At 37.1% G+C, this 127,265-nt stretch overlaps 2 protein-coding genes and 1 long non-coding RNA gene across 4 annotated transcripts; all 3 read right to left on the bottom strand.

Annotated features, from left to right (window-relative positions):
• Positions 1-21,877: 21,877 nt before the first annotated feature.
• LOC139976487 (uncharacterized) lies at positions 21,878-97,509 on the bottom strand. Of its 2 annotated transcripts, XM_071985275.1 has the most exons (7): positions 97,375-97,509; positions 61,221-61,399; positions 53,922-54,245; positions 44,170-44,427; positions 39,087-39,205; positions 31,248-31,295; positions 21,878-25,293 (listed from the first exon to the last, which is right to left on the bottom strand). In XM_071985275.1, exons 2-6 carry the CDS (start codon positions 61,372-61,374, stop codon positions 31,281-31,283), a joined length of 870 nt encoding a protein of 289 aa, XP_071841376.1. In that variant the 5' UTR covers positions 61,375-61,399; positions 97,375-97,509; the 3' UTR covers positions 21,878-25,293; positions 31,248-31,280. The 2 variants fall into 2 exon arrangements, with proteins under 2 accessions (XP_071841376.1, XP_071841375.1); XM_071985274.1 differs by lacking the exon at positions 31,248-31,295.
• Positions 97,510-105,945: 8,436 nt separating this feature from the next.
• LOC139975923 (transcription factor HES-4-like) lies at positions 105,946-107,808 on the bottom strand. The gene is made up of 3 exons (XM_071984216.1): positions 107,653-107,808; positions 107,017-107,112; positions 105,946-106,681 (listed from the first exon to the last, which is right to left on the bottom strand). Exons 1-3 carry the CDS (start codon positions 107,704-107,706, stop codon positions 106,139-106,141), a joined length of 693 nt encoding a protein of 230 aa, XP_071840317.1. The 5' UTR covers positions 107,707-107,808; the 3' UTR covers positions 105,946-106,138.
• A 9,290-nt stretch (positions 107,809-117,098) lies between these two features.
• On the bottom strand, positions 117,099-122,959 carry LOC139976240 (uncharacterized). Its single transcript, XR_011796047.1, has 3 exons — positions 122,632-122,959; positions 121,072-121,188; positions 117,099-120,027 (listed from the first exon to the last, which is right to left on the bottom strand). It is a non-coding gene; the product is annotated as an uncharacterized lncRNA (long non-coding RNA).
• Positions 122,960-127,265: the final 4,306 nt, after the last annotated feature.

The following is a 127,265-nucleotide window of genomic DNA, read 5'->3' as shown; positions in this document are numbered from 1 at the left end:
TGTTTCTTTAATCTCTGTAAAAATCTTTTACCTGTTTCATTTTCAAACAAAATTCCTTTTTACAGAAAATAATCGTATTGTACATATTGCTTTATTGTCTTTGTTTTTTTGGTACCCCCCCCGACTGGATTTAGGGTCACAATAGATAGTATCAACCAATATAAGTTTGCAAAAAAAAATTTGAGATAACATCAACAATCAGTTAGGCGTGGGGGTCGGTTGGTCTACCTAGTCAAGCCTCATTGTTTTTTAACACTAGGCAGAAGAAGCAATTTGTGTTATCGTTATTCAGTGCAGGTAAGGCAGTCACCAGCTCATTTCAAGAGTGGGGGGGTTCATAAGAAAAAGTTTGAAGATTTGTATCGAGAACGTGGCCGTATATCAATCAATGCTGTCGGTGTGAAGTGGAATTGAGTTACAATTTTAGCGATGTAAACCTTTATAAACCAGCTAAATTCTAAGGTTAACTCCTGATGGCTTCTTTGGAATCTTTTCAAATTTTCAGGGGACTAATTTCCCCTTCCCCCTCCATTCTACTAATTCTCTTTTGAAACTTCATTATTATTCTTTGATTTTATATTGTTGGGTTCCTATTGACCAGTAGTAGTAATAGATGGGAATGTTTGTTAATTCTCTATCCCTGAACTCCCTCTTCCCAGGGCTAATAGTGATGTGTATGATAAGTTTGCTATATATTTTGCCTTCCGATATTTTTCTACCAGAGTCTTAGAGTTAATTGTGTCACATAATTGTATCTCAAATATTTGAAACCAAAAAAAAATAGAAAAACCGGTCACTGCCTGGTTTCATCACTCGGTTTCAATACGGTTGTGAGATCTTATTTATTGGGAATATTCTACACCTGATAAGATAATGTGTCAACTCCGACATATTTTCATATTGGTTTGTTTTTTTGCCCCTCTTTCTCCCCCTCCCCCCCCCATCCTGTTGTGGCAGTGGGAGGAAGGGCACTAAGTTGAGTATTTTGTCCTCCCCCTTTGTGGGAGAAAATTGATGTTCATTCATACTTAGTAAAGATTCCTAAATCCTATTGGTCCATTCAGGTCAGCTGACCGTGGTTAATCCTGTGAGTAACGCACGGTAAAATTACGGGGCATCACTTTAATAAATCTTTGGTTATATGTAACCAAAAATGTTTTGTTTTATGATTTTTCCCCCACACAAATGGTAGTGTATGAATGAACGCGGTTAATCAACAGTCTAGCGTGCGTTACTCACATGATTAATGCACTCCGGGTGTTAATGCTATCGCTGGATGCACTCGGGCTCCGCCCTCGTGCATCGCTTGCATTATCCCCCGATCCTGCATTAATCCTGTGAGTAACGCACGCTAGACCGTTGATTAACCCCTTATTGAAAGTGGTGCCAGATTTGAAGCTATACTGCTCAATCTAAGCATACCTCTAAATACCATAATTCCAACTAAAATGGCAAACAAAAGCAGTGTTGAGAATATATATATATTTTTTATGCACTGCTTATTAAAACTTTGTTGGAACGACGTAAACATCAGACTTTTATTACTGTAAATCTACCTGGAAGCTCTCAATCTTGTTTCGAGGAGCCAGTCCTCACCACCGTTTGATATCATTTTTGGAATCTAAAGCAGCTCCTCTTTACAGTACTCCATAGCAATTTAATGATAACTTTGCTAACCAATTTCTGTCTCCTGTAATTTGGGCACACATTTTCATGACATTTGACCTTTAAAACCAAACAACATGATATCAGTCTTGGAATTTTCACCCCCACCCAAAGGCCATGCAAGGTTTATGAATGTTTTGATTAACTTGCATCAGAAGGGTTTGATAGTGTGTGCTGGAAAATTGAGAAAATTCTGTCTGACAGAAACTTTTGTGAAAAAAGGTGGTTTGGTAAAATTCTGCACTTGATTGTTTAAAATTCCGATAAATATTTGAGGTCAAGTGATTGATGATTAAATCCTGTTATTTTTTTTTTTTTTTGAAACTTGATTGTTCTTGATAGCATCTGACTGGTTAGGTTTAAGTTATCTTTACAACTTGAAATGCTTTTTTTTAAGTATAAATCTGATGCATCACTCACCAGTAGGTGGGTGGGGTGTCTGGGTATACATCACTCATCAGTGGGTGGGTGGGGTGTCTGGGTATACATCACTCACCAGTAGGTGGGTGGGTGGGGTGTCTGGGTATACATCACTCATCAGTGGGTGGGTGGGGTGTCTGGGTATACATCACTCACCAGTAGGTGGGTGGGGTGTCTGGGTATACATCACTCACCAGTAGGTGGGTGGGTGGGGTGTCTGGGTATACATCACTCACAAGTAGGTGGGTGGGGTGTCTGGGTATACATCACTCACCAGTAGGTGGGTGGGGTGTCTGGGTATACATCACTCATCAGTGGGTGGGTGGGGTGTCTGGGTATACATCACTCACCAGTAGGTGGGTGGGGTGTCTGGGTATACATCACTCATCAGTGGGTGGGTGGGGTGTCTGGGTATACATCACTCATCAGTGGGTGGGTGGGGTGTCTGGGTATACATCACTCATCAGTGGGTGGGTGGGGTGTCTGGGTATGCATCACTCATCAGTGGGTGGGTGGGGTGTCTGGGTATGCATCACTCATCAGTGGGTGGGTGGGTGGGGTGTCTGGGTATACATCACTCATCAGTGGGTGGGTGGGGTGTCTGGGTATACATCACTCATGAGTAGGTGGGTGGGTGGGGTGTCTGGGTATACATCACTCATCAGTGGGTGGGTGGGGTGTCTGGGTATACATCACTCATCAGTGGGTGGGTGGGGTGTCTGGGTATACATCACTCACCAGTAGGTGGGTGGGGTGTCTGGGTATACATCACTCATCAGTGGGTGGGTGGGGTGTCTGGTATATTACATGGAGGCTTTGAAGTACACATAATAATGAGCCGTGATTTATGTAATAGTTTGTAAACCTAGAATACAGAGGTCATGGATAAGTGATTAAATTGTGTACTTTCTTGTGTCAGGTAGTTCCTTTGTTGAAAGTGGGACACCTCATCGTTGGGAATGAGTGTAAGAGGAGGGGGAGGGGTGTAGGAAGAGGGGTGTAGGAGGAGGGGAGGGGTGTAGGAGGAGGAGGTACCCAGATTTTAAAGGACTTATACCAGATGGTGACGTGACAGACGTATTAACAGCTTTATATACACCAGTTGAGTATGGCGTAAAATTTCCTTTAAATTTTTTTAAGTTTTATTAACCTGAAATTATGCAAAAGTCAACAGGTGGTTAATTAATATGATTTAGCCAAAAATGATTAACTATTAAATTTAAATGACTCCCCACTTCTGTAACTCAGTGTGTTTTGGGGTTTTTTTTTTCTGCCCTTTTGTTATTTGCGTATACATCGTAAAAACAACATACTTTTTTAACATCACTGTAACGTTTACAAAACCCGGGAAAAAAAAGTTTTCCAGCGGAACGGTACGTTTGCATCGCAAAAAGGGTGACATTCCTGATTAATCTGGAAGTATGGGTACCCTAGGTTACCACTAAATTGAGACACCTATAGGTGGGAATACGACAGGTCAGGACTTTACATAGAACTTTTTTTGAAGTGAGTTTTTTTACCTTTTTTTCTCAAAGTTAGACTCAAAATAATTCACTAAGCCCATAACTTTCTAGGCTTTATTTCCACAAAAAAAGAAGGTTGTCACATTTTGACTGTTATGTCAAAATTAATATAAGAAGTGTGTATTAAAAGAAGTTGGGATGCACCAAAACTCATCATTTTTGGTTTCTTTAAAACTTAAAAATTATGTCTGCCAATGTCAAAAGAATTAAAAAAAGATATATGGTATGATAGTATATGAACTTCATTAACTAAGTATTGTATAAGTGATAATTAAAGATGTTCTTTCATACATCGTTGAAATTGCGTGCCTGACAACCATGTTCGTCTGTACCAGTTATCCGTTACTGCCCAAACATATATGTGAAAGCTTGAATTGGATACTAAGATTTTTTTTTAAACCATTTAACTGAAAAGAAAGGGGGAAAATGATGATAATACCAAAAAAATGGGTAGTAATAAGGTTATACAAGTTATAATAACAAAGCACAATGCTAAGAAATACTAAATTATTTCAGTTCTCTATTTTTGTTTTTTGCATAAATGGCTTCTCTTGCTATTGTCAAGTGCTGTAGCTATATTAAAAAGTCATGAATGATTGAGTTAATAAAGGTGAATTTTGAAAATGTTTCACAGTTTCGTAGAAATACTACTAAGATTCCACAAGATAGGTGAGAGGGGGGGCGGGGGCAGAGGCAGGGTGAGGAAGGGAACTGATGGATTGATGAGTATGTCACTTACCCTCAAAATTAATTTTTTTTTTTTTTTATAATAGAGCACAACACCATATCAAAGTTACTTTTCTTGATAGAATAACCATTTTGAGCCTCTTGCTAAAAAAAATTGTCCCAAATCGATAAATTACCGGTACATTTCCTGATCTGGTCGAATTCATTGACATAAAGAGTCTCCGTTTCAGGGAAATTTGAATGCTTCCCCTAAAGTCATGAATAGTTTGTAGCAATGAAAACAAAGGAATGGTATTTGTACACCATCATTACACCATCATTGCACCCATAAAGCATAAAATGGTTCACATGTTTCTCCCCACCCCCCCACTCTTCCTCACCTGCCCTCCAGCTGTTCCCCTCTACCTCCCTCTATATCCCTCTTTAACATTTCTTACTGTAATGTCTGTTGCTGCTATAGCCAACTCTTTTCACTTTATGTTTTATTCAGTTTTAATTTAAAGGAGTACATAATAAATGTGTTACTCTGGGGTTAATTGCAGAGCTCTGAAAGATGAAAGAGTTCCTAAGTTCTTGTTAATGTGATGATATATTTATATGGATATTACTACTTAATATCTGATTTTGACCATTTTCAGGACATTATTGTGAAAGCTGATGGAAAAGCAATAAAAGTTATAATTAAAGTTATTGATTTCTTTTGCTAATTTTTGTTTTGTTGCGTTGGTTTATGTTTTGATTGCTCTTATACCCTCTGAGTCAACCATCAAATGACAAAGGGGCAGAGTAGGGGGGTGGGAATGTGAGTAGGAATTTATCATATTTCTTCTTTTGCACTTTTTGGTTTCGATGATAATCGTAACCTATGCATTCATGATGGCGTGTGTGTGTGTGTGCGAGTGCGTTTGTGACGCCCAGCTTGAAAACATGATATCTCAAGAAGGGAAGGTCAGACCAATTTCATATGTAGTGTGTAGAAGTACCACATTGAGTACAAGAAGCCTATTGTTTTTGGTAGAGGTCAAAGTCCATTTGGGCTAATCTCATATTTAGCACGTAGTTGTGACCCGTTGAGTTCAAGCCCCTTATTATTTTTGGTGGAGATCGAAGGTCATTTGGTGGTCAAATTGTGGAAATCTTGTTATACTTGGCATGTGCATGAATCATATAGAGAAGAAGTTTATTGTTTAACGTGGAGGTTAACGGTAATCTGAGGTCATCAGATGTCAAACACTGAAAACCTTGTAAACACTTTATCTCAAGTTAGGAAGCATGGAGATTGCTTATAAGTGGCATGCGGATGCGTTATATTGAATAGAAAAACTCAATTGCTTTTGGTAGAGGTCAAAGGTCATCCGGGTCACCAGCAGTCAAACTCTGGAAACCATTTAAACACGATAGCGTATCTCATGGTAGAAATCAGGACATTTATATTATAATAGCTGTTTCTGGTGAATAAGCAGAAGTCTATTGCAATGAAGTAATAGAAGCTTTAATACATTTTTGCATTCTATTTCATTTTGGTATCTTGTTTACTTCTGTATGGTATTTTATTCAACCGTTTTATTCGTTCCAATGTTTCTCTCTGACTTGGTCATCAAATGGGGAGGGGGGCAAAGGGGGTGGAAGGGGGCAGAGAGATGCTTTATTTCGGCGATGGGAATACAAAATCAGCAGGAAGGTGCCTGTTTAAATTGAGAAGATGATTTCGAAAGGAAATCGTGAGAATATGGAGGTGACCCCATTTTTTTTTCAAACCAGACAGAAATTTTCATGTGTTTTCAGTTTTCATGCTTTTGCACGCCATTAATCGTCCAATACAACATTTTGAAACAATGGTTACTTGATTGAACCATGAAGAAATACTCTGTTTCGTTAATCTCCTACCAGTCGAGGGATTACAGGGTACAGGAAGGAAGGAAACCAATATTGAGGAAGAATGATGTACATATAGTAACAAATCCTGTAGCATATATTCTGTAGGAGTAAAAAGAATCCTAGCATGTAATTCTTCATCGCAAACAGTACACAGCTTTTGTTATCTTCATACATATGGAAAGCATCGATGTTATTATGTATATGGACCAATAAAAACATGTTTTCATCCCTGTAAGAAGTCGGCACTCCAAATTGGAGAGACCTTTTTTTTTAATAGTCATTTTAACCCCCTCTTCAAAACAGCAAACATTTTTGCATTTTGTTCAAAAGTTGGTATTAATAGAATAAAACTTTTTAGACCCAAAAAAATTAAGTGAAGGACATTGAAGGAGTTGACGTCAGCATCTCAAAACGCTGTTAGAAGTCGTAAGAGGAAACCTTTAAAATTGTCACATCGGGTAATTCACTTTTATGATATTTGTGTCGTAATTACATTTAGCTTTTACGTCAACAACCATAACCTGCTCTCATCTCTCTGCCTATCCCCCCAATCCCACCCCCCAGTTCATTTCTTTTTGACTTTGAGGGTGTTGTCGTCTCGACGTTTTAACACAAATTCAATTAGTTTCTCCTAAAAACAGGATTGCTCCAATAACATTTTCAAGCATCAATTTTTGTGGTGTTTAGATGATGGAAAATTTGTAGCATTTGTGACCACACTTTTGGAGTATTGATTGATTAAATTTTTTTTTTTAAATATGAGGTCAACTGTAGGTTAAACCATAGAGTTGGATATAAACTAGAAGGCGGACTTGCTGTGCCGCAGTGGAAAGCTTTCGGCCATTACTCAACTGGGCAAGAAATCTTGCGAATTAACCCAAAACCCAAAAGCATATTTAGTCAGACATTTCTAAAGAAACTCCTGACAATTTCTCTCAGACTAATGCAAATGTATAATATGAGGTATATGTAACCTAGGAGGTAATGTTAATCTGCACTAACACATAGACCTATAATAGGGCTAGTACGTATGCAATGTAGCTCCACTGCAGAGGTAATGTAAGATCAATTCATAGGTAATGTATAATAGGTAACATAGCAAAGGTATAACATATTGGACTTCCTAGGAGGTAATGTTAATCTGCACTAGTACATAGGTAATAGGGCTAGTACATTCAATATAGCTCCACTGCAGAGGTAATGTAAGATCAATTCATAGGTAATGTGCATTCCCTATGAATTGATCTTAAATTATGTATAATAGGTAAAATATGCAAAGGTATAATATATTGGTCTTCCTAGGAGGTAATGTTAATCTGCACAAATACATAGGAAATAGGGCTAGTATGTATGTAATGTAGCTCCACTGCAGGGGTATTAAGATTGGTTCATATGTAATGTATGAAAGGTAAAATATACAAAAGTATAATATATAGGACTTCCTAGGAGTTAATGTTAATCTGCACTAATACATAGGTAATAGGGCTAGTAGTACGTACGTAATATATCTCCACTGCAGAGGTAATGCAAGATCAATTCATAGGTAATGTATAACAGGTAAAATATGCAAAGGTATAATATACAGGACTTCCTATGAGGTAATGTTAATCTGCACTAGTACATAGGTAATAGGGCTAGTATGTACGTAATGTAGCTCCATTGCAGAGGTAATGTATAATATGTATAATATGCAAAGGTATAAGCTATAGGACTTCCTAGGAGGTAATGTTAATCTGCACAAATACATAGGTAACTGGGCTAGTTCATGAATACCTAATATAGCTCCATTGTAGAGGTAATGTAAGATATCCATGTAAAACTAATGCAAAGGTAACATATTCGACATACCAGAGGTAAATATAGATCTGATGCAAATGTCATGTGGACTTAGTGCAGAGGCAGAAACAGGCAGAGATCCATGGAGACAGAGGTGGGTGTATGCTGCCTCAACCCCCCCCCCCCAGTTTCGTACAACGGAAGTGCCGATAAATAAAAGACCGCCGTTAGAGCATTTTGTCAGAAAGTGACACCAACAAAATGTGACAAGTGTCAATTGGTAGATGAGAGCGCAATAAAAAAGTCAATCATCGCGAATAAGTAAAACGTGGTAAAAAGCTGAAAAGAGCGCCAGCAGTCCATTTGAGTCCGTCAGGGGGGGGGGGGGCATCCGCCCCCTCTGACTGTATGGACGCTTCGCCACTGGACCTACCCCTCCCAGTACTGAAATGGGACGATATCAGCATCAACAACAAGGAAAATGCTTTTTACCTCTGGGAACCCCTAACACCTTCCTGGTTGATTTAATTTATCCAATAAAACCCAAGTGAGCATGTTTTGGTCTAAACCTGTTACCCTTATGACATTTTTCTGTCAACATGGTGCCCTCTGATAACAGATGATATAAGTCATAGAAATCCCATCAAAATAAATCTTCCACTAGGAGGACCATAATTTTCTCCATGAAATTTGACCTTTTCATATGGGTTTTAGTGGCAATTACCATGCATTTGAGTTTATGTGGGAGACTATAAGTTTGGAAGGTTATCAGAATTGCAGTTACCAAAATTTGAGCTAAAAACTGTTAAAATTTCAAACGGATTCTGGGAAGGTTTTATGAACCTTCCAGTAATTTTTAACAGAATTGAGGGGGTCTTAGAATTAAACAATAAAATATTTAATTAGCATGGGCCAAATAATCTGAAAACTGTCGTTAAGATATGCTACATGATGTTTGAAAATAAGTGACCATTATTTGATTTTTCTAGCAGATTTGGATATAATACTGCTGACATTTAAGGAAAGATAAAAGGAAGCAAAATGAAAGGACAATATCGTTTTTCCCTGAAAGCAATTCATACGAAGACTCTTTAACCGTTAACGAACACAATCCATTCTTAAATGTATGAATTACTGTCAACGAGAATCTCTTTGGAGTGTCAGCAGAGTTTTGTTCAGTTCTGACAGGCAGTTTTAAGGTGAATACAGAGATGGCCTTTTAAGTGGAGTTGAGCGATTGTTAGACCATTGGAAAATCATTAAATCCTGAACAACTAATCCATCCATCCATACGACGATCGAACGGCAACGGACGAATCAATACAGATCCATTGACTTCGGAATTCATCTCTCACTAATTACTTCAGTTTATAAAGTGTTCGTGGAGTGGTGCTATGACAGACACATAGTATTTCAATGTATACACTTTAAGTGTGTAGTTTTTTAATTCATTGGTTCTGACTGGTTAAGTGTGTATACATGGTAGCTAGTGACATTTTGAAACTAATTAAACCTGTAGCAAATGTTACTCCAGTTTAACTCGCACATCATATGCTCAAATGGAACCTTCCAAATTTAAACTATTTTATACATCACTTCTTTTGCAGGTATATACGCCATCACTGCCAGGATCAGCATGAATCTAACATATTCTTAGCTCCCTTCTCCTATCTTAATCCCCCACCTTAATCCCCTGCACTTTGCCCAGCCATCTTCCACCATGGGACATTGCTAGCATCAAACGAGGTGTGTGGCAATTGCTTGTTGATGCCACCTGTTATTTCTTGCCTTTGACTTCCATATACAACATTCACTTCCATGTATCGCATATCAGGTGTTCTACAAAGAAACTTTTCCCTATGTTAATACCACCACTACTGTTTTTCTGCCATATATATATAGATTATTTTTTTGCCACCTGAGTGAATAGATTGCTAATAATTGTGTCTGCATGAGTACATTACACATCATTCAAGTCTATGTGAAAGTTGGGTATCCTAAGAGGGTCCATTATATACCCCACCCCCCATTCAAGTCTATGTGAAAGTTGGGTATCCTAAGAGGGTCCATTATATACCCCACCCCCCCCCCACAGAGTGTGAGCACCATCAACCAATCAGTTGAAGCCATATTTATTAGTTGTGTACCTTAAAAACCTTTAAAGCCCTGCTCCATGGCTCATGCACTCTCCATCCAGTAGACTCTAAAGACATAATGAGAAGGATTTAACGGGTTTTAGTTTAACGAGTTAACAGGGTTTTATTAACTATTAAAACCACAAGTAAGGAACCTTATCGGACCCAGGGGTAGCATAAGACTGTATTAGTTAATATATATTTAAAAATAGTACGAGTTTCATATCCAAGCCAAGGTCAAAGAATGAATTAAAGGGGATAACCAAGTCATATATGCTTTTAAGTTAGACATTTAAGCCGAGCAGTAAAAAATGGACATGAAGGCAGGGGGGTAGGAAGCTTCCAAAAAGGGGGGGGCACAACATCAGAGGGGCACTGTCTCATTCCACAACCACCACTTGTTATGCTATAAATAGATACACACCGGCCATATCACTTAAATATATATGATGTGTTAGTATGCTATCAATACTATTATGGTGCACGTGAATCTATTTAACAGTAATAAAGGCTTAACATATCCAAAAGAATAGTTCCTCATCAAAGGGGCACATTTTATTTGCCAGTAGAGCACATTTGCTATTTTGGAGGGGGAAAAAAGTGCCCCTCCCCGGCTCCTACCCCCTGCATGAAGGCACAACACCACCCAACATGATAGCTTGTTCTGTTTCTGAGAAATCAAATTTGGAAATTTATTAATTTCATCCTGATATGTAGATTGGATCAATTCTTTGAGATGCACTATGTGGGTAGAGATTGTCTTCGTTTCTCATTGTGTTTGACTGACGCAATTATTTGGCAAAAGCCTTTCGAGCAATACCATTTCTTCCATATTTAAGGTTTGACCGTATATTCTTCAGATTCAAGTTCAAAGGAACAAAATATCACATCTTGTTCATTAGATTATATTATTGGGTTATATTATTGGTTATATTATTGGGTTATATTATTGGGTTATATTAGCAGTTGGGGCCCCTCCCGCTGCACCCCGCCTCCTCCCCCACCCCCCCCCCCCCCTCCCCCACCACACATCGGAGTAGCATTGAGAACCAAACAACCAATAATTTTCAAAGCACTGATTTACATGAGAGCAGCCTGAAGGGTAGGCATAGACTACAACACTGAACAATGCTTTAACCAGGGAGCTGCTATACTCTAACTTTATAGAGTATAGCAGCTCCCTGCTTTAAAGACATTGAAGACTCGCCCCAAAGAGTGTGCCGCCATCTTTAAAAAGTTAACTTTCCGTTGCTTGCAAGTGAAGTTTTTCTCTTGTCGCTACAAAATGCAGACAATAATGAAACGTGATATTGTTATCATTTATCTAGACCTGAGATGTCCATCGCTGCTATATACACTGTGTTGTGGGTATTGACCGTAGCTGCATGCACTGACTGTGCACTATTATGTTTCTAATTACCGACGGTAGCAAGCTGTGTGTATTTTCTGGGATCGATGGTGGCAAGGGCGGCGGAAGCACTTTTAATCTGGGGGGCACCGACATTAAAGGGCACTTTGCAGAAATTCGATTGGAGTGATGCAGCCTTATATTTAGTACCCTTTATAACCCTTATTGCATTATCTTATTTGCGTATACACATCACTCCATCAACGCCCCCCCCCCCCCCAAGGAAAATATGCATACTAGCACTGCAATATCCAATGTGCAAATTGGGAAACAAGGAACAAGTTTTCTTTTGAGACAAAATGAGGTGAAATCATGCTAGTTGCTAATGTAGGAATCTTCCGAATAGAGTTTATTTCTTGTCAATATCTTAACAAATTTTTTGAGTTTGACCCACAGAAATTCATTAAAAGTCAGGGGCGTAGCCAGGATTTGCAAAGTTGTGTGCACGACTATCTGAGCGGAGCGCCACCATCGGTTGGCGCGGAGTGTATAAGAAAATTTTTGGTTTTACAAACCCCTCAGATGGCTGGAAACGGCCCTTCCCGAGTGTTCATTCTGGTTCCCTGGCCTCTTGCTAACTTGAGACACCTCAATTTTTATGTAGAAAAAGGGCACATTTTTAACCTGAGGAAAAGTGGGGGGGCACGTGCCCCCTGTGCCCCCCCGGTTCCGCCGCCCTTGGATGGTGGTGTCTAACACTTCTGTCACACCTCATTCGAAATTGGGTCAGATTACCGGCATGAGACGTTTCTTTTTGCGTGAGTCTTCACACCCTTTAACCAGGGAGCTGATATACTCTAATGTAAGAGTAACAGCTCCCAGCTTAAACACCATGTCCCACGATTAGTAAGGGTCTTCTGTAATTCAGCATTAAACCTTCTTGTGAATTATGGCTGTGATAGCTATTTGACAGAGAGCTGTCACTAGTGACAGCTCTCTCTGTCAAATAATCAAACCAAATTAGGGAAGTAATTCTATGTATTCAGTATGTAGCCTACCATATAGCTCTGGTTACATAAAAGAAGATGTTGGTTTTAATCCCATTACCTGCCCTTGACTAAAATACTGCTTTAATACTAATAAAGGTAACCACACATTCTCATGGCTGACCATTGACAATGGATAATACAAAAGAAGAGATTCCTCAATCGCTCTCCACAATGGCAGCTTTGTGATGCCCAAACAAGCGATAAAAGATAAAAGAATTTAAATCGGACAATTCAATGAATTTCAAAGAAAATACCAAGTTGAATAGCGGACTGGTAAAACCCGCAGAGCAAGTTGAAAGTGATATTGGTCAGGGACTGGGCGTTGTTATAATGCAAAACACACGGAGAAAAGTCTGAGAGATTACAAGGAGTATGGTCAAAAATTCATTGAACTGGGACTTTTTCTTGATTTTTATTGTTCTGGTTTTTATAAGCACACCAAGATTTAACATATACGCCCTGCTGGGCATAACCATAAGAGACACAGCATGCCTATATGCCTCTCTTTAACACCGACATGTGGAGTATATATTCCACTCTCTGTATAACCAGTAGCATCATGGTGAATATATTCCAAGGATACAATACAATTGAACTGATTAATTATACAAAACTATCTTAGAATTCCCATAGACTGGCCAAATGGCATGCACCTATAGACACCTCTGAATTCTGCCAAAAAAAATGTATGGTTTATTGTAAAATGCCATGTACACAAAATATATATTGCACTTATAGTTCTATAATAGTTGCAAAATATGAACTTATTTCAACATTTTTATCAATCCAAATGTTACTTTAGTTTTTAATTATTTTTGTTTTGTTTGTTTGTTACAGCATTCATCTAGTCATGATGACAAAGACATGTAAACAAAAATACAACGAGTACTTATGTAGTTAATTAATTATTCATTAATCATGATTTATTAATCACCATTACTTAATCTTGATGAAGGAAATTCGAAGAAAATTAAATAAAACTTATCAAAACCATCATGATTCTCAAGATCACCATCCAATGCCTCAAAAGGTCAGCATGCTAAAAACAACTAATGACAATTTTCTCAACAGCATAGAAGATTTCCTGCCTCTACCGGCCATGGAAGTCAATTCTTTCAAGCTCAAACAGACCCTTTAAATGATTTCCAGAGCAGTGCCCTTAGGAACCATATGCTTTCCCCTCCCCCTCCCTTCCCCACTCACCTCTATTAAGTTTGGCAGGTGTGGTATGCCATGCATCATGGAAGTGTTCAACTGAGCCCATTGACCGTGGAGAGGGGGGAGGGGGATACTACCATAAATCCTCAAAAAAAAAACCGAGATTCAAAAGAGATCTGTTATAGTACCGGTACAGATAATGTCGATTGCTCTAGAGGTGACCCTTAAGGATACTGAAAGTACAAAATGTATAAATAGACATAAAATGTACAGATGCTATCAACGGTCTTGTTCAGGCCCTCCTCAGGGTCAAGATCCCAGGATGCATTTGGGTGGTCCTGAATAAATGGAGGACCGAAATGCATCCTCTTCTCCTCCATCCCTGCCCTCCCACCCCCTCCCCCCCTCCAATCACCTATTTTTGAATAGTTATAGAAAATAAAAGATGCATCTCAATTTGCCTTTAAAATGTACACTTGAAATATTTACTACATCAAAATGAAATGGCTTGGTAAAGTAATTCAAAACTAAATTCAATTATCTATATACATTATCTTTGTGCATTGTGACCAAAATTCAGAAATACTGTAGTTAAGTTACTTTAAATTTACAGTAATCTTTTCACTTTCTGTACAATTATTACTATTATAAAATGAGCAATATCTATGATACATTCAACTCTTTTCGTACAAACACAAAAATGACTTTTATGATTAACAATGCAGCATGCTGGGAAAACGAAGCAAACAGCTACTGAGTGTTCTTCGTTGCAGTGACAATGCAGCATGCTTAAGAGCAAACAGTTACTACCTGGTGCTCTTCAATAAACAACTTAAAATAATATTTACGTTAGTACAGAAGCTTTTATAATTATCAGAACAGTAAAGTTACACCTTTTGATACATGTAAGTAACATGTTGTTTTAGTTCGTCATGAATGCACAACGTATGACAACTCCAAACAAAACAACAAATATGAAGGGGAAAATAACAAAGGTTGAAATACATTGCTGAGACAAAACATTTTCTCTATTGGAAATTTCAAATGCTACATTTTTTGCATTTTTGTGATTAACTCATGATTATGATGCAATATATATAGAGAGTCCTAGCCCAGCTGACATTAATATAAAACATTTTCTGTACTTTACTTAATAATAATAAACTCAGCCTTGAGACTTTCAACCATATGGTTCAAACTTTTGCCTTCAACTTTCCGTTCCTTTTTTTGCCTATTTCCGCCCAGTAAGTTGGTGTTTCCCCAAATTCAACAAGCAGTGATTATTCACACATGGTGAAACTGTCACAATTTGCCCTGCTCCTTCACCATGGAATTTTCTTAATTCTTCAGTCGAGTCTTGGAATTATTTGTAAAGTTTGAATTTCAAATCCTCAATCATGCTTTTGAACCTTGTTGTAATCTCTAGCAATATGTAATGCTTTTTACATCAAATGTGTAGGATGTAAGATTTTTCCTTTTTTACATAAATAAGTGATAAAACCTGTTTTTTCCTGTATGCACGAACTACTCAGAAATCGTGACTTCATTCGAAAGTTTTTACACCATATCGGACTATACTGCCTAATGTAGAGGAAGCAAAATTGTAGTTTCCAATAATCGTCACTTGGCTAAATTAATTAATAGCTGTACTATTAATTAATTGGATGAACCACTCGACCATAAATCTCTAATAGGATTTTCTTTCATTCTACTCGTATCGGAAGAGACGATTAATCTAAACGCAGCCATATCTCGACCGATTCTTCGCAGTTTCTTGAATCAAAATTCAAAATCATGTCTTTCATCGAGGATTTCCCCCGAGGTTGAAGGAAACCAATGGAGTGTTTTCATAAATCGATTATTTCAATGCTGCATATTCTCAAGAGCTCTGTCGAGGACCGTTGGCTGAATAATCCGTGAGGAAGCGTGAACAACAAGACAAAAAGACTGCCCTGGAGAATTCCATAGGGAGAGGAGAGGGGGGGGGGGGAGGGAGGGAAGAATATTTATAAGGAAAGAGGCAAGAATTTGGAGTAGTAGAGTTTTAACATACATTTTTAGTAGGTAAAGTTTTCTAGAGGTGTGTCACAGTGTTGTAAAATGGGAAGGATTTAAAAATTTGTTTATGGGAGGAGAAAATTCAGGATTAAGCAGGCTTGCCCTTAAGTTGTAAAACTGACAAGTCGGGGGAAATCTACCCAGAGGACAAAAACTTGTTCATGTACTGAACGAATATACTTGAAAAATGGGTGAAGACTAAGACATGGATTTTAGCTGCTAATTTTTTTATTATTTTATATTCTTGTCATCTTTAATAGCTAATTGCTTTTAATGTTGCACCTATCTAAGAGATCGAGTTGGTCAATTTGTGACATTTTGGTCGTTATTATAAACCATTAAATATAATACAGAGAGTCTTTTGTCCCATTAAATCGATGAACTGTTTTGTTTTCCTCAGTAGCTCTCCCCTTTGCCTTTCCAAGTTTTGACTTAATACTTCTTTCCTTTACTCCTCATTGATCCTTGTTTTTATGCTTTTGACTTTTGAACACAAAACAAGAGATTTAAGGCATAATGTGTGCGTGTGTGTGGAAATGTGTAAACAAGCAACCAGTCGAGCGCCAAGGCCAGAATAAAGATCGCAACCAATCAAAATAAGACGCTGTTTCATCAAAACAACGACAAAAAGAAATAATTTAGTAATGAATCAAATCTGATTCCAAGGTTTATCCAGATACTGTTTTCGTGTTAGCACTGAAACGTTACAAAAGTAAAACAAGACCTTTTCCAAAAAAACAATGTTTTTGTCATTAATTGAAAAGGAAAGTTTCTGCAGCTTTAGGTAATGAAGATACCCTGGTATAATAGGAGCCTTGAAAATCTGCCTAATATTGACTCTGAAAAAACGACTTCACGTTGAATCGTGACCAGAGGTGAAAACTGCAGCATTGAGCAGGCTTGCCATAAGTTGAACAGAAATGATAATCTAGGAATTAATACAACTGTGTACAAAATGGTTCATATCTTTAACACTAAATATGGGAAGACTTGAAGTTTTATTTTATAAAATTGATTTACAACTAGGGCATGTATAGGAAATTACACATTGGTTTAATAAATATGTATATGAAAATACACTCATGCCCGATATATAAAGCAAATCTCATTTTTATTCATATAACTCTGGTCAGATGGGAAGCAGTTATTTATTAGCTGTTTCTAGGTGTTGGAGATACTTAGTAAACTATAGCTGAAACCAAATTCTGAATGGTTCATGTATGATTCTAGTATACTGAAGCTAGATTCCATATGGTTTACACTAATATACAGCTGAAACTATTCTGCATGGTTATGAGCGATTACAGTAATCTAAAACCAGATTCCATGTGATTCATGTACTGTTTCAGTATATTGAAACCAAATTCCACATATTTTCTGTATGGTTCTAGCATAGTGAAACCAACTTTATGTTTAGTTCTACTAAATTGAAACCATATTCTGCAAGCTCTTTGTTTGGTTCTAGTAAACTGATACCATATCTTATTATCCTGCAAGGTTTATGTGTACTGTTATATGCTAAAAACTAAACTCTTTGCCTTTAAAAGGTTTTATTAAGAGGTCATGTATAGTTCAACAGACACTGAATCCCTACCAAATATGTAGAACAATAGTTTTCTCATGCCTGAGCTGCATAGACTTGTACCAGGTACTTCTTCATTCTTGTCACTTCAGTAAAAAATTCTTTCTAAATATTCCCACCAACTGTTCACTATATTCCATTTGTATATTAGCTTTATAAAAGATCTTGACAATACCAGGAGGTACAGACTGAAATTTACTGAAGAGACTTTAGTGAATACATTGTTATATTGTCTATAGTCAACAACGGTTCATGCATTTGCTTTTGAATAAAGTTTATAAATAGTTATTCAAAACAACTCAAACAAGCATGAATTTGTAAAAAAATAAATAACAAAAATTGAAGAAAAGCAAAGATGAATATTAACTTATTGATACTCATATGGTGATTACTGACAATGGGAAGCTTGGAAGTGCCCGGCTGGTTTCAGATAATATCATATAACCCATGCAGGGAATAGTTCATTCGGTATCAGTCAATGTAGGTCAAATACTTCTGACATCTGTAACATTGCAATACATGTTATCTACAATATTTTAAAGTTGCTCATAACTGCATGCATATACCCAGAGCAATAGCCCAGTCAGGTGGGAGCTAGCCCCACCCCAAATATTTGTCGTCCCTTCCCCCCCACCCCCAAAAAAGGTCTCAGAAAAATGTTTTTTAGAAAATAAGTCATGCCTGTCCCGATAAAAAAGTGTTGCACCCCCCCCTCATCCCACCCTCTAGAAACAGAAGTGTAGCTTCACCCCTGACCCAGAGCATGGTGTTTTAAATTTCCTACTTCAATAGAGCTAATAACTATTGGATGTTCAATTATTGGTCTATCAATGCTAGTAATTAACTCTTGCCAACAATCTAGATTTAGAAATAACTAGGCAAACAAGGATTAATTAATTCCATCATCATCAGCATATCTTAAAATTAAACTGTACAATCATTTATGATGTCATGATATGTCACAACGTTGTTTTCATATTTTACTATATTAAATATACATATACACACATATATCTCTCTTAAATAAACATGAAATTGAGTTATCTGTCTAAACCAATTCAAAATAGACTGAATATATTTATATCATATATTTCAGATGGCTGCTTGTACAGGGGTGCATCGGATATCCGGTCCGGCTGCATGGGCTACTTTTCCCGCCAAAAAAAATCCTGATATCTGATTTCCCCCCTCAGTTTTGTGAGTGTTTCACTTACAATTCCTAATTTTTTTGCCCTCTAAAGTCCTGAATATTATTACTATTTATACCCAATTCTGTATGGCTTCAGTCAGACCACTGGTTTAACAATTACTTCATCATCAAGAAATTGCCATTAAAGTTATCAGGAAGTGTTGGATTTTGCTTATATTATCTACAACATGTGATGACTATGCATACCTCCAGAGATTCCAAATCATTCAATTGAATCTTTCCCTAACACTATCTTTGACCTGTTCCATAAATACACCTATAATATTTCACTGTGAACAATGCTTATATTTGTCACGTCAGACATTAATTGTCATTATTCCAAATGTTTTAAATCTGACAAGCTGTCAAGTGGGATCAAGCTTTGCATTAATGCATCTGTATGTAAGGTTTACTTCTTAGTAAAGAGAAAAGGTAACCCAATAAAAACAAACCATTAATGTTCTGAGCTGTCAATAATATTATGAAAAATCCACCCCCTCCACCCTAAAGCTGAATAAACATTACAAAGGATATGAGCATAGTCTTAAGTAAATCTTAATTTGTTTCCATTCTGTGGATGCGATTAACACTTAAATAACATACGGCGCAATTCACCACTTTCATGATACTATTTACTCCTAACCACTCACTGCTCGGGACCGTTCTAAAGTCACGTGTCACCAAATTTTTGGTTTGTAACGATGATAAATATTAGGTTTGTCTGGGATACTGCAGCAGTCTTGAGGATTCAATGAATGTACCCTGAGGACGACATTTGTCGATCTTGCAGGTTTGGCCGTCTGTCAAGGACTCAATGTATACTTTCGTGCAGGTAATAAAGGTGAATAAAAGATACTCCCTCCAGTTGCAAGGATGCAACTTATGTGACATTACTCCGTAATGCAATGATTAATTAGACACAGCTGTTTAACAGTTATCACAATATCCTCCCAAATTTCTGGAGTAATTAGCAGGACAACACACAGACTTACTGTATGGCATGTAGGCTTACATGGAAAAGTGTGCTACAGAAACACCAGAAACATTAGAAATAAATTCCATAAGTTCCATAGGTGAGGATTTGATTGAACAGTTAAAAGTCCAATACTAAGGTATGAGTGGCATCAGGATTTGGGATAGAATGGAGGGACCTGTTGAGTTCACTGTGGTCAAACAAATTTACAAAGCTTATTGGTGAGAGGGAGAACAAACTGATTTGTTTTAAAATGTACATGTAAATATTACAAGAGCATTTGTAAAGTCCTTACAATTAAAACATGACATCATATATATATTGCAAAGGTTGCTAAGTACAATTACTCATAGACCAATAAGCAGCAAAAAGAGGCTGTCCTGTGTCAAAATGTTGCATTGGACTATGAGCTATGAGAAGCATATGATTCCAAGCTATCAGAAACCTGGTTTTAGGATGTACTCCACTCAAATTGTGCAACTCCAAGTATCCGATGTAGCTTTCTCCCTTCCCCCTGCTTCCAGTTTCCATACCCTGTCCATACCATTTCACAATAGGAAACACAATATTAATGACAGCTGACTTATTTAAGCTCCCTGTTGCAAATTAAATAGTGAGACTATATAATAAAACTAGTGACACACACACAAACACATCTTCCATGTCCACTCACTCCTAGCTATGACCATGCAAGCATACAATGGTTTGGCCTATGATCTGAAACAGCCGTGCAGTCTCTGTCTCCACCCCCCACCCCCCCCACAGTCTTATACAGCTGCAGAGTAGCAATCCGTTAAACTCTACACCAGCATGATAGCAGGTCTCCTTTAAGTTTTGAAGTCATAACATACCTGTCATACTTTCCATCTTTATCAAATATACACATCCAGAGAACAGTTCTATATTAACCCGCCTACTACACTACATTACAGCCTCCCAATGGGAATCAAGCTTAGGATGTAGGCTGGTGGTAAACTACACCCTGACCTATCACAACTGCAGTTTTAAATTAGATCGTTAGGACTGACACAATTAATCAGAACAGCAAACACTGAAACCTCGGTCCTAACGTTACCGATATGACTGCTGCTCTTATACACCACAAATAATTATTAATTAGAGTGGAATACATGATTACGTGCCCAGGGGCAATGTACATCAGAGGATTTTATGCTTTAAAATTGAGTTATTAAGAGATCAATATAAATACATAAATAAATAATTTATATATATATATATATATATATATATATATAACAATAGAGTTATCAAGAGATCAATATTAATACACATATTATATATATATAGATTCATGTTGGTTGATGCTTTAATTAATTCTCACCCTAGAAGGACAGTATTACAACAGATTAAATTATACAGAATAAATTAACAGATATTAGCCACTTCTTTTATTAAATATATCCAATGGAGTATATAAATGCCAGCCTCAACAATTTAAGCAGTGATGGGTCAAAACAGAACAAAACTTATTAACCTGTGACAATTACTAAAACTGGTAATTATTGAGGAAAACAGCACACTTCTGAATGAACAAGTAAAGAAAACCTCCAGATATCATCATTGCCTGTCACAATGTACCAACACAGGACCAAACCCACCCAACCGTTGCTAGGGAGCTAATAGACGAACTAATATGAAGTAATACATCTGCAAGTAGCTAAATGACCGTCATGAAACATGATACATGAACACATAATACACATGCATGATACATGATTCATGAATACATGAAACTCAGAGTAGCAACCACTCCGATATCATTTATTTGTTACACATAATATACATATAATACATCAATGATATATGTATATTAAAATGGAAAACTTTACAAAGGAATGCCAAAAAAAAAAAGATTGCTTTGAGCTGGAGCTATTATGGTCATGCTTTGAACTGGACCAATCGGCACACATACTGTGAGCTAAGCGGGAGTTAAAAACAGTTTGGAAGGTGTAAGAAGAGGTGTGAGAGCTGAAGTCATACACTATTTAAAAGGTGATCAATATCGTTCACAAATATGCTAAAAAATCAAAGATTGGTGGCTGAGGTTCACACTTGATGAGTTATTTCATTGTCACTAATTGACCCTCAGAGCATCTTCACTCACTGAGATATTTTACAGAGCTCTGTATAATTTAGGAAAGCTTCATCAGTCTACAAGAATAATTTGAAAGGTCAATAACTCTGAGGAATTCAATATTAACAAAATATCTCTTTTAAGCAAAACCTTCATGACATGCTAAAATTTTGAGATATACTGGTGATCTTTATGGTTAAAATCAAAAAGCTGTTCATTAAACAAAAAAAGAGGGCAATAATTCCACTTATAACAGAAGATTGGAACATTCCTAGGCAAAGTAATCAAAGCTGCTATAAAAGAGTTATTACAAGAGAAATGCTACAACAATTCTTCCCCCACCCCCACACCCATTTTAAATCCTTGTTTTGGCAATTATTAAAGAACAAAACAAGAATGACCGGCAAAAGAAGGTTAAGTAACCAGTGAATAATTCCGATTCTCAATACTTCGTAGCCGGCCAGTGACAATGTTTTTGGATTTTTATCAATCAAATGGAACATCCAAGACAAATTTTTTTTATAAAATTTTGTTGTTTAATTCGTTCCTTATTTGAACGAAAGTAGCTGTATAAATATATAGTCATGTCCATGAAAAGCTTGGTGATGTGATTTTACCATCAAGTGAGTTAAAAAACTTTTTTCTATTTTTTTTAAAACCAAAATCAATGCAAATATCTGCTTTTACTTACAAGTAAACATGTAGGCATGATATATAGAAAGTAATGATTTTATGGGGCATATCTCAGCAGAGTAAACCAAAGCCTCCGTGCATGGCAGCCTACCAAATTATTCAGTGAAATGGAATGCAATGATTTCCTCAATACTTAGTTTAATGTTACCCGCCCCCCCCCCCTTCCAATCACTCACTCGATGACCTCTTTAATATTTTGAACCAGTCGTCAACCTTCTATCCTTCCTGTCTATTTTCTCCTGCGCCCCCTCACTAGGATAATTACAGCACCCACTATCAACCGCAATGTTATTGGCATTCCATCAACATGTACTCACCCATGCTGAATGCAATTCAGTCAATGCATCACTGCTCACATCAAAACATCCCACCAACTTCCTTTTCTTTGAATTTTGTTTGTTTTGTTTAACATTGTTCTTCTGTTTTTGTAGGCATTGACCTTCTCTTTCTCTCGCAGATATTGTTCTTCCCACCTCCTTACGCAATCCTTCTGGTCTGGTTAAAGAGCATTTTGCTTTAGGATTATTTGTATCAGAAAGTCATTTAATAGTCACACATAAATTTACACACCTCTCAGTTTAACCAAGACATCGAATGGGGTTACTGCAGGAGTTATAAAACCATTTAGTCAAATACAGGAAAATTATGAGTCGTAAAATTTTTGGGTAATATTCTGTTATTTTTTTTTAATGCAAATATTTACCTTGAATTTTATGCCTTAATTATTAGCAGTTCTTGTCTTATTTTGTAACATAGTAACAGAGTATGGTTTCTGGGTAAGTTTTGTTCCCTCAACAACTGACTAGTGTTACAGGATTGTGTCACAGGATTGTGTCACAGGATTGTGTCACATTTCACAACAAAACTGCAGCATTAACATTCAGTTTTCTATAGGGCTGAATCTTTGCCAACTTGCGTAAGAAACAACTCAAACCCCAGTCTCTTCCCCCCACCCCCAACCCCTCTGGTATTTAAAGCAATGTTTTAAGGAATTAACTGCATTTTTATTCAATTATTACAATGCAGGTCATGCAGCAGTTTGACTTTCAATAAATCATGCAAAACCTGGAAAGTACTCATTTTATGGCTCTGTACTTTAGTTTTTACATATAAATTCATATAATAACTATGAAAAAGTGTCTGTAACTAAAAATTTGCTAAATACCAGTAAAAAAAGTAAAACACTGTTTTGTCTTAGTTTCATTAATTAGCAGTCTTTACTTAATTTTGAACAATATTCTGCAAGTCAGGTAAAAATTGCCAGAAATTTGTCACCAAAATGCTGCTTTAAAATTTTTTAAAAATAACCTATTTCGAACAAGAACCAACCAAACGTGAATCAGGAAATAGACGTCATGCTGACACAGATTAAACAGACGTGGGACGTCATGCTGAGACGCATATTAAACGTGTACTAACAGTGCTTGCCTGATTATTCATTTTAGTTTTTCATCCTAAAAAGGGCTAAAACCTTTTGTGCACCCATATTAAGCGGCTCACAAAGGTACGATCTTTCACGTCTAAATACTAGTTGACAATCTCACCCCCTACAATCTTCTGCATGCATATACAGTACTGCTGAAGCAACTATCAAACGTACAATCAGCACCGGGCTAAACAAAAATTGGGCGTTTTTTAAAATCATTGTTTTGGTTTGATTGTCTTGTGTGAATGCCTGACAAAAAGCAAACAAGTGGATGAAACCACTGGAACCATTTTCTCTCTTTGTCGTTATTAAAAGTCATCAGCCTAGTGTAGCCCGTACTCAAAGGATAAAGCAAAAGATAAAAAATAAAAAATAAAACAAGAAAGGGGAGAGCAATGCACTCATACTCCTGTACCAACAATATTGTGTTCCATCATCCATACATAATAATTTCTATGATATTTTTGGGGATGGAAATATATATTTCAAACAATTCTCTGTAGCTTTATATACTCTCTAATTTCCTACCTAATTTCGTTTTCAGAATGAATTTTTTTCCCCCCTTGTACTCATGTTCATTCTGGCAAAAGTTTTGAAAATATAAATGTCTGTCACGTTGGTTTCTCCATGGAGGTAAAACAGTTTTACCTCCATGGTTTCTCCTACCACCTATATCACTTTCCACAACTTCTGTGTTTTGTATCAAGCAGCCAAGGCCCACACACACATAAGACCAGAGTTAAAAGTATGAACGGACTGTGAAAAAATGACAAAATATGTGCTTGCCAGTTTCATCACCAGGTCAAATCTATGACCAAACTTAATTACAGATTTTGTTTTCACTACTAGAGGAGGAGCAACATAGGCGCAACTCTTTCCTCCCTGTTTATTGTCTGATCTTCAACCTCTGCAGTGTATCTTTAAATGCCAGCTCACTACTATGACGACCAGACCAGACATTAAAATGGAATTCAAGTCGCCATGACAACACTTTTCAATACTAATACATTTGAAATAAATAGTACTTTAGGAAACTTTTTAGAGTTTTAGAACCATGAGACAGTTACTATATACGAACACTGAATTCCGTCAAAATGAATAATTACACATTGGAAATTTCTTGTCCAGCAGTGATTGAGAGTGTGAGTATTGTTTGAACGTACCATACCTCCCCCTCCCTTTCAAGCGGAGGATTTAACACCAGAGGAGGAGGATGAGAAGAGAAGGAGGAGAGAAAAGAGGATGGTAAAAGAAGGTTACTATAGTGATTACAGTGACTATTTTCACTGTAGAGTGCAGCGACAGCATCTTCACTTCCCAATTCGATCCAAGGACTTTGAGATAGAATCACAATCTCTCCTCCTGATCATCAACACAGAAGATGCCGCGAGCCAGCTTCCATCTGACAAACGTCCATCCAGAGGCAGGCCTCCCTTAGATTTACGAGCCGACTCCAAATTGAACAGGGCCGGAATGTTCTTTCAATGGAATCAGTACCAGCGACATTCCATCTCCTCCTTGCTACCGCCTGCTGCCCCCGTGAGACATCGGTAGGCAGTTTTGACATAGGAGGAAGAGGAGGAGGAGGACCGACCTCTCTTAACCCTCTGCCAATGCTGAGTACATCATGTCAAAATTCTGAAGAAGAAATGGAAAGTGATAAATGGAAGAGAAAACCAAGTATCAAATAAAAGCATTTATCCCAAGTGGCGGACTGTAACAGCATTGATCTAGTTCTGGAGCTCTGCTGTGTATCAATCCTGTTCGATAGGAACAGGAACGAACAGAAAACCCGTACAAATGAAAAAGGATGTCAGGTTCAATGCTCATCTTTATATGTGTTGCATATGCAACATATAGAGAGATACATTTATTGATTACATAGAAATCCTACCAATTTTACTTGAGATCTCCATGCAATTGATTGTGTATAGGTCAATGTTGCGGGTGAATTGTCCAAAACCATGACCTCTGTTGACGTTTAATTACAGCGCACTGCAGATCTGAACCAATTTTCGAAACTGTGGTGCAGAAGTTCTCAACAAGCAGACTGTCGGTCAAATCAGGTCCTTGACAAAAAAAATCAATTTCATTTCCTACCCCCCTTTCCCGAAACATCCCACTACTGTATCGTGCCATCAATATCGTTATTTCCTATCCCCCTTTCCTGAATCATCCCACTACTGTATCGTGCCATCAGGGACGTCGCTAGAGGGGGGGTGTGGGGGGGGTGTCTCACCCCCCCAATCTTGGTAAAACTGACGATAGTTGGAAAATTTCAGTGCCACAGTCGGAATTTCCGACTGTCGCACTCTAAATTTTCCAACTGTCGCACTCTAATTTTCCGACTGTCGCACTCACATTTTCACATATTCTTGTAATTTTTGATTTACCTAAATTTTTGGTCAAAATTGACCTTTGATCAGTGATATTTACCACGTTTTCCTTGTCACATTGAGAAATTGTATCTCGCGATCCTTATACTCCACCATACAAAACTTCGTATGATTTTGAATACTCTAAAAAAAAAAAAAATTCTAATAGAACTACTGTACAAAGTTCGCCAGCTTCAATTCGGTTAATTCATGTATTAATTTTGCTATTGGCTGGGTTGACCCTGTGCGCTAGCTTCAAGTAAGTTCAGGATATAAATTGTATGGTATACGATTAAAACGCGCAATGTTAATCTACGGAAGCTTAAAAGTGCCATCAATAAGAAAAACTTTGCCCCATAAGTTGACATTTTTCAGTAAATTGTTTAGATAACAAGATAAAATCTTATCAAAATCAGAAAAATGTTGGATTGCTCAGTTGCTTTAACTGAGCAATTGAAAAATTTCTGAAAATGTTTAATTGACAATTACTTATCATAGCCTATCTCGTCAATTGGACATTTTTCTGCAAAATGTTTAATTGACAACTTATCATATCTCGTCAACTCAACATTTTTCTGCAAAATGTTAAATTGTTCACTTCATTCTGAATGCTCAGTTGGAATGAAGTGCACAATTGAAAGTTTTTCATGTGAGTGATAAATAGCCCCCCCCCCCTCTCCAAGAAAACAATATTAAGCGTGCTAGTGAAAAGCACTGTATTTTTTGGTAATTCACTATGTCGTCGAATATAATTTGTTGCAAAACAATTTCCCCTTTGTTACATTAACATAGCTTTTGTAGTTAGTAGTCTATGTAGCCTAGAAGCAGATAACTTTACTCAGTTGCTAACTTGCTTAGCCAGAGTGATTAATAAGTTTGTGAAGTGAGGGCCTGTGTACAAATGTATCGAAAAAAATTTCCGCGCGCTACGCGCGCGTTCGACATGTTAATGTTGACGAGTAGTACGGGGGGGGGGGGTGGGGGGATGGGTACAAGGCAGCAGTCGGAATTTTCTTGCTCCAAAACCATCCAGTTGGAATTTCAGACACTACACCCCCCCAACCATCAGGCCTTAGCTACGTCCCTGCATGCCATCAATATCATAATTTCCCATCCCCCATCCTGAAACATCCCACTACTGTATTGTGCCATCAATATCGTTATGCCAAAATTTCTAAAATGTGTTTATAAACAAAGAGATAAACAGATAGACACAGACATGGACAGACAGGCAGGCATGCATGCAAAGATAGGTGATATATATCTCAGCCTGCCATTCAGGATTGCCGGTTTCTCTGGTGCACATTAGTAGAAATATAGCTGTATTGTATGGTTATCTCAATTCTTGTGAGATGTCTATGTACTAGCAGCCATCAGTAAGAGCATCCCCCCCCCCCCCCCCCCCCCCGCCAAAAAGAAACTTTTTCCTCTGTTGTTATAATATTTGATTCTCTCCAGGGATTAATGCAAATTGCAAACCCCTAGGTAAAATGACAAAGAAGCCTCAGCAATCTCTCATATTACAACAACACTGCAACAGGAAGGTCAGGTTTGCGACAACAAAAAAAGAAGAATAAATTTGATATGCCCTTTTCCTTAATGATTTGGTGTCATACACATGTAAGTGTTTTTGCTCCGGGCACATTTCTGTAAAAATCAGAACTACGAAGGCTTTTGGAAGATTGAGGGAATTCCTTTTCTTTTTTAAATTTTCGTCTCCGTAATAAAAAAAAAAGTAGAAACTTTTGGTTTTCATTCTAGCTCTAACTTGCATGTCCAACCAAATCTTTTCCACTCACAAATCACAAAATTGTTTTCAACCAAAATATTAAGTGGCTAGAAATTATTTTCAATTAAAAAGTGAAATGGAAACAGTCTCTTCAAACCAGTGACCATTTCACACCATCAAGATTCAGTCATGACCAGTGACAGAAAAGTTGTATTATTTGTAGTAGAAAAGTTGGTTTGGTTTTGTTGAGAAACACCTTGAATCAATCAAACTCTTGATTCAAGGTAATCGTCTTTTTCTTTTCTTTTCCATTCTTTTTTGGAACATTTGGAAATAATATCACTTCAAATTGAATTGTAGACATGGCATCTGGTCCTCATTATGACTTCCCATGACCAACTGCACTATATGTATTATTGTAGCTTTCCATATTAAAGCATCCCATTGCATTTGGTCAAAATCATTTCTCTTTTTACGTAGTTACTTAATTAATCAAACTCTCGTTGCAAAATGAGAGCAGATATGATGTACCTTGCTGCTAAAAATGATGTTGCACATAACGAAGACTTGGTATGATGTTACTACTGAAAACGATTGTTACAAATGAGATTATAGTTTTGATGTTGCTACTCAATAAGAGATGTCGCAATGATGTTGCATAAGGGACTAGGTATGATGTTGATACTGAAGTGATGTTGCATAAGAGACTAGAGGAACGAAGTTGCTACTGAAAATGATGTTGCATATTAGAGACTAGGTATGTTTGATTCAAAAATGATGTTGAATATAAAGAGACTAGTTATGATGTTGCATACAAGACTAGTTGTGATGTTTGCAACTTAAAATGATGTTGCATAAGAGACTAGGTATGTTTGCTACTGAAAATGATGTTGCATAATAGACAAGTTATGATGTTGCTACTGAAAATGATGTTATACATGTGACTTAGGTATTTTTGCTACTGAAAATGATGTCACATACCAGACTAGGTGTGATGATGCTACTGAAAATGATGTTGCATATTAGAAACTAGGTATGTTTGCTTCACAAAATGATGTTAAATATAGAGACTAGTTATGATGTTGCATACAAGACTAGTTGTGATGTTTGCTACTTAAAATGATGTTGCATAAGAGACTAGGTATGTTTGCTACTGAAAATGATGTTGCATAAGACACTTGTTATGATGTTGCTACTGAAAATGATGTTCCATATGAGACTATGTATGTTTGCTACTGAAAATGATGTCACATACGAGACTAGGTGTGATATTGCATATGAACTAGGTATATGGTATCACTAGATTAAAGCAACTTCAAGGAACATTCCAGCTTCTATTAGCTGTTTGCACTATTTCAAGAAAATTAGGCCTACATTTCATCAAAGAAATTACCCTCTAAAGTTTTTGTACCAACTTAATGTGACAAAGGCAAGAATGAGTATTCTCTAAAATTTGTATCATATTCATGGCCAAGCTACTTTGTCATATTTGAATAAAAATCTCTATTAAAGCAACTTTTTTTCATCAATATTGGAAATTGAGAAATGACTTTGTGTCTGATTTGAAAACACAAATTGCAGTGTTAAGGGACTTTAATACTGAATTGTTAAAAAAAAATTTGTTTAAATGGAACCCAATCCAACACTAAAGCTTAAATTACAGCAAAATCTTAACATATTGATGCTAACTTTTACAAGAATCTTTTCCTGTTTTTTTTTTACGTTACGTGGCTGCATTCCAATCCAATTTTATGCTGCTAAAAATATTTCAAGCGAAGCCACTAATAATTGTTTCCATTGAAAATAGAAAATCTGGTTCTAGACTCCCTCTTCCAACACAACTGTTGTGACCTCCTAAAAGCACCTTTGCACCCATGTGTTACCCATAAAAGCTACAGAGTTTATATAAAAGGGGCAACTTTACACCAAAGAAATTTTGCCAAAAGGCTGAACTAACATCAATTTTTTGAAATGCATAGAAATAAAAACTCCCCCAGTCCATAAATATTTCTGCCTTTCAGATTTTTACCACTATTTTCAACTCTATCAATCAATCAATCACCTTTGTGTTGAATTAAACGAACAACATGGTTGAAAACAATATATTTGGGGTCTTTTATAACTGAATAAAAACTGTCTTCCTCAAGATAAATACACCTTTTCAGCAAACCTTTGCGATGATGTGTGGTTAATGTAGCAAAAGGCTTTAGCCTGCAGCTTGCAAAACATAAATGCAAAAATAATTTCGAGTGACATTGGACTTTTGAGTCCACAGGCAATCATTTTCACATCCTTTGAAGAAACAGAGAGCACATTCTTTCTAGCAATATTGCAAGTATTACACAAACAAAAGACAAAAATTGACAAAATCTAAGCTTAAAGCAGAGAGGCCATTTGAAAATATCAGTAAAACCATGCATACATGTCTACCAGAAGCCAAGTTTGACCAAAGCCAAGTTTGACCAAAGCCCACTTTTGAAAATCAACAATTTTAAGAAGCATACAAAAATTGATTTAGGCATAAATGATTTAGCAGCATACAAAAATTGATTATTAAGGAGCATACAAAAAAGATATGTCTTCCTAAATAAATATTTAGGCATTAAGGCATTGATTTAGGCATAAAGAAGATTGGCCATTGAAAATATCAGTAAAACCATTCGTACATGTGTACCAGAAGCCAAGTTTGACCAAAGCCCACTTTTGAAAATCAACAATTCTAAGAAGCATACAAAAATTGAGTTTAGGCATAAATTGATTTAGGAGCATACAAAACTTGATTAAGGAGCATACAAAAAAAAATTGTATTCCTTAACATGGATTTCGTGGGTATTTTATAAGTAGAGTTGGAACACCTTGAGTAAATTTCTCATGAATGTATTTGCTAGTACGAGCAATTTCCTGCTAATGTTCCTGAGACAGACAACCAAGCACACTGCATACACGAGGGTATACTCGTTCATATTTCTTTTGCGTAAAAGTGAATTCCACAAGGGCCACAAATTTCCCAGAAACCTGATCTGGATGGTTCGCAAGGTTTTCCAACCCAGGGAATACGTAGATCTTGATAATCTATCTAATCCGATTAACCGGCACAATTTGGAACCATGCATATGGTACAGTATGGTATGTTAAACATTTTTATATCCTACAAGGGATATTATATGCTTCCAGATAAAATATTTGTTATGATGGGGTGTAGGCCAGCTAAGATGGTCCAGGGTTTGAAGGAGAGGTTATCTAGCAAGTGCAGCAACCACTTTCAAAACATGACAATTAAAACTCACCTGCATTGGATGTGGGAATGAATGAATGAATGTATAGCATGCATATTAAAACTGAATGTTGCTAAGAATTGTTTGCAAAAATAAATTTGACATCAATATAAATTGAAGGTTAGTGACAGGTCATGCAGTGTTGGATGAATACAAAGCTTTACACAAGCATTTACATACAGTTACATGCAGCCACAATTTGTTTTTTTTTACCTGACAGTTGTAAATATCTTCGACTGATCCTCTCTAAACAGGTGTGCCCTTTTAAAGAAACAAATCAAACAAATTATACCAATCATTGAATATCATGAAATTTAGGGAAAAAATGTCTAAAACAGTAATTTTTTTATTTGGTCTTTTTATGAAAAACTTATAATTTTGTTAAAACTTAACTGAAGAGCTCTATATTATTAAGATTCTAAACTGTACAATTTATTGGATATGATACAATACTTAGTAATATCTTCAACATTAGATGGATCAATAACAATTGGTTATCAAACGATGAGCTCTACAATGAAACCAACCAAACATTTTGGTCATCCATAGTCACACATAGAAGATTGAGATTTTTCGGTCATGTAGCAAGACTCCAGGAGGACGCTCCAGCAAAGGTTGCTTTAAGAGAAGCATTGAGACATACTGCTACACCAGTAGGAAGGCCTGTGACTACCTTGCTTGGAAAAATAAAGTCGCAATTTAAGGACGTTAACGTTAACAATTTCGAGGAAGCAATAAACCTTGCGCAAGATCGTGATATATGGAGGAGGTTAATCACTGAGCATGTCGGATAGACGAGACTCAACTTACTACTACTAACACTACTATACAATACTTACAATATGACTCAATACAAAAGGTATGTATGTGTATTGCAACCAAGTGTACTTGCCATGTTACAGACATTACTTAACATAAAGGTACCATGTCAAAACTGCAGGGGCTGCAGCATCTTGCAGCCAGACTGCATGAGACATAATCTTTCGTACTCTTCAGTTTCATACAATAGACACTGCTGATCTGGAGAGATAATCCTTTACCGACTGATACTATAACTCGAGTCATCCAAGTTGGAATTATGCAACTCTGCTGCAGCTTGTCTTTCGATAAAGTGACCAGGTGCAACTACTTAAAATAATTTTGGACATTTAATGAATTTGCAATTTTTAAAAGAACTGGGAAGATCAACACATAAAATTATATGAGTGTTTGTTTATAACGACCACTTGTTTTTATGAGGAAACAGAGCTGGGAAATTTCTGTGAATAAGTTTGGATTACTGAAACCATATAGCGTTACAAGCTCCAGAGCTCATGAAATGAACATGAAATTTGGAAAGCATAAGAAAAACCATCATTTGCTATTTAGTCCCAACAGAGATGGGGAAACTAACACTGCTTTTTTTGTAGTATAGGGTGTGGGGTGTGGGGGGGGGGGATTTTACTTGTTCTCCTAGCAGAGTTAGAGAGAACAAACATTGAATTTTCAGGAATAAATTGCTTTAAATTCTCGACTGAAATTGGGAAACAACGTGAAAATATTGGAACGTGCGCATGAGACTGTACGTGACCCCGTCTGTTGTTGGTTGAAAAAGTGCAAGTTGGTTCAAGTCAAGGCCTTTATTTTGTATTACATATCTTAAGTAAGCAAACATTCACCGTTCTGTCAATTTAAATATTTTGCCTCCAAAGTACACCGGAAAGACCAAAAATGGTCATAATACTTTCAAACTCCCCCCGCCTCCTTTTAATATTTTTTTTTTTGGCTGTTCTTCTTGAATTATTTTTCCCATCTGAAATCTTTATTGGGTTGATCTTAGAAGTTTTTAATTTTAGGGCAAAAAACTTCTGAATGGACTAGACTGTAGGAACGTACTTTTCAGAAACTTCTGGCAAGTTTTAAAATTAGACTTACAATGCCAATCAGAGTATAAAATGAAATGTTGGTGGTACTTTTAAACTTCCGTACAGTTCTTTGCTAGGAACAGCCACTGAATGATTATGAATGAAAACATATTCAATTATGTGTAAAAATAATGTGGACAAAAATACCTCAACCCCCCCCCAAAAAAAAACAGCTTGTAGAATGTTACCAGGTCACAAGTAAGAAAGTAAAGTAAACTGCAGCCAATGACCACAATGGATAGTAACAATAGGTATAGATATGTGGTAAAGTTCAACAGCTTCCTTCCACACAACCTTGATCAGTCTAATTCTCTTTAAAATCTAATCCTTTTTATACAGAGCTGGCAAAAGCCAACCAAATGAATCCTTGCAGAACTTGGCACAAAACACCCCCTTAGGCATCAAATATCGCTACAAAATAAGCACATTTCTCTAACTCTTTTCATAACTTTCTAAGTATAGCACTCAGAAAACTCTTTCTTATGTAATTTTGAAGAATATTGTGTCCTCTTTACAATGATGTGTCTTTATTTATTATGCGTGAGAACTAAACCGTGTACTTTTTAATCTGAAAAAGTAAAAACCAGTTTGGAGAGCAGTGAACCTCTTCAAAATGTCCCTATCTCTCAATGCTGACATTATGCTTGCTGGGAGTGTGATTGCGTTTAATATCAATTCCTTTCCTATGCCAAAGAAAAGTTTGTTGAATCTTCTCTCTAGTGATATAAATCTCCCCCTCCCCCTCCTCTTCCCCCACCCCCCTCTCTCTGCCCCTTCAAGTTAACTTATATTTGGAAATGTATATCGACTTGATTGGTCAATATTAAGGCTCGTACTATTCACCAGCAAATCAAAAGCATCGTAAGAAATTTGTGAAGTCCTTTCTTTACGTGGCTAATCTGAACACAGCACAGTGTGCAGTGCTCTCAAAGCAATTTGGGAGAGTGAAAATAGCACACTTCCTGTGCGTAAACAACAGCATTTAATTCTCCGACAACGCGCAGTTTATAGAGCAAAGATTTCCATATGATTTGAAGCCAATCCTTTGATCCTATGCCGTCAAGACCTTTGGTGGTCAACCGCATGCGCAATATGCAGTGTATTTCACTACAAAGTATGGAAGTTATTTACTACAAGTTTAATCATTTGTTATGCTTTTCAAACGCTTTTACACTATTTAACACATTTTACCCTTCAGAGTTTACCGACTAAAACGCTGGCTATATATAAATTCCTTTGAAAATAATGTGTACACATAACACAGAAAAAACAATTTGAAAAGAAACCAAACTAGTCCTCAAGAGTAGAAGTGTTTACCAGCCTGTCATCATGCAGGTAAGACAAGAACCTTGCACTGTCAAAAGTGCCCTACTAGAAACATTTAGTCTGAATTCAACTTGAAATATACTAGAAAAGGTCACAGATATCAGGATATCTCACCAATCTTACAACATTGATCATAGGAATAGTGTACTGTTATGTTACTACTATTGTAACACCCTCACTCCCATTCTCCCCACCCCCCCCCCCCCCATTCATCTGTGCACCTCCAAAAGAAATAAATAATCAAGAAAAACCAAGGTATATGAACAAGCACATAAATCATGTGCATATGATTAATGTTTTTATGATTTTAATATGTAAAAAATAAAATCATACATATGAAAGAATAACCAAGCTTTTAGGTATGACCAAGTAAAAATAATTCATGTTAAATGATCAAAAGAAGCCTTGTTTGTTGGGTGGGTGTTTTTTTTTTTGGGGGGGGGGGGTTGGGGGTGAAATTATGTTGTTTGTGCAGCAATAAATTGTATAAATTTAATGGAAGGGTTGAATGGCAGTGCGGAATACAAGGGGTATTGCATTTGCATATCGTTAAGTTGTATACATGTCAAATTGGAAGGATAAATCACATTGAGAGTTTAATAGGAACGTTAAGCTCTTGAAGGACATGATGCCATGATGAATTCACAGACCACCTAGTATACTGTGATCCTCTATAGTAATCCAATGGAAGAAAATCCCTGAATACTCAGTTACCGTTGGGACGAAAACCCAGGGAAGAAAATCCGCCCGAAAAATATGTGTAAGACACTTTGAATGGTAGAGTGAGGAGGAAGGGCAATGACCGGAGAGGCTGGTCATAGAGGGTGCACAGTGTTAAAAGGTTACCAGAAACTTCTAGGCACGGTAGAACGTGGTGCTAAGGTTGTGAACAGACAGGTAAGCAAGGAGCGAAGTAAATTCTCGGGTAATTTAGCCAGTCAAAATAGGTTACATTCGGTACACTCATATCTCAAGTTAGGACAAAGATATTGAGAAGGGTTTTTCAACCTAGTTATTTAAAGTGTTCAACAAGTTTTTCCTTAACATGTCTGCCACTTGAATATCCATTCCACAAGATATAAGGAGTATCCAATTACATGTGACTATATAACAATGCTTCAACCAAAGTGTCAACTGCCATGTTCACCTCTGAACTTTACAAAGTGCAACATATATATACTACAAATATACCACCATGCTAGATAGTGGAACAATGCACCGGAGACACAATATACTTGTTTCTGAACCAGCGGGCCCTGATTCAAACTGTAACAAATAACTGAACGGGTTATTTCAAGTGGAACTGAATGCCAAAAACTGAAAACAGATTAAGAAGTGTACAACACACAAAGTTATACTTACAACCCTGTTTTGTATTTACATTACCCACAGAAAGTGTATGATCAAATATTTTCTGAGATGGGAACTTACAACTCTCTCTCCCTTTGGAAATTTTTAAAGCAGCATGCATTCAAAATTCCAAATGGCAAAATGCACTTATTCAGCAATTTGCATTTTTTTTTTAAAACAAGTAACCAAGTATCCAGCCAAATTGAACCACTAGTTATCAGACAATTTTTGCCCCTTTCTTTTTCAAAGCAAAAACTATACATGTAGGTTATATACTGTAGCTTATAAATGCAACCTTGTTGCTACATGATAGTTCTAATATGTTAAAAAGGACTTGGAGTATAACTAATAGATCAGAAAATGCCACACCACGGCCTCCTGCATGTTTATCCCTCGGTCCCTTCACTGTAACTATACCCATGTGAACCAGGGGTTACTTTTCACAGAAAGTGATCCCTGGGTCATGGAACCTTCATGGAGGGCTACCTATTACATAAAATATGATGATTAAATGAAATAATAGAGTTTATAGGTAAAGTACTGATACACTATGTCACTTAAGATAATGGGAATCTAGCATTTGATGTACACCAAAAGGTTTGGGTATTTGCCAGACACAGAACTGGTCATACCTGTCTCTAATTTTCTTCTTTATTTCTCCATCTACACCTATAGAGTCGTAAATCACTGTAGCTGGCATTTCGATATTTTATGGTAATTAAAAGTAAACTTCAGAGGCTAATGTTAACTATGCAAAACACAAAAATACAAAATCATCCCTGCAAAGACACAATTTGTATTTGTGGTCTTCTCAATGATGATTACTTATGGTATTTCAGATCACAATTGTCTTTTAAAAGTGTTTTTTCATCATCAGAGCAAAATAATGGTGGTTAGGTCGACCAAATCAGATTTGGAAGTTGCCTGACAGAATACTAGTTGTTGTACGTAAATTTTGCACTGCATTTGAACTACACACCCTGAAACACTGTTGGTAAAATGATAAGTTGTTATCACCCTCCATCACTATGGAAACGAAACAAAACAAAAATAGTTGTAGGCCTACGGTCAGTTTTGAAGGGGAGTTTCACCGGCAGCATGATCTTCTATTTATCCAAAGCTATAGCCATCTCTCTTGCAGTACATATTGGTCATTCTTTGTTTATACCTTGCTTTACTTTTTTTTGGACCACCAAATTTGCTGTTCAGACACACAACTCAAATTGTATGACCTGGTTGCCCAGGGAACAATCCAATTATTTTTCTCAGAATTTTTCCGCTGTAAATACCCTTGTTCTTGATATGGATGATACTGTTAACATGACACAAATTAAAAAGAACCCTAAAAAAGTTCAATTTAAAAAGCAGCCAGCTGCATTGAACTTCAACAAATAATTCTAAAAAAAAATTTAATTAATAAAAATATATAAAAAAATTATAAAATATGTATATATACAAAAAATATAAATAAATGAAATTTGTAATAAATCTAAAAAATTCTAAGAAAATGAGGGAAATTACCAAAACTGTTCCTTGTTAATAATTGTCGAATAAAAAATGGCATGGTTGTAATGATGAAATTCAATCTATAAATGTTAATTATATATTTGTTACAATGTCTTAGTTATATCAAGTGCAACATTGTTTTGAGAAAGGAAATATCAATGGGGCCACCAAATGCATACGGCCGCTTTAATACGGGGGCGTGCGGTGCTTGAAAAGTTTAAATAGATAAATTTTGCCAGAGGGCAACGTTTGTTTACCACACTTCCACATGTTAAGTATTGCATGATGACCCAAATGAATTGGAGATATTCTTTTGATAATATTTGCATACTGTCAACAAAGACACGAGTCTTTGTGTAAGATTATTTATACTTTGCAGTTGGTCACAACGGAGAGCTATTATGTCAGCGATATACCGAGTTGTGCCCACCCCCCCACCCCCCCCCCCGATCAGGGCTGACTGTTAAAGGATTGAAAAAGGTCATCTATTCCAAGACCTTTACTTGAAATTGGGTTCTCTGAAGACAAAGTTGGTCATCTGAGAGACACTGTCTTTATAACATAAACCCAAAAAGGATCACTTTTCTTGGATTATAATCAGCTGAAATTTATCTGGGGTCCTAACTTGTTAACGAGTTTCATGATTTTTAGTGATTTTGCAGGCTGTCATCTCTGTGGGTATATAACATAATTTTGATGTGGACATAATAAACTTTGCTTTCATTGAATACACATTGGTATTTGTTCACAACAGGTTACTACAGAAACATATTGCAAATGTACAGGCCGTTTATTCTTAGGCTGCATACTGTATGGACCTGTACACTGTGTTCGAAGCATTGGCGTTATGAATGCTTGTTCATACGACGGTTCATACATGCACAAGACCAGTTGTTTGTTTGGGACCAAAATATGGTAAATTAAATCACAAACATTATAAAGTTATGCATGTTATTGTGGGGAAGCAATTTGCTATAGTGACACGATCATCCTTATAGTCCTATCTGCTATGCTAAACAACGTCCTGTGTCCATGGTACATGAAACAGAAAGACGATATTTCCGGGAAGAAAACTCATCGGAAAAAAAGAGCATAGGTCACTCCCTGAATGGTCAATTCGGAAGGAGGATAAAAGTGGTCAGAGTCGTGGTTGTATAGGATATAGGTCGCAGTTCTAAACTGTTATCAGAAAGTAGGGTAAATGAGGGACAAAAGCAAATCGTAACATACTAATTCTAAGGGAACTTTTGTCTTCTGAATCAAACTTTGGTCTTAACGAGTAATGAGACTACTACTGCTGAAATACAACCCCCAATCTATAGTTTATGCGACTGCTTTAAACAGCTCCGTTTTGCTTGAGAGAATCCCTTTTTTTTCTTTAATTAAACCTTCCTCAGTTTGCGTACTGATGTATGACTACTTATCCCATTCATTCACATACAATGTGGTTTCAAAAGAAAATATTTGCAAAAACTTGACTACTATTATTTATCGATCAATAGCTCTAGTACAAAGTATGAACTTTACAACATTTACACAACTCAGCAAACACAGGCAATTCATGAGTATTCTTGTTGAATCTATGATGCCAACTAAAGAGCACTCACGTGTTTCCTGTGGTGTTGGTAGCACTTTGTTGTGATTGCTTTTACAAAACGTTCCTAAAATTCAAAAGGGAAAAGTTCAACAATTTGACCAAGATTACTGAATTATAACCAGGAGCACCACTAAAGGTTTGGACAACTGAGTTAACTAAGGTCCCCCTCCCCTGTGTCCGCTCCCCCATAGTGTCACCCCTTAGTTGAACTCAAAACTATAAATTGCTAATGATTAAACTAAAACACACTCCTAGATGTTGTTGAAGGTTAGGCAGTGATCTTAAGGATTAACTGATTCACTTCTTTTGTGTACCCTGTGTTATACATCTTTTCATCCCTCATAAATAGTAACTGTTCTTAAAACTTACTTCTGGTGGAACTTGTCTTGACTTGCAGATAGCTTTGATAACGGAAAGTACTATTACCGCCAGAGACACGACACCTACACTTGTCCCTATGGGTAACAGCCAGGGCATACTCGCTGCTTCTGGAAAGAGATGGAAATTTAAACGAGATAAAAAGACAAAAATGACTCAGAAATTAATATTAACATGGTATGCGTAACTTACAAGATATGCACAAAAGTAACTTTGATATGTTAATGCGAAGGTCTGCTAATTATGTGGCAATACCCAAATTGGGGTTCGGAAAAACTTGATAGGGGGTGGCAGGATATTACCAGATGTTGGGAAATTTGTCTACAGTTTTCAAAGCTAGCTGACTAAGATGCTTATTTGATGCTAAGGGCTTATTTGTATTATCAAGTCCGTAGCATATAGGCTAGTTTGTATGCATTCTGAGCATCATGGTACTGACAGGAGAAGATCTGGTGGGTTTTGGCTAATTCCCCAGCATGGAAGATACTGGGTCGTGGGGCCTAAAAGTTTGCAGACCCCTGTGATAATGTGTCAACCATATTGAATGAAAAGTGCCGCTGAAGAAATACCTGGCACTCCTTTTCATGGAGAAAAAATGTAGGATTTAGTTTCAATATTATTGGATATAGATCACATTTTTTATTACATGTTTTCACCTCACCGTCTTCCCTCTATCCTTCTCCTTTGCTCACACTCTATTAAATAAAAAAAAGACAAATTCTTGACCTTTCATATACTGTAGTTGGTAAAAGATAACTTTTTACAAAGTTCATGAGAATTCATTGTCCTTTTAAGAAATAATGCCCGAGGCAGTTTAATATTTGACATGAAAATTTTTTTGATGGCACTTCATTACCAGCATACAGCTTTATTGACCTGCAATGATATAATCCTGGAACTGTTCTAATGCTTGTCAATTTTAAAAGATTATCAGAATTTATAAAAATAAGTAAAAATACATGAATTGCCAGGGCCCTTTCTCAAAGAGAAGAGGTGTTCATTCCAACAGCTGAGTGTACAACCGAAAAGGCTCACAAGATGCTACATGTCTGAAAATTGTGTGATAAATATAACTTTTATGTTACCCTAGTACTAAACCATCAAAAAACTTCCCACATTTGAAAATAATACTTAAAGATGTCCCCCACAACCCTGTTTGACTTGATCAAGGTTATTGGGGAGCCAATACTGGTGATCTTTTATAGCAAAATCCTCTCATATCCATTTGTTTCTATGGAAGAGTCCCATTTCCACTGTCAATTTCACAGCTGTCAATAGTCCAGCCAACCCAATGAATAATGTATATATATTGCCTCATTCTATATCCCGATTGGTTGAATGGGCGGAGCTTGTAAGGTCGCGAATATATACATGCACGTACTTGATGTTGATATCAAGCGCGTGCACACCTTCGTACATGAACGCACATATGCACCATGCACAGGTATTCAAGGCGAGGTGAGGGCAGGCTACTCCACGAGTATTGCGTGTGATCGATGAATAGTCATTATTGGGGGCGTTATTATTGCAAGGGTTTTTAATTGTGTTAGGTCCTTATGTGGGAGTGTTAGAAATGTAAAAGGAAACGATATCATTGGCTAGTTTACACTATGACGTATTCAGTCAGCCATGTACTATGTTAATACACACAGTTTTGATTAAACACTGCACGGTCAACCCTATTGTTCAACCCTATTGTTCACTGTAGTAAAAACATGACCTGGAAATCCATCCAGGTCCCTATGTACAACATTCATTGTTAAATTGTTTTTCCCTCTAATCAGTAGTGTACACTTGGGTGTACATGAAAATCCATGTATTAAATAATATTAGTCATGTACGACATCACACGAGCCCTCCAAAGTTCATGTCCGTAAAGTTTTCCATTGAACTGGCTTTGCGTGTGCGGTGAGAAATGCAACAAAACAAATAGATATGTGGTCTTTTACACCCAAATTCCTTTACGACCTGCGACCAATTTGGAGGAGAGAAATATTGCTATTTATGTGAACGGACTTTACTAATTGAGTATTAATTTTTATCTTTATACAGTACACCTTAAAGTATGAAGGAGGTAGATTCAAGAGAATTAATTGAGTTACATATCGGGATGATAAATGCAAGAATAGCTCTATTTATAGAATTGAGAGCATCACAAAGGAGGACAAAATGACTAGCGACAAATTAATGTAATTATGAAAATCATGACCAAAGAAAATAAGCGATAGATGTGCCGGTTACACCAAGAAAGTGTTTGGTAGTAGAATCAGAGGCGGCACTCGGTCTGGTAGGCTTGATGAATTAGGGGGAAAATGCAGAATCCCTTCATGTATTTCTCTTTTCAAGATTTAATTTTTTTTTTTTTATATATTATACAGCTTCATGATTATAAGTGAAATTACTTAGTGTTGCCTAGCAACTATGAGAGAATAGTCTTTGATCTCTTAACGTAAAACAGAAGTTGCAAAGACTAGAAATCCATTTCAGGTTCGAAAATTGCACTATATGCAGGAAAAGCAGATTACAATTTTTTTTCTGAAGGGTACAGAGACCTAATACTTGAAAAGAAACAGGAGTAGGGAAAATTCATGAGTACAGCCCAGCAAGTATGTCATCCATATGTTACACATCTCACATGAGTCAAATTGGTAATTCATGAAAGCATATATGATTACTTCTGCATATGCTCACAATTTATTTTCATGGCATAATTGAATCTAGCCATTTTTGCAATATTTGTAACAGAAAACTGTCATGGTGACAAGGTGAAGAAATTCTTTCTGCTTCTTCACATTGCCCAAGATTGAACTGGGCATTCTGAAACGAACTAATACTGTCTAACATGTACAACCAGGGATTCTTGACAAAATCCTGATGAAAACTGACATGCAAGTCGGCTGCTAAACAAGAGAGATTCTCGGACATAGCTGACTGGTTTAGGCATTTCCAAACCACGACAATTACCTGTCTCCATTTCGATCGACCTAGCCTATTCAAAGGTGTTACATTTAGCACTAGGGCATCCACTGACCCACTTCAGGGTTTTTGCCACACATATCTTCATTCTGTGTCTACCATTCTGAGGGCTAACATTACAAAGTCTGCTATTCCAGTAGTATGTCTGTTAATGGCACGTCAAAGTGCATGTCTGTCTGTCTGTCTGTCGTGATACTCAATGCATCCATTCATAACGTACTGAATAGACAGCTAGGAAAGAGCTCCTTGACCCATGAAAAATAAAAGACTAATTTACGAATATACGATTGTGAATCAATTGTGCACTGTCCTATAGCACACCATTTTGGTCTACATATATACTTTCAGTAAATTGGTTCACTACTAGTTCCTACTGTAGGAGGAGCCGAGGGGTGGATCCAGGGAAAGGACCTAATGGGTCCAGGCCCGAGCCTCTGAAATTTGTTGACACTAAAACTTAGTTACAAATATAATTTTGTTCAAAACATGGTAAAAGTGGTATGCTTCACCCACAGGCATTTTTACCCTGGATGTGTTCTTGAGGTGCATGGCTATTAATTTCGATATTAATTTCATTATCGGATGAATCAAGTCTATACCGGCCCTAATCACCGAAAAAATCCTTGATACGCCAAGTCTGCAAGGAGCTATAAGGCCCAATTAGCTTCCTGTGTCTGGTATGACTGTGTGAATCATTGGTTTGGTGCAGGGCTTTGAATGTTTAACAGAACTTCCTTGCAGTGTTTAAAATACATTGTAGCCAGCAATCCTTATGGAAACAAACATGAATAAAGTTCATATCCAGGGAGCTATCATATCCCTGCCCTCACCATAACAAATTTGTGCCACTGGAGAATAAGGTTACATAAAAACTGAAATATGTGCTGTTAATATAACATACACTGACACAATTAGCTCAAATAAATAATAAACACCGAGCAGCTACCATTGACAGAAACCAGTACCAATCTACTAGGAGTCAGGAGGTCTGGGTCTGATCATCTAAAGGGACCAAAGCATATTTGCTCTGCAAAGTAATTCTTGAAATGATTTCATTCTCCTCAGAACTTGCTATATAGCATACTCATAAATATTCTTGCTCTCAAAAGATTATGAATTCAAAGGGACCTGAAGAGAGAACTGAGTTGTCAAGGAGATACATGCAATAAAAAAGCTGGAAAACTAGTACAGTTTTGGAAGGGAACTGGACAATTATGGGATTTGGGACTATGTTCAGAAAGTGATTTACGAGCTGTGCCTTATGACTGGAAGACTTAATCTCATAAATATGCCAGGTTTATGGGTGATATGTCAGAGAGAAAGGAGCATAATATTTCTTTCTATGTCACTGAGCTTCATGGGTACTCATGTAGAGCATGCAAAGTGGCATAATTAGCTGTTTCAGTTTGGGAAACTGTCAATGTATACTTCTATGGTTACTATACACAACTTCATTTCATTGTAAAAATTGCATTCATGTTACACTTCACCACCAAGTAATGTAGTGATGAATTGCCAGCAGCTGTTTTTTAACACTTGGTTGCATAGCTAGCTTTAATAAGTTCAAGGAAAGAATCGTATGTAAGATTTACATAATGAAGAACTTGGGAAGATGAAGCACTGAGAGTGATAATGTTGTGCGGAGACAGGAAAGCAAAGCAAAGTATATCAAATGGAGACGATGCTATTTCATTAAGAAACAATTAGTTTACCACCTAAGAATGGCAATGGTACAAAAACACAAAACTCATTCTGTTTTTAAATCCGTAACAGTGTGAAGCCAGGTGCACAATACCATAAATTTCACGAAACATCTTTACATGTAAAATAAAACAATAAATGGCCCGTATTTAAACACATGTATTGTGAACCAAAGACAGCGGTCATGTGGCACTCCATGAACTACTGACATGCTTGTCATTAAAACAGAAATCCCAAAACTTAAAGGGTTTAAATATTTACAGTGAAATATTGTTGTTAGCAAACTTAATTGCAACCTACGTTTAATCTCGACACGGTGAGCCAGAGTGCCTAATGTTAGAGAGGACGCATGGTAAAGGGGAGGAAGGCAGGAAGCCAATCAATAAAATGGACTCACTTGTTGAACTATCCTTCTGGAAACTGCCGTCAGAATCCGTCTGAAGATTTGGAATGCTTGTCTTCTCCTCTGAGGATACTTGCAATGTTGCTCCCATCGTCGTCGTCGACATCGATGAAGAGGTTGTGGTCGTAGTGGGTTTGCCCGTAGATAATTTCACATCTGTACTGTCTATTTCTTGACTTGAAGATGAGATCTGTTTAGAGGTGCTCTGAATTGTGGATTCTACACTAGGTGATCTGACTGTTGTCGTCATTTCTGATACGAATAAAGAGAAGGAAAAAAGAAGAAGGATGGCAACATTAATTTTGAAAAGAGCAACAAAGTGGTTGGTCAGCTAGAACAATAGGATACATATTTGAAACAGGTGACTTTCATAAGACAACATAAGGCAAACCTTTTGACTTACGGATCGAGAAGATTCATCCAACTGAAAAAAGGATCTCGTTAGACTTTAATTTGGAAAAAGATTTCATCCCTGAAATTCTCATAACAAAGGCTCAAACTTGTCATGCATGCTTTTAATGGGGATCAGTGTTGCATATAAAATATACTAGAAAGCCATTTCAAACAATTTGGGGGGGGGGGGGGAGGATATATATACTAAGAGGTTCACAGCATCCAAGAAAGTCTCTTTTGAAAAGTTTTGAATTCATACTTGTGGATTGTATCTAAAACTGTTAGTGTCGGTGGAAGAAAGGTATTTTGCTTTCAGCTGAATTATACAGTAATTGTTGAAGATTAAAGATCTGCTTTATTGGCTCCAATAATAGCAAGCTATAGCTAAGAGAGTTTTGTGATTACATAATCGACCTGCCACAGTCTTAAATCGACCTCAGGCTGTATACAATTAGCCTGCATAGCTTCTTAACACCATCAGGCTCTTTGTAAACACTGTGTGGAAATATGTTCATGTCTACAGTGTAGTTAATCATACAGCGTTCACACAAAGACCCCTCATGCAAGAACAAAATATGTGGCAGGCGTTGCAGACTAATTGGTAAACAGAGGTCGTTCTACGACCAAGGCAGGCCGATTACGTAATCTAAAGAAACTTTTCCATGCTAGCGTGCAATGGTTGGGGTCTATACAACAATCCTTATAAGCAGGAAATAATTTATACAGCATATCCAGCAAAGCAAAATACTATTCAATCTAGTTGAATTGCTATAAATCCAAAGATGTGTAGCAGTTATCTGTACAGGAATCATAGTATTTTATTATAATGACAAAAGCTTCAGAGCCGCTACACAACATTTGAAAACTAAATTAGTCCCTGTTAAACTCAATATTATTTAAGGTTTTACTGGAAAAAATTATAGGGCTTAGAGGCTTTTGCATGTTGCACTTTATAAATTACTATTATTATTATTATTATTATATTCATAGATATATTTCAACCCACACTGGATGTAACGTTGCACGTAAAATCCATAGCCCAGTATAGGGTTCAAGGGCTTTAGAGCAACACTGCATATAGGTAGAGACTGGATGTTTTTATCAGTGGTCTAGATTTTCCAACTCATTACCATTAATACACTTTGCACATCACATGATCAGGAAGTGCTCTTCGATGCAGAAACAAATTTTCGACATTGTTACTATCTTCTGCCATCAGGACATCCCTGGTTTCATGATAAAGTAGGTAAATAGTGACCCTACAATCTCACCAATTGGGGGGGTCAGGCATAAAAAATTGGTGCAGCCAACCTTGTATATAGATACCGTTGTTGTTTAATGTGCAGGAAATAATGAAAAGCGGGAACCTCTTGGTACTTTAATCATTTGATCCTCTGATCTTAATCCTGTCTTTTCAAAACTACAAATTTTTTTCAAAATCATTGTTTAGCTCAACTGAAAGCTTTCAGCTGAGCTATAGCGATCGTGCGATATTTTGCCGAAATTCTGTCACTTTTTGCCACTGCGTTCAGTTGAATGACTGCCATATCATCATTTTTCATTCAATTTGGCTGATATTTTGTCAGTGACTTGCGTGAGTTAAGATTTCATGAATGCAATATACGTTATAAATTATCTGAATTAAAGGTACTACAAAGGCAGCTCTGCATTTTAAGTATTCGAGAATGGTAATTATAGCCTTTTGACTTTACAAATATATATCAAACTTTCATCATTGTTTATTTCAATAAAAAATATTTTAAAAATACATTTATCTTTAAATCTTTTCTTTAAAACAAATGTTTACAACTTTCTAACATGGACTCCCCATCAGTAACATAGGGATACCATGGGTAATTAATTGATGACAATAATTTTCGTTGTAATTATGGAAGGAATCATTTGTCATCATTTTGATGCCAAAGAAACTGTTTGAAGCACCTGAATTTGTGTTTTCTCATCCATGATTTTTGTTCCGCAAACAACTGCTCATAAAGAGGCTTTGAGTCAATCATCCGAAGTGTCTGCAAACAGGTTCACCCTGCGTATTAATTCACCTGCTTGTGAGCACTGGGCTTTCTGTCACATTTTTAAACAGTAAAGATCTTTTTTTTTTTTTTTTTTTTTTTTTTTTTTTCCTCCGTTTATTTCAACTATACATTAATATACAAATATACAAATAACGTATCCATTCAAAAATAGCAAAAGTTAAATAACAATGAAATTGAGCAACACCATGCAGTATAATATCGACCAACATGGCGGATAGAAAACAAATTAGTTTGATAAGAACAAGTAGAAGAATAACCACAAGAAGAATTCCAGACTTACTAGAAAATATAACAACAAATAACAGCAAATTATAACAATTGAGGATGTGGAAATTGCGAAAAATTAAATATTTGAGGTTTTTATTAATGAGGCGAAAGCATCCTTGAGTTCCTCGAAATTAATGTTATTCTTATTATTCTTTTTGTTATGACGAAAAATATAGTTCTCCACCTTTAATGCAAACGTGAACTTATGAATAAATTCATTACAACTTAAGGTCTTGTTTTGACGCTTGGTACTGAAAATATAGAACTTAAGATGAAGAATGAGAAAATTATAAGGGTGACGTTTCTTTAATAAAAACCCGAAGAATAGATCCTCTTTTGTAAAGTGAATATTTATACCAATCACCTTACTGACCACTTCACCTATAAAAGAAGATGTGATGTGACATTCCCAGAAAAGATGATGAATGGTTTCAATTTCAATTTTACAGAATGAACATAACGTGTTGTCAGAGATACCCATGAGGTTAAGGAGTCTGTTGGTTGGAAGAATTCTATGTAAGAAACGGAATTGAAAGTAGGAGAGTCTCGTCTCAGAAATAGAGTACCAGGGCATACTGAAAATGTTACTCCAATCGTGACAACTGAAACCCCTAAACTCTGCTTTCCATTTGGCCAAAGCAGTTGGCTCCACTGCAATTTTAGTCATGTAGAAATTACGATAAAGATACTGAGAAACAGAACCTGTATAAAACAATATGTTATCAAACAAATCAATATTTAAATTAGTAATGTCATTTATGCTACACCCACTCTGCTTCCACTGGAGAGGGATACTGCGAATCAGTCCCCAGTAAACAGTAAAGGGAAAGTGTGCCAGCTGGAACTTTTCTTTAAAAGTGTGGTAACTTAGGGCCTTATTGTTAATGTCAAAAAAATCCGAAACAAACTTCACACCCTTTTTGTACATGAAATCATAGTAGAAAATCTTGTTATTGATGCGAATATGATGATTGTTCCAAATGATTTGTTTACCGAAGTTATCAGAGGGAGAATAAAAAGAAGCCTCCAGCCAGGCTCTAACTGTTTGGTCTACAAACATATTAGACAAGCGTGGGAGATCTTCCACCTTACAATTACACTGAAAAAGCAGCTTACCACCTAACTTGGACAAACTGTCAGCAAAAAATAGCTTCCAGACTCCTTCAGTGTTATCGCAATAACGCTTTATCCAGGTACATTTTAAACTGTTAATGAAACTTGGGATGTGCACAACATTTAAACCTCCTTTATCTAAACCATTTATGACACTGTTTCGCTTGACTTTATCCGGGTTTCCTGACCAAATGAAATCAAAAATGGTACTCTCTACATCCTTAATAAAGTCACGCGGTGGGTTAGGAAGAACCAAAAACAAATACACAAGCTGTGATAGTGCATAACTTTTAACCAGAACATTGCGGCCTACCGGGGTAAGATCTCTTGTAGACCAAAGTCGCAAACAGCTTTTAAGCCTTGAAAGTTTGGATATATAGTTTAATCTAAAGAGATCGTTCCCATTGTGCGTAAACCAAATACCTAACATCCTAACAGGACCAGCGGAAAACTTTAGATTATAGTTGTTTACAAAAGCAGGGTGGTGATGGACGTAAGACCCGAGAGGAAACAAAATGGATTTATCCATATTAATAGTCAAACCCGACGAAATTTTATAAATGTTAAGAATACGGAGAGCTTCATTTAAGGATGACTGGCTACCGTCCAGGAAGAATGTGGTGTCATCCGCATACTGAAGAAGCTTAGTTTCGATACCACCAATTTCAATACCATGTAATCTGCTACACTTTGTATAGATAGCCAAAACCTCAGTACAAATAATAAATAAGTACGGGCTAAGCGGGCAGCCTTGACGCACGCCTCGCTGCACCGGAAAAAACCCGGTTGAATAGCCATTATTGCAAACACAAGCTGTGCAGTTGCTGTAAAAAGTACGAACCCAATTTATGAAACTTTGACCAAAGTTAAAAAACCTTAAAGATCTTATAAGAAAATTCCACTCTAGTTTGTCGAAAGCCTTCTCGAAATCGACGAACAACATAAAACCTGACATTTTTTGGAAATTACAGTGATCAATAAGATCAAGAACGTACCGGATATTTTCCCCAATAAACCGGCCGCGTAAAAAACCTGTTTGGTTTGGACCAATGATAGTTTCAATGACACATTTCAGTCTAGCAGCGATAGCCTTTGCACCAATCTTATAATCCGTATTCAGTAAAGTAATTGGGCGGTAATTATTTAAGTGGGTAGAATCTTTTTCCGGTTTTGGAATGAGGGTAATAATGCCTCTGGATTGTTCATGAGAGAGATGGATATTATTGTAGGAATAATTTAAAGAGTCAACTACATAGTTCCCCAGAAGATGCCAAAACTTTTTATAAAAATTTGCTGAAAGGCCATCACTGCCGGGAGATTTGTCATTAGTTAAAGAGTTAAGTGATATACTACACTCCTCGAACGTAAGTTCCCCTTCACAGCTATTAGAGTCATTCTGATTTAAATGCTTCGGGGGCAAATTAAGAAAAATAGTATCCGGGTTACAATGACTGCTCTTATATAAATTTCCATAAAACTTTTTGATATTTTGGAGAATAACATTACCGTCCGTATGAATATTACCATTAGCATCACAAATCTTACGAATAGAGTTCTTTTGTTTATTGCGTTTCTCAAGGTTAAGAAAATATTTGGTGTTCTTTTCGCCTTGTTCTACCCAACGAGCACGAGAGCGGATAATAGTTCCTTGAAGTTTAATATCATAGAAGAGTAGCTGTTCATTTCGGGCATCTTGTAATTGTGTTCGGGTCTCAGGTGAATCGTTGCTGAATAGATGTTGTTCCAGTTGGGCTATTTTTTCTGTAAGCTCTTCCTCTCTGTGTCGCCTTTCTTTTGCTTTTTTCCTTGCAAAGTCTATGCTATCTTTGCGTATCAGAAACTTGAGTCCTTCCCATCGCGATGATGGGTTTGAGTATGAGATATCGGGTACGTAGTCCTGGATGGTATTTGTGATCGTAAAAACATAATCTGGGTCGCTTAAGAGAGAATTATTTATCTTCCAGTAACCAGGTCCTCTCTTCTCGTTGGCGAGAGTGAGTGAGAGATTTACGAAGGAATGGTCTGATTGAATGCCTGGAGAGTGTGACGACTCGGATACTGAATGGGCGATATGACGAGAAATCAGGAAAAAATCTAAACGGCAGTACAAACCTGGGGTGATATTGGAGGTCCAAGTAAAATTTTCAGTTCTGGGATTTCTCTCCCTCCATATGTCGATTAGGGACAGCCCGGTCATAAAAGAAATACATTCGTTCCGTGCACGAAAATTTGTTCTTTGCTGCCCCCCTTTCTTGTCGATGTCAAGACTGAACACAAAGTTAAAATCTCCTCCTATGATCAACGTATCACAAGTAAACACAGAAATGGTTTGAAAGAGATTAATAAAAAATGTTGGGTTATCCAGGTTGGGGCCATAGATGCACACAATGGTTACAATCTTGTCTGTAATCGCTATATCCGCAATTATGTATCTGCCTAAGTCATGACTATGCCACTTTAAAATGTTAACGTTGAAAGAGGGTTTAAATAAAATGAAGACACCGCAACTGTCATGTGTGCCATGAGAAAATATAATTTGTCCTCCCCATTCATTTTGCCAGAGTTTCTCGTCCATAGGTAGGGTGTGAGTCTCTTGTACCATAATGATTTGTGCATTCCTTCGGTGGAGATAGGAAAAAAGACGCCGCCTTTTATTATTCTGACGCAATCCCCTAGCATTATAAGAGACCATTTTGATGTCGTCAGCCATTTGAGAACTGGATGATATTAAGTGCTGGAACAGATACGTCAACGAACTTGATGATAGTGGAGGATGAACACAAACAAGGAGGATACGAATACATTTTAAATGGCAGCATAGAGTAAAAGATCAGGCAATATTATGATCTATATATGATAATGCCCTCAGCTGGCCCCTCTTTGACACCGTTTTGTTTTGGTGTCTTAATGATCGAGCTCAGCATAAAGGCAACACAAAGCAAATTTATTTAAGTTAGTATTATTTAACTACCAATCAGAAAACCACTTCAAAGTTGTGAAACTGTTACAAATTCAATGACTCTTTTACCAAGTAACACATTAGTTGTCACAATTCAAGCTATTAAAGAGTTGAAAGCATTCAGACAAGTGAGGGTTTTACTTGGCGGCCTGGGCCAAGGATTAGATGGGATGCATATTAAAGCAAGTGAAGCGAGAAATATTGGAAGTGCAACAAAGCAACGATTCGCTAGGGCCAGATTTCTTTTCATACCGTAGGCCCCTTTGGAGTGAGGATAGAGTAATTAATCTAGTGTTACCCAATTATTTTACCTCTTCAACATTAGAATCAATCACATACAAGAAGAACTTACAATCAATCTTCCCAGATAAATTCAATATAGGTCAACAGGTCAACATCAAGGAGGATACGAATACATTTTAAATGGCAGCATGCGTTTTTCAGGCTTTGGGACCCCTAAGGCTCCAGGGGGGGTTGGGCCTAGAGTCAGTCCCTTGTGTAAGTTCATTTCAAATAAATAGAATTAACTTGAAGCAAGATCTGTATAATAAAATTTTGCGAGAACTTTAAATCTAGGGTATCCATAGATAAGGTACACTTCTGTAGACATATTTTTGACTGACAGGTTAACAAATCAACTTTCTAATCATATGATTGTCAGCTATCATTGAGCACAGGTTTATTCTTCTCATTGCACATCACAAAGAAACAGTGGGTATTCCAAGTGGTAAGAATGGCACGGTAGAGTGGAACCAATACTTTGACCAAAGAATTTATAAAGGGTAAGGTCATGCAAATAACCTATCAGTAAAAGTGCTGCCATATCATCATGATGCTGCCCACAATTAATAGTAGGATACAGTGTTACCAGTTAAAATGAATTCTAGCTGACGAAATCTAGATCGTGTAGTATGTGATTTATGAATTTTTCTTTGCATATCAAAATAATCTGCAATGTGTCAAGATGTGATAATGTAAGTTATGTGACAAAGTCAGGTACCACCTGAGGTAGTTGGATACCTTGAAATATGTTAGAGTATATGTCAAAAAGACATTGTCACCAAAAACCAATTTTAACTGTCCCTCTAAACGTCAATTCCATTTCTGTCAAAACTGTTAGCACTTGAATTTGATCAGGACATTGTTTCATAGAGAATAGTTGAACCAAAGTAGTTTTCAAAACTTTTGTCACAAAAATGACATCAATTTTATGTTCAAATATGATCAAGACAAAAATGAAATAATTACAGTGGCTAATTTAGCAATGATCTCTTACTTGCAGTAATTTATTATCAAAAGTATTTAATATTGACCCAGCAAAAGCATGTTTCTCTCCTAAACAGCTAATTGATGTAATTAACGATCCCTTTTGTGCCTGAATATCACTGATTCCCCAAACACTTTCTGGTTTGGTGATTTACAAGCGACAATATTCACCTTTCTCCCAGTCTACAAGTGCATCTTCCATATCTACCTAAACTACATGATTGGAACGTTTAGGAACAGCGCCCCACTTCTGGGGCACTACCCACCTTCTCTTCCTTCTGGATCTACCCAAACTGGATAATGATGTAACTATCTCTATATATATATATATATATATATATATATATATATATATATATCTATATATATATATATCTATATATATAGAAAGACTTTTTCCAAATTTATATTTAAATATATATATATCTATATATATATATATATATATATATATATATATATATATATATATCTATATATATATATATTTTTTTTTTTGTTCCCCCAAAGTCTCGCTATGTGAATACAATGCCCTGGATAGTAGGCCGGGGAATAGGTCTGCCGTACTTTACATTGTTTTTTTTCTTAATTACAAGGTCTTGTTAACACGATGTCCTTGATGTCCTGTAAAAGTCATTCAGGTAAATCAGAAATAGCTCACATAGAAAGACTTTTTCCAAATTTATATTTAAATATATATATATATATCTATATATATATATATATATATATATATATATATATATATTTTTTTTTTTTTGTTCCCCCAAAGTCTCGCTATGTGAATACAATGCCCTGGATATGTAGGCCGGGGAATAGGTCTGCTGTACTTTACATTGTTTTTTTTCTTAATTACAAAGTCTTGTTAACACGATGTCCTTGATGTCCTGTAAAAGTCATTCAGGTAAATCAGAAATAGCTCACATAGAAAGACTTTTTCCAAATTTGTGATGTACCCTGGACCCGAGAAGACTGACCGTGAATGGTGCTACCCTGTCCAGAAAATTGTTCCCCATTTTCAGCTACATTTTTACTCCAAGTAAAGAAAGGGAGAATATAATTCACTTGTATTCTTCTGTAACTGTTATCATTTGGTATTAATCCCTTTCCTTGTTGATGTCGACTTTCCATTTTCCTATTTTCAAGTGCACACTTGGACGAAAAATATTTTACTCTTCTTGCCCGACAACCGTTTGATCAAATGCATTTGCTTAACATGACATGCGTTTTTAATGTAATGTAGATTATATTCAATCTTTCTGCATTATGTGTGTGCACACTCTCGCTGCCCTTTGACCAAATAAAATACTCCAACACTTTAATATCTGGGGATTTACTTCGCTAATCTCTTACAGTCTCTCACTCTTTATTCGCACTCTCCTATTTACCTACTAAACTACAGGACTCGAATGCTTTAGCATATGGCACTCGCTTCTGACGCACTTGCCCACTTACGCTTCCCCTATGGCTTTAACCAGCAGCAGAAACATTTCGTGAAAAATCACATAGTTCTTCTGGATGATAGAATTGGAAGAGTAAGTGTGGTGGGGGGGAAGGGAGGAGGGATGCCCCAGTAGTGAGGGTGCAGTGCTAAAACGAAAGCCTGCATCTAAGTAGATAAGGAAGTGCAGATGCAGAGCTAGAGGCAGGTAAGGGACAAACAAAGTAAATTTTTGAAGGGCAGTTGTAAAACTCACCTATAAAATGAATTTGAAAAGAATATCCATTAATACAGTCTTCCTGATAACTGTCGTCTATACAACATTTAACTTCTTCCTCTCCCGGTCTCCTGAAAGTCCACGGAATTGAACAGAAACACTGATATCTATTTGCATGAAGGTTCCATTTCAGAGAACAAGGACAACCTCCCAGATGCCTCTCTCGGTTCTGTAACGAGATATAAACGTTCGTCTGGCGCGGCCGAATCTGCGTGTAAGGTATGCAGGTATAGTTTATATTTGTGTCGATATAGAGAGAGTATTCCCCGTTTGAATCTGGAAGCGTCGAGCTGATGGCACCATCTACAAAACAGGAAGAATAAAAAGGAAAGAAGAATAAAAAGAAAGCTTTATTTCAGAAATTTATGAAATCTGAAGGGTCGGTCCTATTTAGTGACTCGTTTAATTAACCAACCCCCCAAATGTCATGAGCATTGGCACCAAATTTTAGCTCGTTAAAAACTGCCAGGAGTTTCCAAAAGCAATTTTCTTTAGCTGCCCCTAATCCTACAAATTGTTCCCAGCCTTTGAGGACCGATCAAAAAACAGACAATTATTAAATGACTCTATGTAAATAGTGGCAGTAAAATGCTTGAGATTTCAGAATGGATGAGGATTATCTTACATTCTACGCATGTGTACACACTTTCGATGGTAGAATGAGAAGGAAGGGCAACGACCGGAGGAGCCCGTCGTTGAGGGTGCACAGTGTTAAAAGATTACCAGGGCATACTAGACACAGTAGAATGAGGTGCTAAGGTTGTGAGGCGACAGGTAAGCAAGGCGCGAAGTAAATGAGGATTATCTAACATTCTGGCATAAAATTTAGGGGCAATGATGACCATTCCCTATACATAACTCCTTTAGGTAGAACTTGCATATATAGTCATGTAAAGTAGTTCCATATACTAAATTGTGTATCATTACATCCTGCTTTGCCATATCATACAAGATTTAACAATGACCAGCACTGTCAAAACAGATGGGAAAGTACCTGATTTGCGGGGAGACATGTAAGACAGTGAGTGAAAGAAAAATTTGTTTTCGACGGAGTTAATTTTGACAAAAAAATTTAACATGAGACTTCAGATTTGAATTTATTATTATTAATCGTCCAAAAGAATGCTCCCAATTATCTATTTATTCAAAGAATGGTCAACGATGCCTCAATTTCAACAAATATTTCACCGCCACCCGCAAACTTATCGTGATTCCTCCTCACTGACATATTGAATTGTCTAAAGTAATACTATTCCATATCTGGAAATAAATTCGACAACCACCCCAAACAATCAGGAAGGTGTATTTCAAAACTGTTACCAATTGTTTTAGCAAATTTGTAGCCAATACTCTGATGACCCTTTAAATCCACATGATTTTCTTCCATATTGCCACATGAGAATCCTGTCTTTTCCTCCAGCATGCCATACGTGTGTACACTTTAACCTGTACCAACATACCTCGGGCCTGCCTCCAGAAAGTAACAGATGAAACACCACTAGTGGTGTGAGTCACCCAGAATGCAACAGACCGAATAGATCTTACATCTGAACATGATAACATCACTGTACATCAATATTAGATGAGCTTGTTTAGTCAAGGGTAAATTGGCGCGGACAACTCTGATCTTGCTGGAACCCGAATTATTTTTACGACACTCTTGGGGATTGATAGCAATAGCACGATACAGATGAAATGTGTACACAAACTTGATCCAGAGAGGAAGTCGTTCGGTATACTTGACTGCATCCTGTGTTTAAACTAAGATGCAGTCGTGAAGAATAAAGAGGGGAGGTGTACACCAAACTTCTTTTAAGACATAACAAACGAATCATTAATTGAACTTGAAGGCGGTCGAACGGAAGTCAGCACATGTCTACATTGAAACCCTGTCTTGCTACAAGTTTGCCTAATGGCACATTTAAGCCTTACTACCGTGAAAATCCTGACTCTGCCCCGTTGATGGTTGTGAAATATTTTGTCTGAGCCCAAGAGTTGCAAATTTCAGACGACTCAATTAGTCCTTTGTAATTATAAATGATGACAACTTTGACCTCACTCTGTTTTGTTAAAAATTGTAGGCTAGGCTTGGGGTTAGGATAAGATCTTTTATTATATTTTTTACTCTGTAAATGCAAAAACATATATTGCAACATTAATGGGCAACAAAACTATTTCCTATGTTCCAGTATGTTAGTGTTTCTGAAGATATCATGTTGCTGCCACAACCAGCGACTTTCTAAAAAAAAAAAAAAATGTACTGTTGTTGCTGTTCACTTGAAAGTGACTATGTCTCCCCCCCCCCCCCACCCGATCTCATCTATTGGTACATTCTCTAGACCCATGCTATATTATGCTGCACCCCACAATAACACATTTTATTACTACAATGACTACTGAGAGAATTTTTTCAATATTAGCAAAGGAAAGTAGAAAGAAATTTGAATTTTGATTAGTTTCTTGCATGTCATTATTAAACATAATATGAAAAATTTTGGGCTATGGAAATTATACGACTCAGTTTTAACGTTCATACTTAAGGTGAAATATCTAGGAAATTCACTTAAATTGTGGCCTTGATCAATGCACAGTTTTCGTATAGGAAATACTAGGTGAGTTTGATATACTTTCAAGGGACAGAGTTACTCAATTTATACAGAACAAACTCCTTCCATCTATGACATTCCTAACTAGCTGAGTCCCATAATCAAATGATATCAGAGCATCACAGAATATTTTCCGGTAAAAGAAGAAGTTGTAACTATAATCAAGTTTCTGGAAAGAGGTTTTGCAGCTTAGTAAATTTGATGAGGCCCCTTGCTGTAGTGACTCTATTAGATAAATCAATCAATTAAATCTTTAAATAGAATCAAGTTCAGTAATTGACAGCCATGAATATAATTTTACAAGATTACACTTAAAATCTCTACAGTGCTGTAGGTTTACATCAAACACTCCAATCTGTATAATAAGTTCTGTGTAAAATGACGGCGACTTCCTATTCGAGAAATAAAGTAAAACATACTATATCATACAACTACTGCAGGAAAGGAACATTCATAGGTTGGGATTAACCAGAGCACATGATACAACCAAGATCTGTCACTACACTAGTGAGAAAGCCATCTTCACAGGTCTTTGCTATGGGTCTAAAATAGAAGGGGCTGCTGTATATAACTGTTTGACACTTAACAGTTTTAACTGCCACACTAGAGTATACCTCATGCACATAAGCTTAGGAGCCCAATTTGATTTGGGGGGGCTGTAACGACTTAGCCGAAATATAACCAACATTTTCGAGCGCGTTCAACATGTTAATATGCATATCATATAGGCATGCATCGGTTATTACATCGCATGCCAATAGTATACAATCATTTGCTGTGTTACCTTCCATATTGGTTATATTTATTGGGGAGGTGGTTACAATAATAATGATAGTAATAATATCACTTTAATCATGGAAAAACACATTGCAAATTATGTTTCTTTCAGTAGGTGCCCGAAAAATTATCTGCATATTGCCCGAATTTTCACAAAAATTTTTGGTTGGTGGGGGGGCTGCAGCCCCCCCAGACCCCCCGCCTCCTACGCCTATGCTCATGCATGCCTAAAGGATAGCCCCTCCCTCTTAACAATATAAAGCATGACATAGTGCTTGTATATATCGTTTTGTGATATATATATGTGATCAACGCTTTCTGGACCTTAATGCGAAGAAGACCAAAAGATGGTAACTGATTTTAGAAAAGTCACAAAGGAACTCACGGAGGTAACCATTAAAGACAGCGTGGTAGAATATGTCTCACCCTACAAGTATCTTGGTGTAGTAGTGGATGATCAGCTTGCTAGGCGCAACCACATTGATTATTTGGTTGACAGGATCAACCCAAGATTGTTTTGTCTCCATAACTTACACAAATTTAATATCAGTCTTCGCATCCTTACTTTTTTTTATAATTTCGTGATTTGAAGCGTGTGGCTGTCTTGTATATATTGGTTCCATTATTAGACAAGCTAGTAGTATTTTACGGGATAATCAGCTTATGGTGGACTCATCATATCAACATTACCTTGAGGCTATAAGCTTTACACCGTTCTTGAAGACAACAACCACCCCCTATATGTATATCTAAACAGTGCAATAATCCCTTGTAGACAAGGGCGGCAGAACCGGGGGGGGCACAGGGGGCACGTGCCCCCCCACTTTTCCTCAGGTTAAAAATGTGCCCTTTTTCTACATAAAAATTGAGGTGTCTCAAGTTAGCATTAGAGGCCAGAGAACCAGAATGAACACTCGGGAAGGGCCGTTTCCGGCCATCTGAGGGGTTTGTAAAACCAAAAAATTTCTTGTACGCTCCGCGCCAACCGATGGTGGCGCTCCGCAAGTGCCCTTTGATGCCGGTGCCCCCCCAGATTAAAAGTGCTTCCGCCGCCCTTGCTTGTAGAGGACCCATGAGATTACCATATGCTGTTACCAAACCGAAACAAATCATTGTTTATCCCCCGTTGATTAAACATTTATAACAATCTATTCAATCGTAAGGTTTCTGGTTCTTTTCTATTTTAACTTCTTTGTCTCTTAATTGCATATTTTATTTTTATGCATTCTTATGTATTTATAAGTTTAATGCGAGCATGCGATTGCCCTTCTGGGATTTAATAAAGTTGAACTTGAATCTAACACAAATTCACCACAAGAAAAATTCTGCGTGACTGGATCGAGGTACTTTGCATACGAATAACAAGTACCTCGGTTGTAAAATGAAGGAATTTTGTATTCATTTGACATTCTGATCAACAAAAGAACCATCACCAAATGTGATGCAACACAGATTTTTATGACTGCAAAAAAAAAGGAAAAAACAGCTCTGACAATTCTCAACCTGTTTTTCTATCGGAACAAAAGTTCACAAAGATATATTTAGCTGAATTCTAACAAGGTTGAAAGTCCTGAGTTTAGCATAACTAGGCTAAATATTGCCTTAGAGCTAGTTTCTTGTTTATTGCAAAGCACTGTCCACATTTTCACCAATTGGTAGGATGGAATATTTAAATATGAAGGATTTATCCCACTTAAACTGTCTTTGCCACAATATAGTTTCTTCTGCTTGTCTTTTAACTCTAAAAGTAGCAACACGGTGTGGTAGTAACTTTGGTCTGGTGGAACTAGTGAGCAAGTACCTCCCCGTCTGGTTCTGTTCATGCTTAACACACAGGACAATAGGTATATTTCTTTTTTAATTTCTATATATGTAAATGGACAATAGAATACTGACTGGGATCACTGGTCTCGAGCTATCCAGCCAAAAGTTTCTACTTTGGCACAAATAACTGAAAATGATTTTCTGAAGCTTGCTAAACAGATTGCATTTGTGGCGGACATTGACAGTTACTATATGATGCTAGTATACTGCCAACACTAGTAACAGAGGGGCAAGCCTGGTGCTTTTGTGCAACTTGTACGTTCTCTCTTTTCTGGAAAACTTTTCCTGTCAGGAATAACATAATATCGTTTTCCCTTCCCTGCTCCTTCTCCCCCTCTCCTGTTTACATAACCAAATGCTTGGCACTCCAGCATTTTGCACCAACTTCCGAACAGTCTCCGAGTGGCTCGTTAACATCTTTTTTAAAGCACCCTGGTTGCATCATGGCGGCCAACACAGTAGGTTTGAAAAAAAGAATTAGGAAATTCCCGGAAATTTGGGGAAAGGTAGTTTTGACTAGTTATTTCACAGAGGGTGTAAGAATATTATTGTCTACTTTGAGGTCCCTACAGTACAATACCCCGGTGTTTATATCTCATTTAATATAAGTTTTTGTAAACAAACGTCACACCAGAAAATTGTTTGAAATGAAAAATGTGACTAGACAAACCAATAGAAAGTTTGTAGTGGGATTTAGTATTAGAGTCGGAGATGAGAACCAATCAATAACCAATAAACAATATCCCTCTCAGATACAGTACAGCAAAGAAGCTCTCCATGGGCAGAAAGGCTGTTTTTCACAAAAAATATAGGGTAAAGAAACATTTATAGCGGGGACGTACTTGGCTAAACATTTCTATTGTTTCTACCACTCGTTCTTGCAAATATCATAATATCCCAACAGGAAAGTATTTTACATACCAGTTCATGGATAGCTGGAATGTTGTTATATTTATCTATTGGTAGAAACCCCCAAACTTTAATACCAGATTTGGATGTTTAAGAGTCGTACGTCGCTCGAGATACAGGTTAGAGCAAGACTAGTACTGAGGTTGTGAGGAGAAAGGTAAGCAAGGAAGAAAACTGAATAAGTGTAAGTACTTTTAATTAAAGAGAGCTGGGCTAAGATTCGTTGTAAGTAATCAGAGCAAGAGAGGGTATTGATATCAAGTTTGAAAGGCTAACCATATTTCTGTTCATAATTATCCCACCTGTTGGCAGGCCAGTTGACAGGCCATAAACTCAGCAATGCCTCAAATCAGTCACTTGTAAAGATACCTGCTTTTTGTGAGAAAGAACCTTGATCCTGAAGAATCTTGCTGGTACAGTATATCAAATCTTTCCTGACTTTAATATTCAGTCAGATTACTACAGAAATGCAGGAAGCGTAGACTAATGCATTACCTATAAGTAGGTTATCAGGCATAAAGTGAATACAAAATGTGTGACTTTGCGATCTCTTTTAATAATTTGCTTTTTTCACAAAACAAGAAAGAAAAAGAAAACCATTGGTAACAGTTGTAGAAAAATTATGGAAAAATTGCCAACTAATGGAATTCTAAACGATTTTAAGTTATCAATTAAGATGGCATAATTCATACAGAATCATGATGCATCCAACTTGAAGAAGGAAATTTACGTACATGTTCAAAAAAATATATATATAATGTAATGTACATAAAAGTAATATTTCATTACAAGGAGTCAGGTATTAAAGTGAAGAGGGCAAATTAATTTAACTGGATTGAAGCTAATTTTACCAAGAAGCAGAAAAATGTTTTTTTTTATATTTCAAAAAAAATAAGTTTAAAAAATTCTGGAGGTCCTATTGAATTCCATTTAAATCTGTAAGTCCCCGGTTTGAGTCACTCCCAGATTAATGTATGTCGTCCAGTTACAGAGTTGTTGACAATTGACAATTCATAATCATGGACGTTAAATATGAATGTTAGAGACTGGCTTCGGTCAGCTTGCGGCTTTGATAAGCCAATGAGGCTTCTTCGCGAGTTCCTGCTTGCAGGAGGATCTAATATACATACATACATACAAGTAATAGTAGAGCTGTACTCACTCATCCTGATGGTGGAGTCCTGAAAGTCACCCCGTGGATAATTACTGTTGTGGGAAGATCTCTCAGGAGCAGCATCAGATAAGGAGGAGGAGGAGGCTAAAATCCACAGGCACATGAACTTCACGAAAAGCCTGTGTATTTTCTTAACGGCCATACCGGAGATACATCTGCCTAGTCATCTGTTAAAAAATTAAACACAACCATCAACAAATACATTGAAAACTAACAAAGGGTTCAAGGGTTCAAGGGTTAAAAATCCTCCACCAGTTCTTTGATTTTTTTTAAAAAATCTTTTGGCCAAACAGGTGACCAGTGATAAACCATGGATATCACAATTTTAAAACTTTTTTTCAAATTCTGATGATACTGTATCTTCAAACTGTAGCTGCAAAAGGTGATAAGAGCTTTTAGACAGAGATCTGGACTGTTCTGACAAAAATGTTGGATATGTTCATTTTCTGGGAGAAACTATTTGGGTTTACTTACAAACATTAATGTTGATGATACATAATCTGCCCCCCCCCCCTCCCATCCTGCTTCTCAAAGACACAAACCAATTAGGATCATCTAGATAACTCACTCTTCAACATACAGTAATATCTAACAATACACATCTAGAAAGCATCTTACAGTGTTTATAATTTGGGAGCTTATTTGGTACATTATGTAAGTGGCCACACAGAAAGTGGATACATTTTAATGAACCAGGGAGTGGACAGTTCTATATGCGTTCACTCAAAGCTGAATTTTGAGCTGAACTTTGAAACATTAAATGTTTGGAAACAAAAACAATATCACATAACATCAAATTTGAGGTTTGTTGGTTAAAGAACCTGCATGTTTAGATTGGTCAACAATTTCACCAAATCTTATGATTATGAATAAAAAGTCAAATGCTCCTTGATAAAAATAAGTCAACTTCCCTGAGTTTTCACTGAGTTTTCAACTGATTATATAAACAAAAAGATCATAAAGAATGTTCAAAACTTGCTAATTAGGAACAGCCAAACACTTGTATTAGGTCTCTTAGGATAAATCCTTTGTAATAATGGTGCAACCCAATGTAAAATAAAGCTTTGAAAGTCATCAGTAAATTAGGTTGCATTCAACTATTTTAGCATTCTTAAAAAAAATCAAGAGTACCTCCCCCCTCCCCCCCCCCTCCTGGAGGTTCTGAGCTTGAAAATGTTGGCATTGGCATGGACATTTATATTTGTCCATATTTGAGAGGAGGATGAGGAGGAAGGGAGAGGTTGGAAGTTTTCAATTGAAGAAGTGTTAGAAACATGCTACTGAAGCAAGCAAGTATTTCATATCAGTGCAGTATTAAATATATATATATATATATATATATATACGTATTCAAATACTACGGTAACAGGCAAGGCAAGCAAGGGTACATTTATATATGTCCATATCTGAGAGGGAGAGGGAGGATGAGGGGGAAGGGAGAGGTTGGGAGTTTTTCAATTTGAAGATATGTTAAAAACGTGCTACTGAAGCAATCAAGTATTTCATATCAGTGCTGTATTAAATATACATAAACTTATTATAATACTACGGTAACAGGCGAGGAACGGTAACAGTTTGATAGAGACACTGAATAGAGGGCAGTATATAATGGTATCGATAGAGAAGTGTGAGGCGTGAATTAAATTTATTCATCTGAATGGTATTGCATACAGTAGGTAATTCACTCAACGTGGTTGATAGGGTCACTTGCTGCATATTTCTAATAGATACCCTAAATAATGATCAGTATTGCCCTTAAAATCAAAACAAAAAATGAAAAAAATAGCTGAAAGTGTCCACAAAAAATACAATCTCAAGAGATTATGATGCTCCTCATATCAATTCCCTAGCGCTCTTCCTTATGCAGCGGCAGAAAGTCAAAACAGTTACTACCCAAACCCCTCGTTGACTTACTGTTAGGCCATGTTTTTCTTCACTGATAACAGTTCTTTCCTCGTTTCATTACACTTTGTCTAAAACATCTTTAGATAGGTGGAATAAATCTCTTCATATCTCTGTTGTGTTCTAGTTTCTATTTAGCATGGCACAATCGGACTTTGGGGGTTAAAAAATGTAGAAATACGTAACTTTTGAAAACCAAAAGTCACACGTTAAACACACATGGCAACATGTAGCGTCGTGTGGCTTTTGAAACTGCCATTTTTGAAAGTTCAATTGTGTCACTATAACACTGGCCCTCCTCTTTTGTCTAAATTGAATATGCATTACAAATGAGTGACAGATTCTATACATATAACAAGAGCCCAAGGGCACTGTGGTTCCTTGCTTGGGGTATATGACAATACACATAATATTATCAAGCAAGATTGGGCTCAAATAGTCCAAGTAATTGTGGTCCTACATGTTCCCATAAAGTAACCAACACTATAGCCAACACTTTTGTGATCACAAAATGTGATCAGATTTTTGATCAAAAGGCACTTTTGAGATCTAAATATGGCGTCAAAAATGTAAGAAGTATAAGAGACCTACAAGCGTGTCAACAGATATGATAACATTGGTGACCTCAGATGACATGACCTTTAAGTTTCAAAATGTTCCACCACCCCATTCACAACTTGTCCCAAAATATCAACCATGTCACACCTTGGCATTGAGATTTAATTGCATTAAATGTCAAAAAATTAACTTTGAACTTGTATACATAACTTCACACACAAAGGTCACCCGGAGGTCAACCATTTGACATTTTTGATCGGTGAGACCTAAATAGAGCATGACTGTAAAAATTCAAACATTTTTTCTTTGCCCATTTTCTCCCCCCAAAATACTACTTTTTTAACATTAGCTGACCTTTGGTGACGTTGGATCACATGACCATTAAGTTTGAAAATATTCCCCTATACCATTTGCAACTTGTCCAAAAAAATCAACCTTGTCACTGGGAGTTATTGCATTAAATGTGTGAAAATTAACTTTGACCTCATATAACTTCGCACACGAAGGTCACACGGGGGTCAACCCATTGACATTTATGATCAGAAGGTACCTTTAACATCTGAAAATAGCATCGAAACTGTAAAAATCCACAAAACACGAAAAGGTCACCAGAGGTCAAATTAAGGTCAAGGGGTCACCCAGATGCGGGTCGACAAATGGATTACATTGAAGCAACTCCCAACCCTAACAGACAATTTGTTTTCAAGTTATCGCAAAAATACTAGTTTGTTTTAACATTAATTGACCTTTGGTGACCTTGTATCACATGACCGTTATGTTGGAAAATATTCCCCTATACCATTTGCAACTACTCCAAAAATATCAAGCTTGTCACACCTTGGAACTGGGAGTTATTGCATTAAATGTCTGAAAATTAACTTTGACCTCATATAACTTCACACACGAAGGTCACACGGGGGTCAACCCATTGACATTTATGATCAGAAGGTACTTTTAACATCTGAAAATAGCATCGAAACTGTAAAAATCCACAAAACACAAAAAGGTCACCAGAGGTCAAATTGAGGTCAAGGGTCACCCAGATGCGGGTCGACAATTGGATTACATTGAAGTAACTCCCAACCCTAACAGACAAATTGTTTTCAAGTTATCGCAAAAATACTAGTTTTTTATCATTAATTGACCTTTGGTGACCTCGGATCACCTGACCGTTAAGTTTGCAAATATTCCCCTATACCATTTGCAACTTGTCTCAAAATATCAACTGGGTAACACCTTGGTACTGAGAGTTATTACACTAAATGTCTGAAAATTAACTTTGACCTCATATAACTTAACATACAAAGGTCACCTTGGGTCAACTTATTGACATTTTTGATTGATGAGACCTAAATTAGAGCATCAAACTATACAAATTCAAACATTTTTTTCTTTGCCCATTTGCTGCCCCCAAAATACTAGTTTTTTAACATTAATTGACCTTTGGTGACCTCGGATCACATGACCGTTAAGTTTGAAAATATTCCCCTATACCATTTGCAACTTGTCCGAAAATATCAACCATGTCACACCTTGGAACTGGGAGTTGTTGCATTAAATGTCTGAAAATTAACTTTGACCTCGTATAACTTCGCACACGAAGGTCACACGGGTGTCAACCAATTGACATTTTTGATCGGAAGGTACCTTTGATATCCAAATCTAGCATCAAAACCAAACATTTTCTTTTTTGCTCGTTTCCTCCCAAAATAAGCACATTTTTTCTAATGTGACCTTTGACCTTTTGACCTTGGTTTCAGATGTAGTTTAATCTCCTGATCCAAAAAACAAAACGACAAGTCTGTACAACCATCCTAACTCTGACCGAAAAACTTTGACCCCATATAACTTTGCACATAAAGGTCACACAGGGTCAACCTGATGACATTTATGATCAGAAGGTACCTTTGACATCTGAAAATAGCATCAAAACTGTAAAAATCCCCAAAAACATGTAAAGGTCACCAGAGGTCAAATTGAGGTCAAGGGTCACCCAGATGCGGGTCGACAATTGGATAACATTGAAGCAACTCCCAACCCTAACGGACATTTCGTTCTCAAGTTATCGCAAAAATACTAGTTTTTTATCATTAATTGACCTTTGGTGACCTCGGATCACATGACCGTTAAGTTTGAAAATGCTCCCCTAACCAGTTCACAACTTGTCCCAAAATATCAATCTTGTCGCACATTGGCACTGGGAGTTATTGCAGTTTTAATATTTTCGGTTTTTGGACCATAACTGACCTTTGGTGACCTTTGTCGGCACCAGAAACAATAGGGCACACCTTCTCCATATGGCGGATCTATAGTCCAAGTTTGGCCTCAATCCAACATTCCCTTATTGAGATAGAGCGTACCCAAGCAAGTGTCACAGACACACACACACACATACACACATACATACACACACACGCCAACCTGACTGCATAGGTTCCTTTTGCTAAAGCAAGGAACCAAAAATTATTGTGATTGGCTTAAGTTTTCAATCGGACCTAGGGGTAACAAATGAGAGTCTTCGTTAGAAAATATCGACCTTCTTGCCCAACCTCGAGAGACGCTATTGTAGACGCCCGCGTGGTAGCGCCTAGTATAGGGGACTGTAACTACGCACTGCTTAATCGTTTATGTGTAATTATATTAAATTTTGTTATTGTACCGTTTAGAACTCAAAATTAGTTTAAAAGCACATTAATTGGTAGTTTTACCTACCCAAATTCCAATATACATTGAGAATGCAATAGTTTGCGTCACAGAAATAAAAAAAAAAACCGCAACAGAATGGATCAGTCCAATCTTCCTGACCGCGTTGATCCACAGCGCTCACGTTTGGGAGCGATGAGTCACACTTAATCCTTCAAAGAGCTTATATTGCAGTACTTTTTAGTGTCGTTTTGGGGGGTGAAGGAATTGATATGTCAAACTTATTGGCAGACATTAAAGAGTGTCCCATTACACTCTTAAAGTCTCAATGTGTGTTTGTTGATAAATTTTGGAAAAACAAACTTCCAAAAGCAGATTCAATATTTCTATTCTAAATACACTCTGACCAGGTGGGTTTAATGGAGAAAAGCTGTCGCAATCGAAAAAAAGAAATTTATTTTCTGTTACCTCGCGAATGATTTACTGTAAAATCACTGTGACCGCCCATATCAGCATGTTCATTATATACAAATGTTACCTATATATACTCGTATCCTCCACTTTTTTTATCCAATTTCACGGAGGAAATATCTGAAAATTTGCAAGCTACATCGGTAAGACCGAAAGAAAGATATATACTTTAAGAGAATGGACCAATCACAGGCTAGCACACAGGCCTAACGGTCGTTAACAAAACAGAGAGATTTGATTGGCGCATGATCTGTTGGGTGGGGCTTGAATATTTTGATTAAAGTTTGTAGAATCTAAAACTTTAAAAATCTGACGAATTTTATTCAGCTCAAAATGTTGTACGACAGATATCTCAATAAAAATAATGATTATTAATATGAAAATTACATAGAACGGTGTCATTTTAACTGAGCTTTTGGGGGAGAAAGCTGGAAAATTCAAAGTAAATATTTGGCAAACATGCATTGAGACTTCAAAATGTCTCAATGAGGAAAAGTACTTTTAAAAAATATTTGATGAAAGTTGAAAATGAGTGATGATTGTTTCACTTTCTTGCAATATTTGAGGTCAATACTAACGACCTTTATTTTATTTTTTTAACCAAAACTAAACTGAATGGTAGAAAGGCGTTGCCTCTAACTAAATATATATAGTGTACCTGCATTATAGTGACAGTATGATTGAAATCTAGGTAAGGCTACCTATATAAGTAATTGACTGGGAAAATATGCATTGAGTCATGCTACAATAAACCTCACTCAAAAGCTATATAATAGTACAATAGTATAAATTGGAAAAAGAACAAATAAACTTATTAAAAGGAGAAGATACAAGAGATAACAGGCACCAAATAATTATCATTTGTGTCATCAAATAACTATTTTTAGCACCTACATATGGGACATAATCTGCTGTGTCATGGACTTAAAAGGTTGAAGGAGAGCTATATGTACCAGGTGACAGAACCACAGAGGGTACTATATCTTCTCCTCCATTCCTCCCTCTACCCCACCCCTCCCCCTCCCCCCTCTCCCCACGCAGATGCCTATCATGGAATAACAACTATAGCACTCTACAAAGTACTATACATCTAAAGGCATTTCTCATTTTGTTCCAGAAACATATTGATTTGTCCAAACTTGTTTGTGCTTAGTACCCTCAATGCATCTATCTCCATCTGCCAATAGATTTTATTTTCATCTTGTCTTATACTGCCAATAATGGTATTAAAGAAATATTCCCATGTTTACATTTTAGATCCCATTAGGTACAAAGATGCTCACAGATCGGTCCAGAGCTTCGAATCAAATCCGGAGTATAAACATAATTTGGATGAAGATCAAACTGGATGATTTTAATCCGGGGGATCAAGACATCAGGGTTGAACACGGAGATTCAAATTAAGTGTGAAATTTGCATAATAAAAGTGTCACAAATGAATGTACAGTACATATTATTTTATACTAACTGTGTAACTAATGATGTTCCGCACTTTTAAGATCAGGTGTTAAAGATCATCGTATATTTGCTCCCAAAATATGCTAGAAGTCAAATAATGGTCACTCACATTCGACCTTCAACCAGCATTTCACTGCCATCCTCAGAGCATTCCTCCCCCCTCCCCTATTCCCACTCTTAGACATTTAATTGTTTAATTAACCCTCTCTTTTATAGTCTGAGAATAATTTGAAGAGTCCTTTTGATCATCAGTTTCAAATTTCAAATATTTTATGAATAGGATTTAGCATATGGGTAAAACGCGAAAAGACTTGAAGAAAGTGTGGTCATAATACCGGTCGTTGGTACTTTGGAAAACTTTTTAACACGCAAAATTGTGCAGACCCTGTACTATACTGATGACCTTCAAGGTGAAATCATATAAACTCCAAACGCACGTCATCTCAAGAATTAAGCTTAGATTGGTTTGATCCCCCCCCCCATTTAGTTGACCGATGCTCCGATTTCATTGTTTTACTACTAAAAAGGTAATTACCGTTCAGTCTAGGTACAATAAAGTGAGAGCCATTAGGTTGGGATCGATTAACCTGATAAGCGAAGAAGCGATTTTTAGCAAATATGCGTGGGTGTTTATAAATACTACATGGCTTGGTGCAAAATGGCTCTAACTTCCAATCTAACAAGAAATATTAATACGGAACACCAAAAGAACCACATAATGTTTTTAAGTTTATGATTTATGAGAAAGTACTAAAATATATACATATACATGATGATAATAGAAAAGAAAAGTTCATGTGCTAGTTTTACTGAAATTTAAGATTTTGTAGAATTAAAGTCTAAAATAACTTTAAACAAAGCAAATAGTTGTGTAGGTGGTCTCTAAGCCTAAATTTTTCAGTGACAAAAAGTTAGGAATGACTAGAGAGTTGTTAATAGGAGCTGCGGGGGTCTGGCATGTGTTTATATTCTATTTGATAGTACTTAGTTATTTCACACTGTTTTGCCGGATACAGTGATCATTCAAACACAATCACTAAAATAATTCCAGAGGTGTAGAACAGAGATCGTGGCCTTCGTCATAGTACAGATTGTATTGTTATTCCTTGCTGATAAAACCTTTCCTTTGAAACCTTTTGTAAGAGCATCGTCCTTCGGTACCATGACAATTAAAGTCAGTTATTTCTTTCTGAGCTATTAAACTAAAACTATACAATCACAAATATTTGGCTGATTAATTATAAGCTTTCAGAAACAATGACCAACTGCATATCGAATAATTTTCTTTCTTTTAACAAAATACGAATGGATAAAGAATGAAAAAAAATTCCAGAAACAAGTGGAGGTTTTGAACAGCTGTGCTGATGAGAATATGTGAAGAAGTGCAATGAAAATACCAAAACTTACTGGTTTGGACATTTAGGAGTGATGAGCTTACCTGCCTCCCCACAACCACAGCACTCTACAATGTCCAGAGTGTACTGGTAACCTTTCAACACTGTGCGCCCTCTATGACGGGACCTGCCGGTCCATGACCTCCCTTCTCATTCTAACAACCAAATTGTCTGGAACGTTTGATTCATGCCTGGTTTTTCATTGATTCAGATCTCACATTACTGTTGTAATCAGGACCAAATGCAATGAAAATGTCTTTTGTATTTGATGCCAAACTGGCAAGAAATGCATAAAACAGCGATGTTTACCAATGTAGACCTAATTAGTTCGCAGAATTTACGTTACGCTAGTTGAATCCTTTTTTACTCATTTCTTAGATGAACATGCTCAAATACCCAAAATTTTACATACTTTTACTCAAAAACTAAAACTGTTTTTTTTTTTTTACATTTAATGATTAACTCATCACTCCAACAATGTAACGTTTCCTTGCTAACTCACATCTGACATTGTGGCATCTATCTATGAAGTCAACATGCTAACAACTGAGTCTGTCACCCTGAGAGATTAGTCAATTTTAATCTTAATTGACTTCTCACACTATCCCTATTTATGTGCAGTGTATACAGTAAATTAACAGAAAAACCGAAAAACACATTGAGACACTTGTGGGTAGAAAAATGAAGGAAGGCCATTAGGGCCAGTGAGGGTGTACAGTGTTAAAAGATTACCAGGGCATTCTAGACACGGTAGAATGCGGTGCATAGGTTGTGGGGAGACAGGTAAGTGGGGAACGAAGTAAATACAGTAAATTAACAGAAAAATATCCGGGTAGGTCAGTGCATTAGTTCCATCACCTCCTGGTGTATCCCATATTCTTATTTGCATGATATGGAATATTTAAAAGAAATATGTCAGGGAAATTCAAACCTGAATATTTTACTATAGATCAAGTTTATTTCTATTTTCTGTTTATAACAAGATGCACAACTGGGAAAAACTGACCGGAAAGTTAAAAATCTTTGATGCCGGTGGCTAGAACAAGAGATCTCATAAATTAAAGTTCCTTTTAATTATTAGACCAAACAGTTACCACTACATTTGCTCATATACGGTATATGTTCATGAAATATCTGTAACCCTTAATATGCCCTTATTGTATAAATGTATATATATGCCCTTATTGTATAAATAAATAAAAATAGATAAAAGATAAAAAATGTATTATAAAAAATAAAAAAAAAAAAATAAATATATATCTTCAACTTTAAAGCCTTGTTCACAAATAAGAATTAACACAAGGGGGTATCTGATACCACAATTAACGGATCAACGTTATAGTGTGAGCGTTAGTTTACTCAGAATCAGATACCGTCGCAAACATGCTCGGACCCTTTTTGAGGCTGCTGTGGGTCCTGACCCTACGAGGGTGATGAAGATTGTAGTTTGAACAGTCAGTGCATAATGTGACGTGAGATTTCTAAGTACTTGCCATCATCTCACTTCCACATAAACACAGATCTGCAGCAAGTCTCAACAGGTATACAATGCAATACTGTCTATAAAGAAACGGATAAAGTTGTAAACAATCACTGCGAACTTGCATAAAATGCTTTTCGTTCATTGACGTGATCTGCCATCCATTCTCAAATGTGGGCTTGTCTGAGGTCAGCTTTATTGAAACCAAGTTCCTGAACAATTCCTTAGACTCCCTACAATCCTTCAAGTATTAAAGATATGTCTGAAACAGTTGATTGAGCTGAATGTATCATGGTAACCCCTGTCATCGCTAACACTAAATGACTGGCATCAGGCCAGAAGGGTACTAACCGTTGACCGTTGTTAAAGAATGTGTTGCTTTATAGTGACGAACAAAAATGTTGATGAAAGACCCCAACTGTTACTTAATCCCACATAACTCTATATTCAAATCCTTTACAAAATAATCTAGATAAAAGCACCAATTGTTCCCGAAATATTAAAACAGGCAGAAATTATAAAACTTACTGGTTTATATATTAACGAGTGACCCACTTACCTGTCTCCCCACAACCTATAGGCATAGGCATAGGCGGTATAGGCAACGAACGAAGTAGTCTCGCAGAGCTACTACCTGTTACCCTAAAAACGTTACGTAAGAAAAAACGAACGCATGGGCGAGAGTGTACACTAAAAACAGCCCCCAAAAACACCCTTCCCTACAAGAAAAGGATACTTATCAGGCTGGAAAAGATCCTTGGAAGTGCAGAAGTCCTGATAGGAAACTTCTAGAGTATAAATCCAAGGTAATCCGAGCGAATTTCGCGAAAATTTTTCTAACTCCGAAAAACACATTGAGACACTTTGTGGGTAGAAAAATGAAGGAAGGCCATTAGGGCCAGTGAGGGTGTACAGTGTTAAAAGATTACCAGGGCATTCTAGACACGGTAGAATGCGGTGCATAGGTTGTGGGGAGACAGGTAAGTGGGGAACGAAGTAAATAATATGTGTTCTGATCAAAGTGGGGTTTCATGGTAAAGAAAAGTATTGTTTAGGGCACACTCTACTTCTTTGGTCTATGGAAAGTTATAGAAAGGAAATAGCACACCTCTACAGCCATTGAAGACATAGCAATACACAGAATCCAAAACAATCCTGGCTCAACTATTGATATCTCGTACACAAGATTCACAATACATCAAGGGTGGTGTAAGCACTTTTAATCTGGGGGGGCACCGACATCAAAGAGCACTTTGCAGAAATTCGATTGGACTGATGCAGCCTGATATTTAGTACCCTTTATAACTATATTGTATTATCTTATTTGCGTATACACATCACTCCATCAACGCCCCCCCCCCCACCCTCAAGGAAAAAATGCATACTAGCACTGCAATATCCAATGTGCAAATTGGGAAACAAGGAACAAGTTTTCTTTGAAGACAGAATGAGGTGAAATCATGCTAGTTGCTAAAGTAGGAATCTTCCGAATTAGAGTTTATTTCTTGTTAATATCTTAACAAATTTTTTCCATTCGAAATAGCTCTGAGTTTGACCCACAGAAATTCATTAAAAGTCAGGGGCGTAGCCAGGATTTGCAAAGTTGTAAAGGCACGACTCTCTGAGCGGAGCGCCACCATCGGTTGGCGCGGAGCGTACAAGAAAATTTTTGGTTTTACAATGCCCTCAGATGGCCGGAAACGGCCCTTCCCGAGTGTTCATTCTGGTTCCCTGGCCTCTTGCTAACTTGAGACACTTCAATTTTTATGTAGAAAAAGGGCACATTTTTAACCTGAGGAAAAGTGGGGGGCACGTGCCCCCTGTACCCCCCCCGGTTCCGCTGCCCTTGCAATACATAATCATTGTTTTCTAGTAAAAGGTAAGAGAACATATATCCACAATCGGCTCATTTATTGCAAAATTGGAATCCAACAATCTTCAGGGTGTGGCGACCTGTTTACACATGTACTTAAAGGGTGTGAAGACTCGCGCAAAAGAAACGTCTAATGCCGGTAATTTGACCTAGTTTTCGAATGAGGTGTAACAGAAGTGTTAAACACCACCATCGATCCCAGAAAATACACACACAGCTTGCTACCGTCGGTAATTAGACACTAGTGAACAGTCAGTACATACAGCTGCGGTCAATACCCACAGCACAGTATACAAACGATACATCTTTGTCCAGATAAAGGATAACAAGGTATCACGTTTCATTACTGTCTGCATTTTGTAGCGACACAAGAAAAACGTCACTTGCAAGCAACAGAAAGTTAACTTTTTCAGATGGCCGCATGCGGTTTTGGGGGAGTCTTTAATGCCTTTAATATTATTCCCAATGATGCCTTCTTGAGTTAAAGTAAAACTTTCAAATTTCTTATATGATTAAGGATTAGTTTACGCTGCAGTCCTATAAAAAAAGCAGACTGAATAAATTGTCATCAATAGAAAAATAAATTGCATCCACAGACATGAACAATGCTATATCTATATCATGATTCCACTTTGTCAAATTCACACGATTCCTTTGGTGTTTTCCGGAATTGAAGGCACAGGAAATATATCAACCACATAATCGCAACATATATATTAACCTAGCATAAAAGTCATTTTTTGATGCAGCAGATTTTATATACCTTGTTTTGGTCGAGTTTATCTTAGTAGTTGAAATTTCTACATGTACATTGTGAACTATCAAATTATGTTACACAATCCTATAGTTTAAATGATACCAGTGTTGCTAGCTTGTTTTATATTATCCATAGTATATATCATCTATGAACCCATTCAGCCATTCAACTGCACTGACAGACATATCCAATCTCCTGTTTAATTTGGTGACTTTATTTTTTAGTCGGCTTTGTCAGGCATGCATGCAACCATGCAGTCACGAAGCCTACCATGCATGTCGGAAGCAGAAGAATTCTGATGAAATGAAAGTAGCTGTGCACAGTACACTAAAAGGTAACACCCAACAACATATTGGCAAACAAGTTAGGAAAATTTGTGGCTTTAAAGCAAATTCTTGTTTAAATTTAAGCAAACTTTTACCTTGACATTTACATCATCATGTAAAACTTTCTCTTCCATGCGAATATTACACAACAGGATAGAAATAGGTGATAATCGATGCAAGGGATGACATAGAGATGTAGAAGCAATCAGGGAAGGGGGTAAGATGTTTGTGTACGTACACTGTCAATGAAAGTGGAGCCTTAAGTGCTTTACCGCCCCCCCTTCCCCCCACACTTATTCACTGACACATACACACACAGGAATTCATAAATTGATACATTGTACAAACAAGAATGAATACCCTATAGCCATTCTGGGTGATTTCTGAATGGTAGATTCGAAGGAAGAGTCCAACAAGAGGGCGGGCCTGGGGCCTGGGCCCGGGACATTATAAAAATTGCACCAATTGTGGTAAGGCTAAGCAGAAAGGCAAGCATATGCAAAGGAGACAGGTAAGAGAGAAGAGATCAATGTAAATCAATAGGAAATTTACAGTTAATATGTCAACGGTCTGCAAAGTATGGACTTAGAAAGCATGGAGGATGTATGCATGTAACAGGCAGAGTAAGTCATCAAGTCCCCCCCCCCCCCCCTTCAATAATTCTTCAATGCTTTCAGTTCCTCATAGTTATTAAATTTAATCCAGGGGGAATGACACAGAGGTGAGAAAATAACTAAATCTCAAAAAGACCTGACCATATGTGAAGATGATTATAAACCAAACACCAGCCAATTCTCAAACAAATAAAACTTCTGCTACTCACATTAAAAGCAATTAATAAGCTCTAGTTAACCTCAAAACTGGAAATTAAAAGTTACAGCCAGTGTCTGCATCGTTTGGTCCGAATGGTCTCAATGAAGTCACCACATGTATGAGATTTTAAGCTGACCACTCTAAAGGATACAAATCCCTGAAGATTTGTAAAGTGTAATCAATCATAAAAAGAGGGATCAAGAAAATCACTGATTGAAGCAGCAGATCAGTTATCTATTTAAATTTTCGACAAGTGTTTTGACTGCGGATATTGACACAGATATAAAGCAAATTCCAAATAGACACAGCACTGTATGATCCTTTTTGACAGAAATATTTAAGATACCTTAAAACTTTCATCAGCTAAACAAACTTTTTGCCTAACGTTACTGTTACACTTCTCCAGTTAGATCTACAGTAAAACCCTAATACATTATTCTCTCTGAACAAACAAAATCAGTGTTTGGTTTTTAGCAAGTTAATATTTACTGAACATTTTCAAACATACTTTCATGAAAGTTTATTTTCAGAGATTGAGAGATCAAATGGGGGACAAAGAGGGTTACAGTAAAACAAGTGAGAATGAGTGACCATTTTAAGTCTTTCTCGAATATTTGGGATCATTGGTGCTGACCCATAAAAATAAATTATGTTCGTTGGTGAAACTATGCTATTTATTAAAGTTATGCTTTTTAATATTATTCTTTAGTTGTAAGGACTTAACAAAGTCCACATTCATGAGCGATTGCAAATATGCAGGGTGATTTTGTATTAAACTGACACTGGTGCGTATACACAACCAAATTTAATTTAAAATAACATTGTCATATCAGTATATGATACTAATATGACAAAAAATATCCCAAAAATTGTTGGTGCTGTAATTGACTGCTCTTTCTTCCACCCACTATTATCAACAACTGGGAGATAAGATTAGGCCAATTTTCTGAACCACCAGTTTCTCACTTTATTTAAAAATGTTACTACCGGATGTTTCCTTCCTTCCTCTTTAACCTTATCATAAGGACAAAGAACTTCTTACATAATTGTGACAGGAATCACTAAAAGAATACTCAAATTGTTATCAAAGAGTACAGTTCCAAGCGTGTAGTATGTAGATAGTTTAAAATACAATTGTAGTTTAAGAAACAAATGCGGCCCTCCCAAACCCATGCCTGAACTACACTCATTGGCCTAGCATGCAAGAAGGTAATACTACTTCTGTACACAATACTGTACAAGATTATCCCACACTTGCAAACTCGCCTGCCCTGTTTTTAAGGCAATCTCATGCTTTCCTGATTTTATGTGATAATCTCCCAGCAAAATTTGTTTCCTAAGTTTTTTTGTCTAAAATAAGATGAGAAATGAGCTGCGATTATGTTTGTGGTGTGCATTAAGAACGTTTAGAAAATCCACTTCATTTTCGGGGAGATAACTGGTTAGTAGAATAATTACATGTACTATTGCAGAGGTGTTGTCTATAAAACCTGAGTATGTAACTTTCTATATTGCTGTCTTATTGTTTTGGTTGGATTGTGTTCATTTCTCCCTATTATTCCCTAATCGTTCAAGTTTTGGGGATGTAAAGTTGTAAATCTCGCTCATTTTTGTGACAGCTCAGGCCGGCAGTTCTAAAATCCCAGTGTCCAAGGTGGACTGCATTACAATTGAACCTGTTTGCGGATTTCAATGAGGGAGGGGGAGGGAAGGGGGTGTGCACAGAAAAGGGAGTGTATAACCAAGGGGGGGTTGTATAACCAGAGAATATCCATTATCTTCCTCCCTAGTCCATCAAACCACATCCACCCCATTCCTCTCTAAAAAAAACAGCACAGCTCCAATCCCCTCCCCCCCCCCTCCGCCCAAAAAAATATAGGAAATCATCTTTGGTCACAGCATAGTGCACAAGACACAAAAGGAGGAAATTAAGAGAAAGTAACATGTGCACCCACACAGCATTTCCATAATCTATACAGGACAGTGAGAGGACACATGTGATCATCCAAGTTTTGTTCGTCCAAATTCTGATCTATCTGATTGATAACTTCCTAAAAGGAAGCCATTTCTGGTACTCAGACATGTCTGACCCTAATTGAACTTTATGTTAACATATATATATACATGTCTATCATGACCATCAAATACTTAGGCTGACCCTAATGACCCTCCACTGAGTTAGTTAATGCATGACCGGATGATCAGTTCAATATTATATCTTTATGTAAACATTTTATTACCCCTGGCGTGTTAAGACAAATAGTTATACATATCTAGAATAAATAAGAAATATGAGATTGGCTTCCAAAGATTACAATTACACTGTACAGAAAAAGATTCTTATTGGGCTGCGGCGTACATACTTCCAGTTAGTACCTCACAAAGATCATAGGAAACCATTCCGATCAAATTTAGTAGAAATAATAATCTTTATGAAAAAACATACAATGTAGACACTTTGGGAGGTAGAATGAGAAGGAAGGGCATTGACCGGAGGGTTCCAGCCATAGAGGGTGCACAGTGTTAAAAGGTTACCAGTTCATTCTAGACACGGTAGAACGAGAGTCTTGCTGTTCATGCATTTCCATCTTAGAATTATTTCTATGTTACTTAATATGAACTGTCATGTTCATATAATAAAACACCCCAAGAACAAAAAGAAACAGAATACAAGAGAAAAAGGAGAGGGGTAATTAAGGAATAATGTTAATTAATCTGGATATGATAGAGAGAATGAACTATTAAGGATTAATAATCTCACCCAAACGGTATCTCCAGCAAAAGAGGGGCGAAAAAAAAAAACCAAAACACAACAACGACAAAAATGAAAAAAAAAAATGCATATAGGTTTCCCAACCAAAAAGGACATGGGGCCTACAACCTGCATCTATGAGCAATTCCCACTATTAATAGTTGGCGATAACTGTTGTGATAGATTGGGACAAAGTCTGACCCACTATTTTGCTTGCTACATGCTGATGTTTTGATGAAACAGTTTCACTGTAGGTCCCTAATGTCACACAAAGGTACCTAGGAAGGACTTTATTACCCCACCTGAATATTTCTTCACCTCTTGATCTCCCCCACAACATCACAGGGACATTCACATCTATGTCATTTTCATATTTTCATTAAAGCAACTATTTTGTTTTGGCCAACAATTTTACACACAAAAAATCAACTGAAAGACACTTTACTTTATATACATACTGTACACATATTTGTACCCAATATGCAGGTTAATCATTGATTATTTTTTTATTATTGCATTTTGGGCTTCTTTTTTTATTAGTATCGTTTGGTACGGGTGTTTCTTTGTTGCTTTTACATTTGTTGCCTATATTTAATATTTTGGATTTTGTTACTATTTGTTTAGGTTTTACATTTGTAAAGCACTTTGAGCAGCTTTGCTGATTATGCACTATATAAATATTACTTATTATTATTAGTAGTAACTAATGCATTGACTTGATCCTGATTTCATTGCCCAGACACCATTCACAATGGTTTTAAGAACATTTTAAGGCAACCCGAATATTTTTAAGATTATTTACTAAAATTGATGCATGCTAAGCCAATTTAAAAAATGATATTATGCTAAGCCAACTTAAAAAATGATATTTGTTATCAGACTTTATTAATTTTAAACATTTTTGAAAGTTTTCTCGATATCAACTAAAACTTCTGCTTTAAAATAGATTTACAAGTAGTGTGTTACTATACATGTTGGGGTCAGTTACTGATGAGTTTGACAGCTGCTGGCTTTGACTCTATTTAAAACCAGCAGGAAAGCAAACCACTGCCCACACATAAAGATTTGAAAGAGATATCTAATAATGACAATAAATTTAGGTGGGAGTTTAAACCTTTTTATCTGTAATGTATTACCTCTTTATAAAGTAATCACTCTAGCAGCTGACCAATAATTTAAAGGACTATTTGTCAGCAGGTGTATCAATATCGGTTGAAACCAATTTTGGGGTTTTAAAGCTAACATAAACAGGAGACAGACGTGGAACTTTTTGGTTATATTTAAAGTAGTTGATTGCTTCCCATTACCATTGGCCACATCCTTACCAGACCTTTTCAATTTGAAGTTTCTTTAATTTTACAGTATTTTAAAAATTCCAAAGCTTACCAGGTTTAGATATTTAGGAGTGAAAAGCTTAAACCTATCTCCTCATAACCTCACCATTCTCACTCTACCATGCCTAGAGCAAACTGTTAACAGTTTAACTCTGTGCACACTCTATGAAGTTTTCAATTAAAAAAAGGAGAGAAACACAGAGTTGTGAAGGTAGTTAGTTAGTTCTAGATATAACAATAACTTCAGCCTGAGTCAAGTATAGGCCTATCTTCAACACTAAAGTCAATTTCTTACATTAATAAGTACACAATACATGTGCTGATTCTTTCAAAAAGTTTAGCATACTTTAATCTCAATGGAAGTCTTTATATGTTATCCATGTTAGCCATTAATAATTCAATTTTTGACTGATTTTAAGTTGTTCATGAACACTCAAAAGACTGATGTTAGACTTGCTGAATAGACTTTTTGGAATTTGGAAGGGAGGGATCCATGGTGGACATGTTCACATGGAAGTTGTTCAGCAGAGGCAATGTTATATTTTACTAGTTTGTAGGACAGCTGGGCAGGACAAATGTCTAAGCATGTTTTCTTATTTTGTGGCTGTCCAAACAGTCCGACTATAGCAAACTGAAGAACAAAAGAGTGACCAATATGTACACTGTAGGAGAGAGGTGTACGTTTTGTGAACAGAACACCAGTTTTTGCCCAGAAAATGTCCACTTCGGTTGGATCATAGGTCTTAACCACTATATTTGTTTAATTTTTAGTATCCCCAAAGTGACGGGGTATGTGATACCAATTTATCAGTTAGGTAGTAATTGCAATGCAATCTGATTTTTCAAACAACTAGCAGTCCAGCAGTCAACCTACAAAGATGATTTTGGTTATTCGAGAAGAAATCTGATGGTCTCGGAAGACCGGATGACCTTTACAAATTTGACCTGGACAGATCAGAGTAAATGAAAGAGTGGTGCTGAGACAGGTAAGATAGGAGGACAATTATTTGTACTTTTACTTCATCATTTGATTTAATGAAACTTGATTAGTCAATGCATGCCTACTGAATATTCAAAGGGTATGATAATAATATGATCATAATTTGATTGGTTCACGAATCTGCTACTCAAGAGTTTTCCGATGCAGAAATAAATAGACTTAAAGTTACAGTAAATGAAATGTGCATTGACTTATAAAGATGTGATCATGCAGAGTCTGATGGTGTAGCAGAGTTTTATTGACCGAGTGAGTAATAACCAGAAGCAAAACTGTTATTTCTCAGCATGGGAAGAACATAAACGACTCAAGACTTCGAAAAAAGAGACACTGCAGCTGAGCCAAGTCACCTTATGACCTGCCCAAAATAGTTTCTTAATAGCAAATGTGTTTCCTGGATCTTCTATTCCGGGAGATTACAGCTCAAAGGACGGGTAAATAAGATTTTTGTTTCATGGTTGTCTAATTCTTTACTAATCATTTCCAATGCAGGTGCTGGTCATCTATGGGATTAATTGCTTTCTAATGAAAGAAGCAACCTCCCAATGGGAAGGGGGGGGGGGATGGGATAGAAGAGCTAAACAGCTAAATGTCAGCTGTGACAAATCTTCAACTTGGAATGGTGTTTCATGCATGAATTATTAAAGTTGTATGCTTCATAGGCCATGAACATTTGACTCAGAGCTTCGTAGGGTTGAGTAAAACGGGTGTAATTATAGTTGGAGAGATAAAAGAGATATTGCCAAGTGGAAAGAGAAAAGATTAAGGGAGCATGACTAATAAACTTCTGTTTCTCTATTTTTCATATTTTTTTTTATACTAAATCAACATTTAAATGAGATATTATAAACTATAGTGAATACTCAGCATGGTTTCACATGCAAATTTTTTTTAAGCTACCATTTTGTTGAATAAATGGCTCCTATCATTTTGAAAAGTTGCATTGCCGACATGAATGCAATAGTAGGCATCCAAAAACCACCCTCACACCCCAACACTTACCAGGTTTGGATATTTACGAGTGACAAGCTTAACCGTCTCCTAAGTTCTAACAACATCAGCAATCTTCCTCTACTATGTCTGAGTTGAACTGGTAACCTTTTTAATACTGTGCACCCTCTATGACCGGATCCCTCCAGATGGCCAATGACCTCCCTTCTCATTCCACCCCCAAAAGGTGTCTAGAACATGTTTTTCGACTAGGATTTTAATGTTTTTAGAAACAGAGAGATTTTTCAGCGAGAGTGCTGAGGTTGTCAGGAGACAGGTAAGCAAGGCGCAAAGTAAATTCACTGGTTTCTGTACATGTATTATAATTTACAAGAAACGATACTTATGATTTATAGACGAGAGACATGAAAAAGTGCAACAGTGGACTTGAGACTGCAGGTATGGGAACACAGTGAATGTGATTCATTAAAAACAGAACAAGTAAGATAATTAGAATATAATGGATGAATTTCTGACATAACTAAGACATGTGGTTTCACATTTCTCAGTTCTCCAAGTACCACCAAAGTTCCACGAAACAATTTTATGAGGAGATATATCTTTGTACTCATATATATGTTGTCATATCACACCTACAAAGATAGATAGAGGCCAAGATCATACTCATGCACAAGTCACAAGTTCTGCTCTTATTTTAAAGCGACCACAATTCATGTCCTAATAAACAATAAAAGTATCAAAACAGTTTTAAGGAAGTTTCTAATTCTTCATGTAGGTGTGATGGTATTTATCTCAAAGTTATTCCAAACATTTCAGGAGAAAAAAAATAATTGGGGAGTCAGTTTGTTAATGGCTTTTCGTGTATAAACAGACAGTGTTGTAATGATAAACACAGTGGATTCAATTTCCCATCTACCAATTGTGCACGTAGAAGGACAATCGGCTCCACCCAAGATTCCCTGAATGCAGACCTCTTGCATATTCATGAGGACAAACAAATGGAAGTTCCATCCAAAAAGATTCAATAAATCAATGTGAAAACCCAACAGGATGTTATTGGAAAGATGTGGGCGGTGTCCCAGATGTGTGACAAAGTCACGGTGGACTCTGCTCATTTTGTACTTTAAAGGCAAAGACCGGAAATGCCCACAAATAGACTAGAATTAAATCTTTTTCTAATAATATTGTTGGGTAACATTGTTGGGTTACACTAAGGACACATTTCTCTTAATACAACAACTTTTTGTTTCAATTTTTTTTAAAGGAATTTTTGGTTTATAACTATATCTTGATATCCCATTTTCTAAATATTTCATGTACAACATCATATGAGGGAGATGGTTCTAGATACTTTTGAAATGAACAATTCACGATCTGAATTTATTTTAAGGCAATTTCAGGGAATTCTGAGCCATCACAAAATATACCTAAAGCTGTGTACAGCATCTTCATATTTATAATTGTTCAATTCCTTACTCCCACACCTTCTCTGCCCTTTCCCCCAACTCCCATCAACCCCCACCTCCCCTCAACCCTCCCCCCCCCCCCATCGCAACTTCATTCCTCTCTTCCCTAGCTCTTTTTGTAATAGAGAATAAGTCTAGTTCATATCACTGCATGCAACAGATTATCTTGTGTCTACAACATATATATGCAATTATGCACTATAAACCAAAACCGTCCTGTCATTTAATCTTCATACATGATACAGTAGCTATAGAGAAATAATCCTTTTTGCAAGCTAAGGGTTAGCTCTTTAATGAACATGGAATGAAAATGAAAATAAATATGAAAATTTGTCAATATTGCAGTATATATATACAGCCCTGTGTTGGATATACTGCCATGTGAACACCTGTGCACTAATGCTGTTAGCAACAATTTTTCAAAGACCTATTACAGGACATTCTTGGTTGCAACAATTTTTACTACTACTTTTCTTCAAATCATGCAAAAGTTTTATACTTTTATTTAAGCTGAGTCCTTCTTTAATACTTGAATGGTATACTGTATCAAGTCGGTCACTACAACACTATAAAGGGCATCTCACCATGCATACCACATTACTACAGAGTAGCAAGTTCTGATGAACTGAGAGGATACCATCGAAGTTTCTAACCAGCAAATTAGGACAAATGGCTAAGCTAAGGGTATACATATCTCTGTGTACTTCAACTCTTAATCTCTTCCATACAAGCAGAGTACACATTTCATTTCTGGTCACACATGCGAATTGAAAGACCTTTTCATAGACAATTTTGGAAAAATATCGAATTTTTACCAGATCCAGACATGGAGAAAGACTCACACTATTAAACGATGAAAAACAAAGTGGACTAAACAGTAGACTTGTCAAATAATGAACTCTTAATTTGATTAACCCTGAACATGTGAGATGAAGATGAATGGGGAGATATTGCACAATAAGGATAATTCAGTTCCTTAACACTCATTCAAAGTTTGATGATGTAACCAAAATATATAAATCTTTGATCTCCCAATTGAGAGCAATGAATATTCCAAACCATACCTGGTTCAGTTATTTTAGAGTAATGAGTTTACCTGTCTCCTCACAACAACTGCACGCTCCCCTACCACATCTATTGTACTTGCTAACATTTAAGTACTGTCATCTCCTTCCCGCCCCAATCCCCCCCCCTCCATCACCTCACCCAAATTGCAGCAAATTGTGTTCACAATCTGTCTTTATAGCTTTGGCCTATTATGTTTAAAAATTAATTTTGTACCTTGCTTTGGTTAATAATATCCACTGAGAACAAGAATACCACTACTTGTACCCATATGTCCTCTAGAAATGGCAATAACTCCATTGTCACTTAAAGTATTCAATATAACAAAAAGAAAGTATTGCAGCTTTTAACATACAGATGGTTAACATGCACTCCTTTTAATTTGTATGTAAAGATGAGGTTAAATGCACTGTGGATTCATTTGGTTGTTGGGCAAAATTCAGAGGTTGCCTCGACCCCCATGCCCTTGCCTAAAACTAATCCCTTAAACATCAATAGTGGTGTGGGACTGTGGGTACGTACTTAAACTACTCTCTTAGCGATCTCTAGTATAGATGTAAACACCTCCCCACCTACTCAGTATACCATATTGTTACATGTTTAAGCATTATCCCCACATTCCCTTCTTCCCCCCTCCCTATATCCCATGTCCAGGACAACCCTCCTGACAGATGTCTGGCACCTGGATATACGCTACGCAATGTGTACTTACAATCTATAACAAGAAATTTCTGAACATTTCCATAGTCAAGAAAATCAGAGAAATGAAGGGAGGGATTTCCAAATAGCTGCAGAGAGATTGAAAGGATGGACTACCCTAGAGGTCAATGGAAATTTTCATTGTAAGTTATACATATAGTAAGTAGGGGGGACGTGGGGGACATGTCCCCCCCAATATTTTAGGTGAGGGGGATATAGTATCTAATATTCCCCCAATATTTGGTGGCATATTTTTTTTATGATATCGCTAGTAATTTCAAAATAGAAAATGCTTAGATGGAACTTACAAGGCCTGGGAAGTGCCATTTCCAGCGATCTGGGAGGCATTTTCGGCCAAAATTTTGTTTTAAGCTTCGCGCCAACTCATGGTGGCGCTACGCTTAGATAGTTTGCCTACAATTAAGCTTCGCCGCTCCATTGGCAAATTCCTCGCTACGCGCCTGTCTAACCATGTCACAATTTGTTACTAAATATCACCAAAAAACTTCACAGACTTTCACCGAAAGTAGTTTTTACTTTTTTTCGAAATGAATTATATCTAGACGGACCGATAAAAAAGGAAAATAGGGCACAAATATCACACAGCGCGCGAACAATTTTGGGGATGAAAGTTGCTACACGCTTGCATCCAAGCAAATGTCCCCCCCCCCCCAATATTTGAAACAAATCGCCGCCCCTGTATATATATATATATATATATAAATGAAAATCTTAATGAGTTGGAAAATCAAGAACAGTGAAAAAACTTTCAGCCTCCACCGGGATTCGAACCACGGGCCTTCCGCTCTGAATGCGGACACCCTAACCACTAGGCTATGGACGCTGATTGTATGTCCAGAGGTTCGAAACCGGTAAGGAAGGTCGTAATTCCACTGTAGGCGTTTGTCACCTGTATCGAACAATACTAGTTCTGTTTTTGGTGACATATTTTGCCTTACTCTAGAGATCAAACATGATGCTAACCAACTCGAAATCATTTGTGATTCCTAAAGCCGGATCTCGAAAGAGATACTTTGCACAGACTTTATGTTAATGCAATGGAGGTAAACGACAAAGGCAAATGAATATATATAAATGAAAATCGTAATGAGTTGGAAAATCAAGAACAGTGAAAAAACTTTCAGCCTCCACCGGGATTCGAACCACGGGCCTTCCGCTCTGTACGCGGACACCCTAACCACTAGGCTATGGACGCTGATTGTATGTCCAGAGGTTCGAAACCGGTAAGGAAGGTCGTAATTCCACTGTAGGCGTTTGTCACCTGTATCGAACAATACTAGTTCTGTTTTTGGTGACATATTTTGCCTTACTCTAGAGATCAAACATGATGCTAACCAACTCGAAATCATTTGTGATTCCTAAAGCCGGATCTTGAAAGAGATACTTTGAACAGACTTTATGTTAATGCAATGGAGGTAAAGGACAAACGTATATATATATATATATATATATATATATACATATATATATATATATATTCTTCAAAGCAGTCATATCTGTGTTTTGTCAGCTGTTTGACAATCTGGCTTTAAGAAAGGCCTGAACTTATATCGCAATTATAAGGTAGGAGTAACGTCTGTCTATGAAACAAGCCTGTAGGCTGTAAGGTGAAAAAGGCTTCTCATGCACCTACACACAAGGAAATATTCTCTTTTCATATCCAATGAGGATCTCATAGTAAACCCCCTTTGGGAAGTCAGAAATAACAAACAATATTTTTCTCTAGTCTTTTGTATCCTGCTTGCCGTGTAGGTACATAATTCTAAAGTACAAAGGTTTATCAGTTTTGTTTTATTCGTGTTAATATTCAATGAAGCTCTGCAGTTTCATTTGTCTGCACTAACCATTGAAGTTTTATTTCCCCTGACACATTTGATGAATTTACATGTCCACATTAATAATTTCATGGGAGAAGGAGGGTGTGGAAAAGGATTGAAGGAGGATTTATAATTAGTCTTTTTGTACTGCAGCTGTACACATTCTCTGCCTTATGTTAGTGTGTGTTGGGTTTTCTTTTAACTCTTAGTATATTACTTAGCAATTCATGTAAATTACTTAACAAATGTATTTTAAGCACAACGTGTGAATGTGTCTTCAGCCCAAACAGTTCAGTTGATATATAGTAGAATTAAAGACCAACCTTCCATATCTGTGTCACTTTTAGGTTCACTTTTCTGCTTATACCAATGAAGTTTGAAATCACACAGTGCTATTACCTCAAAATCATCCTGCCAGATCACCTATGAGTTCATTCCATGCCCCCTCCCCCACCCCACAAGTCTACCTCCCACACTCCCTCATAATTTCAATTGATCTAATTACCACCCTTGAGATGAAACACCCATCCAATCTTCTTTGATCTGTCGGCTCTCGTTTTATCAGTTTCTGTCCTCTGCTCTGCTGGTAGCCTCAGAGGAGAATGATGCCTTTGGGAGCACATTAAATTCATATTAACATCTATATGGATTGATAATTTTCCTTAAAGCAGCTCTTGTTTCATAATTTGATCAACAAATTAACCCAAGTATAGAGCAATATTCAAAATAAAGATTGAAATTCATCAAACTACAGTAAGAAACCTTCCTACATCTTTTGATTAAATCAAAATTATAATGAGCATCTAATTTAATGAATGATCTTGATTTGATTCTCAAACATTCTGTCCTCCCAAAAATACTTTTCATATCAAAGTATATATTCACTTGCAAACGGTAACTTGCAAAAATTACATTGTTATTTATTTAATTATAAATTAGAATTGTTATTTGATCTGTAACTTGACTAGTAAAGATAACGATTTACAACATTGTTAATATTATATTTAATAGTTCTGCATAACATCAAACATTCATAAGCTGCTAAAAGATTAAACTACACAGGTCTGGTCTAATTTCTGAGACCTGCTCCAAGAAATGGTGGCCATCATGGGCAGTGCTCATAGGCGTAGGAGGCTGGGGGGACTGCAGCGCCCCCAACCAAAACATTTTGTGAAAATTCGGGCAATATGCTGAGAATTTTGCGGGCACCTACTGAAAGAAAAATAATTTGCAATGTGTTTTTCAATGGTTAAACTTATATTTTTCTTATCATTATTATTGTAACGACTTTCCCAATGATTATAACCAATATGGAAGGGTTATAACACGGAAAATGATTGTATGTTATTGGCATGCTATTTAATAACTGATGCATGCATATATGATATGCACATTAACAGGTGGAATGTGCGCAGAGTGCATGAAAAATTTGGTTATATTTTTCAGGCAAATCGTTACAGCTCCCCCAAATCAAATTGGGCTCCTACGCCTATGGCAATGCTGCCATCTAAACTTTAATCAGAGTCCCGGATAATTCTTTTTATGACTAGCAGATTTATTGGTTTAACTGAATGCTTAAATTAATAAATTTGCATACTTTTCTGATATAAGTTGTAAAAATAGAATTTCAAGAAACCTGTTCACAAATTCTGTCCTTCTCATATGTGGACCAGTTTAGTGTAACACCTTTAATACATTCTGTCTCTCTGGCCCAAAGGTATTACAAAAGATCGTCATTGGTATGTTCATGGAGCTTTTACAGAAATAGCTCCATGGTTTGTTCTAACCAGCTCTCTGGTATTACAGTGACTTCATTGCAGTGATTCATCCCCCGGGGAGAGGATGTTAACCATACAGTTCCAAGAGCCAAGCATAAAAACAAATGTATTATATTTATTTCACATCTCTCTTTGGGAAGAAACATAAAACCTCCACTATCAAGTGCAACAGAAATAATCAAAATTAACTTCACTGATGACAAGAGGAGAAACTATAAAACAAAATGACCTTTGCAAAAGGACATACTTTGATCTTCTACCTCTTTGTATGATGCAATAACATGAGACATTTCCATTCAGTTCAAACAGCTCAAAAACCTTCCCCAAATTGAAATACAGACTTACTTTAGCAATACATATTAAAAACATATTGACTGCCTCACTTAAGGTCAATTTGACAAAATATTCTTGTAAATTACTGTGCACACATTTTGTCTTCAAATTCCCTTCCATTTATTTATTTATTTCTTTGTTATCTACCTTATATTTTTTATTTTTACCGACAGAGACAGACACTCTATATGCTACACACGGTACAATATGACATATGGACAGTAAAGTACTTCACATATCCCAGGGGTTGTATTGATACCTTACAAATGTAAGGACACTATGTCATTGTCCAAATAACATATATGGACAGTATAGCACTCTGCACATACTAAATACCTTTCAAGAGGGCCAGTATAGCATCTAATATCGGTATGAGCAGTATAATGCATTTATTCTCTACCAATATGTGGGGTGGGTTGGGTTGGAGGATGACATAGTGGTAGTTAGGGGACATTACAACACTTTCAATTTTGGACAGCTGTTTATGCTTTCAAACTCTTACATCAAGAATATTGCTGCATCTAGTACTTTCCCACCGAACAGCAATAAAAAATAAAAATAAAATACTATTTTATAGCAGGGGTGATGAGAGAACTGAAAACTCCTATTTCAAGTGTCAACAAATTTCATAGGAAATTCTAAGGTGAAAAGTTAATATATCTGTTTCAAAACAGTACAAGACAGTTAATACTATGCAATAGAAATACTATACTCTGGCCCTTGCCACACAGAATGGTATTCACATGAGCTGCATGCATATTTTATCATTAAACCATTGGTTAAAACCATTGGTTGTTATTTGAACGGTACATACAGTATGGTACTTTGCATGCATCAAGTGGAAACTATTATACATTTGCACACGTATCAGTGAATAAGTTTTCCGGTATCCCATCCTAAAATGCCATGCAAACTGCGCAAGTTGCTATACAAGTGCAAAGATGCATTTAACCAAGTTTTTTGTACACCAAACCATAGTATTTTATAAGAGACAAACGTTTGTAGCGCCTTCAGAACTGCTTTGCAAAATTATAAAACTAAAGTATCCCCTGTGCATTGACAGTTGTGTTTAATTCTAAGGTCTTCCTTTTAAACTTAAGAAATGGCATACCTTTGCCCTTGACCTTGGTAATGCTCTGATAACTTTAAAAGCAGCTCCATGTTGAGTTCTCTTAGACCTATGCATGCCACTTGTATTAATATTCACACATAACTGAATACCCTTCAAACTTACTGTACTGGGAGAAATATGTTGATAACACCATTCAGCTGCTCATAATTACTGAAATTGAATGATATATATATCAATTGCTAAAAGAAGCAGATAGCTGTTTGATATCAAATTCAGATTGTAATATTGTAACTAAATATCCCAAATAGTGGAGTGTAAAGCTCAGTGGTTAACTCCGGTGCCTTCCAATCATAAGGTCCCCGGTTCGAGTCACTCCAAGATTGACAATTGACAGTTGACAGTTGACAATTCATAATCATGGACGTTAAATATGCATCTAAGAGACTGACTTCGGCCAGCTTGCGGCTTTGATAAGCCAATGAGGCTTCTTCGCGTGTTCCTGCTTGCAGGAGGATCTAAAATACATACATACAAATAGGTAAAATGATAAGTTGGTATTATCCCCCATCACTTTGAGGATACTGATATAACATTAAAAAAGAGACACAGTGGCAGTCTATGATCTATCCAAAGGGGAGTTTTACTGGCCCAGTACCTGCTGGCATTCTACTCACCAAACCTAAACATTTAAAACATCTCTGTAACAGTGTACATTGTTACTTTTGCTAGACACTTTTCAGACAACCATATAATTTGCTGTTGGCACAACCAAACTGTAAGACCTGGTTGTCTAAGGGACAACTAGAAAACATCCTTTGGGATTTGCCCTGCCATTCCTTATTTCATCTAGTAGTGACAATTTGGAGATATACTGTAGATGCAAATAATATTTTCAGGTACATGTGTATAGTACCTAATCTTTAATTAACAGTTCAGTAAAGTAGTGTTCAACAACAAGACTGTGGAAACTTTGAACACAAAACACAACTTTTAAAGGAGCCTTTCAGAACAGTGGACATTCATCAGCTTGTGGTTTCCAAATGTACTTTTAAAGGTTTGTATAGACCTGACAATGGTATTATTAAGGTTCATTGGTTCCACAGTGGATAAATTACCTACTTTAGGAGGATCAGCAATGAAAATCCACACAGTACTTTGTGGTTCAAGAGCCCAAGCCACTTATTGTGTTGGAAGTGTCATATCTCACACAACAAAACTGATGTACCTCAAGGAAAACTACACGTGTATTTAGTACACAGCCTTTACAGGAAAAGTTTACGAGACCTTCTTGCAAGACTTTGAGTAAACCTGGTATATTTGTCATGGGTTGATGTTCATACTGTCCGTATGGGTATAATGCAAATTTACCAATTACCTAGATACAAGGTATATCAGTATATCAACGAACTTTACTTGAGGATATCAATTATCACACAACAAAGAACAGCATCGATGGTTTATAAAACACTGATAAATAATAAGAGTGGACACACAATATTTGAGATTATGGAAGAATTAGGTACATTGTCAACGATACCATCTTCAGTGATAAAGCATCGATCTACAATCGATAAACATTTGCATAATTATCTCTATTTCAATACAGTAATTTGCTACAAATTTCTAGAATTTAACATTATTGCCAAAGAAATTTAGCAACTAATTACTTTGTCTGATTTACCTAATTTCGCACATTATTTCACCTCAACCTTGCTAATTCAATGAGTCACAGAAATAAACAGTAAGCAAAATCCAAGTCTTATTCAATCATGAATATTTAAACATTTATAAAGATAAGAAATATTGAACAATTTATCATTTAATTCTGATAACACATTTAATTCTGATAACACAAACTTGAAGTACTACGACACTACAGTACTCTGTAGGCAATTTAAGTTCACTATACTATGTTAGGTTAAAATGTAGAGCACATGTATGTACATGTTCAGGCACATGTAATGTTTGTCTATACTGGCTTTACAGACATAAAATTTTTCTGAAAACCAGAAATTTTAAACAAATAATGATGACCTAAAACAAACAAATAGTGTAACCAGATGTTTTTACTCTTTCTCTCATAAATACTAAATACCAAAGCATCTTCATTCACTGTACCAAATGAATCTTACAGCAATTTAACAATTTTATACCGACATCTACAGTATACTGTGAAATGCCAACTATGTACAGACTTTATACTGTACTATACCTGAATAGTTGGTTTTGGCTTGTATTACAGCAACCTTGCCCTGCACTAACAATGCTGGTGATATTGTGATTATTCAATAAAATTGTTAACAATGCAACAGGTAATACAAAAACAAACCATGTGGTGTCTTCCTATTGCCACAGTTCAAGTAACACTTTGTTACCACACATGCCCCCCCCCCCCAAAAAAAAAAAAAAAAATTTTTTTGTCAAGATCACAAATCATTCAAATTAAGCAGTTTTCAACCTAAAAAAAATGTATATGCTGATGTCACCACTCAAGTCTACAACATTTGTCAAAAAAAAAACAAGTATATAGATTGTGTGGGTCAGTCATTGAGTCCTGATGATGACACTAACTACTTAAAGGCATTGAAGACCCGCCCAAACCGCATGCCGCCCTCTGAAAAAGTTAACTTTCTGTTGCTTGCAAGTGAAGTTTTCTTCTTGTGTCTACCAAATGCAGACAGTAATGAAATGTCTGTTATCATTTATCTGGACCTGACATGTCCATCGCTGCTATATGTACACTGTGTTGTGGGTATTGGCCGCAGCTATATGTACTGACTGTACACTAGTGTCTAATTACCTACGGTAGCAAGCTGTGTGTGTATTTTCTGGGATCGATGGTGGTGTCTAACACTTCTGTTACACCTCATTCGAAACTAGGTCAGATTACCGGCATCAGATGTTTCTTAGTGCATGAGTCTCCACTCCCTTTAACCCCTGTGCACTGCTTTTTTCGATTACCCCTTGATTGCCCAATGTCATGTAAACCATGCACATCCTTGCTACAGCCTAAAAGGTGATTTATGTTAGCATCTACGTGTACAAATACACCAGGTTCTGATCCTTGCTTATATACTGGTACCTGTATAAGTTGAAAAATCAGTAAAAAGTTTGGTATGCAAGAAAAATAATGTTTATAACATCCATAGTAATAGAAATGTTGCTATGAGCAGAAAATTGCTTTTTTACAAATTCTGTCATGTCAGGTGTCATGAACAGGGTTAATTTTCTTAATCTCATCTTATTGCACAAAGCCTCACAGATACTGCACATTTACTGTATATATACAAAATGTTGAGGCAGAGCAGTATTTACTTTGCACTACTGTATAATCTTAAAGTTATTGGCAATACACCATGTTTCAAAATGTCAAAGTAACAATGAAGCAATATCATTCCACCATGTTAGCCCTTCTGCTCATCATGTGTAGAGCAAAGTCCACGCAAGAAGTGTATATTCTCCTTTACTGAGAAACATCTTTACACCATGTTAGCTCTTAATTCTACACATCATGTGCAGAGCAAAGTCCACACAAGCAAGTGTTTATTCTGCATGACAGGTTGGTTCCAGTCAATGGCACTTCACATTGTCTTTGTATGAAATAGCTATATCCTGTGATGTGAAGTCCAATGTCATTGCTGCGTATTAGCACCATGTACCATGGGGATAATGAGAATAATTTATAATTTAAATTTATATTTTATCATTTATAATTTTATGTAGCAGTTGTGAAGTTTGTTTCTTACAAAATACTACTGTGTGATTCCTGCATACAAAATAATAATAATAACTAGTCTTATATTGCGCAGACTCCGACAAAAGTTGTTCAATGCGCTTTATGGGTGCTGAATGTGCAAAAACTAATAGAGTTGAGAGAAAAGAAAAGTTTTATGACAGCGCTTGAATTGGATAATAGAATCTAAAGACCTAACTTCAACTGAGAGGGAGTTCCATAACAAAACTGCTACAAATTACATCTTTGCACTTGGATAGCCAGTGGACTGTTTGCATAAAATTTTGCAATATGAGACATGCGTAGACTCTTCCCTGAGCTGCACTGTCTGAGCGTGAAAGTAATTTATTACCCTAACACATCCCCCCCCCCCCCGGCCCCATAAATACTTCCATACTCTTGAGTTTCTTAGTAACCCCAGATATGACCAAGATTGTAAATAACAAATCCTAACTTCCTCACAATATCTGCTTCAACTATTTAGCTGACAGCCCTTTTTAAAAGTTTTCACTTTGATTTGATTGCTCATTAAAGTGTCATTCCATAGTCTATTGCTGTATATTGGTTTGTTGTTTCTATGAAGGTGAGCAGTAAATTCTGTTGGCTAAGAATACATTCCATCAGTTGGATCTTACCCTACAGTATGTCAATTGGTGTGATATGACATTATAACTAGTGTACAAAAACATGAAGAGTTCCTGTAGTAAGATATAACATAATTTCAGATCTAAAGACGAGTCGTCCATGAGTTACATTAAAAGACAATTCAGTGTCCCGAGTGAAGAGTTTGGAATTAAACTGTGTAACTTTAATACGCATGCAGCTTAGAATGCTCTGATTCAATGTACAATTTCTGAGGAGATTCAAGAGGAGGCAGGAATGAGACAGAGGAAGAGAGCTCCATTGAAATTCTGACTTTGAACTTTAGAAACTAAAACCCCAAATTCGTGCGCTTACCAGATAAACAAAGATAGTGAAATCTCTCTGAAGCTTTCAACCGGACCAGAGGTTCTCAATAAGATGCCCACACACAAATGTCTGGTAATTTTGAGCACAGTACTAGCCTACCCTGTACATTGCTCATATATACTAAAACATGAACCCAAAATCCTCGCTTCCGGATACATAGGACTGACACAGATTGTTTGCCAGGTGTTAAATAGGCATACTCATAATCCATAAACCTAGCTTGAATTTATTTTTTTTTTTACAATTTTATATCACATAAAAAAATATAGTACCCTGCAATATGAAAACCTATCCAGGATATATATGCCAAGGCAAGCACAGTGGATACAACCCTTACACAGTTAATTTAATTTGCAACCATTTTACATATCACTCTTTTCAAAAGAGGCTACAGTACAAGGTACTGGACTTGAATTGTCTGTGCAAAATATGACAACCATTTGTACTTTTGTGTACGGTACATGTACTACCGTACATTTGCAAGAATTTGTCATTTGTCATGTCATTTGTCATGTCATTTGACAATATCAAAGGCCACAAATGAATGTTTGACAAGTTTTTGCTTCACATCTCTCAATACTTCTCATAAAATGACATACATTTTCCAGCCTCCTTGGAACCTTTTGGAAGAATTTTGATTTGTAACCAACCATCCAGCAACGGATGCCTGTCAATCGAGATATTCTGACAATTGTGAACAAATTTTCATGAGTTTCCCAGCACAATTTGGTGATTGCCATCATACTTGCTGGCTTGTGTCCTAATCTTCTTAGCCTATTGTTATCCAGTTGTAGCGGCATTCTACACCATACAGTGTATTAAGCCAAGAAGCTGCCAAGGCTGTGATCTACAATGATAGATCCCTTTTAAGAATACCTTGATTAAGTTGTAAATGAAAAATATGTATCTAGCAAATATTACATTGAGACTTAATTCAACGATGAGGTCAGAGGCAAAAAAAATTCAAATTTCAATTTTTTTACCTTAATATTAGAATTACCCAAATCTTGTTGCTTATCTCAATTCTATAACACTTAAACTTTATATCATACTGTTATCCGAAATAAGATATAAGCCCTTTAAGTAGCATACTGACAGGTTATGACCTTGAATTTATGGACATCACCTCAAGATTTCGAACTGTACAGTACGTTTAAAAAAAAAAATCGAACTGTACGTTTTAAAAATTCTTTCGTTTATGGGGCTGCCATATTTATTCAGGGTGTTGTTCCACAAAACCTACTTTAATTCTTTTTATTAACTTTTGAACTCTTCCTATTTATCCTGCACATGTGTATTATTAGAGGCGATTTCAATATTAATTTAAAAAAATAATTAATTGCAACTAATTTACAAACAAACAAAATTTAAATTAATTAAAATCACAAGCTTAGATAATAGTATTCACTGTTTTACTAGTGCCCTTCATATGTTTAGTTCCAACCAAATTGCTATATTGTATTACACTTTTACAAGCATACGAGAAATAAATTTGAAAATGGAATTGAAACCTTGGGCTGACTTGTGTTAATCATTCGTAATCAGTAATTAATTTCCAATGTTTTATATCCAATTCTAGGGCAGGCTGCAAATAGAATTTCATCATGTTGAAAGTTAGATACAGCTTTGCCTAATACTGCAGGCAGATCTACAGCAAAAAGTGGATTTATAACCTGTCTAAATATTGAAGAACTCGAACTCATACTGTACTGTGCAAATACCACAAAAATTCTGTGATTTCATGTTACCTGCAAATTTAAAGTTCCCAGGGAAATAATTAATCTGGTACAAATGCAATCACGCAAAACTGGGCAAACTTTAACACAGATGCAAAGATGTCCTGGGTATTTATTTTAGTGCATAATACTGATGTATTTTTTTTATTTTTTTGTCAACTTTAAAAAATTACATAAGCTTTGCTGAATTATTTCCTGTAAATGGTAATAAAAAAAATTAACCAATGATTTAGTGTTCAACAATCAAAGAAAAGTTATTAATTAGTTATTAACTCTAAATCACATTGAATTGATGAGCTAATAAAATTACATGAACATTGTAGAATACATCCATGTAGCAATTGCAATACTTGGTGTATATTCATTTCTCTCAAAATATTAGGAATACACAGGAATAATCATTGAAGTAAATTGCCACATCTAAATTCAAGAATTTCTTTTCAACTGAGCAGTTATATGATTGAACTTCAAATGGTTTTTCATGTATATATTGAGCTACCTAATCCTTGAGATCTATCACAAAATTAGCAATCCTTGGATGGCACTTCTACCAAGCCTGTAGGGCAGGGAGAGAATATTAATTATTGATTAAAAGAAATCTGATGCCTACCAATCAGTCTGAATGGTTAAACTTTTGAAAGAAAGACTGATCACTTCAAAGCAGATGTATATGCAGGCAAAACTTAATAAAACTGTGCATAAATAGTTTACAAAAGATCTGGAAGTAAACTATACTGAAATTACTTAGTTATGACTTTAAACGAATGGTATGTTTAGCTCACTAATTATGATTTTTTTCAATAAAGTTAGTACTATGGAATAAGTGGGAGGAGGGGGTCACCTTACAAAAATCCGATCTCTGGTCCTCTCCCTCCACAGGGGCAAAGGATGGAAAAGGGAAGAGAGGATGTGACAGAGGATGGGTGGATGGAGACACAGGGTGGGAGGGGAGACATGGTTGAGGCTGGGGGTGGGGGAGACAGAGGTGAGGCTGGCGATAGAAGGTGCCATTGGGACAGGAGGGTGGGTGTGAGGGTAAATTCATTTAGACCTGAATTTAGCTCACACTCATAAGTAATGTTAGCCTGCATTAATCTAGCTTCTTACCTTTAGAAGTGTTCTCTTGCACTGAACGGTGTTATGGTCAACAATAAAATGACAGCAAAAGGTATTTAGTTACTAAGTCTGAGGTTTAATAGGGGCGTGGGAACTAGTCTAGGAAGTCTAGCCTTGGTAAATTTGCCGCCTAGTCAAGTAAAATAAAACTCCCTAAGATATGCCTAACGTTAGGCTTGGATTCCTTAGTTTTTTCATTCATAGTGAGAAGAGATCTTTTGGTAGTAACCTAACTCAAAACCGCTAATTTTCTTTACCATTGGACTATGTCTAACCATGGAGGTCTGTTTCACCTCCATGGTCTAACATACTTGAAAGAAAGTGTTAAAGATAACTTCAAATTGTAAAAAGCCTAAGTTTCTGAATCATAAGTCGAGCAAGGCTGGACTACTTTCAATCGGACTGCCAGTGCTAGTTAATGGGCCCGACTATATAGTTGTATTAGACCGTACATTGGTAATGACATAGGATTAAATTACACTCTTCGATCTGTACATATTGAACGTCTCTTCAACCTCCTTCACCGCATCGTATTAGATACGGCGAGTTCATTCGTTACCGCTCTTTCCCTTCTGTGCTTGCCCTGTGAAATACACTTCGTGTTCTAAGATGATGACAGAAAGCTTACCTTTTTTGCCATAAAGTGTTCTCTTGAAACTTGAGAATGATATATCCTCAACAAAAGTTAAGTCTTTTTATAGTAATCATCCAGTTAATCGTCGTCCCTGCTATTTGACACTCGTGCCTGTACTTTCAAGTGTCGTCTGCTTGATCAAACGTCAATGTCATAGCCTTTTGATAAAGCGGGAAGGCGAATTCCGAAGTTACGTGTCCAGAAAACGATTCTATATTCGGCTAGACTTCAGCGTTCGTTAAATTGAAAGAGACCAACCGTTTGAAGATATAATTATGTGGCGTGGGAAAGAGACCCCCCCCCCCCCCGCCGAAACTAATGATAAGGAAATTCTCTAGAAATTGTGGCGTGACGAATGGGGTGTTATTGGGATATCCGCTCAAATATATGTGCACCATGCCCCTCCCTCATGTTGCCCCTCCCGGGGGTTTCCGCTCCCTCAGGTTTCCGCTCCTTGGTTTGTATTTTCACAAGCTTATTTTTGCAAGGTTAAACTTAAGGTATAAGACGTATGCATGACCTTTACAGCCAAACAACTTTTCCCTGCTCGGGATGGTTGAATTGGTGGAGCAATATATGGAAGAGGGTGACATATGCACTAGTATTTTCTTTTTGATGGACAACTCAATTGCAATACAGTTCAGAACATGGACGGCCGATAGCAGTCTATTTTAGTGTAGAGAGAGGGCCCCGAATATACTCATTTCCCCACTGGCCACTATTTTGTGCGGGTTTAGAGGGTGGATAAGCGAGTTGGATCAGTCTGATGACGCAATGCATACTTCTACTGAGTCCACCTACTCCCCATGCCAGGTAATTTACGCATGCGCACGTATAACATGCGACATATTAGCTTACGACTGCGAATGGTAAAGTATAACTGGCGGATTTAATAATATAAGTTTTACTCTTTCAAAGATAAACGTGTCTTGATTTTTGTGGACCCAATTTGTGGGGACCCATTTTTTCGGACTTAATTTTTTGGGACCTAATTAGGAGTCAGGGAAAACATTGGTCAGAAATCATGTTGGTCCAAAAGTTGGGTCCCAACAAAATTTGGGTCCGCAAAATTTGGGTCCAAAATAATTGGGGTCCGAAAAAACATTGGTCAGAAAAAAAATTGGTCCGAAAACATGTTGGTAAAAATTTTGCACCAAAAAATATGGGTCCCAAAAAATTCGGTCCCAAAAAAGTTTGGTCCAAAAAAATGGGGTCCGAAAAAAATTGGGTCACTAAAGAATCGGCTCAGAAAAAAAATGGGTCCCAAAAAAATGGGGTCCCAAAAAAACTTGTCACAAAAGAATGGGGTCAGAAAAAAATGGGTCACAAATGGGGTCCGAATAAAATTTGGTCAAAAAAAATTTTGATTTCCAAACAGTTTGTCGGAACATAGAGACGTCGGAACATAGAGACGTCGGAACATAGGGATGTCACCGCGATATTATGTCACTGACTTATTATACACGGTTACAATATGGGATAATAGAAGGAGTAAGAAATATCTCACCAGCACGTTCACCAAATATATACATGGCGTCATTAATAGGTCTATTCCAAAACGAAAGATTCCAAACATAATTGGGTAATTACAACGGAAGTATATGATTGACTTAATGGATTGTACGAGTAGGGATTTGTCATGAACGGAGATAATAAAAACCGATGTACAGTCTTCATTGCGTGTTCATGTGACCGGGTTATTTAAACACCTTTGTTTTGTATTCTCCTTTTCAGAGTATTCAACTTAATGTGTAGCTCCTATAGTTTAATTACCGGTAATCATGAAATTAATAGGAGATGATGTATTACCGAGCAGACGACGCGTGGGTAAGAAGCATTTTACGTTTTATGTCAACAGTTTAACAAAATATTTCGAGGGAAGTAGTCAAAATAAAAGTAAAATTGATGAAGGATAAAACTTCAGCACCCCCATTTTAAAGTTTGTTTATTCAAACGAAAGTTAATTTATGTAGTTATGCTACCGGTAGTATAGCTTATACATCGGATAACATGAATGAATTCATAACAAATTAGTGGCGCAGGCACAACTAGGAAAACCTGAAAATTTTATAATGTTGGAACTTAGATGTCTTATTTTAAAGAGAAAAAAAAAGTGATGCAAGTTTCTGAGCTGTAACGTAAAAAATGCCAAAAAATGCATTACAAAATTATACCCATCAGGTAAATTATCAACAATATTGCAAGTTAGTGTGGCTTTTTACCCATCATCATAGGCTTTAAGTACCGCTGGAAATCGGAGAACGAACAAGGACGTATATGACTCAGTCACGTTAAAGCCACGGTGTCCATTAAGGTGGCCTGTGGTATACTAAACCGGTCAAAATATTTAGGCGTGAAATGGTGCATTCTGATGCATATTTAGGCTATAAACTAATAGTTCATTAAGAAAAATCTGGTTACTAACTACTTTTTTGCGGGGTTAAAAGGGGGTAGATACTCCCAATTCTCGAAGCCCCTTACCCTACTATCCCTGGATCTGCGTCTGGTCGAAACAACAATAGTAAACCATGCAATTCCCTGCTCATTTTCATGAAAAAAAAAACTTAAGGTTCATTCCGCCAGATAAACCGAGAATCTCAGGATGGTCGGTGGAAAGTACACAGACAAACGCTCTTTATCGACATCTTCAACAAGAAAGCCGACAGAGGACCAACTCCACCTCTCCCCCTTCCCTCCCCTTCCCCCTCTTCCTCCCCCTTCTGCACTCACACATACACAAAAACATGCAACAACAACTTAAACAACAAGAAGAGCGACTTCCAGTATACTTAGGGGAAACGTGATAGGAGTAGCCTACACACTGCATCAGTGTTAATATTTTGTCAATGGTATGTTAGTCGACAAATTTCAACATAAAAATGTAAATCATTATAGCTTGACTTAATCAACGTATAATTTCAACGAATCGAAAGTTAAAATTTGCCAAGTTTGCATTTGAATTTGTTCAATACTGCTGCAGGAAAACTGTCCGGCAAAATGGAGTTGGGGGGGGGGGGGACGCGTAAATGCTGAGTAATTGAATCGAGTCCATTGGTTTTACTCACTCATTAATCTTCATTTGGTTAAAAACAAGCTAGGAGAGTGTCCTTCTGTTTTTGTTTTCTTCTCCTTTGAGCGGGGCGGGGGGGGGGGTGGTTAGTGAGGGGGTTAATCGAAATCTATAAGCTTGAGAGATACCTGATAACCTGATTTCGTTGATTGCTGTTATCTAATATCCGTGTAACACCTACGCAGGTTGGGATTGGAAGAGGGGTGGGGGAGGGGAGAGTGGGGGGGGGGGGAGTGGGTGAAGTACGGGGTAACTTGAACAAACACTGCTTTGTTCAGGTCTTGAATACAGAGAATGAGAGTTTTAAAGATGCTCTTGTGTAGCTTACTATTATTATTGTACCTGAAAACGTTTGAGATATATGCAACATCATTTCCCAATTGTTGCTGTTGTAGTTATTTGTATTAATGTTGCCCCGTACCCCAGACCCATAGGCGTCGCAGTGGGATCCCCCCCCCCCCACAACTTCATTCGAGGGAAAAATTGCTTTTGGGAAATTACTTTAAATTTAGCCGGAACATAATTAGACCACTCCTTTGGGGCCTATGATGTCCTGAGGTGCAGATCCAAGGTACATTCTCCCTCCCCTGTTTCCCTTTAACCTCACAGAAATTCAAAGTGATTTCCTGCCCACGTGACCACTGCCAGGACCACATCTTGTGGCATTCCGACTTGAGTAGTTAAACAGTCATCTAATGTAGTCCCTCTTCGGTTAAAGTACTTCAAAATTATAATTAAATTTATTTATTTTATAGATTTCATTGGTTCACTAATATATTTTTTCAGCATTGCATCAAACAGTTCAGCGCGGGAAAGTTGGCTAATATATAATAGAGGGCAGCATGCTGGAATATCCTTCAATTCTCCCAAATCCGTTTAGCCTTGAGTTGTTCACCGGGTTGAGGGTCTCATGGCCTTCAGCCCATCAGACCGCGAAATCTTCCAGCCTGTATTCGAAAAGAAGAAAAAGAAGATTCACAGAAAAAGAATCAAGAATTCAGTCAGTCGTTTGAAGGATTAACACTACTAATCGATAACCTGCCATTTCATTGACATATGTAGAATAAACATCCACTGTAGCGGCAAATTATAATACACTTTGTGGCACAAACTGTAAAAGGCCTAGCTCGCTTGTGATAACCAGATTACAACGATTTTTTGGGGGTATTAAATATACACAATAAAAACGTATAATTGTAAGGAAAACGTCAGAAATACTTTATGATAATCGCATTGATTTTGGAGGGTCATCAGTATTGAATTAAATTGTTTAAATTTTGTCAATTTTTTTTGGGGGGGGGGGGTGGGGGGGGTATCATAAGTTGCAGACTTTTTCACGTAAGATTCCCTTGAAGATTTCTGACCCTTTTGAATTATTCCTGTGAATTTGAGGGTTGTTAACTTAAGACTATTAAAGGCTCTGGTGCGGAAATTTACTTTCTATAGTTGCTATTATTTGAGGATCATAACTGATTTATTATAACAATAGATTTAAGCAGTATATGGTTGCATGTAACATCACTCGCCGTAAGGGTGTTAAGTACGTTTCCAAATATAAGTTCACTTGAAGGGGCAGAGAGAGGGGGTGGGGAAGAGAAAAGAGAGAGAGAGAGAGGGTGGGGTAACAGTAGGGGGAGAGGATGTCATAGATGCAATTTGAAAAGATGTTTATGTGTTTTTTCATTGACCTTGGATTGGGTAGGCTACGATTTAAACTTTCACTACTACGGTTGTAAAGCTTATACACTACTAGAGAACATGAGTATTTTGTGATCCACTTTATTTTAAAGTAGGAAATCTACTTTATTAAAAAGAGAAGCTAAGTGAAACACCTGGCAACTTACAATGGAAATCCGCCTTAAGTTTCCAATCCATATCTGAATCACATATACTTCTGGGTAGCTTCAGCCCCCCCCCCCCCCCCTCCTCAGCAGACAGAATATTACAAAAATTCAAGCGCATAGTATACAAAGATACAACATGTATGTGTGGTACAACCATAACAGTCGAAAATTCTTCAAAATTGCAAAATATACCCCAAGTTTTAAATCTGGACGAAACATTAAAAAAAAATTGTTTCGCCACTTATATGAAGACCTATACACATATTTCATATTAGCCTACTTTTGCATATGAGAATCGGGACAAAAATCATTTAATTAGATTTATACGAGTTTTACAGGTTGGGCGAGAAGAAGTAGAATGCCATAAGCCCATAACGTTAATTCGCACAGGCTCACTAGTACTTGAATAACTTATTTGAGTGAATTAAACTGAGAAGTTAAATATAAAATATCATTCTTTGACATTTTTAACTCTAGACAACATTGATTATGCCTGGTTACTTGAATGGGATATATTTGTGCTATTTTTTGGACTGTAAAACCGGTGTACGAATACATTTTGTCCCCTGTAAAAAATTTGTCCTACTGGACTAAATATCCTTAACAATTTTGAATGAAGTAAAAGTTAAAGGTCACTAGGGTAAGATCCGATTTAATGTTTCTTTACACACAAGGCTAAAGACTTGATCAGGTCTTCTATTTTTCTGTTGTTGTTATGGAGATGGGGTTTGCCAATGTTGAATCTAAAGAATGGAATCCCTTGACATGACCAAATGATGGCGTTGGTTTCAATGCCGACACTGCTTACATTCTACCTTGAAAATATGAAATGAAAAACAGAGAGAAAGTATAACATTCCAGATCCTCTAGTGGCACTATGACGTCACAGATAAACACAATGACAGCTCACAGACATGACTTTAAACAAGGATATCTCCAAAGCGGGAGAAGATTTTTTTTTTGCTGTTTAGGTAAGTTGTTATTCACAAAGATCTCTATCAGGTAAACTTAAGATGATCGTTGGGCTTGTGTCCCCTTTAAGACTGTTGGTGTTAACATTTCCCATCACCGTGTCTGTACGTTGAGGTCCTTTTCTTAAAATTTTGCTGCAATTCATTATTTTTCTGCAAAGTATTGAAATTATTATATTGTTGTAAAATTAATGTTGAATTGATGAGGTTAAATAATGATGTGGTTCTACGTAAGAAACACCTAAAATGACGGCAGTATTGCATTATTGAAAACTGCAATTTTTTATGTCTCAACAACGTATAGTGTGTCGTTAAATAAGGACGTGGAAAACAATTCCTGACAAGATATTTGTTTCATCGGAAATGGAAGATAATTTTATGTAGTATCTGATGTGACTTTTTCGATTAGCGAAATATATTGTAACAGTCCAGCTCTCTGCAAGCGGTGACGTTGCCAAATAAAAGATGGCGCCCTTCAAGAATATATATTGAAGTTTTCAGTATGTGGTGATGTATAGCAAAACGATGCGTCGATTTCATCGATCGGTCATTGTTACCGAGTTGTTTCTGTATGTGGAATCAAATGTACTTGTGTGTGGTGTAGTTGCGTGGGTTATTATCTGGTGCAGGTAAGTACAATGAGTTATCAATAAAACGACTAGAAATCTTACATATTTCCAGACATATATTACGGTCTCCTTTGTAGGGAGGGGTGGGGGTGAGGACAGAAAATAAATTCAACGTGAGACATACATTGTAATCAGGTGTACACGTTCTGCTGTAATAACTACTTTTATTTGTATGTGAGAGAGAGAGAGACAGAGCGGCGGAGGGGTAGGGTAGTGGGGTGGGGGTGGGATGGGGGTGGAAAGGTCGTGTACACCTCCAGATTTCAAGACCATCAGTAGTTTATTTCATCCTCTCCAACATCCAAGCATAATAAAGAAATGAACGATGACTGAAAATAGAATAAACAGTCAGTTGGTCAATTTAGGACTTTTTTTCCGACAATGGTTAACCTACCAGGGCGGACGTACACTATACTCGTATATGGTATTGAACCGACAGCATGACATCGGATAAAAGCTTAGTCCCTCATTTCGTTGTTTGTTATGCTTAGTTATAGCTGTGATGTCTATCTCAAGTTATCTCAAGATATGGTTATTTTTAGTAGAACTTGTTATTGCCTATTATTCTTTATAATTTTGGCATATTTTTAGTCATCATTCTTTTTGTGTGATTTATAGTTGAAGAGAAATGAAATAAACTACTGATGGTCGAAACAATTTGAGAAGACTGAAGGTGATTTAAGGCGTATTTTTTTTAAAAGAAATCCTAGTTGAAACTGGAAGATTACACAGCGATAACTGGCAGATGAGTTGGGGGGGGGGGGGGGTTGTACTATATTCAACTTAGACCTATTCTAGCACAACATCTCACCATTCATGATGTCAATAACTGAGTGTGATGTGTTGGTGAAGCCAGCAGCTATCATATGATGTGTAGCACATGTTATGTTTCCTATGCACTAACGGCCTTGAAAACTGACGAATTTAGTATGTAAGTCAATGGAGTAATTATTGTACAATATTGGCTTACTGGCAAGTGAACGATACCTATATGACTGGACTTTGAAACTTAAAGTTTCATATAGTCTCTGTACATTTGTAGTTTCATAGGCTAACTGCATTGCCAACTTATTATGAGCCTGTCACGGCCCACACAAACGCCCTCACTTTGTATGTACCTACATGACTACACTCCCTGGTGTGTTGTCCGCCCCAATGAACAACCGAAAAGTTCTTCCTAATACTGCAAGCACTCCACGCGCACTACAATACTGCGTATTTGCAGGCAAATGCAGTTCTGGTTCACTTTGGCTTTGAGCAACTAAGTGCTCATAGGCTGTTTATGTAGAGCGTCCTCTATTTAACGAAGTTGCTGTATTGACAAGATGTGCATGCCAGCATTACAAATAAGATTGTAATTTATATATATTTGTATATTATATACTTCATGTCATATATATATATATATATACATAATGACATGGTCTTGAAGTAGAATTAGGCGATTAGAATGTAATCAATGAACCTGCGATTGTTTATATATACCAATTGACTACATCAGTGTAGTAATCCTTAAATATAACTGATGACGATGGGGGTGGGTGGTCAGCCTGCCGAAGGAGGATGGGGGGGGGGGTATTTACGGAGAATTGTTCTTTCAGTACCCTTGTACACAACGCTACCGAGGTCGACGATGGAGGTGTTGAAGGCGGTTGGTCGGAAGGTAAGGGGTTGCCTGTGGGGCCGGGGTGGGTGCGGGAATTGCAGGGTCGTCTCGGAATTATTAAAACTTCATTAAAATATCTAGCGACAGAAAATTGAGTGTACATTTTTACGACGGAATGGTAGCAAATAGCGCGAGTAAAATCCGGCTTCGTAATAGAGAGGTGGAGGGGTGGTGGGTAGGGCAGTTTAGCCTAGTTCCTTAAGTTTTCAACGCAGTTTCTAAAGGTTTTGTTTGTACCTAGTTGCATTTTGAAGCTAGATGATAATTCATATACGTGAAAACAAGTTAACGTAATTGAAAGGTAAATGCATTGAGTACCAATGATACAAAAACAGGTTACATGATATTCATTATTTATGTATTAAAAATCAACCAGCGATCACGCAAACTGAAAAGGAGCTCCAGTAAAGATATTTTGCAGAAAAATAGAAGTTTTGTATATATGCAATATGAAAGAAAAATATAAATCTTTTGATAAATATAATTATTAATCACATTTGAAGGTTTTCAATAGTTCCATTGTCTCAAAAAAGGGTTCATTTGACTGTTGCTTTGTTTGCTACTCTGACATTAGCGACTTATTCCAACCATGGCCTCCACACGGGAAGCATATGCCCAGACACGACATTGTTCTTTCCATCAAAAACGGAATGAGCCATTTTCAAACCATTCCTTGCGAACGACCGCTCAGCCGATTCCATTGGTGATGTTGGAGGTGTCATCAAAGAATAGGGACTCCCATTCCAACTTTGCTGCACGGTAGGTTGAACCTCCACTGTTAATTTTTTGTTGGACAATGTCGTAACTTCTGTCGCTGGTCGATTGTGTCTCGCGGCGGGTGGTGAGATAGAAGAAGCATGGGTTGGTGTTGGTGGTGAATGCATATTGGTAGTACGACTTGCTACGTGGTTCAAAAGTTGAATCCGGGTATTTGTATCGATCGAGTCACATGACAGTAGAAAATGCGAAACTTCTCCCAGGCACTCGCTGAAACCAGCTTGGAAGTGATTCACGGTAGGTTGTTGTCCTTGGTTTGTCAAGGCCTGTTTCTGGAGACCGCGCAAGTATAGGAGAGTCATCTCTAAGATATCAGCCTTCTCTACCTTCGAGTTCTGTGAAACCTGAAAAGGATGAAAGGAAAAAGATATAAATTTAGCTACGAACAGTATTGATTTTATCTCTGATAAAAAAAAAGGAATTCCCTTTGGCATAGGACATATCAGCGTACATGACACCAACATAAAAGGGAGTATGTAAAAAAAAAAAAAGACTAACTAAAATAAATAAGCAAATAGGGACTTCTTTTAAGAATCTGATCAAAATTTAAAGAGACTAAAGCTAAGCGATATCTATGGACATAAACAGGCGAGGTTGTAAAAGAGAACTGCTGTCAAAACCTGTACGATCGTTACTTAGTTCTATAGGAAGAAATAGATGAATGAAGAATTTAACCTACCTTGTTTTCTAATGCAGGAAACACCAAATTCTTCAACTGGAAAAGACTGTCATTAATTCTTGCTCTTCGTCTTCTCTCGGTCAGATGCTTATTAATCTGTAATAAAAGAATTGTATACGGTATGGTTAATGATTTATTCATGCTGTGGTTAGGAATTATTCGTAACGTGTAAGGCTTCGCATGTGTCGTCTGCTCAGCGACAACCATTATATATACCGCTACGTGATATGTAAATGCAAAAAGCCACGCTATTTACGATGATTGTCACTATGCACAACACAGCCGCTAAAGCAGTCCACACGAAAAGCAGACGACACGAATACAATCGCCTAGCAGACGACCTGTTGCACACAATGTAAGTTTACGATGTTGCACAATATTGGTTTGTCCCAATGCCTAAGACCATCTAATACGTGCGATTAGTAAACAGACATTTTTTCTAAACGCCGACACATGTTGTAAAAGCTTACGATTTTGAGTTAATAGGCCTCTGCTTGTGACTATGCTTAGACACGAATGGATCGAAGTTGGATAACCAGATTGATAGAAAATAACGGTGTAGCCAAATTCTTCTTTAAATACGTTATTTATTTGAATTAACCAAATAGATGCAAAAAAATGAAAGTTCTTGCTTACCCTTGGACGGCGTTTATGCTGTCGAACGTCTGAATTTAGAATAACAGTTGCCATGTTTCCAATAAAATAAGTAAAACGATAGTTGCTATATTATATGTGTAGATGCACAGTGGTCTGGCTTTGAATTGAGAATGATAACAAAGTCTGTCCGAGAGATGTATTTATAAAGCTATCTGGGACTTCATAGATACCCAGTACGATCAGTGACGTTTTCTCCAAATAAGCCAATCAGGAGCGAGTATTCTCGTTTGAAGGGGCACGCGACTATTTTGTTTGACCTGTCGTTGCTACTATTGTGTTTACCTAATACTGCTTGCTCTTGGTTCGATTGAAGCCATTGTGATAGCATTTTCCTGTTCTATTCACGATCGTGGGAACGTGGTTGAAGTAGAATGATGAATACTTGTTGCAAAGAACCAAATGACGGAAGCTTTATTGAAATACGTTCCTTTGATGGATGGTTAGATCTTGTGTCTCTAAAGAGAAGGCACGCGGGATGGCCTATTCATTGGTCGTGGGAAAAACTGATTCAGTCATTCATAGGTCCACCTGATTAGGAATAGAAGTCTCGTAATCACATAAGAGCCAGACATCTGCCGTAGATAAATATTATAGATCACTAAATTGGTTTTCATTAGATTATTTAGGTTTGAAACTAAATAGTAAAAGTTGGCTGACTCTTTTCCCATGATCAATGACCTGATATTGTTTGTTGTACGTGGTTATGAGTTACACAAAGGAGAGAGATGTTTATGAAAATGAAAATAAAGTGAGAGAGAGGGGGGGGGGTGTCTTTTATATTAAAGCGCGGAATGATAACGGTTTCGGTTACTTTCAAGTTTATTTTACATTCATGTATAGGGAAAAGGAGAAAAAGAAAGATATGGTGGAATAAGCAAGTGTGTAAAGACCTTAATGTGTTATGACTAAAGGAAGTGACTCGATTCGGGTGTGAAATAAACTATGGAATTATATAACGAGAACGTGTGAAGGTTTTGTCCGTACTATACAAAATATGGGAATGAAATATTTAGTTTTAAATAATACTGCTGTTAAATGGGTACGACTGAGAGCTTAATTCAGGGTCGCGAAGAACTTTTATCTTTAATGAGGGACATTTTTCCGGGGGGGGGGAGGGGTAAGGTCATCCAGCGGAGAGGTCGTATTATACCTTTTTTTGGTAAAAATGGAGGGCAATTAGATGCAAATTGGTGGTGCTTTATTTGTAACTTCTGAAATTAATGTTTTTTTTTTCACTGTTTAGGTTGTACCGCACATACATGTTATATATTTATCTATTTTACACTAGGATTCTTGTAATAGTCTGTATAACAGTGGGTGGGTTGGGGGGGGGGAGCTGATCACCCTGTGACTGTATTGGGGGAGGGAGATTAAATACGTGTTTGCTCCACTGTTGTGTGTGTGAGTATAGATATGTCATATTTCATGCAGAATTCAGTTAAAATACTATACTATGGTACACTACGGTTCATCACGAATACCTCTTGTTTGAAGACAATGATGTGGGTGGAATCACGTTGGAAATGTATATTCTGGGTATTAATATGGGTACAGTGTTGGTAATGAAGCCAAGTATTTCGCTTTTAATATCTGCTTATTTTCCTTGGGGTGATCGGTATCTGGACAAATGGTCCTTTCCCTCCTTTCTTGGCTACTTGCCAGCATGATAGAACATAGTCCAGTTATGACGTTCGCATATGACGTCACCACATTCAACCACATGCTGACATGAAACGGTTGACAGCTTTTGATAAAAAGACCCGTTGGTCAGCCTCCATCCTTAACCTTTGTTCTGAGTGCGGTAAAAAGTAAACCAACATTATATATGGGTGATATAGGTAGGCCTACGATACGTACGCAGCCCATATGAGGTATGCTGGTATTCCGTTCTTTATGTTAATCTGCGGGTTTCATTAACGGGGAGTAACGGTCGGTGAACATGGCATATGCATGACGTCACCACATGATACTCAGCCACACTTAGGCGGACAGGAAACTATGTACAGCGTTCTGTGTATATGTGTAGCACAGTGTCTGGTAAACCGCCTTCCCTGTGATGTAGAGGGAAGTCGAAGTGGCGTAATGCAAAAAAGTGGCAATATATGAAAGCATGGGTAAAGATATACGATGCACTGTAACATGCATGTGCTTGTATTCTGTTACTGGTACTAATTTGCGGGTTGTCATAACGGAGAATAACGAATTTAACGGTAATCATGACGTTTGCATGACGTGAACGCATCCACTGAGCCAAAATACAACGGAAGTGTACAATGTAAATAAAAGCTAACACTGTCTAATTACATAAGCGAATCACTGACCGGGAAAATAATCTAAGAGCAACGTATCAAAGGTATTCGAACCAAGCTAGGCTGGTTTGTAACGTACGTACACTTTTAAATATATAGCCATTTCCTTCTGCATACTCATATATCTTCAGTGTCACATAATGCTTTTTTGACCCCTCCCCCAAAAACCACCAGGGGTATGGGGACGGGAGGGAGAGGGTGGGAAGTAGACTGTTGTGACTCTTTCCCATGTTTAGCTTTTTGTTTGGCATATTCATAACAGGCAATTTCAAAAGTCTTGCAAGAACTATTTCTAAGTGTGCAATAGTTATTATTGTACACTCCAGTTCGCAATACGTAAGTATATGAGTTAAATGAAAAAAAGAGTAAATTAATTGCCGGACATGCCGGTTTCCGCTAATGATGAGGAAGGATCCAGATAAATGATCCAGCGACGCCTAAGAATGCATCCCTTGTTATAAAAGGATGGGGGTGGGAAGGGGGGGGGGGGCGGGGAGGAAAACTTTCCCATGTCCAATCTGCCTAATCTCTTTTCCTATGCCTATGATATTGTTGGTAAGAAACTGTGGATGATCAAACTCGAAAAGGAATTGCGTTGGAAAAGCTCACTATTACGAAGGTACGCTAGTGATCATGGAGGTGGGGTAGTATTGTTATAATACAGCTGGTTGCCCGGCGAATACAGGCCCTAATCTCGGCAGGAGGAATATGTCTATAAACCAGACATGGTGTAAGTTTTCCTCTTCAAGAAAAGCGGTTTAAGTCTAGATAGACGTTCTGTCTGGTTCTTGGCTATATACCCCCCTTAAATAGTGCAGACTTAAGAACGGAAGAAAAGTTGAAAAGATTAACACCTGCAACATTATATGAAATTATCCCATGTATTTCTCCCAAAGATCTAAGTCTCTATAGCGTGCCGTTTGCTTAGCCTTGTGTACGAAAGTTTCGGAACTAATATCGCGACCTGAGTCGCCCATTCGTATGGGCACGCGAACCTCGCGCGACGTGAAACTCAGTTGCAACACGTGGCCCTTTGTTAGTCATGCGCTAACTGTACAATTTTCCCACGCACTTTCAATAGTCTAGTCCGGTAAGATCCGATCGTGGTATGCTATTGTTACTATGCGTATGTAGATTGCCGCTAAAATCCCCTTGAGCCGTCGACTAGTTTACTTATGCATTATTTTGTTAAGCGAGCGTGTGGCTCAAGTGGTTTGATCAATAGTGGCCTTTGTCAAGACCGTGGGAACTTGGGAGGAGATGAAAAAAAGTTTCGATAAGGATAAGAGAGGGTTTAGAGAGAGGAGGGAACAATCATTTGTTTACTCGTCTTGGTAGGCATCCAAGTTGCGTTTACTTTACTCTCATTGAGAAATTAATACGTCACACATAGCAACGACCAATCAGGGGAAAGAAATGATAAACTGTAAGCGTGCCGTAATAAAATGAGCAGACGTTACTAAGCGGAGGGGGGAAACCTGTACACTGAAGAACTTACATAAGGTATATAAAACAGTTTCGTGTTTTAAAGAAAAAGGAAAAAATAATTTGAAGTTTACAGAGAAATAACAAATTGAGCCAAGTTTTCTTTTTAATGCTTACCAGTGTTTTTTGTTGTTAACGTGTCATGACTTGAAACACAAAATTTCGAAACCTAAATGGCTGGAATAAATTTACCCTTTCCAAGGAACTCATGATGCTCCTTTGTGATATCGTCATGATTATACAATTACATTCTCGATGTATAAAAGACGGGGGAGGTGGGGGGGGGGGGGGGTTGGAGAGTGAATAGAGTTGTTTGTTTTTCGTGCCCAGGTTCTATCTGGGGTAACTTTTCTTTAAAACGTTACCAATAGAGATGATACAATGAATCTACTAGTCAATGCTTCAGCACCATGTTCTGAAGAAAAGTACTGGTTGATGACTCGATTTAACTATAAAGCAACTTTTTAGTTGAATTTTTATAAAACTTTTGTAGCTGTTCAGTATAAACCAACTCATGCTAACATTGTTAGTTCAAGCCACTTAAATGACGAGATTGGGCAAAAGAAGTTAAGAGTTGATAAGTCATAAAAAACACGATGAAAGAAATTTGGTGTTGGTAAACATTCTACATCTGTTTACAGTTTTCTAGGTATTCTCTTTTAAATATTCTACATCTCTAGAATACCCCATTAAGACTTAACGGATGATGAATTTTAAGTCTTGAGAAATGACCATTGAAACAGCTGAGGTTCACATGTAGATAATGCATCTGGACCGTTGAATCAGTTTCTCAGATCAGGGGCGTCGGAGCCGGTACTCACGGCGCAAAAAAAAAGAAGAAAAAAAGTAGGACTTAGAAAAAAAAATGGCAAAAAAATAAAGAACCAAAATGAAACATACTTCAAATGTGTTAAATCTCGTGACACATGTGAACTGCTATTTCAGGCAATCTGGGAGGTATATTTTTCAATAATTTTCAATATTGATGACGGCAAGTAGGCTAAATGTGACTACTCTGGCATGGCAGGGGTCTTGTTTTCAAGCTCGGGAAGTGCCATTTCCTGCAGTCTGGGAGGCATTTTTTCAAAATTTTCTCCATCACGCTACGCGCCAACCATGGTGGCGCGTAGCGTAGTTTGACGTACCAAACGTCCCCCCGATAATTATGATAGATGGCCACACTCTGATCTGCCGTACCAATCCCAAATAGCTTCCGACGCCCCTGCAGATGCAACACGTCTGGGAGAAAATACTTTCATTGCCTCCAATAACATGTTAAGAGTTCATTACAAATTAGTGAAGAACAAATGGCTTTGAATGTCATCCTAATGATGCTCTGTTATAGTCATAAAAAATTTAAAAAAAAAAACCGGTTTTGGTTGAGTAATTAGAATTTGTCAAAATTTAAGCCTGCATTGACGAATAGACATCATAATAAATTTAACCGTAAAAGGAACATTCCAGAGATATAGCATAGTTTAAACCCGGAAATGCTATAGAAACGATACCAGCGACCCCCTCCCCTCCCCTCCCCTCCCCTCCCCTCCCCTCCCCCCTCTTTTATTAAACTATGATGTATCCAAGACAAAAATGAAGGCGTCCTTTAATGATATGCCAAAATTTTAAAAAAAAAAATTTACTATCGTTTCTTTCATATGATCGACGACACGAAAGTTCTTATGAAAATAAGTATGTAACTAATTTTTTCAAAGTACAGATATGCAAACGTATAATGTTAGGCATTTAAGAGTCCATATAGAGCTGTTTTTGTCTTTCTGGCTTTAATTTTTATACAAAGTAGATGTAAATCGAAAAAAAAACCTACTGGGAAATTATAAACAAATTTGAAATATAAATATATTTTTTCTGGCAAGAACGTGATTTAACCAGTGACCTCATGTTAAACAATCCGGCAGGGTCGGTAGGTTTCTTCCGGTGGAATGAAGAAAAAAAAATTAATAACCAAAACAAATTTAAAACAGTTTTTCTGTTGGTAAATCAAATTGACACGGTGACAAAGAACATAAAGAAATACACATTCTTTAAAATGTAAACACCAAGTAATTTCTTTTACGTCACACTTGACAACTTAACATTGCCTTTTTGCCTTATTTTCAAGTCCTTACCTAATTTTTTACTTTACTTCTATCCCTACCTCAACGGTACGCAATAATGACATTTTGTTCGTGGTCCAAGATTTAGTATAGACTTATATATAGTCTCGTAGACAAGCCGGAATGTGAAGTTTAGTTTGGTTCCTGGACCAACATAGACATGCTTTCTGGACTCGTGGTTTTGTTGAAGTGGAACTTCGTCAGCGGAAACCTGTATTCGGTGAAGGCTCCTTGTTTTTAGTATAGGCCAGGTTCGACAACTTGTTGTAATTGGAATGCTGGATTGCATAAACAGCGCCATCTAACTAACCAAGGTAATGCCCCAAACTCTGTGTAGGTTTTAGTCATTAGATTTGTCAGTTAGGCTATTTACAATTACATTGAAATTATTTAGACTTATTTTCCTTATTTTTTTTTAAGTTTCTTACACTTTTATTGGAAGAAACCTGTTTCTTCCTTGTGAAAAAAAAAAAAACTCGGAAACCAGCGAACCCTGCAATGATCTTACAACTTTTATCTATAATTGAGTTAAATCTAATCTACCCTTAGTTGGTGGCGATCGCCATATAACCATTTTCTTTGCTGCTAAGTTTTCATAAGGCCACACCACCATGCCGAAGAGCTTAAAACAATCATGGCCGCAAAACGGGCAAATCCCGGAGGAGTCCAGGGGCTCATGGATCGATACGGATTGGACTTTGAACATGGATTAAGCTTGGGTACGGATAATAGGAGACTCGAAGATGCTGGTTAAATCTTTGTCCTGTACAGGAAAGAGGAGAGGTGAATGATCAAAACCTGTTAAGAGAGAAAGAGAAGGAAAGAGTAAGGGGTGGGGTGGGGGGGGGGGCGTACAAGGACTAACATGAATATGCGAAAGTGTTGTTGTTTTAGCTTTTCATATAAAGCGAAAATACTGTCTCAGGATCACTCCGAGCCAGGTCCGTGGACAATAACGTTACCGGCCCTTTATTTTATATTTTCATGAAAATGATATTTACTGAACTCTTTTCTCATATTCTCCCGAGCAACCCCGCATTTCCCTCCCCCAAATGACCTCGGGCCACGGGCTGTGGTTATTCTGCCCCCACCCTCTCTTCTGGCCTGATTCAAAGAGTAACTATAGGGTATATTCAAATTGGACGCTGATTGTACATGTCCAGAGGTTCGAAACCAGTAAGGAAGGTCGTCATTCCACTGTACAGTATACGCTTATGTCACTTGTATCGAGCAATGCTATAGTTCTGTTTTGGTGACATATGTTGCCTTACTTACTGTAGAGATCTCAGTAAGCATGTAATATAGATTCAGGGAAAGTTATGGTCAAGGGTGAGAGGAGAGGGTTCTTTATCATAAAGTTGGTAACGTAGAATATTTTATAGGAAATTGCGCAGGGAAGTGTATCAGAGTGACTATTATACGCGTGGGTACGTGTTAACCGTGAAGTGGTAGTTTGTCTGACTGACTGGTCAGCAAATTTAGGAGTAAAAGAACGCATTGAGCCATTCTGTGCGTTGAGTGCGTTGTTACATAACCTACTAGGTATAGGCCTTTAACGTACATGAATAAGTTAAGTTTTAATGAAACATCATCACCCAAGATAAAGCCTCGGCACGAACTTACGAAACAAGCTGGTACACTCTCAACCAGAGAACCATCTACATCGAGACCGCAACCGTATGATTATGACGATATTCCCGTCAAATGAATACCACGAGTCCTTTGGAAAGCATGTATGTACTACACATGATCAGGTTAAAGGCTTGTGAGTGTACTATACCCATGTATCTGTAAAACAGATACTAGACACGATCTTAGCCAAAAGGTTGAAGAGTACAACAATTACTGTGCCTATCAATGTTACTATACGGGGTTTAATTAGTTGCAACAGCTGTTGACTTATACATTTAGTACGTCCATGGTTCAACCTATAGGAGCCATCTACCTACAGATACACGGCTGTGAATAGATGCAAAAGGCCGTATATCTGAACAGCTGAGTAGACGAGCGCCATCACTTGAGCACGGTCACACAGTTCACTGCTCTATATGTACAGTGGCTCTACCTACCTACAGAGCCGTAGATGTCAGTCTACCAACCTGTAGAGTTCCTTTATAGAGGACCTCTACCAACCTAGCACTCACAGCGCCACCCTCGGATGATTTGCAACGACAATTAAGCCATAGGCACAAAGAGTATACCTTTACAATATAATTTGCGTGACTAAATTTGCGAGATTGACACAAAGCACGAATTCAGGTATAACAACATGTAATTATGTTACAATATCGTTCACGTCTTAAATATATAGCAAATGGTATGACATATATATATATTAAATTTATAAGACCAACACACTAGCAAAATTCCACTCCAAGACCGGTGTAGTCCTATTGGGACCCCATCAGGCAAAGAACACTCATAAAACTATACAAGAACTGTACACGATAGTTTTTTGTTGTAATTTTATCTGTCTACTTTTGTCTTCGGAATCCTGTCTCATATCGTTCATAAGAAGTCCAAATTGATGAGGGAGGAATGGGGGGGGGGGGGGAGGGGAGGACTGATAAAATAATGTTAATGAATATAAAGTTGGATCATGTGAAAACATTGTCTCGTTCATGACGCGACTCTTTCCTTATGCAATGATTCAAAAGTCTGCAAATCTACCTGTCAACTAATCGGCGATCATGCCATACACCTTTGGACACTACTTCCTATTGGCCTGAAAGATGTAAAAATGCTCCTTGGACATTAATCTTTACAGTAATTTCTGTGAGTTTGATCATTAGAAAGAGAAGGGATTTTCTAATATCTATGTTTGGATTGTCCCTATGAAGTCGTATTTGCTTAAACCGTTGACATACTATACCAACATGTTAATAGTGCTATCGAAGGTTGACTTCGCTAATAGTTGAAAATGTAGTTTACTCAGACTGTCAAACTAGTTATTATGCAGATATGCAATACACACACACACACACACATACCTGTTTAGGGCTCCAAACGGGGCAGTAGGTTTTTTAGGGGATAATCGGGGATATTTGTTCTAAGGGTCATATGGCTTAAATATTAGCTGCACTGGCGTCATTACCCTCTGACTCTTCAAGGTGGCTATTGAATCAGTTCAAATTATGCTTCCTTCCATGAAGGGTCCCTTACCACCCAAGTGTGGACACACATAGTATAGTGCCCTTAACATGAGATCGGGGCTTGTCCCCATTTTGTATGTTACAGTCATTTTAGTGTAGGAAAGGTACCTGTTACATTCAAATCGAGGACATCCTATTGTTCCATTGTTCCCTCTGACCTATATCTCTTACCACAAGTTTTAGAAATAAATGTGAGGGCTGTCATTGCATGGTTGTCCATATCATGAATTTACATGACAATGTTGGGTTTTGTATGCCATTAATATGTCTGCATGGCAACCTCATGTTTACATATACTGCTTGACATCCAAGGAGGACAATGAAGAGGTTCTCCTTTGGAGTGGTCCCCTACGTGCCTATATGTATCTTTCATTGTCACATGTTTGGTACATACTGCTACCATCAGTTTATCTAGACCTGGCCTGTTATCTCTCATTGAGACTTGCTCAACATCTTACATGAATAGTCTTATTGTGGGATAATGAACTGTGCATGCTCCCAATGAACATTTAGAAGGTAAGCTGCATCAGCCCTCAATGTAGCATGCAACACTGAATAGGGATTTACTCAATGAAATAAAAACAACTATGGAAAGAATTGTTCTTCATTCTACAACAAGCAAACATGTATTTATTTTAAACTCAACAAAGATAAAACACATTTAAGAGAAGATAAATAATGGTTGTGTGCACCCCACCATAGTGTCAGAGAATAGTTGTTGAAAACCCAAAGAAAACACAATTCATAGAAGCTATGACAGAACATGCATGGAAATGCTGAGGATGCTCTTAACAATGATAAACTGAAAACCAAAATCTGATGGATTAGCACCACAAACATATTTACAAGGTCTTGCCAGCTGAATAAATCACTAATTTAACATGCTCTATACCAATCAATGATAAACATGTATTATGTTCAACCTAAACAGCAGGCTACCTTAACTACTTTGGTTCAACACATTGGCTCTTTTTAATGTATGGTTATGCTTCTTTTGGAAGCCAGTAAAACTGACCTTTTTGCAACAAATGTACCTGTGTTGCAGCAAGTAAAATCCAACTATTACACTGTAAAACACTGTTTAAAATTTTCATGCTTAATTGCTTTCAGAATGGCAACTTTCCTTCAGACAGTTACTTAAACCATTAAAGACATAAAGTTGATGAGGAACAAGCACATTCAGAAACCATAGTTTGTTTTCTTTGAATTTTGCTTGATTATTGAAACTACACTAACACAAACTCAAAAACTGTGTCATTCTGCAACAATAATCAAACATTTGTTATGAGCATATAAATGTAGAAGGTCGTTAAAAATCCAACAGAAAACATAATTTATACTTTCTAACTTAAACCAACATATTAAGTCATCTCTAAACTAACAATGATGAAATAAAGCAGTACATGAGATTTCTTCATCATATTTTTGGTCCTGGCAGTTATATTTGGTGTTACGTGCTGAGTGGTTTTGAGGTTTATTCTCGATTCCTTCGAGAGAACATGCATGAATAGCTTTCTTTTCAGGAAAATTTTGCTGAGAAACCAGCAAAACCAGTCTTCAACCAGATGACAGCCAACACAAAACTACCTTTATCACCACCACACTCACCTCACTCAAACAATCATGAAGTCCTGTAACATATAATCAGAAGGTTGAATGAGGAAAAAAGCTTACAAAGCTAGCAGTTAAAATTACAAACAATGAAAAAGAGTGAAAGAAAATTTAAGGGCAAAAAGTAATAATACTGTTATCAGTATATGAATGACTTTTTCTCTCTTTAATTAAAGGCCAGGTAGTTGTACTTAGTGTGAATTCAACTGAACTTGCATAATTTGTTAACTACTTAAATGGTAAAAAGCAACAATCCTCCTTTCCCAATTTGTTGTCACAAAAGTATGTTTGAATCAGTTTACACTGATTCCTCCACCACTTCACCAACAATAGGCTAGGGATGACATTAGATGTCTTCCTGCCATTTAAGCTCCCAGAGGTGGTGAAGTGACCTAAACTGGACATTCTAGTATGTGTGTAAACTATACTCAAAAGTAGTTAGTCACATTAGGAACACACACAAATAATTTGAGGCACCCTGGAATGCAACTGGGAATATCAACAGTGCTCCCCATTTCCAGTGTGCGGTGACCTAGCGTGTTGTACACCTCTGGTACATTCACACCAAGGGTAGTACTACTAACATCAGTTTAGTCAAAAGTTGCAAACTGTCCACATGATTCACACTAATACTCCGTGCTCCTCTAACCCCCCCCCCCCCCCCCCACCTCTTGCTGGAACACAAAGGAAAAGTGACATGGCTTCCAGTAGAGAATAATACAAGGTAACCATCCAACTGGTGGCAAAGCTACAGTAAAAAAAATAGGTTTCATCCAAGCTTTATCCCTGGCATGATAGTCACAGCAGCTCTCTTGTAAACTCCTGCAGCTCTGAACATCTTGTTCTGTACTTAAGGTCCTTAAGCACATCAACATTCACAGGACACAATGCAAATGTTTCATACTTGATGGCATACAACTGCGGACCAGAATATAACAGTGCTCCCCAATTTCAATGAACAGAACTTGTCTAACTCATATTCACACCTTCTGTTTACATTGTATTTCAAACATCACTACAGCAGCATCATGTCATCAACCTTAACAATGTGTTCAAAACTGATTTCTCTTGATCATGTTTTAATTAGCTACACAAATTTATGTATTAGCAAAAGACATACACATGTCTATGAACCCTAGCACCCAATGGGGATACTTATAACAGTGCTCTCCATTGTCAATGTGTGATCACCTGTGTACTCATTCCTCTGATTGGCCCACTTTTCATTTGAAGTCTCAACCTCTCAAAAGCCTATAAGACTGTCCCTAACGTATGCCTTTTATTAAAAATGTTACCATTTTACATTCTCACTGATGAAGCTATAAGTTACAGTTTCACTAAGGTAACTATGAAATCAGCGAAAGAGACTTCTTCCTGACTTTCTAGCTCTTGGAGTTATGCTGTTTCGAACAAAGTCCTTAACGTTTCTCCAATTTCTTTTCTGAAGACACCTCTCTTTCTTCAAGGTCGCCTGAATAGCTTCCTTTCCTGGCAGCTTTTGCATAGCTATGAAGTTACCCAGGTGATGCTTAACTGCAGCCTGTTCTTTTTCTGACCAAGGTACTTTTTTGGGTCTACAGGGCACTGCTGTTTTGAACTTATTGGCTGTTTTGGTGAGGGATGACTCCTTGAATTTCTTCCTTATAGTCAAACTTTCATCACTGACAAGTGGATGTTTGGTCCCTATATCAGAAGAAAAAAAGAGAGAAAAAGTAACAATAAAAAAGTAACAAATAATATTTGGCAGGGGGAGGGGCGGTTGGTTTTTGTATTGTTTTGATATATTTTCCTTTGCATGGTGAGTGGCCCTACTTGTTAAGCTTTGCAAGGTTTTCTTTGCCACTCCCTCATTTATGTTAGTAATTCTTTACTGTTAAACATGTACATTGAGGAGAAACAAATAAATGAAATGAAATAGTTAAATGCTCTTCGATAAAACAATAAAAAAATCTGATTAAATATATGGCATTTGTGGTCTTCCAGAGGGTTACTTTCTTTATCCTTAGACTTGTACTGTTCTCATTACAGGAAATGTAAGTCATAAAAAAAGTGCTATTTCTAACAAAATGACAAATGCTGGGGATCGAAGTTAGATTTCAGCTTCAGATATTACATAAGTGGTAGCTTTGCTCTGCATACAACATTTTCCCTCAATGTAAAATTCTCTTTTCTAAGAAGTGGCATTTCTTAATAGCCTCATATCTGTAACATAGTAAAGGAGTAACACGATTGAATGTAAAAAGGCAACTGAGTAACTGCACTTGATTGAAATTAAAGCAGCAAGGGAACCAAACACTAAAGCAAGATGGAACAAATAAAAGTTTTCCACTGTATTGCAGCAGAAACTGCCCCTTTGCAAATACTGTGGTGGTTATCACCCCTCTACCTTTAATCAAAATATTGAATTCCGAAGGATATTGTTAATAAGAAAGCAAATGCATGAAATGAACAGCACAATTAAAACTGAAAAACAGAAATTTTAAACATAGCAACACTAAATACTGCATGGCTACTACTAAATAATCAGCCCATATTTTGCCCCACTTATGGACCCAGGTAATCAACTTCCTGATGACAGCGTAGTTGTTCCTTGGTAACCTATTATGAAGCTACTATTTTGTCTAAATCATATCTGAAAGATGCTTAAGTTACTTATAAATAGTTGAAGAATTGTTATACTGTGGATACTTTTCAATGATTACATTGATGGAAGTATTAAATATTCACCTTTCTGTGCTACTTGCAGAACACAAAAACTAGCTTCTTTGTCTTTGACATTAATATATGTTAATGCCTCCTCCAGTAGACCTCCACTTCTTCTGGTCCTGGTCCTCATCATATTAACTGAAACAAAGACGTAAAAATGTATTCCAGAGTTATAACTTGCATGATGAGACATTTGAAATATCACTCAAGGTGAAGCGCAAACAACTGTTACTACAGGAGTTTGTTTCAAACATGCCCTTGTTACAATATCTAACTCTATGACAGCAGAGTTAGACCTTTATACTCAATTCAATGGAGCTAACTTATACGCTACTTCCAGTTCTCAACGTATGGTTCGAGCTCCTTAAAATTTTGACAAGGATATTTTTATTTTGTCCAAATTCAAAATTGCTCACAACATCCCAACCCCATTCCATGGCGTTACATTAATCAGAACTTGCCCACAACAGTGACACTTCTGCTGTCAACTGTGATAAAAAATAAAGGCCTTAGAAATAAACTCCATGCATGTCTATAGTGGAATACATGTACTCAAGCTTGCTGCTAGCTCTACTTCAGACAATGTCATGACGCCTATCACAGGTCACTGCAAACTTTGTGGGCCTAATAGTATTAACATTTCTTCCACATATCACTGAGAATTATGAATTGGCTATGTTCCCTAATTGGATTAAATATCCTAATAACTAGGTACAGGACTCTATGCAGTGATAGAAAATAACTAACCTCAAACTTAAATCACCAGCTCTTTTCTCAGGCCAACTCTTAACTTAAGATATGTGCATGTTCAAAGTTCAAGCAATGAAAAATGTTGAAGTTGTAAACTGAAAGGAACGACGATTCATCATAAACAAAGAGACACCATTCTTTGAGGAAGTCACAGTATAAGCAGTTGTATCTATGGCCAAAGTGACAACACATCTCTACAATTTTGGCCATGTCACTTGAGCTCTCTAGTATAAAATGCCCAACCACTGCTGATGAATCAATATATGACATGACAACTGTGACATCTAACACTTTAATTTCCAAATAGCTGTCACACTGCTCACAGTGACCCTAACAGTCAGTAGTTTGTCAGCCACTTGCAAATAACTTAAGGAAGACCTCACTACTAGTGCTACTAAAGTGTGTCATTGTTGTTAAAGGCAGTACCCTACGTAGAATAGCCTAGGTACTCCTACTCCTTGTACTAACCTAGTATGATAGGCTGGCCTAAATGTTCAGTAGTATTAGTAGCCTAACGTTGTATCTAGTTAGGCCCGTGTAGACATGTGCTTTGACATTATAACATGTCTACTGCAGCTTTAGTAAGAATTACGATACTAAATAAACTGCGCAAAGTAACGATAAAACTGCAAGTAGCCTACAGCTAGCTCCTCCGGTGTAGGCCTTATGACAGAACAATGTTAACTAGCCTAACCTTTTACTAACCTATCATGGGCCTAACCACTGACGATCGGTGGAACTTTGCAGCGCTTAAGCTTACTGAGCAAAACCTTTAAACTGCTGGGGGATTTCTGTCAAACATTAATAAAGAAAATCACAAGTGATACCTACCTTATGTAGCTGACAAGTAATCACTTGGATGAAATCGGGGACACACGTGAAGTGGTCATCATCTCTCGCGATCGGGGACGTAGCTTTAAAGATGTGTGGTAAAAGAGTATATGCGACACTTACACACTTAACACACGCAAAAAGACGTTTTGACGGCCAATCGAGGATAGTGCTCAAACGGCCACGAAAATTTGAGGGCGTGCTCCAAGAAGTCTAAAAAGTGCTTTCCGAGTGAAAATAAAATCGGGGATATCCCCGTTCTGCGCGATAGCCCCAGTTCACGGGTCATTTTTCCTGTGTGTATCCCCAATATACGCCGTTTACAAACCCACACATATATATATATATATATATATATATATTCATATATTTCTTCTTCGCTGATAGTTCAATGCACTCTATTATTAAACTAACGAATAAACAAACAGATCTCCCACCCCCCCCCCCCCCAAACAAAATAAATTCATCAGCCACATTATTTTTTATGGAGTCGTTGTCACTCCAAGTCAATTAAAAGCACGTATCCAAACATGCGATGGAAGGAGAGGTTATACAGTATAATAACGTCTATGCGGGTATGTATACCATGTTTAATCAACAGACACATAATATACGTTGTTAATCGATCACTTTAATTTTCACAATTATGGTCGCTATTTAAGAAATAGCTATTATCTTTTTTACGAAAATGGAAAAACAAAATTGTACATTGAATTCAAAGTTTGAATAAAAGATGGCCAAAAAAAGAAAAAAAGAAGAAAAAGAAAACACATATCACTTAAAGTTAGTTAATGAAATATGCTTTATCTGCATACTTTTCAGTCGACGTGTAATAACTATTATAATATGTGATAGACATCGAGACGAAGGCATGTTTGTATAGTTGGTACTAGCAGCTGGGATTATCATCCTTCCCCTTCGACCAATAACTCGCCCAGAGAGATCATCATGCAACGGGGGTGAGCTTAGTCATCCAAAACAGAACGAAGCATACATTGGAGGCAGGAGTGATAGAATAATGAGTCCAGCATGGGCAGTTAAGCGATTCCCAATCAGATATTCAGACTTCTTAATTATCCCATTAATTTTCCTCTTATCCTGTTCAGCATCGCTGCCAATACTTTAAATGGAAATTATGATAATAACCGAACGAAAAATTAGTGATAACAGAGTATGATAAACGTGATATGATTTCAATTTCCTCAAACAGTAAAGGCGAGAATTTAGCCTCGACATGATTAAATCAACGGTTATCTGACCAACTGAGTTTGTGGTTTATAACCCCCCCCCACCCCCCCTAACTTCTTATAATAATGAACCCGTTCAACAGGAGACTCGGAAATGAAAATAGAGTCAGGCAGGCACTTGTCGGTCCTTGAATCAATAACTATTTCCTTAGTTTTACTGGCGTTCAGTTGGAGAAAATTACTATTGGAATAGTCCACAAATTTTATTTTACTCATTTGAATACAGTGAAGAATCATCAGAAGTGATCAGTCCAATCTTTTATCGAAAAACTTCACAATCGGGCACGAATCGGTTCCATTACCTTACAGTCTGATGTGTGTGTATAGGCTAAATAGTGTAACGCTAACTCAGTCTAAGATTCTGGGGCGTCCAAATATTCCCTGCTGAGGACTGGTGATGGTGGTATGGAAACAAATGCGGCTTGGATGGTTGTATGTTAGTAATGACGAGCCTTAAATCTCGCTATTACATGCAAAAGATATAACACATAGATAAACGAGTAAAGAACAAGCGCTGTGTAGATTTCGCAATCTATTACTATAACCAGCCACGGTACAAACAATACATCGGCACGAAGCCCTCAATAATAGGTAGAAAAACATGCACTTAACGATAATGGTCACAAACGAGGTCTCAATACCGAAGTAGAGTCCTATAACGATACGTACAAAAGTGTATGAAAGACGAATACAAGACAGATACAAGTACGACCACAATGGTCGGAGCCAGGGCTACTACCGAACCAAACGATTCAGATCGGTAGCGAAGACTGGTCACAAGTCTTGAGGTCTGCTTCAGCTGAGCTGGTGAGCAGACATCACGTGACCTGTAATTATTACGTAATGTAGCCTACGACAAATAGAGGGCGACATATATGATGACCAACGGCATCACAATAGGAAAGGCGTTAAATTATACATGTGCCTATAGGTGTGCTCCTGTGCTGTAGGGAACTCACGATGTTCGAAGACATTGATTGTAGCCACACGAACTGGGAAAAGGAGGTTAGGTAATTCAGGGTCCATGTGATCATTATGATTGGGGACACATCGCCAATAGCATATGCCAACATAATGTGACTGGATTATGTTGAAGGCCGACGAAAAGTTAAAGAACATTATTCTTGTTGAGTTACTACTAGATGGGAAGTTACACTGTCGATAACTGTTAAAATAACATCTTCACAACTTCTGTCACTCCTGTATGCAAACTGAAAAGGATCCATAAAGTCCTCACTGCATTCTTTAATTGGGATAAGACTAGGCTAGACGTTCACATGATTTGAAAACAACCGAGGTCAAAGCTATACAGGCTGGAGGTCATTCATGTTTGATGCTTTCTGTTTCCAGAGTGCCTTTTACGCTAGATCAGGATCAGATCAACTGCTGTTATCTGCCCTTTGTTATCTCTCCAGGGTAATAATAGAACATTGATCCGGACGCGTCTTGTAGGTATGTTTATATGGGTGTATGTATGTATGTATATTAGATCTTCCTGCAAGCAGGAATTCGCGAAGAAGCCATCATTGGCTTATCAAAGCCGCAAGCTGACCGAAGTCAGTCTCTTACATTCATATTTAACGTCCATTATTATGAATTGTCAATCGTCAACAACTCTGTAACTGGACGACATACATTAATCTTGAAGGGACTCGGACTCGGGACCTTATGATTGGAAGGCACCGGCGTTAACCACTCAGCTAACACTATTATGAGAGTGATTTCTTCGCTAAAGTCATGACAGTCGAAACGGTTGTCCAATTTATTAAAATCTTTAACGCAATCCATTGTCGGAATTAGTAATAAGCTCTGACCAGAGTTGGATTTACTGGTGAATAAGAGGCTTGTTTACGATATTGGCAATAAACTTTGTGCTCTAAAATTCGCTTCAAAAGATGGCCAACATATCAGCCATCCTGTGAGGCATAACCTTTTATAAGGTAGCATACGCCCATTAAAAGCACCATTGACTTACACACTATCTTACAAAAGTAATGTGGTCCCTAAGTCTAGATAAAAGTTCTCACGAGCTAAACGCTACCCATCACTGGATAGCTGACAAGATGGCCTTTCATTGGCACTATCAATTATTTGTATCATGACCATGCAGAATTTTGCTACAAGAGCCTGAAGTTTTCGTCACTTGTAAACAAACCTCTTTACTCAGTCGTAAACAATTTTCGTACGCTGCTCCTGGGAGGGCTAAACTGGTATAAAATTGTCTCAATTGACCCAATTTTTGCACCGCATGTACTTCCATTCATGCTCTTTAACATCCAAGTAACAAAAATGTAGATCCCAATTGATAACATAGCGGAAAAAGTTGTTCTCCTGCTTCTAATTGGCACTTTTTCTGAAGGAGAACATTTGGGGTGGATTGATATAGACGCTAATAGGAGTATGCTACCACGAGGCTTTAGAGGCCATTCACATTACTTCCACGGATTTAGTTTGTAAGCCAATGGGGGCTTTCATATGGCGTATGCTACATGACGGACCACGCAAAGTTTTCCTTCATCGTCAATCAGGTATAGCGACACCAGTTTGATCTATCTGCCTTCGTTTGTCTTCGTTTCCGGTAAATTAAGACCGAAAAAAAAAAAATAAGATTCCATGACATTTTGAAAGAGCAAAGATATTGCTTTTAAATAGAGCAGAATTGGAATCAGTGAACTTCTGAATTACAAGATCCGTGCTCTACCAACTGATCATCCAGTTGGAAAAAAGGGCACAGTCAGAGGGACAAAAACCTATCGTAGGGCCAATTAGTAAGCTTGTTATAATATGGAAGCAATGAAAGTTTCACTGCTAGCCCCCCTCCCTCCTCCCCCGACCTCACACGTCTTCATTCTCGGATAAGATTCTGAGGTAACAATGGTGGGGAACCAATTTACATCGCCATGTTCCCACCCCTCCTCATCACTGATAAAGTTCAATTGTCCATACGAATGAAATTTGTACCTGTATTAATTCTATTTAATACCGGCATTAATTCGCAGTCAATCACCATGCAGCTTCATATACCGGAACGAAATAGAATTAATACCCGCATTAAAGAGAATTATTAATATTTTTTTATTTCTCGTATGGCCTCCCATAGACCGCAACCTCTGAAAATAGTGACCGAACTCATTGTTCGATTTTGAAGCACATATTCTTGTCTTGGTAACGTTCAATGTATGAAATTATTTGAGAACATTTAATATATGTTAAAGAGCACACGAAACTAAAAACAATTTCGATGATTCGTGTCGTTGCTGTGTGCCATTTTATATGTTCACTCGAAGATGTGACCGAACATATCCACATGATCGGCCCACAGTAAACACCAGTGTCATGATACCAGGCGCGTATCCAGGATTTTCAAACCCGGGGGGCGCGAATTAC

This window comes from Apostichopus japonicus, chromosome 11 (assembly GCF_037975245.1).
Source record: "Apostichopus japonicus isolate 1M-3 chromosome 11, ASM3797524v1, whole genome shotgun sequence".
Taxonomy (NCBI): Eukaryota; Metazoa; Echinodermata; class Holothuroidea; order Aspidochirotida; family Stichopodidae; genus Apostichopus; species Apostichopus japonicus.
This window is presented reverse-complemented; position numbering and strand designations above follow the sequence as displayed.

Bases quoted from the DNA above. Each gene is read 5' to 3' on its own strand.
- LOC139976487 (XM_071985274.1), bottom strand. From the start codon at position 61,374: ATGGCCGTTAAGAAAATACACAGGCTTTTCGTGAAGTTCATGTGCCTG. The intron at 54,246-61,220 runs GTGAGTACAGCT...CCTGTTTTGTAG, and splicing joins GGACTCCACCATCAGGATGA to ATGGTGCCATCAGCTCGACG. The intron at 44,428-53,921 runs GTGAGTTTTACA...TATTCGTATCAG, and splicing joins TTTTCAAATTCATTTTATAG to AAATGACGACAACAGTCAGA.
- LOC139975923 (XM_071984216.1), bottom strand. From the start codon at position 107,706: ATGGCAACTGTTATTCTAAATTCAGACGTTCGACAGCATAAACGCCGT. The intron at 107,113-107,652 runs GTAAGCAAGAAC...CTTTTATTACAG, and splicing joins AGCATAAACGCCGTCCAAGG to ATTAATAAGCATCTGACCGA. The intron at 106,682-107,016 runs GTAGGTTAAATT...CATCCTTTTCAG, and splicing joins TTCCTGCATTAGAAAACAAG to GTTTCACAGAACTCGAAGGT.